The sequence below is a fragment of the Labrus mixtus genome, chromosome 22, assembly GCF_963584025.1.
Source record: "Labrus mixtus chromosome 22, fLabMix1.1, whole genome shotgun sequence".
In the NCBI taxonomy this organism is placed as follows: domain Eukaryota; kingdom Metazoa; phylum Chordata; class Actinopteri; order Labriformes; family Labridae; genus Labrus; species Labrus mixtus.
Genome location: NC_083633.1, coordinates 3650082 through 3766516, shown reverse-complemented (window position 1 = coordinate 3766516; position 116435 = coordinate 3650082). Strand labels below are relative to the sequence as shown.

General features: G+C 40.2%; 1 protein-coding gene across 8 annotated transcripts; it reads left to right on the top strand.

Annotated features, from left to right (window-relative positions):
* Positions 1-3889: 3889 nt before the first annotated feature.
* Positions 3890-112668, top strand: osbpl8 (oxysterol binding protein-like 8). 8 transcript variants are annotated; one of them, XM_061029658.1, is made up of 25 exons: positions 3890-4205; positions 16161-16221; positions 28986-29086; positions 56657-56693; positions 58140-58328; positions 85381-85454; positions 87786-87866; positions 89085-89186; positions 89441-89644; positions 92145-92229; positions 94525-94690; positions 94783-95008; positions 95542-95726; positions 96860-96941; positions 97044-97142; positions 97533-97629; positions 97787-97885; positions 98919-99016; positions 99887-99976; positions 101416-101552; positions 101747-101932; positions 102999-103152; positions 105837-105939; positions 107074-107179; positions 107268-112668. In XM_061029658.1, exons 3-25 carry the CDS (start codon positions 29042-29044, stop codon positions 107395-107397), a joined length of 2775 nt encoding a protein of 924 aa, XP_060885641.1. In that variant the 5' UTR covers positions 3890-4205; positions 16161-16221; positions 28986-29041; the 3' UTR covers positions 107398-112668. The 8 variants fall into 8 exon arrangements, with proteins under 8 accessions (XP_060885641.1, XP_060885642.1, XP_060885640.1 ...); XM_061029659.1 differs by lacking the exon at positions 16161-16221 and having other exon boundaries at positions 102999-103086; XM_061029657.1 differs by lacking the exon at positions 16161-16221.
* Positions 112669-116435: the final 3767 nt, after the last annotated feature.

The following is a 116435-nucleotide window of genomic DNA, read 5'->3' as shown; positions in this document are numbered from 1 at the left end:
TGTGTGTCCAATCAGACTCAAAGCTGATCGTTTGCTCTTACTGACATTGTTCCTTTTTTCTAGATCCTTGCTTGTGTTGTTCTTACTCTCTGATGTACGTCGCTTTGGATAAAAGCGTCTGCTAAGTGAATTGTAGAATGAACAGAGAATGTTTTCATACACAGCAGTACACACATCTTATGTGTTTAGTTATTTCATGTTTATGAGAACAGGTGAAAATATCGACCAAGTTAACCGTTGCCATACACTAAAGCATTTATAGTCAAAGTGAATTTTTAATGGCCGTCCCTAGATGTGCCTTTAAAATATATGTCATGAAATATGCATAACAAACATAGTGTACTATGCACATGTACAGTGTTTGCAATAAAGTGTGCAACCAGGGCATTACCTAGCCTGTCATCAGCATACATTTAAGAAACAATCTCCTTGTCTTTATGTATATTTGCATCACAAAACACAACAGAAAAATACTTTGATATGATCATGATCATGACACAATAAAATCAAATAAAATAGATCTTTATTTAATGCTATAAAGTCAAGCAGCTCTTTGGCAGCTGCAGCAAAGATACAACACAGAAACATTTGTAACAAAAACAAGGAGGCCCCCTCTATTCATACCTGGAAGGAATTGATTAAATATTATTTGACTGTAGAAAAGGCTTTATCTGAAGATAATAACAAGGTCAAACAACTAAGGGACGTATGGGAGTTTATTAATGAAGCATTATGAAATCTATGAAACAATCTGTGGGGAAGGGGGGAGTCGGTGGAGAACACAAGACAAGGACTTATGTGAGTTGTGTGTGTGTCTGTGTATGTATGTGTGTGTGTGTGTGTGTGTATTAATGTCAAGCGTGGGCATGGGATGCGAGGGATGTAGTTTGTGTAAGATGAATAAATGGGATAGGAATTTACATTTTATATTTATATATATTACATGTGTATTTTTCTCTTTGTGTGTTGTGTCTTGGGATATAAATGTAAAAATGTCTCATGTGATCCTAATTTATGTAAATGTTATGATATTATGTTGGTTGATAAAAGATTGTAAGCAAGATCATGTGATGGAAAGCATTAAAGTAAAGACAATTATAGTGGCGGCTTAGATTGGAGAATGCCGCACAGAGACTAAGTGGGCCTGTAACTGTGACTCGTTCGTATCAAAATAAAATTCAAAGTCCAGATATGTTTGTTGATTTATTAAATTCAAGAGTGAAAAAATCATTCTAAACAAAAAGTCCAAATGATGACAATGATGATTAATATGATGGTCAACAGAAATGTGCAAACCGAATCATACGTTTTGTCGATAGCCTTTCGCCACACCAATGCACAGGTAAAAATAATGTAAAACCACGGCCACTGCAAATTACAGGAAATTATATCAAACCAATACAAGGAGCAAAAAATAACAAATTATCAACATAGGTAAAAAAAAACAACAACACATTATGGCTCGTACAATAATTCTAAAAGCAGGAAAAGAAGAAAAACATTTGTAACAGTGAAAGGCATTGGTGTAACAAAAAAAAAATCTTTAAAGGAACCTGGAATGATTAAGTAAATTAAAGTTGAAAGAAGCGAGGACAGGGTTGAGTCATGGTTGTTGGAGTTCTTTACATTAGAATCATTTTATTAGAATGGTTAGAATCATTTTCTGCCTTAATTAAGATAAAGGACTACTATGAGTCGAAGCTAAAAACTAACAATCTTGCAGTATCTCGGTCTGTCTCTTATCCATGCCTCATCCGTCCAGCATTAATTTCCAGCCTGGCAGTACACATCATACACTAAGAAAAAATAATCCTCCGTTTGTTCACAAATCTCATCCCACCCTTTCTGCCCCCGCCACATACTTGAAATAGCCTGAATGTGGTCTAAAGTGAATGTTTACTTGTAACACAATAGAAAAAATCTGTATGTGTCCTGGATGTCAACGTGGTTGGGAGCCACTGCTAGATGGTCCCCAAGTGCAATCACACATATAGCTACTATACCTTCTTACCTTCTTCAGCCACTAGATGTCACTCCTTACCCAAACAAACATCCAGCTCCCTGACAGATACAACTCTTAAAATTGTGTACAACTATAACCCTCGGATATAACTGCTTAAGGGTTCAATAAAAATGTATCTTATATTTATGCTTATGATAAATTTGTTCCACATTCCCCTAAAACCCTTTTTCAAAGAGTTTGTTACAATGTCTCCCTGAACATGCTTGACATTGTTTGTCGGCTATGTGATTAATATAATCGTACAAAGCCAGTCTTCTTAATTAAACATACAAAAATGTGTTTTTATGAATATTACATTTATCAAGCTTTATATTTAGATTATTTAATTAAACGCAAACAGTGCTGTCGATCACAATCCACATCCATTTATCATTTATAAAATAGTTATGGACTGCATCCAAGTTTAATGTAGACCGAACTGATCAAATGATTAAGATACCCTGTCCAGCCAGACTAATCAAATGATTACCGAGCACAAAAAGGGAGAACTGTGTTATTATGTCAAGTTAGCTAGTATTTAACCGGAAGCGGGATCTTCAGTGCTTTCCCTTCAAAATAAAGTCATGACCAGACAAAACTTTCAGGACTATAGTGAACGTTAGAAACATGAATTTAAACTTTTTTTTGTAAGATTAAAATAAACCAATATTAGAGAAATAAGACAAATAAAGAAAGACATTGAAAACTTACTCCGCAAACCAATTTTTGTTGCCAACCAAGCGACGACCTCCGTTTTTGAAAAATGACGCCAATACAAAAGTGCAAAACCCTGCAGTTCAACGCGTGTCCACTTGAGGCTGGCTCAAGGAGCAGTGAAAGTCACACACACATGACTGCCAGATTAAATTAACATGTTAACAGCCTGGAACAAAAAGGAAATAGGTCTGATTAGTTATTGTCATCACTGGTACACACTGTACTGGGGTGTAAAAAACGTCTCTGTTTTGATTTCAAAAACGATATGTCTTATTCATAGTTAGGCGCATAGCTGACATGATTTACAGCTGGGCGCGATGTAATGGTTCATCAAGAGGCTTAAAATCTGTCTCAGCTCCAGCTCTCAGCTTGTCGTTAGGTTGACTGAAAGTTAGGCTGAGACAGGATTTCCAACATGGCGGCTGCTGCTGATGAGCCTCCGAAAACCCCTGCCGTAATAGATTGCTGACGTCACTCAGGCTTCAAACATTAATATTTACAGTATGGTGCGAACCACCGCCATAAAGACTCCATGTACAGAGGCTGTAGTCCATCAAGTAGGTGGCGTGGATTCGAATCAGACCTGTGGCTTCTTTCCCGCATGTCATTACTCAATCTCTCTCTCTTTCCCCCCCACCCCTGATTTCTGACTCTATCCACTCTATCTCCAAAATAAAGGCATTAATAGCACAAAAATAAATCTATAAAAAATGTATAAAATTCACTGGAGTATTGTTTGTGGCAGTAGATCAGTCCGTAGGGACTTAGTTTGGGAACTGGAGAGTTGTCGGTTCAAGTCCCGGTGAGGACCATAATATGGTTGTTGGTCTGGTACCTGGAGAGGTGCCAGGGCACTTCCCGAGCACTGCCGAGGTGCCCTTGAGCAAGGCATCAAACCCCCAACTGCTCCGAGGTTCTCCCTGTGTATCAGTGTGACGCAGCCCCACTCTGACATCTCTCCACCAATGCATGTCCACAGGTCCTGTTTGTTAACGTGTGTGATTCGAGCCTATGTGTGTGAGATGCATGTCCCTAAAAATAAAATAGTATAAACCCGAATTTCCCATCAGGGATTAATAAAGTATATCAAAATAAAAATAAATAAAATCTAGTTTAGCTTTTACTTTGAAATGTATAACCGGAAGTAGTTGTAACTCCGGGTGACTTGACGTCCGCTAACTGAAACCCATGACAGAGCCGAACAGGCGGGCTGCTGGCTAACAAGTTGACTGAATATCGGTGGTTTATAGTCTGCAGTAAGAGTAACATTAATGTGAAGTTAATTTTTAACCCTCAAAACTTTAATATCGGACCAACATGACGCCGCGGGGCTGAGGAGGAGCCGTAAACACTCAACATATAAACATTACAACGTCGCCAGCTAACAGTTAGCAGACAGACAAACGTCCCCACAGGAGGACAGCCAGCTCTTCACAGCCAGTGAGACAGACACACAACCCACCGGGAGACCCCCAGCGAAGCAAAGGTGAGTACCCTGCAAACACAACAAGATAAACACAACAACTCCCGCCCACTCTTAATGATAAAAACGCAGCTAGCTTAATTGCTAATTCTCTGTGTGTGTTAGTTCCGAGTTGACAGCCGTGACTCTGCAGTCAGGCAGTGCGTACTCTTATGTAATAAACCAGTGCTAGCCTTATAGCTTTAAGTCTAGCTGCTTCTCCATCACCGTATGCCCACCCTCGCGTCCTTGTAAGTGTCCTCTTAATCCTAGTGTTAACATTTCGAGGAATAGTCGTGTTTATTTAAGACGTGTTGTAATCGTGTTCACTCAGGAGGCTGTGTGTGTGCTTTGCAGGAAATTGGTAAAAAATGTTGATGTGCTTCATGTTGATGTCCTGCGAGTATTTATTGAAAAGGCTCGTTTAAGATGTTTTGGGCTCTATTATTTTCATCCAGCATTGTCACCCCTAATGCTGTGTCTACTATACTGTAGTGATTAATCAATTTTTTACTTGTATAGCACCAATTCACAACAAATAGTATCTCAAGACACTTAACAAAGGAGCAGGTAAAATGTCTTTGGTATATTAATAGTGATAATAATAATAATATCTTTATTTGTATAGCACCTTTAAAAACAAATGTTTCCAAAGTGCTGTGACAGACAAATACAGCAACACGACAACAGAACAGAGATCAACAGAGGGGCCAAACAGAGAGGGCAAAATTGTAAAAATGCAAATAACCGGAATAAGACAGATTCAACAGGCAGGTATGGAGAGGCAGTTCAGTTCAGTGAAGGAAAATGAGTTTAATATCAACCAGGAGAGAACAAAATGAAAATTGAGGGAGAGTGGGACGACATCACATCACAGGCTGTAAACACAGAGTGAAGATAAAAAGAAGTGATAAACAGGACATTGGTTAAATGAATAAAGCAACAGAGAGCTGAAGAGTTAAACGATAAAAGGAGGAGGAATTTAAAAGACTAAAAGCAGTGAAATGAATACGGGAAGGGTTACATTTAAAGGCTAAAACATTTAAAGAAGAGGAAGATAAAAAGGTTAAGAGCAATAGAATTAATAAAAGGAAGAGATAGATCTTTAAAGGAGAAATCACATAAAAGCAAGTCTATAAAAGTGAGTTTTTTCTTTCTCTCAACAAGGGGAGGTCATTGGAGCCTCTCATTGTGATGTTGGTTAAATGCTGCATCATGTTGTTTGTGTTGGTTGTGTAGTTCTCTGTCTTCTTACAATATTTGCACACAGTTTTTTTTCTGTTATCTTCTCACCTCTTTCATTTTCTCTCTCGGGGAAGCCAAAATGCTTCCACACCTCCGATTTAAAAGACGGTGGTGAGTCCTCCATTTCAAAATCTTGTTCAGCAGCTGCTGACGCTCACCATATTATTGCGATTCATTTTTCAGAATACTGATGTGAATCTTGACACCTTTGAATTGATTTATCACGATTTTACGACTAATCTTTACATCCCTACTACGATGTGTTTATTGCGAGTGCTCATATCCCGGAAGTCTCAGAAATTGCGATTAATTAGACAGCCCTAGCATGTTTCTTAATCACAGCTTTATCTAACATTTACCTCCTTCTGTAATATCCTCAAACACATCATCCTGCTGCAGCCTCTTCAGTCCTGGTGCTCTGTTACCACTTTCACCGGTCAGGAGCCCCGAGCAGAAACAGGAGACTGACCGGCGCTAAGAACTTTTCCTAATTGTGTCAGACAACTGATGCGTCCGGCACATTCAGCCTGTAATCAGATATCTGATATCGACCTGTCGCGTTATCCACATGAGCTTTTATGGAGCTTTCTCCTTTCCTGTTGTTTAAATTAGATTTTTGTAGTTATTTACATCACTAACAAGGTTTTTATAAGCCTTTGCTTTCCCCCTTATCTTTCAGTAGGAGGAGAAGCAGGCATGAAATTCAGAAAAAGCAGATCTAGTAATTATGTTTTGGCATTTAATTAGTTTGATTAAATAATAAATAATATGATATGTTAATCACATTCACGTCAATATCAGAGTTAATACCGATATAAGATCGGATCTGTCCCATCTCCTGTTTTCTTTTAAAAGTTTTTCTCACAGTTTTCCTAAATAATGTAGCCCCTCTGAAATACTTTTCCTGCCAAGTAAACCCAGCACAGGGCAAAACAGTAAGGTGATGTCAAATACAGCTCTGACTGGACTTTGTAGCCAATGATTTAACTAACTATGTCACTACTTTATCAGCTGTAGAGTGGCTATGTTTCAACCACAATTACATTTTCTGGATTTTTGTCTGTCATTCAATATCAAACTGGCTTTGCAAAAAACATAAACAGAAAACAAACCAACCATAACTTCATTGTTGCTCGTTTGTTGTGACAGTTGAGGGCAGATGATGATTGTATTGATAATAAGAATATCTGGTTAGAGATGGTTGAACCTGTGATAACATTTGACAGTCATCATGCATGACTGATCATTTTGAATTAACACCAAATACCTCAAGCACCCCATTGATAACACTATCACCAGGATTACAGGAATTCATCTAACTTGTAATTGACCACCGCTAATTGAAGTCAATGATGCAATCAGTGGCCAATTTATTCTTTGTACGTGTGCCAACCTGTGTTCTACCACTTGCAGACTGTATTTCCATGTTTTCCATCTTCTCCTCATTTGCATATCAATCCCAGACTTTCCATGCCGAACTTTTGTTGAGGGGAGGCGCGCAATCCAGGGTCACAGGATGCTCCAGCTAATTTGCCAACCAAATGTAGTTTCCACTCTGCCCTTCCCGAGCCCTAGCTTGTCATCTGTGCACTGCTCTGTTGGACACACACAGCTCTAAATTTGAATGAAGAATCTACTTTGGGCGCACCAGCATTGTGTAAATACCTAAAAAGGTAAACCACACAGAAGCTAATATTGTTTGGGTTGTTTGCTCAGTAAAGGAATATCGATAAGGAAACTGAAATGTTGTCCAACAGAGGAACACGGTTAGAAATTCTGTCTTCACAGCGCAAACAAAATACGTGTTTTTATTCTGTCAAATATATACATATAACCTACTACAGATTTTTTTGGTGCCATCGAGCAAAATAATTTACTGTTAAACGTCAGAACATTTTGGAATCTTACCATTACAATCTGAAAGCAAATAGCAAATATATGAATGTGACGGTTATATTAGACAGATATGCCAAAGGTCCACCTCTGAGAAGCTGCAAACAAAGACTGTCTTCTGTTTGTTTTGTCTTGATGCTTTATAATAGATGCACACTAGTTTGTTGTTGGCCAGCTAATGAGTTAAGCCATTTTCACATATGCACTACTGAGAATATCTAGATCATTTCAGGAGGACTGCTTAGGTTATTCTCCTGACATGGCTGTTCACATATGCTACTCACAGCAGGAGACTGTCCCTGTCAGATGGGGGGGGGGTTATATCAATGCTACGAGTTGTTCGGCAGAATCACAATGTCAACAAAAGAGCAAAGAACAACATTCTGACGAACAGATGATGTAATTACTTGCGCAGAGATCGTAGCGGTTGTGGGAAGACAGTCAATGCACTGATTCCAGTCATAGTATATAAATGTCGCTCCCCCCTTCCATTGGCTCGAAGTGAATTCTCCGGAGATTATCCAGCTGCGTTCTCACATCAGCCCACTCAGACATGCTGCGGAATAAATACTAGGGGTCTCGCAGGAGAAACTCTGGGTGAAGTCTTGAGTGAAAAATTTGGCTGTGCGCGTTCACACATACACAGCTCCTCCAGGATATATGAGGAGTTTTTCAGGAGTTTTCTGCAAGTGTGAAATCCCTATTAGTCATGGTAGCTCTAGTCCTGTCTGTGGAAAGTTCCAATAACGATGCTGAAGTCTTTAAGTGACTCTCATGTGATGTGGTCTCTTCTCTTCATCGTGAATCTAAAGATAAGACTCTGGGCTTAAATGAGACACTAAAAAACACACTGACAAAAACTATATGGAGAAACAGCTTGCCTAACTTCTTGAAGGCAGAGAAATCAGTTTAGTTTGCCATTTCTATGTCTCATAACCTACTGGACAGCCTTACTGGAGGACTAAGGCCAAATTTGGGGTCTGGAGGAACATGTACCTTGAGATTTACAGTTATGTTAATCAGGCTGATTAATTATGCCAAGTGCAAGGCTGCATAATGCAACGGGAGAGACTCTTTGGATACCAGCCATTTTAAAATGGCCTTGTCTGCAACAGAGTGCTTTGATAATATATTCCTGCATTATAAATAAGTCTGTCCTACAATATATTCAGCGGTTACATGATTCTTGAAACTCTTAATATGGATACATTAACGGTGTCGACTTGTGTCCAGGTGTGTCATTTGCAGTTTATAGTTTGATGTTTGTTTGCACATGTATGAGGAAACAAATACTGTGTAGGACATAATGTGCCGAGCAGGTTTGATACCATTATGTCAGACATCCTATCTTTATGCACTCTTTCCTGTGTGTAGTTCCCCTTGTACATGTTTTAGTCTATCTTCACAGGCATTTGGTAGCAAAGGCAGAGACACAAGGAATGTTTGTACCAGTTTTATTAAGCCAAATGAAATCAATAGACGAAACAAGTTGCAAAGGAAAAAGGAAAAAAAGTTACACAAAATAGAAAATATGGGCCCAAACAACAAACCGAGGTCAACCAAAGAAAGCTGCAACTGAGTTCTGACCTGAATAAAAATAAATATCCTCATGCTGTCAGTCTTTAAGGAAGTCTTTCCATGATTAAGAGTCCCCCACCGCCATGACAGTGGAAAGATCATTCCCATGATTCCCCACCAGCCTTGACGTCATCTTTTGTTGTGATTGATAGCCCCCTGGTCGCGGAATTTACAAACTATGCCTTTAAAGCATCAGTACTTTTCAGAAATGTTGATTATTAAAAAAAGATTAATTGTTTTCATCAAGTGGTATCAAAAAAGGTTGACGACCACAGCACAGAAACACCTTTTTCTGTTTTTACACAAAGGTTCAAACATAGTCAGAAAATGCTCTACAGCTGAAGTTAATTGCTAAAAATGTGAAATGTTAACTAAGCTCAGCTTGCTTATAAATAAGAACAGACAGAAGAGAGCTTGTGACCCTTTCTGAACTGTTACCAATAGAGCTAAAAGCTTTTTGCAGTAAAGAAAGCACTTACAGCCCTGAAACACAGTTAGAGTCCTTTAAAGGGCTTCACAACAGCCCCATTATGATGTAATAAAACAGCCCCCTCACTTCCAGTGCCACGCTGAGCAAATATTCACCTGTCAGTCCAAAACAGCCTCTTCTCTCTCTGCCTTCAGACTGTAACACTATTAGAAGCTATAACAAATTTGGAGGCCAGTGCATCAGCGCTGTGTAATCTTTCCTTCTAGGACACTCAGGCCACTGGCTGTGGTTTGGCTGATTGGATGCATTTGCTCCGACAAATCCCAGATGTGCTCCAAGTGAGAGAGTTGCTTCTCAACTCTTATCAGAGTGGATTAATCCAACAGCAGCAGCACACAAATCAGGTTACGCTTTGGCCCAGGATTCTTTATTACCATACATGAAAGGTTAGCTGAGGCTCAACCAATGAATACTGTTGTTGTTATTACAATGAAATCATATTATCGTGTACCTTTCATTTTATTGCCTCAGCCCTCATTATTTCGAGGAGCCCAGATACCCTCGGCTCTCATACATCAAACAAACCAAGCAAACATTTAATTTGCACCTGTCTGTGGCGATGAAAGGGTTTAGTTTAGCATGGTTTCTTGTGTCAGCCTTGTACCACGTCCACTGCTGAGCAGGATTTGTTGTTTGATAAAGGAGCGTGGGTGTTTCAAGCTCTTTATGAGCGTCTCAGTCCATTACCTTCAGTGTCAGCCCTCGTCAGGCCCCTGGAGGAAACGTAGAAGTCCTTATTACTGCTACAAAGAACTCTAACTTCCTCGTACACGACAAAGATATCTGCTGTTTTCAAAGCTTCCTATAATGCATTCAATCGCAAAAGAAGTCTTGTGTGTCCAGCTGACTCAATCTGACAACAAAGTGAGACTTGAATCATGTCACACGTGTCTCCATAAATCTGAAGATCCAAGGACACATCTCACATCCCACATTTCATTAGGGATGAACCGATTATGAAAATCAGAGCTGATACCAATACCACATTTTAAAATAACAATCAAACCAAAAGCTGATACTGATGCTTTGTGTCTGTTTTTGAAATGATTTATGTGATTCATTGTATCAAAAATGTTGGTCCCTCCTCACTGGAACATGTCTTATAAACTGCAAAAACAGTGAAAGACTCCCACTCAGCCGACATTTTCGTTCACGACTGACCATGTATACTTATCATAGTTCGTCCATCAGGTGAATTCTTCTACCCAATAATCACATCCTATCTGAACCAGCAGTTAGGTGTTTTATAGGCCTGAGTAAAATAATCAATTCATCAATCGACGATCGATTAATTAGCCGTTAAGAATTTGCTCGAGGTAGAAAAATTTACTTGATTTACTGATTTGAAATATCAAGAACGTGTGTCATTTCATCCTCCTTTTATCAGTGCAATGGTGTATTTACAAAGTAGGCTATGTGGCAACGCTGCTGGACCCTCGACACAAACATCTGAGTGTTTTAACAAACGCACAGAGAAAGCATGGATACGGAGGTGGATAACGTTTTGCGGGACATTCCCCCACCTTTGGTTACAAAACCGACAGACTGGTGGAAAGTAAATGCGGACAGATTTCCCCGCGTAGCAAAGCTGGCACGCTAGTACCTACAACATCAGTGCCATCCAGCGGGAGCGTGCGCGCGATTCAATTAACGTTATATAGTTGACCTTAATAACATTTTAAATATATAGAGGGCAGACATATCAATGTTTCATATGCAGTTCTATTAGAAAATATGTTGCTGAGCAAATAAAGCTTTGATTGAGGAAGAAAAAAAAGCAAAAAAAGGTCATGTCTTTAAACCACGATTAATCGAGTGATTGATCGTTAATTTTACCATTGGTCGAGTAAGTCAAGTGCTTAAAATTAGCAACCCTATTTGGGATATATATTTTTTGAACATTGACGGTGAATTCACTCATTCTCCGAGCTGAGGAGATCGTTGTATTAGCCTGACAGGGTAGCAGCTTGACTTGCAGCTCCCTTACAGTGTGTACTCTGTGTGGAGTAAAGACAGTAGAGCTTGAGAGACGGGGAAGTTATGACTTTTTTTTTTTATTCTTTATTCTGTGTTTTTAGAGGTCTTAATAATCTATTATTTCATTTTGACAACAACAAAGGAAACATCTGGTTTCTTCAGTCCAGTAATTATCAGGATACTTCTCAAATGGTCAGTATTATCAAAGGGTATTGTGATAAATGAAGTTATTGGTCGAGAAAAATTATCCTGAATATATATTTTATTATCATTTTATCCAGTAAAACTTTGGAGTCAAATTGAAGCACCACTCTTTCGTAAATTATAAACCTGCTCTGCTAAATTACATAATTGTGCTTTGGATGTGCAAGCAGGGTTTGGTTTGTACTTGCCTTTGAATTATGAGAAACATTCTCATCGTTCTTTAAACTGTGGAGATGAATCAACTATCTGTTAAGTGTTAAGTATGTTTCATTGTCTTTGTTGAATTTATTCATGTGAAAAACCTTGAGAAATTGAAAATATCTTCTACTCTGCCCTGCTTGAGACTTGCTGCTCTTCTACCTACTAATGTTTCTGTGAATCAGACCTGGGCCTTGCCCTCACACAGGAAACTTGCTTTGCTGCATATCAGTCATTACAGCCACCTGACCTGCAGATGAAACCAATTCCTGTCCATACCCAAAAAAAACAATTGTGTCTGAGCTCAAAAGCTGACTCCGGAGAGCTGAGCCAAGCCTGTAGGTGTTGATCAAACATCGGCAGGTGGTGAAGATAATATGAGTGACCCATGTTTCTGTGAGACCTTGTTCTTTAAACAACAATGAAAAGAAAGGGAACTTTAGTATGCCCTTTCTTTTGATCTATTACTCTACTAATGCACCTTAGGCGAAACATTTCAAGTTTTTTTTAGATGTAGTTATGGTCGACACGAAGGCTCATGTAGTAAACAAAGACCAAAAAATGATCTCAGAGGAAGGGAAATGTCATATTAACATTTTTCACTTTTGTCTCTCTGGGATCATACAGAATTTATGTCACCATTGAGGCTCATAAAGACTGAAAATTTAACTGTTCACAATCCAGCTTTACAGACAACTCTGAACGTGATCTGTTCATGGATTCAGGTTACATCCTCTACTCATCCCAGGCATTATTGTTAAGCTGAAGGTGTTAACAAGGGTTGAACTCCTTTGTCTTCTTTCCAGGGTCCCAATTCAGACCCTGAGACTGCAGAGTCCTGTTCTCAACTGCAGCTCTTTTGAAGAGTTTATGCAAACAGAAAATTTTGTTCATAGAGAATAGAATTGAATGACTTAACATTACACGATATAGAACAAGTGAACATGTAGCAGCCATGTTATACCCTCTTGACCTGTAGACTGCTGTTTTTCCTTGAGTCTGGCATTTAGGTGGCAATCTCACTTTTTTTATTGTCTGAAGTGAACATATTTGGAAGAAGGGGTGGTGTGCTTGACAGTGAAGTAGTTGGCTGGAGGGATTAAAGTGTTTTCCAATGTTAAGTTTTTCCCAGATTTACAGTATATTTCCAAGAATAATGAATCAGCTGGCTGATTAGATGGTTGACCACAGTACCTACCATATTGTTCTTTATTCTCTTTATACCCATGTGATCTTGTAGTTCTCCTGGGATCTTGTGAACCCATGAGAAAAGCCGCTCATGGCTGTGATTTGCTGCGCTTTAGTATCAGAAACAGACCCTTTGGGATAGGGCGCACGTCGTAGCATGGATCCTGTGGAAACATGGAGGAGTAATGGGGATTCATTGGTCAGCCAGCCTCAAGTAGCCACTTGAGGAACCATGGTTTTTCTTATTGGCTTCATCTTATAAAGACAGAGGTTGCTGTTTAGGCTTAAAGTGGATTCACTTGCCTTTGGAGCCAGCCTCAAGTGGCCTTTTGAGGAACTCTAGTTTTGGTCGTGAAATTTGCTGCTGGATCATACCAAACATCTAGCATCCACTTTTATGATCAACAAAACAGCACTGGCTCTTACTTTGTTTGAAATGTAAAGGTACTGTTGGCAGCAGAAGTCTCAAAAAAATCACCACTACTGTAATAATCCCTCCAGGCTCAGCTGTGGCCTGAGGGGTCAGTGGCTATGAAGCAACTTACTTTTACCATCTGTGTCACATATCTCTCCATACAGTCTCTCCAAGTCATGTCCTCAGAAAACGGATCATTTGGGGCAATCATAATGGAGGAAGCTGTAAATAGATGACATTTAGCTCGTGTTAAGTAAATGTCTCTTCTATTCCCGTGTTCCAGGCACTTATATTGGAAGGGTCAGTGCTGTGGTCTCATAATATTGCTTTTTTCCAGGAAAAGCTAGGAAAGCTAATCAAAAGAAATGTCAACACAGAGGTTAATTAAACCAATTGTCTCTAAGACCTTATTCATGAAAGTCTCCATCTTTTGGACTTGATTAAAAAACAACACATCTCTTTGCAGATGTGTTGTTGGAGATATGTTTTACTTTTATCTCTGTTATTTCCCATTTGTGGCGTCCTTATCAACATTTTATTGTCTTGTCAAAATACCTTTAGCCTTATCATTGTTAGATAAGCTATCTTTGCCGGCCCATCTCTCCACCTTCTGTTCAGGTTGGGCAGGCTTTATTGAGTCTCTGGGCGAGGGATTTGGGGTGATAATTGCTCTTACTTGTTGAGAAGAATGCCTTCACAAAAATGTTGTTCACTGAGGTATTGTTGGTGAATTAAGCCTTTTGTTGTGCTCTGCCCTCCATCTGGCTTTAAACTCTGAGTGTATCCCACTTAACTGCAAACTGACTCCATATCACAAGTTTTTGTTCTTTGTCTCCCGTCTTCTTTCTCGCTAATCCCCTTGAAAATGACTTTTCATTGCAATTGTATAATCCCCTCACATGGCCAGACTTCTTTCCCGTCCAGCAAGGTCAGATGAACTCCTAAAGTCTCCCTCTCTAAAGCTCATTAGCAAGCAATATTTTGTTAGATCTAAGAAACCACGGAGCTCTTTGGTTAGCCACAAGCGGAATAAAAACCTGAACTCCAAGTGAAGCCTTCAATATAAAACACTGTTCAAGCTTTGGTGATAAGAATCTGCTTCATGGTAATACATGCTAGTCTGAGAACTTTCTCAGTCTTCCACTTTTAAAGGGTTTTCGTTAGATCCTATTGTTTTCATAGGAGCACCATCATGATTTAAGGAGATTGTTCTTTGAGGAATTTTATCAAACCCTCAGTTATCTGGGGTGTGACTGTAGAGATTTAGTTATCTGAATTTGCGCATCAGACAACCCAAACAACTGATCTGATAACAGTGAGATAGAAAAAAAATGTTAGCAGCAAACATCACAACACATAGTCCTGTGTGAGCTACTCGAGATTCATTTCCCTCGCAGGTAATAAATATAATTTGACTGATGCATAAACTGGCATACATATCAATTCATTTCAAACAACTTTATTAATCCCTCTTGGGGCAATTGGTGTGGAACAGCCTGTACACATGAGAAAAAAACAACACAAACAAGGACAAGTTGACATACAAACAACAGATTACACAAGGAGTTGAAACAGGGATAGGACCTAAAGGAGACACATTAATATTGGACAGACTGATTAGAGGTCTGCCAGACTGAATACAAAATAAAAACACTTGAACGATCAGTCAAATAAAAGAATAAAAGATCTGTGGTGCTAAAAAGATAAAATCATTAACCCTAGGAGCATTCAGTAATCTGATTGTAGTTTTTGTACAAGTCTATTTAATGCTCAAGTTGGTTGTGTCCAGTGTTGGGCAGTAACGCGTTACAGTAATAATAATACTTTTACTAGTAACGAGTAGTGTAACAAATGACTAATTAAATGTAATTAAATATTACAGTTACTCAAAAGTAACTTGTTACTACCTTACTGTTGTTGTTATTACCCCACTTCTGATTTAAAATGCAACAATCCCCAGATTCATTTCATCGCGCATGTCAGCCAAGCAGGAAGGTAGCGAGCATCATGGTTGCCAGGTTTGCAGTTTTCCTGCTGAATTGGGCTTCTTTTTAGGAGCTGCTGCGGGTAGTTTTTTTTTTTGGCCATTGGGCTTATTTTGTCAGTTGTTGTCACACATACCTGGCAACCCTGGCTAGCTTGGAAGATGGAAGCGCTCATGTTTACATTCAGCAGCTTGAGATATTTCCATTACTTTTAATTAGTTTTCTCGAGAGAACATTATTGTCAGGTGTAGATTGTGTCTCGGTACTATAGGTCTCTTTCTACTGCAAAGAACACGACCTCAAACCTCCTTAAGCACTTACAACAACAACAGCACAACAACGTGAAGCTCCTGTAAATAAACCCCACCAACGGACGATAGCTGTAGCTCTACAATACCTACAAAACAACCAGACTGGATTTTGGCTACAAGCCAAAAAGAACTAATGAAACGAAAAGTAATATAACAAGTAGTGTAACATATTACTGTTGGCAGGGAGTAATTAGTAAAGTCATTATATTACTTTTAAAATGAGTAACGAGTAATGAGTAATGTAGTCCTTTTTTTCCAGTAACGAGCCCAACATATACACTGAGGTCACCTCCAGCAGTGAATCTTTCCTCTCAGTTGATGCAAACACACACACAGAGGGAGCTCTCACTGCTGCTCCGACACCGGCAGCCCTGCAGCTCTAGCCTACATTTCAGAGGAGGAGGAAGAAAAATTGTAGTGATGTCATCTCTATGTCTCTCTCTCTCTCTCTCTCTCTCTCTCTCTCTCCCTCCCTCTCCCTCTATTCCTCTGTAGCCCTCTCTCAGAGACTGTGCTGTGAATGTAATGGTGCTTTCTGCTACCCGAGCTACGTGAGGTAGGTCGTTCATTCACCTCTCCATATGCTCTCTCTCGCACATGTGCATGCTGCATCGCTCCAGCTGTATCCAAGAGTTTGTGTGCTTAGATTTACCTGCGCTCGATTTTGAATCGATGTCGTCCATTTACGTTACTGTGTTTTGAATCTTTCGAGTGTTTTCACGCTATGTATGTGTGTAGGAAGGCTACGGTAGGGTAACAGCTGCTAATACATTTAGGTCACATCACACTACAGCTTGATGATGTGTCCCGATATCCGACTAGCAACTCAGAACGTATCAGCCGGTGTCAGACAGACTGCAGATAGCTGTTGAAATCCCAGGCAGGGACGTGGAGGTGAATCATACTTGTCCAGAGTCTGGCTGAACTGATCATGTAGATTTGATGGCTACAATCCTGTCAGCCAGCTCAGCCCGTTTCCCCAACTCAGAAGGCCATTCTCAGGTCACAGGAATATCGTCTGCCGCTGTGACCTTTCCACCTCCTTGTGATGTCCGTAGTAGATCCTTCAGAGAATGATGGAAATTTAGGCTACATGTGCTGGCATTTCAGCCTTACATCTTTTCTCTCTGTGTTGTTATGCAAGAGGTATCACACACACACAAACTGACACATATTATTCAACTTGGGCTGTGTGCGTCATACACTTTCACTGTGCCGCTCTAAAGAGGAGCCATGGCTGTATTCTCTCTGTGATTTTCCTCACAGTGTCTGATGCAGTGATGTTTCAGAGCTAGTTAAAAACCAAGCAGTTGCGTTTTTTCCCTCCTATTAGGGGGATGAGCGGTCCGAGGTCACCACAGTCTCCTTGACACTGCTGGGGGTTAACACCTTCTCACAGTCCTCATCAGCATTCCCATCCACATGTCGCTCTGTTAGGTACGATAAATGGATGTTAGTGAGCTGAGTCACCTTGCTGCATTTGAAAGTCTTACACAGTTTAAATATTGCACAAGGTGACACTTGCCATTCTCCCATGGCTAATGGGGAAGAAATAAAAGAGACGCTCTGCTGTCAGAGATTATAGCACCACAACATCCTTTTTTTAGCACGAAGAACCAATAATAACATTCATTATATGATTCTGAATCAGGTTTATTTGCACAATAATGGTCTTTTCTTCGGTTGGGAGCTGTGCTTTTTTTTTTGGCTGTGCTGGTTTTCCGCATGCAATTAAGCGTCAAGGGCGTGGAAATCTACATTAATTGATTGGTTGTGGCATAAAAGACATTGACTCATTGATTTTCTGTCAGCTGATGCTCAAACCAAAGTGTGGGAGTGTAGTTTTAGCTGTATTTATGTAGGGTAAGAAGAAACAGGAACATTTAAGTTAGAGAAACAACAAGTGGAAGATAGGTCTTGTGATGCTACATTTCTCTTGCTGTTAACAAAATTCAAAGACCGAAACATGAATGTGTCCTATAGGTGTGAAAAAAAATCAATCTTATCTTCTGAGATTTTAAATAGATTCATAACTTCCAAAAGAAATAAAATGTATTTATTTTTATTTTTTTGGCTAATGAGTCACTCCCTGCTAAGTGCTAAGGCTAGCTCTTTAACTCAGTAGAATGCCAAATGGAGCAGCATGAAATTCAGCCAGTGTCACAGATGACTGGAGTAGATCCTGAAGTACTAATTCTAAAATAGACTTTGAATCATGAATCCAGAATGAAATTGAAAGATTCCCTGCCCTAATGTACAGTATCCTACCAACAGGTTGTCCTGTATTTCAGAGGACACTGTAGGACAATGTAATTGTATTATAATCTCTTGATAATGACACATCATTTATTTGATGCATCAACTTTGAAAAAGTGACAGATCACCAAGAAGTCAATGGGAAAAATCATTTTTCATGAAGCATTTATTTGTGACAAAAAGACAAACAGAGAAACTGACCATAAGACGATTATTATGTCAACCTCACACAAAAGGTGAATGATTTAAAGGCGATGGTTGATCATCAAATAGCCTTTACATCCACACACATGTATGATTATTTCGTGAAATTCAGTGGGTTAGTTGCATGTGTAAATGCAAGCTGACACTTTTTTCACCCTGACTTCTATCCAGACTTTTTACCTTCCCCTGGTTACATTTCTGCAAGAAATCAGAATCAGCTGATGTGTGATTTAGTTATTTGGGTCACAATTTGATTTGAAATTGATCAATATGCTTTGATATTGATTCAGTAATACACAAGGTTGACAGAAATACCCAGATGATTCATCACAGTACCTTCTGGTATTTGTTACATCATAATGTGTGCATTATTTTTGCCTTGATTTAGAACAAACTTGACTCCAAAATGAATTTTTACAGATGTTGTTTAGTCAAGTGGGGTCTCAGTACAACACAAATCACAGTATGGCAGCACCCACAGTGCCCCCACAGGAGGTGGGCTTCATAACATTGGCAATTATCGATATCAGGATGTTCTGTAAGGATATTAAGTAGGGAAAAAATAGATTGCAATGTATTGATGAATCCATTTTTTTACTCAGCCCTAGTTAAATCTTCATGCAACTGATGAAGCGGCTTTATTATTTTTTGTGCTCAGCAGTTTGTTTTTATCTCTTTGATTTATACTGTGAATATGTTCAGTTACACGCAGGGTTGATTTAAAGGCAAAAATAAACTGTCATCACAGTGTCAGACTATGTTGCTTTGTTCTCCATCTTGGATATGTTGTAGACATTACACTGTGACTTGTGCGGCGTCCTATTAATAATATTTACTGCCTCCTGAGAACCCCCCGCTCCCATCCGACAGGGAAATTCTCCCGCTGTCAAGGACAGGACCTCTCAGGGAGATTTCAGGGGCGGGCATTCCTTTTTTTTTTTTTTTTTTTTTTCAAAGATTTATTTGTGGGCGTTTTGTGCCTTTATTTTAGAGATAGTTCAGTGGATAGAGTTGGAAATCAGGGATAGAGAGTGGGGAACGACATGCAGGAAAAGAGCCACAGGTTGGATCCGAACCCAGGCCGCCCGCCTCGAGGACGACAGCCTCCATACATGTGGCGTGCGCACCAACCACTGCGCCACCAGCGGGCATTCCTGAGATTTTCCAGATATTGTCAAGAGTGCATCTGTGAAAATGCACAGAAAATCGTTCTGCACCCTATTGCACATTAAGAAAAAATCTTTTATCCTTTCTAGCTTTCAGTGTTTTCCTGAACATTTTTTCCATCCTCCTGTCAGCCAGTTGAACTCTCACTGACCCTGTAATCCCTGTTGTTGACCTCCATGTTGCCTCTTGCTTGCTCCATGTCATTGTCTGCCGCTGGGTGATAAACTTGGCGGAATCAATTCCTCCTTTTGCGTGTCCTTTAACAAACACTTAACAGATATTGTGCTTTTAAAATAATCGTTGGACTTGGCTTTTGTTAGATTGGTCATTGTTAAGCTGGACAATGAGGTCATGCATGTGAGAAAAAGATCGACATCAGACAGTATATTAAGGTAGTACACATATGCAGACACCTTGTCAACAGCTGGACTGGGGGGGGGGGGTTCTACTCTCTTGACTCTGTGTTTGTGTGACTTCTTCCACTCAAAGTGTTAAAATGATGAGAGTCCATCTGAATTGTCAGTTTTCCATCACAAAGAGCTTAAAGGTGACTGAACTATGTTATATTGTGTATTTGTACTTACATTACCTTAAATATTTCAACAGTAATCGAAGCAAGAGAAATCCATTATTGTGTAGTTGTATCAGGACATGTCGTCTTATTGTGGCAGCCTCCATGACAGAGCCTCCATGACAGACACGACATGTTTATCGTTTCCATGGAAACACCGGCTGTTACGTTAAAGAACGGCGAATAAGGAATCGGGAACCGCTACTGAAAGGGGGGGTTTGGCCAAGAGTAAATTTATAGAAAGTCAGGGAAGAACCTAGACTATCTTTTGCACATTTCTAGAAGTTATTTATTGTCAGATTTGGCATATCCCCTGCCAACACAGGAACTCATCCTTTGTTCACTTGCCTTTTAAAAACCTTGTTTATACTTTCTTCTTTATTAGATGGATAGATGCAGTCTCTTTAGGCAAATCTCCATGATGCTCAAGGATGCTTTAACTTAGAAGAAATAATTTTCAAGCATCGTGTGATTCAGACGAAAAGGATCTAATGAAGGATGAGTTAATCTTTGCTATGGAATTGGATGCACGATATTATTTAAATTTAAAAAGATCTGCAAGTCTCTATTATTTCTATAAACAACCAAGATTTAAAATGTATGACCTGCATTGTTAGAATCTACATGTTTTGCGACATAAAACGATATTTTTTATAATTTTTTCACTTTCATTTCTACGTTACTCTTGTTAGGGGTAAGAAAAGTGAGTCTGATTTTGGTGCAGCAGAGCTGGATTCTCTCTGGTCCACCAGGGCAAGCCTCTAACTCTACTTATATAGTTGATTAATATTCTTCACTCCCTGACCTACATGGATTAATTCTGTTTAAAGAAGTCTCCCCCTGAGCACCAAACTGGGACAGGCAGTAGATTACACTGGACCAAGTTTCTTCAATCTTCCCTCTCTCCCCTGTCTTTGTTCTACTGCTTTCATTTCCATAGAAAGTATTCCTGAAAGTACAGTTTGTCCACTGGCACCTTCTTGTATAGTGTCATGGTCATGTGTCCCTGTACAGGAAATTACATCCAGCCTGTTTTATCTCTGATATTGAGCAGATTACGTAGCTTCATATATACTGTATATTATTATTATTGTGTAAGAAAATAGTTACCATCCAGCAGAATCATCAGGTGAAAAGTGTTGTCTAGTACTTGTTATTATTTCACCAGTGTTTACAAGACTGATGATGACAATCCCATCAGCCACAGCAGTCATTTCTTTTCAGTAGGGTAGGGACAAAATATCGATTTTGCAACGTAAGGCTTTAAATATGGTCATTTTAAACATATAACTCACCACGTCACCTCTCCATGACTCTTCACACTTATGCTTATGACACGAATGAGGGTGATGTCAATGTAGGTTTATTAGCGGAAAAAAGTTGACAGCGGGATGAAAGAAAGAAAAATGATAGCGGGATAAAGCCGACTTTACAGCAGGCAAACTAAGTTAAAGGATGAAGCTTGATCAAAGGTGAAAATGACACCAAAGTGCAGTTAAAACATGAATCCTGCACTACACCTTTTTTTCAAGCAATTTATATTCTTCAGTTAATCAGATAGTGTGATATCATAAAATGATTTTCTTGCAGAATGTATCATAAAATTGTTATTGCACAATGTATTGCGAATCATATTGCATCACATCGCATCGTGTTGTATCTTATCTTGAGTTCCCCTGAGATTCTCACACATAATATTAAGTGTTGAATCACAAATGTTAGCCTGCTAACTAATAACTCTAAGATGTTGAACATTGATTGTGCATGTTATAGTCTAGAATGCATGCATTGTTGTCATTGTGCGCATGTGCAGCATTCTCACTTTGTATTAAGCTCAAAACATCTTTGTACCAAGAATGGTTATATTTGTGACTTGATGGCATAGGACATATACAGATAAGTACAGGTTTTAGGCATGTGCACTTGATGGCATGATGATGATATTATTGAGAGAAATACTTTTACATTTTGGATGGAAATCAATTCTCGCTTGCTGTCAAGAGCAAGGAAGCTCATCTTCTACTTTTCCAAAGTGTTGAAAACAAGCCTGTGCAGGAGAGTCTTGTTGGAGATTATCCTAAAAGCTTCAGCATCACTTTGCAGCAGTAGGGTCAACAAAGGCCTTGTTCAGAATTATCAGAGTGTGTGACAGTCGCTTCAAGGACTGCAGATAAAGACGCAATTGACTCTTCAGACAAAACCATGGGAGAGACTGTTGTCTGTGCTGTGTGTTATCAGGGACACACATGTGACAATGTCACTGTCTCACTCTCTGCTGTTATCGCTCATCCAGCATGCTGCTAACGCACGGTATGTTTAACTTAACCACATGTAATCAATTCCCAAACACTCAGCGTTGACAGCAGTGATGGGTCTGTATAGATCTGCCTCTCTGGCTGTCTGAGAGATGCCTCTCCTATGGGGAGTGGACGGCTACATCACTACAATCAGCTTAGGATCCTGAAATGATTTCTGTCCTTGTCTGCCCTTGAGCTGAGCTCTACTGTTAATCTAAAAACAATCAGAATCTGAAAGTATTTTCCCCACTGCTGACTCAAAACAAGAATCACAAGCAATCCAAACAGATATCTTCCAGTTTGCTCTTATCATTTTAAACCAAACATTTACTGTAAAGCATGTTTTTGTGTGGAGGTTTAAAAAAAATACAAAGTCTATAAGCGTCATGTTTTGTGACATTTTAAATACTTGACACACTGTGGTATAATTGTGCCGCCTTGATGAAAACCCAGTCTAAATAAAGCATACTTTTATTACAATTGGACCGCAATTGTTCTGATAGAAAATTTTACTTATTCTCAAAACCACTGATAGTAATTAAGAAAAGGTTCGTTTTTTAACATTTTGAGAATAATATTCGAAATAGCACGCTAGAACGTTGTAAGCTGTTAAAATAAAGCAGGCTGTGAGATCATTTGCATTAATTGGCAAGATTTTTGGTCCTCAGTTTTAACATAGAGCTGAGAAAAAACAAATCTACAGGGAGTTTGACTTCACTCACTTTTTAAGAAGTCATTACTCCACAAGATATTTAAATCGTAAGATTTTTGCAACACTTTTATTCATAATTTTGCATAGTAATCCTTTAAAACACTAAAATCCTGCAGCTGTGACTTCTTTTTTGTCAGTAGACTAGTCTGCCCAATCTTACCACGGCTTTATAAAGTGGTATAAACACAGACAACCATTGTCTGGAGGAACCTTTAGTTCCTTGAAAAGTACTTTCTAGAAACTAAAGTTCTGGAAACTTTCGCTGTTTGCTACTTTTATCTTTTCTTCATCTTTAATAGATATGACCTTCAGCTTTCCAAAGGGTAAATGTATGTCTTAAGACGTAACTGATTGACTTAATGTGTCACGATCCAATACTTGTTGCCATACTTGTTGATAATAATAATAATTTAAATGAGAAAATCTGCAATCTATAACAAACTCTATACCCAGGGGTTCCCTGCTATCTCTTGGCTCGGTGGAGAAACCCCTCAGACGGTGTTTTGTGTTTCCAGCCGTGTTTTGGGGACACTGCCAAGCCACAAGTTTAGGATTCCCCTAGCGTTTGCCCTCTGTCTTTGGCAATGATTCATAGCTCTTAGCTCCCAGTGTGCTGTGCTACGACTGAGTCCTTTTGTAATGTGCCAGCTTGTTTGTAAGGGCACAGCAGAGTGTCAGCAAAGTGTGGGAGAAACTGAAGACAATTGAACCACAGCAGAGTGGATTGCCCGTCAATTTCTTGTCCATTGTTTATCAAGTGAAGACTCCAACATGATACACAAAATCATAGATAGATGAAAAAATAGAAAGGCATCAATATACATCAACTACTGTAGAGTTAACAGCCATATGAGCTTATCTCCTTACGTTGCTGAAGCAGAACTGTGACTAAAATGCTAACATGCCAACAGAGATATGCTACATAGATACAATGTTAGCATTAACTGTCTTAGCTAAGAGTTTTATCAGGCAATGAAATAATGCTAAATGGTTTGTCAAAAAATCTGAATGTGTTTCGAAATGATACAATCTCCATTTTATGATGATCGATAGTATAGAAAAGTAAAGTAGATAAAAAGACGACAGATTATCAGTCATATTTACATTCAAAGATGTCGCCATCAGGAGAGGTTCAAGTAACTGACACTACAACTGCACAAATATACAGTGCAGGAGTTTGCTAGCACTTTTTGGTAATTAAAAACAAGAATTTACCCAATATTGAGTTTGTAGGACCTTTATGTTTGTTGCTGTCATACCAAATCAGTTATCAATGTGATTAGGAATGCTTTATACTGGTATCGTGTCGTACATTAAAATTCTGGTACCGTGACAACCCTACAACAGGTACAACACACCCTGATTTATACTTTGAATCTATGTCTAAGGTACGATGTGTTAGCAAACACTTCTCCATTTCCTGAAGGCCAAGGAATATAGACTAAGTGCTTGGCCTATTTGGTAGCTTTGCACCAACCCTGGAGGACAATGTTCCTGATGCTAGTTTGTAGCTAGCTACTACCTGTTAGCATTCAAATGAAGCTCAGATGGTGATTATCAATCTCGATGTCTGTAGGCAACATGTGCTTCATTTTTTCCTTGTTGCAGCAGAAGGCAAAGCTTATGCTACTGAAGGTTAGAACTAAATATTGAATTATACAAGAATGACTAAGTGCTCAGTGTAGACCCTGGGATAAGATAATAAACTTCTGTTGTCACTGCAGGTACACACTTCAGAGGCATTATAAAAGTCGTAAATGTTTGCAAAGAATAATACAGAAAAAATTGTACCCCCCTCGCACTACTATTAAACATTCCCTGTAGTTTTGGGGCGATTATTTTTTGGTATTTTCGCACGTCAGCTGTGTGGCTGCTGCTCCCGGCTGAGTCATGGACTGATTGCAGAAGCCTGTTTTGAGAAAGAGTGGAGAGCATCTGTCTTGGCGTGACGGGTCCTTGAGAGTCGAGGCCAGATGAAGTGTGTGTGTTGGCTCGAGCCAAGAGGCTGTTGGAGCAGTGGAGCATTACATTAGGAGAATTAGGTGGTGAGGGGATTTGGTGACCTTCTCTTTGTTAGGGTGTCTTCCTGTCCTCTGTGTAATATAACAGGCAATTTGTCTCTCAAGAGTCTCCTAGCGGCTTGCTTCCTACTTTTATAATGAAATTGCTAATGTAAACAAAACTTCACAGACTGACAAATGTACAACATAATCTTTAAAATGTATCTGTCATGTCAGTATAGTTGTCCTATGGGAAGTTGCCTATGTAAATAATAACAGTTTTTGCTTTATATTGAAGGGGTTCATCAAAGTTTCATAGAAGCAATCATTGATTTAAACTTAATTAAATAAATTGAAACAGAAAAATGTAGTATTACCATTTTTCGCCCTTCTTCTCAGTGCTGATTCTCACTACAAAACAGCCTAAGCCTGCTCTTATTTCCAAGAAGCATCTCAAACCCTCACCAATTATCTTTTATCTATAGTGTTTGGCTCTCATGATTTGAGCTGAATAGAGCCATTCCATGTCCTCATAAGGCAATTATGGCTCTATTTCAGAGCCCTTGGTGGTCTTGGTTAGATGGTCCTTCTTGTGATCAAATTACTGGTCTCAGTGATAAAAGCAAGCGGAGGCAAACCGAGTTATATATTTCTAAACATTCATTTTCAGTAAACGGGGACTGAAAGTTATCTTTTCTTGCACAGGGCTAAAGGTCATGCACTTGATTTACTAAGCATTGCAAATCAAGCATTTCACTGCTACGTCGTATCGATTTAATAAAGCTATGTCGACCTTCACAGAGAGAGCTTTATCACTTTCAATAAGAGTCTTTATTATCAAATAAATTAGCAATGTTTCTACATTGCTATTCCTTTTCTCTTTAGTTTCTACAGCTCAAATTACAACAGAAAAAGACAGCCTTTCTTAAAGTCGATGATTGCAATCAATGGGGAACGCCTCAATCGTGCGTTTTAGATGCAGACGAGGAATCATGTGCACAAATATCCTGCCATGAACTGACAATGTATAAGGGGGTGGTCTCAAAATAACCCCTTTAAGGTTAATTATTTTAGTTAAATTAACAAAGAAAGCCGCCGTCCTATCCAAACAAGCAGATCTTTTGATCAAAACTAGTTAAAAAAAATGGAATGAAGTGTTTTCTTAAAATGGTTGGTTCTTCCCTGAAGCTTTCAGTGATCTCACAACTCCAGGATGGGCTGATAGCTGAGCTGTCACATGCTTATGTGAAGGTGCTTAGCATGTTTTTAATTCTTCAGTATTCATCATTTACAGTGTTTTATTAGGAGCCAAACTATCCACTGTTTTCCTCCTTTCTAAAACAGATCTAGTGATTTAAACCAGTAAAGACTGCTAATTAAAGAGTTCCATGTTAAATCTGTGACTCTTAAATGCTCTTCAGAGGGGCATTTGGGGCTGCAGGCCAAGCTGCAACTCATTTTAGCTCTGCTTTTTTCTCTGATAACTTTAGATCCAGACTACCAATTACTTTAATTCTTCTCTTTGTTAAAAGATTATACTGGATAAACAGGGATGTGACTTACACACTAAGATAGAAGTAAGCTAGAAATATTTAAACCTCTAACTAGAACAGGCACTGAATTGTGCGTCTTTAATTATGAGACTCGGGTAGGCATGTACAGTATGGTAGTTAAGTTTTGCACTGAACCAAAAGAAAAAGGATCATTTAGTAAAATCTTCATAGTGGACAGCCAAATGCTTTATGTCACATAAGATACTCTTGACACAACATTAAATAATAGCTGTTCCAACACAATGTGTTTGAGCTCCTGCTGTCTCAAGTGTCCATTTGTTGCCACATGGTCTGAAAGGGTTTAATCTTGTTTAGGACCACAGGGTTTGTAACATATCCACACAAAACAGCAATTAACACATGTGGCCGACTCATTTAATCTTGAAAGCATTTTTAGGACCACCACGTGTCGGCAGGCAGCTGCTCCACCCAACTATAATCTCCCGGAAGCGTTGAGTGTAATTAACAGATGGTCCCACTTGTTCATGAGCTCATGACGAGGATTCAGCTGACAGTGGTATTGCAATTTCAAACAGTGGGGTTACGCCAGAATTTTAATTGTGTGCAAGTACAGTAATCACATGGGAAAACCAGAATGTAATGAGTTTGACCAGAGAAGGACAGGGATACACGGTGCATGTTAATGGAGGGATGGAGATTGTTATCACATGGCTCACCCTAGGGCCTTTTGGTTTCCTCTACTAAATGAAAATTTTTGTGTCTCTCTAAGCTCAAGTGGAATAGTTTCATGGTGTTTTTACTTTTTACACATGCACAAAACTCCAGAAATCTTCAGGAGTGAGCTACATTTGTGAATGCAAACAGACGATTTTCTTCCCCAACTTCCCCAACTTTTCTGTGTCAAGTCCGAGTGAGCCGATGTGGGAACCCAGCAGGAAATATACCTCTAATAACACATGTTAGGCACTGTTGCTTTGTCTGAAAATGACGCAGGCATGCTTTGTCAGCCATTTCCACATCATCCTTTTCACATCATGTCAAGGCTCCTGATACCCCTTCCCCCCTGTCTCCCTGTCTGTCGATTTCTAGTGTGAAAAGGCTTTACATGGTATGTGTGTATCAACAACTGGCTCAGTTGATTTGTAAATTATTTGCAGAATACCAAGTTTTCATTCTCGTCTTTGGCAGGAAATACTGTACACCAAACGGCAGAGCACTCAGCTTCTGAACACTAATTGAGCTAAACCAACTTCTGTGTTGTCAAAAGTTCTGTCAAAACTGTTGTAAATTTCCTCACCATTGCATGGAAGTAAAAGTTATTGGTTGGGCTTCATTGATATAGGATTTGAACATTTAGAATTCTGCTTTGAATTGAGAATTGGAATTTAATGTACAATGAAGGCCATTACTCCAATGAAAGGTGTGCTTAACATTTACTGTTTCCATCGGTATCTTTACTTGTGTTTCATTGCACATGTAATGCTGGTGCTTTAATTAGTCATGCTGATTTGTTAGAAACAATGTCTTCTTTTGAACTGCAGAGTCTTGCCACTGGACTCTACTGTTTTCTACTGTGTGCATAGAGCACATGAGCTTGTCAAATTTGTGGTAGAGGATAAAAATCTATTTAAACAGCTGAGCCAAGGACATAACTCTTCTGAAGCTTTGAGGTAAAATCCCAGCCCAATGCTTCCATGAAATACCCATCAACAGGTACCCGCACTGTTGTACCCCTGAGTACGTCCTCAGCAGGCCAGTGAAGCAGCCAACAAGCAGCCTGCAGAAAGTTTCCCTGGATAGATAAAGGTTAAACACAGTGTCTTGCTCCAAAACCTCTACAGGGAACACAAGCGGAGGGCCGACACAAATAGATAGATTGGAATGAATCTTTCAGGCCTCACTGGGGAAGGAGCTGACAGGCCTGTTGGTTCCCTGTCCTCCTATGCATGCAGTAGAAAACAGGCTGTTTATTAAAGGCCTGGAGCTGCAGCACCAGTGGGGAACAGTTATTTTGCTGCATTAGTATACGAGGCGAGGAATGAAACTCCTACTTAGTTCTTCTGTATGGTAATCTGATAGATGAGTAGGCATGATGTTGCAAATACATCCAATCTTGCTAGCCGTCCTACACAAGGTCAAAGGGCACTTTCAAAACATTCAGTGCTATTTCAAAACAACAACAAAAAATGCTTTAAAACAACTCCAAAGCTTATTGTGCTAAATGTGCTTTTTAAATAAAGTTGCTATTGCTATACAGCTTGTCCCATTGGGGGTCCGACAAACAGAGCCAAACAACTCAGTCACACTCACATTCACAGCTAGGGGCAATTCAGAGTAACCAATTAACCTAACAAGCCTGTCTTTGGGCTGTGGTACCACAGAATCGCAAAATCCCTACGGTAAAGCACCTGTTCGACCCAGGATTCAAACAAGTGCTAACCACTGCACCACCTGAAACAATAAGACAATTATCTAAATAGTTTGCAAGAATTTGCTCTCCATTGCCTTATAGATATTTTAGCTTTTGTTGTAGTTATAGTTGTACAAGTAATTCTATCCTGTCATGGTAACTCTTTGTCTACTTACTTTCTCCCAACAGAAATGCAGTCATCGTCATAGCATCACTGGTAGGCTTGACTCTGGATTAACACGACCATGGAGTCCTCCTCTGAGGCCCAGCAGGAGCCTGAGAAAACTTTGGTGAGTTGACACGCTCTTGCCTTTGGTGCGACAGTCCCACATAAATAAGAAGTTTTTAATTACAAAACAACACTCTCAAAAACTATTTTGCAAAATGAAACTGAGAGAATATCTAGGTATGTAAGATTTACATTTATTGATCCCCGCAAGGGGAAATTTCAGTTTTTACACTCTGTAAGTCATGAACACACACATGCAGAAACAGGATCCTATGGACATGCACTAATGGAGAGAAGCCAGAGTGACGGAGCGGCCCACAGCGGGCGCTCCTGAGCTGATGGTGGGGAGCTGATTTGGCACCTCTCCAGCTACCAGACCAACTTCCATATTTGGTCCGCACCGGGACTTGAACCGGTGACCCTCCGGTTCCCAACCCAAGTCCCTACAGACTGAGCTACTGCCGCCCGTGTCAAATGAAATCAATGGAGCTTTAAAAGAAACCTGCAACCTTGTATCAGCTTTACTTTTAAACATTTAGAATAATGAACACAATGTTATAAATGTTTTGGTTAAGAAATTTGGAATGAAACCTTTACATAGACTGCACCCTAACTATAAATGTTATTCTTTAAGCTCCCCTACGATCTCCAAAATTATCTCCGATCCACCCACCCTGCCTCTTTAACACTGATAATTGTCCCTAGTAATTGGTGCTCTTCACTCAGCCTCCATGTATAGTCTGATGCTGGAAAGGGCTCCTGTTTCCTGCTGCCATCAGTGACAGTATGTCTGCTCCAGGAGTACGCTCTCTGAACCCTAATGATTAGCTAAAGGTGCTAATGTTGCTAACCTTACACAGGCTTGTCAGGCTGGCCGTGGCAGACTCTGCACTTTGCTGCCTGTAATTAAACTTGTGTTAGGGTGTGTGCATGTGTGAGAATGTCAGTAGATAGAGAAGACAGCTAAAGTCACTCCGGCTGCAGATGATTAAAGGTCACACAGAGTTGGGTTTTTGCAACATCCTTTTTCTGAGGAAAAACAGACAACTAAGATTAAAATAAAAAGTATTTCACAGTATTTGTTTTTGATTCTTCCTGTTAAGTGTAACACATTGACAGTGCCCTAATAGAGTCAAGTTCTGCTTTGTTAATAAAAACACTACCGCACCAAGCTGACTTTTCCCTTTCATCATAGAGTAAAAACAATGATGTTCTCGTTCAAATAAAGGTACTTAAAAGAAGAACAAAATCAAGTCTTTGCAGAGACTTCGAAGAACCACGGATGTGTGTGTTTAGTTGATGAAAGGGTTAAATTTGATCACGCCCGCTAGTCTGCACCAGAATAAGCAGTTGGCTAATCAAATTATGAATATTTCTGTTTATGCTCAATTTGTTGTATTTCTTTATATTTTCTAAAGCAGGATGGTAAATAATCTCAACAAGAGTTAATTTGTAATTGTGTTATAAAGCATAGTTTTGACGTTCATGTTATTTAGCTGTTATTTTGTCAAACATTGAAATAATGAAGTTCATCGTTTTGAAACGTGGTATTGAAGTAATTGAACATTTTGACATCCTTACACAGTTGGCCAATCTCAAACCGTCAGCACAGTTCAGCGACTGTTCAATAATTAATATGTTTCAAACCATTTGAACAAGAGCATTGAAATCAGATCCTTGCTTAAACATGAATTGCTTCGATATTAACCAGTTGCACTTGCAGTCAGCACACACACATTCACACACCAACACATTAAACCACTTCCTCACTCTCAGCTTCCTGGATTGTCATTCTGTACTTTCATTTCACCTTCATCATAATCCCCTCTAGCCATTTTTGCACCAAGCAGGAGGGCAATTATAATTGCAGATAACTGGGGTGATAACAATACTGGCCGTCTCTCCCGCATGCCTCCACACAGTCACATACAATGGGACTGTAGGTGTGCAGTGCTGAACGTCTTTTTTACTTCCTTGAGTCTTGCATGGGCTGGGAGTGAGTTGTAATGACACTTGATAACTGTTAGTAGTGCAAGCTAATTCTTTAGCCTGACCTCTCCTGGGTCTCTTTTAAAGGCTGAATAATTAATCCACAGATTGTGGTTGGTATAGTGTGACGGTGTGTTTACTGTTTCTTTTAAGTGCTTTCTTATTCGATTACATTTGACCAATGTGTAACTGTTGAGGATGAAGCTTTAAAACTTCATCGAGTGTGTTATGCCTTGATCCGGCATTATGAGCGACCACAGTGCACAGTGTGAGACCCGGACTGCCGGACGTATTGTGGTGCTGGCATATTCTGCGGTTTGCTGAAAGGATCTGTCGGTAAAGACGATGGCTTCCGAACAACAGATGAAAGGCGCTGGGAAGCCCGCCAGGTGTCTGCCGCTTCTCCCCTCGCACCGACATCCTCACGCAGGAGACACTTTAGCAGGGTTTTGTGGCATGCCCCCCCCCCTCCTGTTTCAAACACCCACCACCATTCTGTCGGCTGTCATTTGCATTGTACATACTGTAATGAAAGGACTGGTGACCTGCTGTTCAGAAAGGCACATAGGCAGTCATTATGAACTAGAACAATAGATTTGAGGTAGCTCAGAGGTAAGAGAAGAGGATCTGTTGGTAGGAGAACACTGACCGAGAGGATTTGATCAGCTGAAATAAATGAAAAAACTTTCATCCTCTATGAAATGCCCTTTGGACTGGCACTGCTCCCACATCTGTTCCAAATGGAGCTTTGCCATCTGTATGGAACTTGTTGTGCTGAGAAGCTTGCTGATTGGAGGGAAAGATATTGTCTGGTTCACAAAGCAGGGGTTTTTGTCTTGATATATATATACCTGTCTAATCCTAACTTGCAATCTTTAAGGAGCAATATATAACTCTGACACGTAGCATTTAAAAGTGCCACTGTTGTCCAAATTCAAAACACTGGAGAGAGCTGTCTCCTGCACTGGACTTGAAACCTATCTGTGCTCTAACCTCTCTCCATTTTTCAAAAGCATTTCCAATATTTATCCTAGTTTTACCACGTTTCTGGAGCTTATAAGGAAAATGCCAAAGCTTTTTTTTAGGTCGGGTAGATCCAGTTATATCTGAACCAGTTCTCTTCCATCGCTGCAACACCTGTTGGTTTGACGTCATAACTGGTCTGATATTTGGCAAACCGACGGACATCCAAAACGGCCAGCTGCTGCATTGTTGTCAGAGAAGCCAGCACTTCAACTCTTCAGCATGTTTCCTTCATGTCTGATCATATAGTAAGGTCACTTTATCATTTAATTCAGTAGATATCTCACATATTGCTCCTCTAAAATAATTCTGGCCAGTGTTTCTTCCAGACTGTTTTGTAAAATGAGGCTGTTGTTTTTTTTGCTTCCGATAAGCCTCAAGTCAGAATTCTTAAAGCTGTTGTCATTTAATGTATTGATCTGAAAATGTATACGATTGGATGTGGTCCTGATATTTTGTCTTATCACAACCACTTCTTTAGCCATTGTTTCTCTACAGCAGCAGTTTGCTCTACTGAAATGACTCCTTAAATAATCAGTTGGATTAGTGCATCTTTTTGAGGGAGTTTACAAAGAGACAGTGATGCTGAAATTGCAAAGACTGTAGCTGATTGGCTGAACATTAGCATACTCCTGTTGACTGATATTAAAACTGACATTTAAAATCTCACCTCAAGTTCTCACTGAAGAATAGACAACACATTGCAGAGGCCAATTTCTAAACTAGAATTATTAAGGCTTCTGATTTGTTTGTTTAAGCTGCAAAGCATAAATTACAAGGGTTGGAGTCGAACTCCATGTAGTTTTTACATGCTTCCCTGTGAAAAATGTTTGATATCAAATCAGATCACACAAGATACACTTGAGGGTTGCAACATTATTTTCAAATATTTTAGATGGTCAACCGTATCATGATTAGAGAGAAGAATATATGTAAAGTTTTTCCTTATGTTTCTCCTAAATCCTGCCTGATGTCTTGTCTTGCCTATAGATTATTGTTTTCATCATAAAAGTTTTATTTTATGTTAGAAAAAGAAAGTAGTGTACGCAGTCTTGCAGGATATTCCACTCTCTTCTGAAGCTATAATCCAGTTTGCATCAATATTTTGAGGCCCATAACATCACAATGCTTATGACTCATACAGTGTATCACATTTTCTTTCAACTTGTTTTTCACACTAATAGTTCTATAAAATGCATGAAGGCAGATTCTGTCGTCACTCAGGACTCAACATGAGTTTTAAAAGTCTTCAAAATAGAATGTTCCTGCAGTTGTGTGCATTTCTTCTTGTTTACTGGAAATAAAACACCTACATTGATATCTGGAGGTTAGGAGATTACTTTCATAATTGAAATCGACAAATAGTGTAACTCCTTAATGGGCTCTACTCATTCATGTCGGGACGACTTCCACTGCTCAGTGAATCATCAGTCAAAGTCTAAACTGATATAGGAGGTATCAAAAAGCGCCTTGCCTTACAGATTACATTTGAGCCAATTAAGAACCCTGTAGACACACCGTGAGCAGAAGAGAAGCAACTCTTATGACCATAAATTACACCAAAACCCAATTTTCCAATCTGCCAAATGTACTTAGTGGTTTCTGGGAGTACAAATGAAGATTCAATCTTCAAACCAAACAAGTGCAACAACAGTTCCACTTCTAAAACCCAGTGTCCTTATAGGGCTGGGAATCTTTGGGAGTCTAAAGATTTGATTAGATTTCGATTCTTGGGGTCACAATTCTATTCAGAATCCATTTTCGATTCAAAACGATTCTGGATTCAATGATCCATGAATTCAAAGTCTATTTTTTTTTTAACAAGTACATACTTCAGGATGTACTCCAATCATCTGTGAGACTGGCTGAATTTCTTGTTGCTCCATTTGGCGTTCTACTGAGTTAAAGAGCTAGCATTAGCTTAGACAAGTTATGAATCGATTTTAAATCTTTGAAGAGAAGGATCTTGGGGCGCTGGTGGCGCAGTGGTTAGTGCGCACGCCCCATGTATGCATGTATATGACATCAAAGAACAAAGGAGACAGCGGCCTGGATTATATTATAAATGACTTTGTAGTTGCACATTTGTTGCAATTTACCTCATCTACTTCTAGAAGACGTCTTTCCCCTTTGAAAGTTTATATGGTTATTTTTTTGTTGCATCAGTCAGTGTATCACAATTGATGAAATGTGATCTTTTTGCACTAATCAACAGAAGTCCTTGTGACGTTAATCTGAAAATGGATCTGTGTGTCTAATTTGCTCCAATTAGTCTTGTTTTATACAACATAAGTAGAATAGGAATGAACTCAGAGTTTCCCATGGAGTTGCTGAATGCCCGAACCGATCATTGAGCTGTTGCTACTGGCTAGCTTTGAAGTGGTGCTGACCACACCCGTTACTTAAAATTCAGCATGTCATGTGCGTTACATAATGCTCAAGTCAGACTAACTTTTGTGTAGAAGCTGTCGTCTGTTCCTGTGATATAATTGATTTGTCCCAGTGGATAAAAGTGTGTTTTTTATTGCGACATCACAACTTTGATATCAAATAAAGCAAATGGTGATGGTAAGAGATAATGCATGAGGTATCTTAGGGGGAAAAAATGAGAATAATTAGTGATTCACATGCAACTTTTATCACCAGTGTTGATTTCTTTTTTTGATTCTGCTGTTATAAAAATAATTTCTGACGGACAGAGAGAGGTACCTTGTTTCATGGACCTAAAAGTGCCAGATAGTGTGACAGGAGCAAGCTGCAGGAGGCTGCAAAGAAGGTGAAAATTGGCTTCAGGCTGCTCTTTGGGAGTGAGAAAAAGGAAGCAGCATCAGCCTCCTTATGTCAGTGCTCGGACTCAGGGTGCTGTTGACAGAGCCGAGCCGACAGTCTGGGCTGATGAGACACGGGCTCACCGCTAACATTAAAGTAAACAGGAAAAGAAGGCTTATCCTTCACAGTTTAAGCCTGGCCTCAGATGCAGAAAAACAGCATATCTGTAAATATAACAAAATTTAGATGATACGGGGGGAGGTTGCGGATTTGAATTTTCAAGATTTAAATACGTGGAGTGGAGTAAAGAGGTTTGTTTAGTTTTTTTTCTGACAAAGTTAATCTGTCGTTTTGCTAGGGACGAGGAGGTGGGTGGGCTGTAATCAAGAGAGTATGGATTTATTAAGTCACGGATTGAGTGAAGCAGGTGCTGGTAGCATCCCATAGATTGAATTTTTGTGTCTGTGTGTTTCCCTTAAAGATGCAGCAATTAATCTAATGCTTTTTACCAGAGGACCCTATAGGAAACACATTTAGCTCTTTGTTCTTTGCCTGAGTGAATCGATCAGCACACATATACTGCCCAGCTCACACACACATCCCTCTTGGAGTATCCAGTTCCTTTTGCTCAAGGAGGGGCGATATATTGTGTGTCAGCTCCCCCGGCTTCAATATGGAGAAAGAAAGGAATTGCACACATACTCGCTTTCATGTGTGGCTTCATTTTATTATATATATGTCATCTTCTACGGGTTATTCCTGTAGCTATTTTGAGGTTGTGAATGAATTGTGAATCAGACAGCATGGCATCCTAAGTTAGCATTCATCGCCAGCGCAGAGAGCGTCACAGCAGCCAACACAAGTTTGGCTTAACTACTTCTGGCTGACATCACGCTGCCCTCTGTTACCAAGGATTCCCAATATGTGCATAATTAAAACAATGCTCATATCATTGTCTGTGTAACTTATGTGGCTGTGAGACTTAAACGTTTCCAATTTCAGAGTGATCTGCCTCACTCATAGTGACTTAATAGAACCATTTTTAAAGTTATGTAATGTGAAACAGAATTACTATTTTGTCAGTACCATTAGATGGGTGCTCTGTTAGTCCTTCCTCTTTGAGAAAACAAAATAATGTCACACTGAATCACTCTCAGCAGGAGTTTCAGGGCTGAGCTCTGTGGTCTAATTAAAAGGGTCCTCAGTGTTCCTTTGTAAACGAGCTTTACATTTCTCTGTTCAAGGTGCACTTTGTCAAGTTGACTCTTAGTTTTTTTTAAACCTCTTGTGAGAGAGTTTGGGGTTGTTTTCCTTCCTTTGCCTCCACGGTTTCAAGATGCATACAAATAATTGAATCTAACCCCGTGATGTGGATCGTGTCCGTGTCCCTCAGCAGACTAGAAGCAGTTTGCCTGCTCACAAAGGCTCAATTGTAGCCCTGTTGAAGAAATACCCAATCAGGACAGCAAATATAGTTCTATTATCAAGTTCATCACTTCACAATGGGGAAAAAAAAGCTCTTTACAAATCCAAGAACTTGAAAACGCAATTTTCTTTCTTCTTCAAAATACTTAAAAAACGTATTCTTCCAATCAATGTTGACAAAAGGAACACAGTGTGCTCCAGCCTGGGATCCTTCAGTTTCATAAAGCCTGATTCATCCACACCCTCAAAGTCGCTCTGTCTTTGGTGAAAGTGCTGTCAGTGTGTTTGCTACATCATCATGGTCTGAACTGCAGAGTCACCTTAAACTAGAGCATTGAGTCAGCTCGGATGATTTTAAAAGTAGGATAAATTATCATTTGACTACTATCTGCACATCTTTCTTTGCTGAACGCCTCTGATTTGTTGACTGATGTAGTGTTTGTAGTGTCTGTCTTTTGTTCTCTGTCTGAAACGTTTATACCACTGTCTTGGCCAGGGCTCTCTTAAAAAATAGATCTTATCGCAATTAAAATATATTTTCCTGGTACAATAAAGGTTAAATAAAAAGTATCTGCCAAATCCAACCAGTATTTGATGGATCCTGTACATTTTGTTGTAATTGGTTTATTTTAAACACAGTGTCTTGATGAGCAGCGCGGCTCAATTAGTCTTTTCCAAGCAAAGGTTAAGGCTAAGCTAAGTTTGCTAGCTAGTATGGTCTCGGTTTTTTACACCGCCAAAATATAGCTAACTACTTCTAGCATTCAGGTGACTTTTCTTGCTTTTTGTGCCACCATGGTAGGCCAGTTTGGCACACTGCCTTTGTCTTGTCTTCTCTTAATTTAAAGTGTTCCCACACAGCTGAAGTCTTCTGTGTTTTGTCTTCTCTTTAACGGCCAAAGTGAACTGAAGTGTGACGTTCACTGACCGCTGTGAGGATAGGAATATCAGGTAGCAAAAAAACAGAATATTCGAATCCCAAAATTAATAATCGATTGCCCGAATATTCGATTAGCCGAATATTCGGGTCCAGCCCTAGTGTTTAATCCCTACAAAATCAAAAGTTTTATGGTTTGCTTTATGTGTGCATCAATGTTTCTTGGCCAGGGCTGACTCCCTTTATTTTAGTCTCGGCTGGTTTTGAGGGATCCACACGTTTGACTAGAACCAGGAAGTAGTCTGGCTGGCACATGACAATGTCTTCTAGCAAACAAAAATGTGTCAGAGCAGATGGTGGCTTTAAAGTGACCTGCCAGAGAAAAAGACAAAAGTTGTGACTCGTCAAGTTCTCACACTATCAACACATTGTACTGACACAAACCATGTTATCAAGTCTTTACAAATATTTCTTACAAGCTGGTGACAATTTTGTTAAGAACAGTCAACAAATTATTCGAGCAGCTACTACTAACTGCTGATTGATCTGCTGGTACATTACGCTGTACCATCCCACATCATCCTCTTTATCAGACTAACAGCAATGTGGCTGTGGAAGGTAAACACAGCAGACCTCGGTTTCACCTTGCCTGAGGAGATTAAATCTGTTTGTTGGTGATAAAAAAAAATCTGCTGAGTTGTCTTTTGCAGATCTAGTTTATTTATGAAAGATGAAACGGACGTCATACTGAATCCAGTGTGTTGCTATATCTACCGAATGACCTTTGGTTTTCATAGGTTACTTCATTCCTTCCTTTGCTTCACATTTTATGTCTGTTGCTGACGTCTATACATTTTGTGAGATGAGTAAAACTAGATGGCAGACTTTCATTACTTCAAATTTGTCAAGTGAGATTTTAATTTGCATTATCCTGTTAACATTGTTTGAAACACAATAGCAGTGATAGACTTCTTGCAATGGAGAGCTTATAGGTTTCCCTCTGTTTGCCAGCATGTTTTATGTTATTTGATGATGTCATCGTGTTGTGAAAAATGTTACAAATTGGCTCGCATGTCATCTCTCTCTCTCTCTCTCTTGCCGATTTCTGACTATCCACTGCCCTGTCTCAAAATAAAAAGCATAAAAAGCCCAAAATTGCACCTTTAGGACTGGCTGCTGCCATCTGTCAGATATCTTGCTGCAGGGAGATGTTTGCATTATCCTCAAGATGTCTGCAGAAAATTGTTCTAAAATAAAAACAAGCTTGCAAAAATAACTTTCTGGATTCAACTATTCACAGGCCTTTGCATTTAGAAGAACATAAAAAAACGTAAAAATAAGCAGAGTTTCAAAAAAACCTCTTTGTAGCAACTACATGTAAAAGATTGTAAAATGCTGCTTAGATAGTAAGTGGGCTCCTTACTGCGACTCAATTGTTCCAGATGTGTTTAGACAGTTTATAAAACAAAGGAATGACTACATGACTCGATGCAAAAACAAAAAAATTACTTGGAAAAACAATGACTTATGACAACGATGATGGTCAACAGAAAATACTGTATCCAAACCCACTCAACAACTTTCACCTTCTTCCTCCACACAGCTGAACAGAACAATGCATAAAATAAACATAACGGCTCCTACACTTCAAATGTGTGAACAAAAAATAGTTTGCTTCTAAATTAAGAGCAAAATTTACAGAAAACCATGTCGGATATTGCGATACTTAAATAGATAATTATGGTTTATTAACCTTTTAACTAAACTCGTATTGATACTGGGGACATGATGCATTTGACATTTCCTTTAGAAATAAGTTCCCAATAACCAAACACACAGGTGTAGTCCTTATATCATTTGTAATCCAGAGTTCAAAAGGGTCATGAACTCTTCAGCATGTGCGTTTGCTCTTATGTTACACACTGCATTAACCTTGGTGTAAATTGTTTTAAATGGCTGCTGTTCTGTGGAAACCGTTAAGCAGGTTAATGGACACCGTAGCACAGGACGGTGCTTTAAAGCTTGCATTATTGGACGCGTAATGAGGCTTCAGGGCGGCTGCGTCATGCATGCGTTGTCCTGTGGGGTGATTTTCCATGATGGCTGGGGAGTTCGGCTCTTTGGTTTATTGGTGCACACAGGGGCCTCAGTCAACAAGAGCATGAGTAAGACTAGTGTGCTTACAGTAGCTGCGCTCGAGGGCGTTCTCGGAGCTCTGACTTGCACTGGTAACCGCTGCGCTACACTAGATGCAGCTCTTAATGAAGAGAGTCAGCCCACTTCCTTATTCAGTGGGTGTGCTATGTGGTGTGTTGCTGGTTTGTGTGACACATGGTGTTTATCTGAAAAACATCCTTTAAAAGAGTTGTTTTGTGGTGAAAAAAAAGGCTGATAGGGGGCTTAAAAATAAAGAAACTGGAAAAGGAATGGAGGAAAGGAGATGTGGAGATAGAAAGAGAAAATCATGAGTGCTTTGAAGGCAGATAATCGCTGAGGAAGGGTAAACAAATGCCAAGGATGTAACAAATTCACAGAGAACGACAACAAGGAAATGACTGAAGCTCTGAGTAATGTGAAGAAGAAGAGCAGGAAAGAGTATTCATTCATCAGAGAGAGAGAGAGAGAGAGAGAGGCTGACATTCTCTTGCATGCTTGTTCTCCCTGCCTTGTCTCCTCCCTTCAGTGTTCAGTGTGTGTCTGTGTGTCTGTGTGTGCGGGAGAGAGGGGCTGAGCTCAGTGGCTGGTCGTACTAGGTTTTATTCTGACCAAGAAGCAGCAGCAGCAGCAGCGACGAGCTCACCTCCCTTCGACTGACAGGCACAGGGTACGCATTTCCTCTCTTCTGTAAGTGAACCTTAACACTGTCAAGTGTGAAAACGGGAAGCAGGAGTGGGCGGATTAGGCTGCACGTTAGACCGAGTCAATCATGAGATGTACCGTCACTTTTGAAGGATTTTGTTGTGCAGTCAAATGTAAAGGTGTTAAAAATAGTTTGTTGTCATGTGCTGTAGCTGTAAGAGTTAGTCTTTTTTAAGCTCCAGGCTTGTATTTGTGATGCAGTTTTATATTTGGAGTCTTCTGTGCTGTTTCCACTCCTGCCTGTTGTTTGCTCAGCATGTTGTCACTGAATGAAGGCCAACACTCACTGCCACTCTTTGCTCAAGGGCTGCACGTACAGCTAACACAGATCATGCTGTGGCTATTAGCACGCTGAAGACATTTGTAAGAGCCCAACTAATACATATTGGTAGGCTAATATGGACCTTAACACACGTTTAAGATGTTGTTGTTTTTTACCTTTTGCTGATTTTAAACGTTGTTTTACTAAACATTTAATCAAGAAAATAATGTTTCACTTAGTTGTGAAATTCTGTTGTCACATAGTTTCTGCTGCAGAGTGCACTCTGACTCAAGACAATAAAATCCAGAGTAAAAGCAGTCTGGGTGATGCAGTCTGTTTTGGGGGGTCTCCCAGAGAAAAACAAAAGGTTTACACCGATTTCCTGCGTGATTCCATATAGTGCAGTTGTGTAGCTCTTTCTAGTTCCATCCCATTTCACCAGATGTGGCAAGCCTGTAGCTAAACAAGTACGATTGTTGAGCTTTCAGCTTAAAGTAACGTTATGGTAAGTGCTTTTCTAGTCTTCTGACTGCTTTTTACACTGCATGTCACACCTACACATTCACACACTGATGGCAGAGGCTGCTGTGTAGTGAGACCATCAGAGGTAACTAATCCCATACATACGCTGCTGACGAAGCAGCGGGACATTGGACATGTTGCTGCAGGAGCTTGGGATTGAACCCTCGACCTTTCGGTTTAGAGACGACAACTCTACCAACTGAGCCACAGCCGCCCAGACGTTGATAGTTGTGAAGTGCGGACCTACAGACCGTATCCAATTTGTCTAGATTCAATCGTTATGCACTATAATGACCTAACGAAGGATAAATCTGGATAAAAGTGGCGACGCCAGCATTGTCAGCATCGCTATGTATCCCAGCACACACACTGTGCAGTGAAGTGGACGCTTGTAATACACAATGAACGGGGTCCAATTTTCAATCGCGTTAGATTGTGTGCAGTGCGTGCTGGTGGCAGCCTCATGTGCCGTCATAACAGCGCATGTCTTGGCATTTTATACTGGTTTATTGGTCGCACCAGTATGAAGCTCGCAGCCCACTGTTTAGATGAAGAAAAGGTATTTAAAGTGTGTTTTATGCACCAAACGTTACACTGTTTGTAACTCTCTCACGTTGTCTGCAGCTCATGTAGCAAAGTATTACATTTTATCAGCGGTAGAATTGGTTGACTCTATAATGATTTTACTTATTCTTGAATTAAGTCAATTGCTGAAGAAAGCAGCCTTCTGCCACATTGGTGCATTTAGAAATGGACCATTTTCTGTCTTGCTTTCATATTATATCCTTTTTTATTAAGTAAAGTGTACATTACTTTGGTTAGCTGAGGTTGTTATAAATGTGCTAAATTAATAATCTTTGACTTTACTGGCTGAAAGTATCACTATGTATGCCTCCATTTGTAATCAATGAAACTTAAAAAAAAGGGCATCATTATAGCTTGTAACAGTTCCATATTGGTCAGGATTTCATTTCGTAGGAGTCTGTCCAGATGCATGCATCTGAACTGGGCAGACTTCTGCACACTCCCAGCCCAACCATAGATGTAACTGAGGCCTAATGACAAAGGGGGAGGTCAGTATCTGGTTGCTTTCAACAGAGGATGGAGCAACATCGTGTACATTATAGACACATGATAGCTCCTTATGCAACCCTCTCCAGTCCCATTAAAAACCTAATGAATGTTTCGAGTACCGTTTTAAACGAGACTGAATTATAAGACTCAATAAATTAGAGGCAAAGCAACAGTAAACAGTGACCTATATGTCCGATAATGTGCGTGGCTCACTGAATGAGGGGAAGTTAACTAATTATCTGTGGCTGGGGTGCAGTTATGTAACAACACTTTCACGGGACTGGTTCGTGTTTTTGTTTTTCGGTTCGTCCTCACAGCAGGGGCAGGATTGTTGGCTGCAGCACAGCAGTGCAGAAGGCAGCTGGGCTGGACTCGCTCTAATCAGATTGATAGTACTAGCTGCAGCCTGTGTGTTCATTCGCTCTGAACAGCTGGTGGAGTCCGTGTTTTTAACCCGATGCTGCTTCCCACAACAACATATCATTTTACACGGCAAACTATTAAGCAGTTATGACTCATCATTCACATGAATCAGATCCTTAAATCACATTAATTTGACATTTTATTGTATTCCTTTATTTTGTCCCATTTCTAAGAATTCTTTGTTTATGTCTGTTTTCAGTGGTGGAACAAGAATTCCTATCCTCAGGTTAAAGTTGTACAACAATAATGCTAAATTGAACTCTTACATGTAAAGTAATTCATTTAAACCATATTTGTTTAAAGAACTTAGATATTAACAGTAATGGTGTTGAAGATCAGGTCTCTTTGCTGCTATTGGTTGAAGTAAAACTAGGGTTGGGAGATGTATCCAAAATCTTCTACAATAAAGAAAGAAATATCCAACTACTTTTTCCCATTCTGTTTTCAGCATTTATTTAGGACTTGTACTACTTAAACCTTTACTATATTAATAAAACAGCTGCGTCTCATGACACAACACCTGAATAGAAAGCTAAAGTCTCCAAACAGAAAAAAACTCATTCTTTTCACACAGAAAGTTAAAAATCCGGAAAACAATCATTTTGAGTCTTACTGGTTTTAAGGTTAAAAGGTGAAATACATCCACCTTTTCCTTGTTTACAATTTTTTTTATTTTAACTTGATTCAAACATTTTAAGTACTAACGTCTACACCAGCGAACACATTTACATGAACAGCATTTTCTTCTGTTCTGGTGAATAATTACGACATAAGTTTTGAAGTAAATGTGGTGAAGTTTAAGGAACCTCAGTGTCATCCATTTCACCTATATGTTTGCTTTTTTGTGGTAATGGTCATTTTTAAGGCCTTGGCACAGGAAGAGGATATCTTATATCTCACTTCTAAATAAAAAAACTCCCTCTGGTTTTTCCAACAAAGGAAACAGCGCATCACCTTTTAAAGTGTTGAACTATTAGTGCTAGTATTAGTGAACCATACTACTTACGTGTCATTCCTGTGAATTCAAGATCTCTTTTACGCTTGTGTTATAGCCCCAACATTAGGACACCAGCCATGCTTCAGGTTATATGATGCAGTCAAAATTTCTCCTTTAAGGGATGAATAAAGGACTCTGTTTCCCGCATCTCGACTTGTAGGATTATGAAATGAAGCACTTCTAGTTTAAACCTCCCAAAAGACAAGACAGCCATCTAAAATCCCCATACAAGAAAGAGATCCAGCTGTGATCAGCCAGCGGATCTTTATCTTTGTTGATGTGCAAATTCTCTAAAGCAGTACGAGGTTTAAAGTTTATGACTGATGTCTTCGCTCTCCGCCTCACCATGCTGAGACAGGGACAAATTACATTCTGCACTGCCTTTGATCAGTGAGCTGTGCATTGTTCTAATATGATGAACTCTAGTCTATTCCCACTTTATCCGCTCATAGAAACCTTATGTCACTATTTTAATTAGACTTTAATACGATGCTATGAATTCAATGACAATAAATTGAGCTACTACCTGAGATTGGATGAATTTGATTATCAGTTGAGGCCAGATGTAACTTGGGTTTCGTCAGTTCAACGTCTGCACACTTGATATCAAGATGTATCATTGCAAGCAAGGCACGAAAGGTGTGTCAGCATGGCAGGTTGAAGCCTGAAAATGAATCAAAAGCATGCTGGGAAGGTTTTGAAACAGGGCTTACTACACACAGTAGTTGAAACTGGTTAACAGATTTATAGTTAAAAAAAGCTTGTAAAAGAGGCTGCGAGCTGAGCTGACTCTAGTTTCTTTCTAAGGAGCTGAGCTTGTTTTTGTGTGGGTTAAATTCCTTGAGTATTCATTGTTAATAAGATCTACATTCCCATAACTAACAGATATGGTTATTAATACCAGTAAAACCACTGTCTTCATATCAAAATGTAATTCCATTCGGACACATTTCTCTTGGGGGGGCGGGCCGCCCCCCTAATATAAGGGTAGGGGAAACACTGCCCTGCATGCTGTTCCTGACCCATAAGGCCCCCCAAGCGTAATGAAACTGAGTCTCCACTCTCCGTGAGGCTCACGGACCCACTCAGAAACCCCCCACGTTCACTGTTTTGGAGGCTGACACGTTGAAGTGTTGCAGTCTAATGAAATGCAGATTGTGTGAGGTCGAGTGTTGAGTATAACAAGACCCTTCTCTTTCCTTCCTTGTTAAAGATAAAACATGGACAAAACATGACTGTACAAACTACTGTAGAGTGTCAAACCAACAGGCATCCCTTTTTTTATCTGCGTTTATCTACATAGTTAGAGTCTATGTTAGCAATGTGAAGAATCAGAAATCCATTGATAGACCCTGGTTTGCTTTAAGTGTCAGAATGTGCCCCTCCTCTGATAATTATCTCTTTATGGATTTCCTGTCAGACTGTACAAGGACATCCATTTCCTTTTGACATCTTCAACCCTCATATGGAGCAGAGGTTAAGCACTCAAATGTAATAGTAGTTCAGAACCTACTGAAACATTTTATACAACAAAACATGGTAAGAGCCATACGCGTTAAACTATCCTGATTATTAAAGGATATACTATACTGTTAACTAAATTTTTCTTGAACCTGTCATGAACGCAAGTAAACAAATAAAGAGATGAAGTCTAGAAAAAATACAAAAATGTAGGTAACCATCATAAAGTCAGATACTGTTGACACAACAATGATTTGCACCGAGTCATTCTGTCACACATCAAACGTCTATCAGGAGTTGCAGCGTCTTTGTAAGATGATTCTGAAAAATTTGGGACCAAAAATAACTCTTCTTCTTCTTCTGAGTCACGTCCTAACACATTGGCCTGATGTGTGTCCTTAGTTTAGATTTAGTGTGACTTACACTTCCCCAGGATATCATTAACTCTGACCTGTCCGTCTAAAAAAAAAAAATAATCAAGTCCATGACTCTATTTTGACATGGAAACAGCCAAAACAAGCGTCTTCAGTATGTCTGACAACCATCATGTTGTTTAGCATCAAAGTAAGTCAGTAAACTGCAGACAATAACTTCTAATAGCTAATTCAACAAACTGTTCATGGCCCCAATTTGTCATTTTGTGACCAATAAAGAAAAAGAGGGCGAGAGTATTAAACCACAGGTAACTAACTAACATCAGACCTCCTGTATTCATTTTTAATAGTTAAAATGTTAACACTTTTGTTCTAATCACTGAAAATAAATTAAGAAAAAACGTGTGATAAAAAGATCATTATCATCATAATGCTGCAGAGTTGGATTCTTTGATTCAAGTAGGTTTCAGAATATTCTTTTAACATCTTTAACATCTTCATGTTCAGATTTGTTGTCAGGGTGTCTGGGAGAGTTTGTTATCTTCACTTTTGTATTTTCTATTTCGTTGTATGTTGTTTACTGGCCCATGTCCACTGTTTGCAAGTTTTGCATTGTACAAATTTACTAATAAGACACGATCAGCAAGAGAATGTTTGTGTCTTTTTCATTACAAAAGTGTGTTTCCATTGGTACACTTGAAAAACCAAACCCAGAAGTTTCCAAACTGAAATGGGGTCAGCAGCATTTCCAAATGTCTCCGTTTAAGTGGTGGCAAAACTTTACAGAGTGTGAAGTGTGAATTAGTTGAACAAACCCCTAGTTCTGGGAGTGTCACCCACCTGGGGGAGGGGTTACTACCCTTTAAGATGTCATGAAGGGAAAATCTGCAAACGGCCTGTTTGAGCACACATTTCTGAAAAGTGGAGCAGGCAGAAGACGGAGAGGATGGACTTTTCTCACAATTGTGGGGTTTGTAGACTGACTAGAGACACATACTAGTCTTACGGCCAACTTCCACCAGATGCGTGTCCTGTCCGTCTCCGCTCCGGTCCGGCAGCGGAGGTGATAGGTTTTCACTTTATTCAATGTGTGTGCTTCCACTGGAGCAGACAAACAATGCACACGTATCTGGTGGAAGTTCGGTGTTTATTATGCAAAAGTGTATTTTGCATAATATGTGACCTTTTAAGTTGTGTTTTTTTTGTATAAAAATATATTACTAGGGACCTAAATGCACATGACAACCACAAAAAATACAACCTGAAAACCTCTGTGATAGACTGCACATCACACTGTTATTGGAATGCACCAATTATACTTGACTTGTCTCAAACCCAATTTGGACTACAGAGAAGAATGGAGCCCAACTGAATCAGTTTGTGTGGATTGGTCACATCTGGCTGATATCTGAGTACCCTAACAGGCTCCGAGTCTGCAAGGCTTCGATCACTTCAGTCGATGCACCACTGGTTGAAGATGCAATTTCCTGTGAGGTTCAACACATTCGATGCAGCAGCCTCATTAAAGGGAGCAGTCTTAAGGTTCACAATCTGACAGCACAGTGGACAGGCTCCTTAGTGTTCACACCTGATCCCCAGCACGGTCCTGAAAAAGCTCCACTACATTTACCAATATCTGGATTATAGTAGAGGGACAGACGTCAACAGGGCTCAACCATTGGAGCAAAGATTGCTCAAACTTTTGTGTACTTGTTTATTTGGGCATGTTTAGGTGCAGAGGGGATTCAGGCTGGTCGGCTTAGTGCCACTTTGGTTTCAACCTCAAAAGGAAATGTGAACTCTCACCTGGCCTGTTTGACTTTCTGCGGTGGGGGAAGTGTGAACAAGGCTGAAGTGTCTTTGTTACCTTCATAGAAACACAGAGAACGCTGACGTGAGAATACAGCAGTACAAGGAGAATTCACCTAGCACGAGTGAGAGGGGGTGCTGTGAGGTTAATGTGTGAACAACCAGATAGGGAGGATTTAAGGGCCAGTCCTCCTGAAATTCTTCAGAAATTTTCTGTCGTGCACATGTGGAAACTGCTTTAGATACTTAAACCACTTTGGGTATTATTGGCTGCCAATTTGATAGATTACAAGATTGTAACTCCTACCTTTGTAGCTACTTTTCAAATGAGCAGATCTCTCAGTGTTTACTTCCTTGGCTCAGGTCTCACTTTGGACAGTATCTTGGCAAACAGATTCAGCTCTGGCCACGCTCTTTAGGGCCTATATGATTAAACATTTTATTTATGGTGTGCATTGCAGTTCCACTCCAACTATAAATTAGACACCATGTGGGCGGCTCCCAAGTTCTGCACCTCTTACAGTACCCCCTGCCTGCCTTGACTCCAGCTCTGGCCATAGACCCACCTTGCACTGATGGATGTGTCAGAGCTTTGATGGATAAAGTCCCTGTGACACTACCACATGCTGGCTTTGACTAAGTCTTTTCACACTCTGTAAGTACTGCAGAGGTGGATGAGAAATGCTGCCATGGTATTGCAAAGATCAGAATAAGAATCAGAAATACTTCATCATCACCTTGGGGGAAATTACAACAATATGTTTGCTCTGATAACGAACATAAGTTTAAGTTTTCTGAAATTGGTGCCAATGACATGTATCACTATATTTATTTACAATAACTTCCAGGGTTAAAACACAGCTGCTACAACATGAACACAGGGACAACCACTAAGAGCAGCAGTGTGAAGAAAATGCTCTTTTAAAGAGAAAGGTTGCATTTCATATTGCATTATTTCCAGAGCAAAACATGTAAGGTTATCTCAACAGTAATCCACCAGGAACCCTATTTTGGTATTTTTTTTTTTTTTACCATTTACTTTTCCTTATTTGTGTGAAACGTTCTTCAGATGGTAGTGACTGAAAGAAAACGATCGCGGATACAAGCGGCCGAAATTAGTTTCCTCTGGAGGGTGGCTGGGCTAAACCTTAGAGATAGGGTGAGGAGCTCAGATATTCGGGGGGAGCGATGAGTAGAGCCGCTACTCCTTTGCTTGCATTGCCAGTAAAGGTGGTTTGGATATCTGACTAGCATGCCTCCTGGACGCCTCCCGTTTTTTCCGGGCACGCCCAACTGGGACGAGACTCCTGGTTAGACCCAGACTTTGATGGATGGATTATATATCCCATCTAGCCTGGGAACGCCTCGGATTCCCCAAGGAGGAGCTGGAAAACGTTGCTTGGGAGGGGGAAGTCTGGCTTGACTTACTGCACTAGTTACCATTGAGACCCGACCTCAGATAAGCGGATAAAATAGATGGATGGATTGGTGCTTCAGATATGATCAAAACAAGGTTTTGTCAGGGCAAACAGCTGTACAATAACTTTATTCTGTTTCTTTTTAGATATTCTACCAGTCAGTTTTTGTGGAATGGTCACCAATTTATTTGATGTCAGTTGTTGGAACAATCATGTTTTATTCATGGGGCCAGAGGAGCTGGAGCGAGATCTCACAAATTGGAAACATGACATGAGTTTTCAGTACACTGGTTTGGGTTGTACCATGAATACTACTTTAATTCTTTCCCAGAAATCTAAACATGAGTATACTTGCCTCCCAGTTCCTGTTTTAAAACCAGCTGCAAGTTTATTTGCAGCAGGTTTTGATAGGGATAAAATGTCCAGGTGTTTTATTTGACTTATTAGGACTTCCAGGGATTGTGTATTTGAGACATTATTCCGAATATAAACTAACTTGTTTGTTACTGCTGCTAATAGGTGTTTTCGGACCGCAGGAACCTTTTCATAGTTCCAGGAACTGTTGGAACCCTCCCCCCTTCTTTAGTGATTCTGCACCACAGGATCTATTTTAGTTCCTAGAGCCCTGTTTAGAGGAACCCTTTGTAGCTCCTGCTTCAGAGTAGTTACTCTCCCAGCACCATGGCGGTGCGAATGCAGACATAGAAAGAGTCCCCATGGTGAGTAGGGAACTCCCAAGTGGCGGGGTGGCTGTGGCTCAGTTGATAGAGTTGCTCGACCCCCAGCAGCCACATGTCGGATGTGTCCTTGGTCTAGTCACTTAACCCCAAGTTGTTCCGCTGAGTAGTCAGAAGACTTGAAAAGAGCTCAAGTCAAAGTGGATAGTTCCTCTTAAAAACTGTCCCCAGAACTGTATGGTCCAAAAACACCTAATGTTTATCATACATGTTATGAAGGTGGCTTTATACCAAATATCACATCAGATAAGTTGCTGTAAGTTCAGATATAACAAAGCTCTTAGCTCAGCTCGATGAACAAAAGCTGATTAATCCAGTGTCTCAAAAGCTGTTGTGATAAACGTCTTTATAGTGTGTGGTAGGAGGGAGACTTTCCTATTAACCTTAATGGCTGTCCATTTAGTCTGCGAGCACAACTTCAATAACAGAGCAGCAGCACGACACCACCTTCCAATAAAACATTTTATCCAACAACTAGAACTGATACACACTCCCTCCTTCCTTTTAGAAAACTGGTCTAATCAATGTTTTTGTCTCACCTCACCATCGATTCAGTGCAGCTATATCAGTTCTGTCCCATTTTTTCACCAGATAATAGAAAAGTATGCGTAATGGTATCGATATCAATAAAAAGTTAACGATCCCCTTCCCTTGTCAGGATCCTATAGCTTAAAATTCTTATAGCTTGTTTCTGCATTTTTCTTCTCAAAGCAGTATTTCTTTTTTGCTCATATGCGTATAAAACTTAGTTCTGAATATTCAACCCTGTTGGTAATGTGTCCCACAGCAGCTTTTAGGCTTTTTCCTATAACAAAGACGCTGGAGCGATGCATTGTTTTCCATTTCTGTGTAGGCGGCCGTGATTTAATTGGGCTCTGTCTCTAAGAAGGATTTATTTTGGAGTGTCTTGATAGACAGCTCCCCCCTAAAACAAGATCAAAACAACAAATAAAGTAGTATCTGTATATGAAAAGCAGTGTTCTGACTGCTAACCCATCTATATTTGCAGGAAGTTTTCATACAAATTATCTCCGACAAGTGCAAAACAAATTGAACTCGTGACATGCTCATGTTTGGAACTACATCATCCTGAGATTTCCAAGAGTCTTAAGCTAAACAAAAAGCAACCAGTGATGACTCAGCTGGTCAGTAGCTCTCGCAACAGTAGGTCAGCATCAACCCTTGTCTTTTCTTTTTCTCCTTAGTATTTTCTAATTCAATATAGACAGATACATCAATGACTTTTTGCACACACTTGGGAGGGTCTTTCAGAAGCTACATTTTACAGATATTTGTATCTTGAACTGAAAATCGATTCAGTGTTAGACAAAGCATTTTGAGTTTAGCCTTTATATGTACATGTTTCCATTGTAAGCTGAATAAATGGCAAACAGAGCCTTTCAGATATGGAAAATGGGAGGAAAAAAATGCTGTTGCTATCTCCTCTTTCCCAGCTACTAAAAAGAAACTGGGTCAGAAATGTGCTGCGAGTAATGTTTAAACATTATGTAATATGTCACGGCATTTTATCCTGCGTAAGCGCTCTTCATCTTTTCAGGGGCAGAGGGAACATGCTGTGGTTGAAGCAGTGTTTCTTGTAGAGGTGTAGTGAAGCTTTTGGTGTGGGTTAATTCTATTACAGCACGTGTTTCAGTAAGGGATTGGATCCTTTTAAATCATGGTCTGGGTAAATACTAAATTATGACTTGCAAGATGTTATCTTTTTTCTGATAAGTAGTTCAGTAGAAACTGTCTGCACCATTGACTATATCTCAATTATCATCTCTTTCTTTTGTACAAAAGTGAAGCAAATATAACCCATGACATGTTGCGCTGGTGACGTAATTTGGAGCCAAGACATGTTCAGATTAGTGCTGGCTGGTGGATCCACTGAAATGACGCCATGTCCCTTCTCCTTCCCTTCACTCACTGTTAAAATGTCACATCCCTCAGCGTAGACTCGCGCTTATTCAAAAGTTCAAGGACTGTGTAATTAGTTTTCATTACATTTGCCTTTCCTCGTCTACGTTGCTAACCCGGTTGATGATGTCATACCCTTTTCCATAGCATCAAAGACTAATTCCAACTAATCTTCTTTGAAAATAATAATAATGAATGATTTGACGTGCATTTGAACTTTATAATTTGGCATCTCTGCTTAAACAGAGAAGGCAGGGTTTATGATCTAAACTTTAGCCAGTCAGCAGGCGGAGCTCTGAATCTTTTGGCTTCACTCCCGTCTATCCGTCCATCTTTTTACACAGTCTATATCCTGCGCTTAATGAATGTGTTGTCTTGGTCAACAAGTACAGAAGGAGTAAACAATATGCACATTGCATTTGAACTCTGTGGGTTGGTTATGGCATTCTTGGAAAATAGATAAAGTTTGGGCTTGTAAAAACATTGTTTTTGATGCAAAACACATGAAAACATAAATTAAAGGTCTTCTTTTTATTCAGCTAATTATGGACTCCAAACGGAACATATGGTCCTGATCGCGACCATAAATACATGATAATGTACACCAAACCGGGCATGTACACTTCAAATTATACATGAATTAGTGCATTTACTTCTGGAAAATCAGTACTAATCTGCCTTATTTTTCCCGCCACTAAATAAAGCCTGGTTTGCCATCGATGCGTAGTGATTGGCTAATAATTGTTGCCACAAATTTTGGTTGTTGAGTGTTTTAACAAAGAGTAGAGTAGACAGCTATTTTTTTTATCCCATGACACAATATATATATATAATATAATATAACCAAGGTCTAGTGTTTGTGTCCATCATTACCGCACTAAAAAATAATTTAATACATTAACTTGGCACCAACATCACTCTGTTATGTTTGGTAACAAAGACTACCAGGTTAAGTTAAGAGAAAGATCATGGTTTGGGTTTTAACACTAGGCCGACTTGGACAGGAATTCTCTGAAAGGATTGTTTGTCCTGTGTCCTGTGTTTGCCCTATTGACTTTCAAAATAAGTCACAACACAGTAGTACGAGCTAATCAAGACACAGCAGGCCACCTGGCATGGATCTATTCGGAAGAAAATAACTCTTGCTGATCTGCAAGGTGTTTGAGCTCTTTTTCTAGATCCAATTTTAGCTTACCTTCTCCATAAGAGTGCTCCAGATTCAGAATAATGGGTTTTAGATAGTAGAGGGAACAGTTACTTTGGTATAAACAGATATTTAAAAACCTTTAGTTTTCCAGCATGTTCTTCAGCGTTTGAGCTATGATTGTTCCTCTGTAACCCTACCAGATGTCCTTATTTTACCAATGATGTATGAGGTGCAAAATATAGTAAAATGCTCTAAAATATGACTATCAAAGCCCAGATAGAGTAAAGAAAAACTCCCAAAAGGCCCTAAGATTAGTGATATAAAAGCAGAAGTTTGATTTCTTTCCTTTCCCTGCTTCAGACAGAAATATTTCACTTCAAGTTCAGAGTGTCTCCTCCTCTGCCCTTGTTTGTCATCTCTTCGACACAGCAGGCTGCTGGCTTTGGTCTGAGAGCCAGATGAAAAGGCAGACCGCCAAACCCAGACAGCAAAATGTCACCTTGTCTTCACAAACAGCAGTTTTCACACTGAAGGTGAAATGGGCAATCCATACTTCTCCCCTTAGATAACGATGAGAGTGGTCTATTTTTATTTTACCTTTTTAAAGTGAAGTGGTTGATTGACATGCTCACTGTAATGTCGCAAAAAGGAAAATACAGCAGCATACCTTCCTGTTCTGAGGTGCAATGATAAATGTGAATACATCAGCAGCCAAGGTCAAAATATGGGCGTCAAATGACAAATCTATCATGCCTTGTTCGTCATGCTAGGATGGAATACCTCAGGATCTAGATGTGTGAGCTGTCCCTGTGAGTCTGTTTGCTTTGATTCATATCATCTGACTTCTCTCTAATAAAACACAGCAGGCCGCAGGTTGCTCAATATCCTGTATTGCATCAATCCCTTCCATTTTCCACTGTTTATTCAGTATTTTCTCTTGGTGACATCACTGTTTCAGTCTGACTGTGATAACGTTCACTTACACCTTGGTGTCATTGCTTGCTCGACTCCTCTGGTTTTTCTACACGTACATGGAAATTGGCTCACACTAACAAGAGCTGTCGTGGGAAGCTGAGCTGTTTATTTATGAGACAGAGAATGGAAAATCATCCAGGTGCTGTTTAAAGCATGATAGTCAGCTGTCACCTTTCCCACTGTCTGTAATCAGACCTGCTTTATGAACGTACTGCTGTAACTATTACGCAGGCAGAGATGTGAAAGAGACTTTAAAAATCACAATGTACGTTTTTTTTAAAGGTATATTTTTTGGGCTTTTTGGGCCTTTGTTTTAGAGATAGGACAGTGGATAGGGTCAGAAAACAGGAAGATAGAGAGTAGGGAGTGACATGCAGGAAAGGTGCCATGGGTCAGATTTGAACCTGGCCTGGGGGTACCACAGCCTGCGTACATGGGGCATGTGCACTAACCATTACTCTACAGGTGCCCCATCACTTTTAAAGTTTGAGGGTTAGTGTTGATTTATCTTCACGAATAGAATAGCCACTACAAAATACTGCGCTTTAAACAGTTTTTACTGTAAATACTGCTGATTGCATCACCAATTCATGACTCCTCATGGTGGCATGAATGAATGAGAGTCACATGAACACAAGTTAATTAAAGTTAAAAGAAAAAGTTTGGTGTTGAGTTACTCTGATTCATTTTTATCCAATCACTATTTAGGCGTTATCTTTTATTTCAAAAGCAAAATGTTATGTTAAGTTTTGCTCTCTTTTATCGAATGTCCTTGTGGTCTTATGAAAGGATAAGAACTTAGTGAAGGCTACCCCTAATCGTATAAATATGCATTGTTTTATTTGTTCAGTTTGTTGCTGTGCCCTAAAAACTTTGTTTTTCATGACCAGCCGGTCAACATGACTTTTTAAGAACATTTACATCGTGCAATGCTAACTTCTTCTTTCTTAAACTTTTCTGCAAGTATTGAATGAGTCAAACTGGAGCCAGGAAGGTGGCATTTTTAAATTGCTCTCTCATGTGTGTAGATAAACTCCTCCATCCCTTCAGCCAAGTCATCCACCAGCCTCCACAGCTTGATTGTCAATTTATAGACGAGAAAGCTTTTGAAATGCTAATACATGCCTGCCACATGTTGTGATCCTGCTGTGTGTCTCTTTCATTTCGGTGCACCGATGAAACTTGTATCCCACAGCATGTCACAGTTTGTGTTTTGTACTGGTGACACTTTGAGATTTTTTCATAGCTCTTCATATTGTCTCTCTGGCAGTTTTCTCCTCTCCCACACACTCATCTGCATAATTAATCAGCTTTAATCATCAGGTGAGGCTTTTATGGAGGGGGTTCACACTTCACAGTCACACATCAGTCAGTGGAGGAAAATCTGGTATTTTCTGAGCAGGAGAGAAAATACGTTTCAGATTGGGCTTAGAGTCAGGCTGTGATCAAACAGGTTATAAAAGCAGTAGATTGAAGATTGGAAACCACAGACTAGTTTTAGGATTTACTATCTGGGAATCCTCCGAGTTTTCCAGACACAAACTCCTCTGACCTCCCTGTCTCCCTCCATGACTGCAGGTCAGTGTTTTGCAACCGAGAGGGAGTGGCTTGAGTGTAACTGTGTTTCCCCACTGCGAGAAAATGAGCTGAGCCAAGATTAAGTTAAAAAACCCCTGTGTTGATGCTTCACCATAAAGCCTTGTTAATCGACCTCTGACGTTCAGTGACAGTCTCCTAATCCGTTCTGCCCTATTATTGTAAGCAGCTATTAGTGATGTCTATCCTCTCAGACTGTGGCTCTAAGGTTTCGAACCAATCAGAACTGAGCGATTTTGATTCCCACTTCCTGATTAAGGGAGCAATATCCAATCAGTGGCATTGTTTTCTCTGTTCTTCTCGTTACTGAGCTGCCTGTGGGTCTGTTTCGTCTGACAGGAGATTAGCGTAATCAGGCATCATGCCAGGTATGGGTTGCAGTCAGTTGTGCTGTGTGCTGCAGCCATATGGATGGCCTTACCTGCTAGTAGAGATCTTGTTAAACACCCAGTTCCACAAAAATCTTAAGCAGAGCCAAAAGTCCTCCTCGGGGATAGGATTGGTGACATGATGTGTGTTTTATAATGATGTGTTTCTAAGATATAATTGTGTGTGACTAAACCAAATCAATGTGGTTACTTCAGGAGGACGGAGGATAGCAATAGTGAGGAAATGTGATTAGATCTGGGTTATTTTTCTCCTGCTGTTAAGTGGCTCTGTTATCTGCGGTGCTCAGGAGCAGGTGGAGGTAATGTTGTATGGAGCCGGAACTCAACATCTGGCCTAAAGCAGCTTCAGTACTGTAGTTACTCTGTGAGTCCGGCTTGCACACATGTAAGGTGGCCTCTTTAAATTATTTATATGATCAGACATTAAGGAAACATGCTATGTTGAAGTGCTGGCTTCTCTGACAACAATGCAGCAGCCAGTATGTCCTCCTTCTAACTTTAGATTCTGGTCTTGAATGCTCTGGATTTGTTTGAACCAGAGAAGGTAGGCGGTTTTAAGGCACCCCCACACGGCTATTTTGGATGGCCCTCGGTTTGCCAGGCAAACAGCAAACCAACAGGTGATGCAGCAATGGAAGCGGGCAAGAGAACTGGTTCAGATATAACCGATTCTACCCGACCTAAAAAGCCCACCAGCAGAATCTTTTTTACTGGCTGAGAAGCGGGGTTACACCCTGAACAGGTCGCCAGTCAATCACAGGGCTGACATACAGAGACACACAAACATCCACACTCACATTCACACCAACAGGTGACTTCAGAGTCACCAATTAAGCTAACAATCATGTCTTTGGACTGTGGGAGGAAACCCCGTACATGGAGCTCCTCACAGACCAGGAACCTTCTTACTGTCAGGGCACTGCATCGCTGTAGACCCTCTTTTCTTTACTGTGTCCGATTGTAGTGAATGGAATTAGATCTTCTGAATGGTCATCAGATCAGCATTATATTACCATAATCAAAGCGTCCAGTAACAGAGTAAAAATAAATCAGTGTTGTTTGAGTTTTTATGAATGGATGCAGCAGGAATATCAGTCAACATGTGTTTCTAATTTTGTAGTGAATGTCTGTCTGTATGCTGTTGTAATGTTCATGATCATCTTTTATCATTCCCATTGCTTCGATCTGTTGCGAGTTTTGTGTCAAGTTTTGTCTTCTGTTAATATTTTGGTTAAACTAATGTCTGTTTTCCTTTTTTTTTTCTGTCTCTTGTCTCCTCTTTTTTCGTTTGTTTGTTGTCGTCCTGTTTGGCTGCGGCTTCACCCACTGCTGCTGCTGCTGCTGCTGATGTCGATGCTGCACAACTGCTGTCACGCACAACCCACCACTGCCGACATCTGGTCAACAACACGTGGTGGACGCACCCTCTTCCCTCTCCCCTCCTTTAATCTGAATCCAAAATCTCTGACACACTTTTGAAAATCCCTCCCACTCTCTGTTCTCTCCATGCTCCCCTTACTTCCACTTTTTCCCCCCTCGCTCTTGCACTTTTCTTTTTCTGTCTCCACCTCTTTTCCCCTGATAGCCCCATGCAGAGTTGAAAGAGCACCATGCCACCTCCGGTAAGCCAGTGCCTTTTCAGAGTTAAGACTAAGGGCAGTTCACACATTCAGGGGAAGGGGCTAGGGGAGAGAATGATGGGTATTAACAACATTTTGTGTTTCAGTGTTTCAATATGATACTTGTAAAAATCAAACCTACCTGTTTGGCTCTCACAGCAACACAAATATAAGTCCTAAACTCCCACCCAATATTCAACTTATTTCTTGTTTTCAATGATCAAAAGTATTTATGCAATTGAGACAGAATTCAGGTGATGTCTTGCAATTATTGTTGGATTCATTCCCCCTCATGTGCACATGTCTTATGATTTAAATATATATCATTTTAGCTTTGGTAATTTTTGATTCTATTCATCATTGAAAAATGTATGTTATCAAAAAGTATCAAATTAATCAATTTGTGATGCACCACTTTCCCACTAGTTTTCCCATACTGTGGTATTTTCCATGGTATTGTATACTTTAAACTGTTGTAAGCCCTTTATTGTTATATTAATTGTTCAGACATCACTGTCATTTGCATCGTCCCAAGTTTCTTAAGACATTTGGAACAGGACATGTTGTGTAGATGAAGAGATCATGGAGTTCATCTAGCAGAGCCGTGGGCGACCTTAACTTGCTTTGTGCACATTTTAGTCTCAGCTCACTGATATTTTTTGGATACTTTTTTTATTTTACTAGTTCCCTTTTGCAAGGTTTGAGGAGGAGGCTGTCAAAAAGCCAGTGAACAAGGTGTACAAGAACTGATTTTGTTCAGAATAACCTTTGAAAATCTGAGAAACATGGAATGAAAACATTTCTTCTTAAAAACTTAAAATGCCTCGGGCTACCTCACTTACTGCATCGTGAAACAAAATCTAAATGTCTGAAAAACAAAAGCGAAATCAATAGATTCTGGAAGGTGACTTTTTGCTAGAGCAGTAACTGTAGTAGCCTCAAACATCTAATCTCTCTTTTATGTTGGAACAAAAAATCTTAACTTGATAAACTCGAAAAGTTCAATGAACAAATATTCTCAACACTTAAATATGCTCAAATATGAGCTGTTTTGAGTTTCATGTGGAGTCCTATTCGGAGATGCAAAGTCACATAATCCCTGAGTTTTCTTGTAGTAGAAAGATAAAAATCCTGTTTTAATTTCAAACGTTTATTTTTACCTTTGTCAACTAAAAACGAGCTGAGGAACAATCAGCCAGCTATTAGAGCTGGATAAACAAGGTGTAGTAATAAGGGGCACTCATTAAAATCTCTTTTTCCATTCATAAGTGGTGCATTAAAGTCGTGTTATATGAGTGGTCATAATGTGGTTGGACACAGATAACTGTTTGTAGATATTCTCTGCTCTGAAGTAAGATGGAAACATGTCTGATCTCTCCTCTTATGTCTTTCCTCTTCATCTCCCTCTCCGTCCTTCCCTCCTCTTTTCTTCTTCTTCTCTGTCTGTAGCTGCTGTAGTGAGCGGGGATGACACCCTCCTTCTGACCCCAGGCAGGATGAGCCAGCGCCAGGTGAAGGAGCGGGACAAGGAGAGGGAGAAGGACAAGGACAAGGAGAAGGAGGCGGGCCTCCAAACACCCAACAGGGAACATGTCGCCACCCCCTCCACCCTGAGCCCGGGGGTCAGCTACAGCCACGGTAAGATACTCGCTCCTCGTTCAACCCACACTACACCAGTTCTGCTTTACTGATATGAGGTTTTTACAGTATCTGACTGTAAAACTTAAAAAACGAGTATGGATTTATTGCAATTTCAACCATGAATCAAAAGCAACACCTTATAAAAACACTGATTGTCCTTTTATAAACAAGCACACATTTTAAATGATAAAAGGACACAGGAGCTGGGGATTGAATCCCCGACCTTCCGGTTAGGAGACGACCGACTCTACCAACTGAGCCTCAGCCGCCAACATTTTACAAATCGTACAAAACTGTTTTGTTTATAAAAAGGAAAGTTTATATAAAAAAGGGAAGTAGACCAGCCGCCATTTCTGTGTGGCATCTCCCTTCAACAGCTAGCAGTCCTAAAAAGTTAACATTATCCTGTTTTATACGATAACAAAAATGTAAAGGACTTCAGGAAAAACCTGTGGAGTTTTACAGTTCACTAACAGTCGGGGAGGGGGAATGCACCTTACACACAGTATGAGAGTGGACCCTTTCTTTACTAGAATCTACCACACAGTATCAACTCTTCCCTACCAACATGCTTCATCTTTCCACTCAGTTATGAAGTTCTCATTTTCCATATTGGAAATGTATAAACACACACTTTCATCTTATCTTATACACACAACAAACTCTGTAGCTAATAAGAGTAATAATAATCATATTAACTCATCATATATGTGTTTTATGACCTGTGCTCACTCTAACTTCACAAACATTCATTAACAGACAGACCTGTATTTACAATTTCCCTTTCTTTTTATGTATGTTTAAATTGGCAGTCTGTCTGTTTTCTCATTCGATCCAATGTGCCGTGGTAATTTCCCCTTTGTCATTGTTACTGTAGCACAATGTACAGGACATGTCCACTGCATTTGTAACACACGTACAATAAGTAAAGTGCATGTACGCATGCATTTCTCATGAGACTAGAAACCTTTGGAGGATCTCTCGTCTTCATGGACCAGGGTTCAAGTTTTAAAAACACCGTTCCAAAAATACTGTGCCTCGTCTTACTTGTTCAGGTATGACTGGTAGCTTATGGAGGCTAATGTTAGCCTGCTAGTTAACTGACTTTAGACACTTTTACAATTGAACAAACTCGTACATCATATAGCCACTAGCATTGCTTAGCATCTTACAATTGCTTTTAAGACTTCTCTGCAGCTTTGGCTCCGTGGAAGAGTCGGTCGACTCCTAACCAGAAGGTCGGGGTTTCGATCTCCAGCTCCTGCAGCCACATGTCCAAGCAAGACACTCAAACCCAAGCTGCTCCGGCTTCAGCGGCGTATGAATGGATTAGCTTATACTGATGGACACTTTACATAGCAGACTCTACCATCAATGTGTGAATGTGTAGGTGTTACCTGCGGTGTAAAAGTGCTTTGAATAGTCAGAAGACTAGAAAAGCACTACAAGTTCAGTTACCATTTCCTTCTTATGTGCACATAACATGACAGATTTGCATGGGAATAAATTAACCAGTTCTATTAGTAAAAGCAGGTATCCAGTGATCTCTACATGTTCTGCTAACGCTTCTGACTTGTATAGCATAACGCTTTGGGGAAAGACTTTGCAGCAGTTGTACCGATAATACTCACGAGTATTAACTGGTTGCTGAATTTGATGATGTCATGACACAAGGGTCACAGACTGGATTAGTGTAACAGCCTTGTGTCTCCCTGAACATGGGCGTCTCACTGGCTGTACAAACAGAATGTAAACATACTGTAATGCAGACAGACACACATATCCACTTTACCTATTAGCCCCACATCGACTGCTACCTTTGTTTTCTTTCCTGTGGTTAATGTTTTCCTGGATTATTATTAAGACAGCCCTGTGAGATAATTAAAATCAAACTGTTGACACTGGACGTTTTGTAGCCATGGGGCAGCTGTCAGAGTTATGTTTAGCCATAAGCTCTCCCAGACAGTCCTGCTGGAGAAACAATGACTCATACTCACTTGATGAGTGTTTCTCAGCCTGCCTGTCCTCTGATGCACGGACTCAAATCCTGCAGAACGACGACGGTCATGATCTTTTCCTGTGCTGCGTCTGTGTAACACAGAAACATTTGTCATCACAATCTGCCTCTATAGTTGGAAATCATGGTCTAATAATAGTAACACCACTGGATCTCCCCACACTGTGGATTAGGGATAAATCAAATAGAGGATGTATTGCTGTCAAGAGAAAATAAAGCTCAAGGGTACAGTACATTCAGTAAGGGTCTTACATCACCCCACATGCCGCTTCTGCTATGTCGTTGTGTTACAGCGCCCTCTTGTGGATGGTTCTTCTCATTGTTTGCACCATGTAAATTAGATTCATGGCTTGCTGTTTGTTGGTCATTCAGACCCGGATGGGGGACAGTTTCCTCCAGTTTGACTAGTCATCCACCCTGATAGTTCACATATTATAACATTAATGACATTGAATCATAAACATGGCTACGTTATATTTATTATATCAACCTGTGCACACCTTATTACAGCAAATAGAATGAAGACAACAAAAAGATGCACCAGAATAAGCACAACCGCTCATTTGGGTCTAGGTCAATACAATATGTAATCAATGACTTTTGAGGATGTCGCTTTATAGTGTGTTTTTTAACCGAGGGCTTTCACACTTGAACTCCTGGATACTCCTGATATTAGACAGCTATAAGACAGCTCAATTTTTCACTCTGAGTTTCTCCTGCTAGTTCCCCCCCAGGATGTTCAGACAGAAATCAAGTACATCAAAGTGGGGCCTGGGACCCTCCCAGGGGTGGCACGGCAACGGTTAACAAAAACAATGCACATCGTTTTTCACTGCTAGCAAGGCATGGCACATTTTGTGATGGAACTTCCAGGTGAATGTAAGGCTGATAATGAATCTACGTGGTATGTCAACATCACAAATGTGGAAGTTTCACCTTACAGCATCACTTTTAATTGCTTCCTCTTTAGAAGCCGCTTGCTAGTTTTCCAGTTTGTTTTTCACACGCTGAACTGATATTCTCTATAACATAGGAATTTGTGTGCAAAGAGAGTGACTGACAGCGTGTTTAGTCTAAGCCGATATATGACGGGGGAGGGGATTGAAAATATTTTCATCTGCCAAAAATTTGGGAACCAAAATGACTGACTTATTGGGATGTGTTTTTGTTTTGTCCATTATGTGGATTTTGGGGCTGGGAAATTAATTGAGTTTCAATTTCAGTTATGATTTCTGACTTCCCAAAATCATGAAAACAAGATTATGGAGATAACCCTTAACCTGGGCTGGAGACAACAGAAGGGGAGAAGGGACAAGTAGCACGGTGTTGAGAATGTTTAAGTGTGATATATGCATGTGATTTTAGATGTTGTAAAGTCAAAGAGAAATCCTGTTTAATGATCGTGATCTCAATATTAATAATAAGAAGAATTGGAATTTTGATCTTTGCCATAATCAAGCAGCCTTAGTGGCTTGTTGATGTTGTTTGTTTTATTGTTTTTATTTATTTATTAGTGCAGCTGTAAAGGCAGATAAAGGTGTAGATCACTGATCGCATTGTACCTTATCTAAGCCAGAAGGACTTGCTTTAAAAAATACATTTTCTGATTTAAATCGATTTTCTCGTGAAAGATCTGATATTGATTCATAAAATCCACAGATCAATCTTTTAATAGGTTATATTCCCTTTCCCCTCATCCATTCAAATCAGTTAGTCTTTCGTATTTCTGTGCTGTGAGCAGGCTGTGACCGAGAGGACTTAATAAGTACATTCATGTTACTGCTATGGGGTCAATTTTTTAATCTTTTCAATATTTTGTTTTCTGAGAACCCTAATCATATTGAAACAGAATTGGTATTGTAACTTAAACATCCCTAAATTAATGGATATTGGGACCTTATGCATTGGAATTGAATCGATTCAGACAATCAGTGGTGATGATACCAAGCCCTATAAGCCAGTTACATTTTCCATTCAGGAAAGATAATTAGATAAAACAAATGCAAAATGTTAAACATTAAGCTTAAAGATTCCTAACACTTTGCAATAAGAATAGATCATTTTATAGATTTTGTTTGTTTTTTGTTTGAATGCAAAACAAATCAAAGTCATGTTAAACGTGCCAGTTTGGAAATATAATTTAATAGATTGAGTTGATTGATTATTAAAGTGTTAATTAAAAAGCTGAAAATGTAAAAACAATAACAAACACAAGTGGGGTTTTAAAGGATTACATTTCTATTTTAGAAAAGGTAAACCCGTATTGAGTTTAAGGAGGAGCAGTATTTTGTTTCAAATGCATGAAAACAAGATACCCATAATACTTGATGTTTCCAAATTTCAAACATGCTTAAATGTTAATTTTAACAGTAAGTGTTGAAGCTTTTTGGTCATATTTTGATAACTTTAGCATTCAATTATTATTGTGACAGCTAGTTGAACGTGTATGCATTCATTGTGTTGAGTTTTTTTCCCACCCTGTTAAATGAAGGCTGTGAGTCTAATCCCTACCACAAGAGGGAGTAAGCACTACATAGAAGTTATTACACAACACAGTTATTTGATTTCCCCACGACATATTCATACTTTATGTCTCACTACATCACACATGTATGTCTTGATGTGTCTGTGTGTGTATGTGCATCATCGATCTCCTTTTAAAGCTTCAATACGAGCTTCTTTTTCTCACCTGCTGTCTCATATCTGGAATAAAACACTCCTGCCTGTCTTTGTGTTCATGAAGAATTGGACATGCCTCAGTGCACTCAGACTTGGTAGTATAAGAATGTATGTTGTGCTGTTGCCTGGTATGTGTCCTGCACAATGTGTGTCTGAATCATTTAAACATAAAAATAAAGAAAAAATCTTTGTTTCAAATATTTTCCGAGCTCGTCTTTGATGAACGTGATGAACTACAAAGCAACAGTCTGCAAAGCTGCAAGCACACGTGCTGTCTGTACAAGAGACTGCATCTGTAAAGCATGAGAGCTTTTTTTCTCTGATCCACGACTCCATGCAGCAAAGAAATGGGTATCCATGGCAACTGATATTTTGCTTGAGCTTGCCCTTTGTAAATGCGTCAGTGTGATGACAGTGTGTGGATCCCTTCATTCATGTTTTAAGATGCTGTAGTTATTGTCTTGGTATTTACTGCTGGATGAAATGTATGAGATATTTCACTGGGCTTCAGTTGTGAGTTTAATTCAGACTCCAGAGTTACGAGGTGATGATTGTTGCAGTGACACATTTATATCTGATCAGATCATGATTGGAGTTGTGTGAAAATTTGCACTTGAGGTGCAAAGATTGACGAGGAATATTCTGATTGTATTGAGAGAACATCTGTCGACGTTTATGAACAAGTAATCACTCTAATACTCTTCATTACATGGGTATATAATGTTCCAAATGTTTTGTATGTGAAGATGAATACATTGCAAAACAAACCTAACTGTAGGTCTTGTATTTTGTCTAAAGTGTTGCATAACTAATAAATCAACATGTGTTGAGGCTGGCTCCAGGAACCCAGGAAGTCACATACACACCACAGGCAAAAAGCTGTTTTTACAGCATAAATTAACATGTTTACAGCCTGGTACTAAAAACTAAATAGGTCTGATTAGTTATTGTCATCATTGGCACACACTGTACGAGGGTGAATTTTTTTAAACAGCTCTGTTTTGATTTTGAAAACAATAGGTGTTAGGCATGTAGCTGACATGATTGACAGGTGGGCGCGATGTAACGGTTCATCAAGAGGCTTAAAACCCGCCTCAGCTCCAGCTCTCAGTCTGTTGTTAAGTTGACTGAAAGTTAGACTGAGACAGCATTTCCAACATGGCGGCTGCTGCTGATGAGCCTCTGGAGTCCCCTGAAGGAACAGATGGGTGACGTCACTCAGGCTTCGTCCATTAATATTTACAGTTTATGATTGCTCCTTTGAAATAAATGTAAAAAATAAGTTATTCTTCATGAGAGACGACGGTAGCAGAGAAACAATTTTAGGAATGCAGAAAAGCAGTGAATGCACTTCTGTCAGTCTGGATTATGATGAAGCAACAGACATAAAAATGTAGAGGCCAGAGTATCCAGACAGTGACACATATTTGGAAGTCTAACCAACTCCTAATGTGTTTTGGATTCATTCTGTTTGTTGTTCCAAATCAACCTGGGTATGACAAAAATAAGTCAGGGCTTTTAGTGCCCAAATGGTTATTTATAGCATACATTTGTGTGTAACTAGTTTTGCAGAGTGCTTTCATAATCAAGCTGGCAGTTTGAATTATTTAGTTGAGTCTGAGTTTTGTTGCATCATCACATACGCACAGACAAACTCTGGTGTCAGGCTGCCAAGTGAGCTTTTTATCGTTCTTTATGACTCATGGAGAACAGAAATAAAACCGGGAGGCTGTTTGATAAGGCGTCTTCAATCGGCTTTGTAGGCTATCTCGCTTTAACTGCCTTTCCCTGATTTACTGTCCTGTCTCCAGGTAAACAGAAAGTCTGCCAACAGGACGGTAGTGTGGGAGACGTATGTGATGAAAAGCAGTGAGAGAATCGAGAAAAGAAAGGGGAGTATAAAAGTTGAATTGGTGAGAGTTGAACGGTGGAGTGCAAGGTAGTGCAGGAGGATGACAGAGCAGGTGGGGTCACCATGGATTTAAGCTCAGCCTCAGGGATTATGCTCCACCAGACGGCGTTAACAACACGGAGGGGGCTGGTCTTATCTGCAACCTCAGCCACTGGCAGTCATGCGTTCCTTTTTTCCGTTTACACTCCCATCCAATGAGTCGCTGAGCCCTGTGAGGTCTGACCGCACTTGTATCAAAGATATCTTCTGTTGATTGTGTTGAAGTCAAAGAAGGACTGGGTGAAGATGATAGAGGATGTGTTGGTCGTCGGGCCTGAGCTGCTCGGACGGCCAAACGCTTGCCTGGCCTGACATAATGGGGATTTAAACCTGGAGGGATAGTAGCATGATTTTTTTGAGATTACAGTCCTGTCAACACATGACCTTGGGACATTTTTCCTTTCAAGTTTTAGTCTGAAAAGAAAGCAAGGTACAGTATCTAGTAGCGACGCTGGAAAACTAGCACTTCCTCCCATTCCCTTCCTCCTCTTCCAAGAAGATTTCTGATCTGTGCTGGCCTTCTGTGTTGAGCTTTTTAACTTGTGCTTTTAATGTAGAGGCTCCTCATGAGGATAGAACGAAGATCACACCAGTGTTCAGAGGCTGTTACAAACTAAAGTTGTCATTTGGGCTGTCTGTTCTTTAACGTGCCTGCTCGTACTTACAGTGCGACTTCAAGAAGAGCAATACATCAGAAGACGCCTTCAGGCCAATGTCAAAAAGCCTCTTTGTTGCAGAGCTAATCCCAGGCTTACAGGGTCTCTTTGTAGCCTTTATGTAAGACTATATATGTCTGTCCGCTCGTCTGCAGTGGGTGTATCACTTGCACTGCATGGTATCGGATGAATTGCAGCTCCTGGGTTACTGTGTCATAGTTTGTCTGCAGTATGGTCACGTTTTTGGGCCTGATGTGTGACTCTTAAGACTCTTATGTGAGCTTGTTGTTGTCTTTAAACTCTTTAATTCAAGTTGTGCATGACAGCAAAGCAAGATCATTGTCCTTTTGTGGTTTTGAAATATACATTTTTCCAAAAGTGTTCTTGAGTTGCTGATTTAATTTTCAAGTTTTAAGCTCAAGTTTTTTATTGTTTTCCAACATCATTATATCTAATGTCGTTTCTTGTTTAAGCAGTATATTTCAGTGTAAACTTGGTCTTTGATTTAAGCTAATTGGAAAATGAAGTGAATATATGAGTGAGAATCTGTAGTTGTACTAGCAGCTGTTAAAGGCTGTACTGTACTGTGAGGCTTTAAGCTGGATCCCCACATCAAGATGCTATTCTGCACATGGTGAGCATGCTAACATGCTGATGTTAAGCAGGTGTACTGTGCATACAGTTGCAGTTTACTAATTGCTTTAGTTGTAGCCTGAACACATTCTCAGGTGCACACGTTTGCAGCAACAAACCACGATAATAAATCAAAAGTTACTTTAGTTATAGCTCATCTAAAAAGACAGCTGAGACAAAAGGGAAAGTAAAGTATAGGATCTCTTTTTTATTGACCTAATGAAGGTGCTATGGTTTACCTGATTCAATCCGTTCCCCACTCAGAATGTTTTGCTGCAGACAAACTAGGGTTGTCACAATGCCAGATTTTTAAAAACTTTGATACAATTTTAAGTTAAATATCTAACGTTATTGACAGTTCGGTTTTGATACCATGGCATGAAAAATAGAAGTTCCAATCACCCAATTAACAGTAATTTCTTGTTTTTCATCATAGGAGCGTAGGAAATCAAACTATCGCATTCAAAAGAAAGAATCCCGCGCACTACTCTTCCTCGGCATCAGCAATTTGGTCCCTCTGAACCTTTATCAAGTGTGTCAAGAGGGGCCGAAGCGTTGTAATTGTTTCTAATGAATTGGTGATGCCGAACAACAGTAGTCTGTGGGATTTTTTCTTTTGAATGTGATTCTTTTTAATAACCAACATAAAACAACAACTCACATTGTGTAAATTACAAAATGACTGTTGTTGCAACGTATTTTCCAAATTTAGACAGTGCTCTGTCTCTCTTCCACTCTGCAAATTTTTGGTAAAAAGTATTGATCTGGAGTTTTTTCATGCTATTAATCATTAAAACAGTCATTTTCAAAAAGAAAAGTATTGACTATTGATCGGTCAGTGCTTTTCCAGCTACAAACCGACCAAAGCTGCTGTCCCTTGACTACGTATTCTCCATTTATATACCCTATCAAATGTCCTGGCAGTCCATACACTATAGATTCCATACAGACAACAAAGCATTGAAAAGATCAGCTTATGTTACTAGATTTAAAGACACCAGTGCGGCTTATGAGTGTGAGCAACTGTCTGGGATCAGGAAGATCTCAAGGATCTAAATCTACAAATAATTTTGGCCCCATTCGTAGCAATCAATGCCTGTCTTGGGTTACTTTTCCACAGGGCTGCGATAGACCTCCCTAACCCCTCAGCTAGCTTATCTGGAGTGCCAGTTCTACCTTTACCCGACACCAGCTCACCTGATACACATGACACATAAGGCATTGGAGCAGGTAGACGTTGGGCACAAGTAACTCCATCTAGCCAGTTAAGCCAAACAGCTGATATTCAAAACATGCTTACATTTGTGTTTTGTGAGCTTTAATGGTCCTCCAACGGTGAATTCAACTATTTGTTGACAGTGAAAGGGTATTTTCTTTTTGCCTGCATTCGTTTATTTTGAGTGCAAAAGTCAAACTGTTAGTCCGTGGGAAGGCAGCAGGCAGAGTGGATGACAGCCTGAAAGCCAACAGAATGTTTACAGTGGGTTAAAGCCATGCTAAGCTATGGATTAACGCTGTTTGTTCAGTAATTGAATAAGATGAGGTTGGGATTTTAGCCAAGAGTCAATTCAAGAGTCAGACATAACTCAACTAGAAATAACTTTAGACATGGCCCAGATGATGGCTATACTTAGCACGTTTCTCTCAAACGCTATTGGAGCAGCAGACTTTTCTTCTGTTGGCAGGTTAATTAGGTCTGGGATCTGAATCCTACATCCAGAACTAATTACCTGTGATAATTAAAGTGCAGTTGAGTCATATAGAAACAGATGAAGATTTATCAGCTTTAACTCGGAGCCCCACCTATCTCAGAGAGTTATGATGTGTCTCTCTCAGGGCTATCTTAGATTTAAAAAAAAGTTTCCATGGAGAGTATTTATAATGCAAGGCCAGCAGCATTTTTTTTATTTCATTGAGATCATAAATGAAGGACATGTCAGGCGAGAGGAAGATAAATGTGCCACTGGATTGTTAATGCTCATCAGCAGTACGACCGCAGGGCACAGATGGCCTAGCAGTTCGGAAGTTAGTCCTCCAAGCAGGCAGCCTAGGTTCAAGTCCCACCTGTGGCTTCTTTCCCTCATGTCATTCCACACTCTTCCGATTTCCTACTCTATCCATTGTCCTATCAAATTAAGGCAAAAAGCCCAAAAATAAACCTTTAAAAAAACAACATTACGATTGCAGACATGTGCAGATCATTTTTCAAGAAAAAGGCCCATGCCCAGTTTATCCGTTTGTGTAGCGATACAGCAAACAGCTTCTGCCTTTGCAGAGTTAATTTGATTGCACTAAGTCTGGTAAAATGTGACAAATTAGCTTCATGATATATTAGTAACTCTCAAAGCCTTCAGCACAGCAAACTTAAAAAGTTTTGCTTTTTAACAGAGAAAAAAATTTACAACATGAGCCGCATTTAATTCCTCCAAAATACAGCTGCATTTTGAGATAACATTTCTTGGAAACCTTGTCCTCAGTGCGTCACAGATGTCTGCAAACAAGGCAGTTTACAGTCAGCTCCACCTGCCCTGCTGCAGACAAAGCATCTGTTTCCAGCAATATTTATTGTGCTCAGGGGAAGCGCGTCTATATCGCTGCATTCAACACCACCACACTGGAGACTTTTTTTTTGTTTTTGACCCTCCAGCTGAAGACTTGAATACAGTAAATAAAGTCTGGCAAGATGAACTTGAATTTGGAACTTTCCTGCAGCTATTTGCTGGGAAGTAAATTAAGTTTATTTGACTTCTGGTGTGATTAAGTGCTTCGTTCTGTCCTCAACTGAGCTGTCTCTTTGTGATGTGTTTGTGTGTGGGTGTGCAGTCTAATGCTTAGCAGTCCCTGTTTACCAGCACTGTTACCTGAGAGATGAAGACAGGAGAATAATGTCTGGATAAGAACAAAGAAGAGCATGAACATACTGCCTCATAAAGGGACATTTCACAGCTTTTAATATGGATATTTATTGATAACGTTTGCTCTGTGTATGCCAACAACCTGTAAAATGCTGATGGAGGAGTCTGCGTTCTTTTATGCAGCGCTTAAACCACAGCATCTAACGTGCCAGTATGTTTTCATGGGCCTTTTCCAGATTGGTAAACCCACACCAGACTGGGAAATGACCATGTGTTCTTCAGACTGTAAGACTGTCCACCCACAGAAAGCAAGGCCTGCTGCCTGCCTGATAAAGCTATGAACAAAGTAGGCATCACTTGGTCCTGGATCGTACACAACAGCAGAAAAACATCTGCAAGAAAAAATAAGAAGATAGGAATTTTGTACTCAATTTTGGCTGAAAAATACAGATTTTAAGAGGAAAATTTGCAACGTTAGGAATGGAAAAAGCATTTATTTTTTCTCCTTACATAGCATCCCCAACAGTTATCACCTGAAAACTACTATTTGTCCTTGCGTTCATACAAAAGGAAACAAGACAAACATACAAGATTAAACAAGATTAAACAAGCCACAGCAAAGAAACGAGAATGAAAACCCAATTCAAACAAACTTGTTCGTCAACTTTGCACCTATTTTACTTTGCAAAGTTACTCAGCAGACTGCTACCTATTAGCAAATATATTTTAAAGGTCATTAAACATACTCAGATCTTTTTGGTGGCCCATTTTCTGCTCAGCTAGGATTCTCTGATGCTCTTACTGCTTGTACAGTTCTGAAAATATTATCAACAATTGAGTCAGAGCTTGCTCAGCTGGACAAACTACATCAGGATGCAACCTATCTGTCACTCTACTCCATGCATTTATTTCTGCATTAAGTCATATTAGAGGATAACTGGAAAACCTAAATGTCCATCTGAATATGTCTGTGATAGGCCAATGTGTGCAAGTAATAACAAACAACCAGCATAACTTCAGGTACTAATGTCAATATAAGCCTATCACGTTAACGTGGCGGTATGAGGAGCAGCTGAAATTTTACTGTTCCTCCAGCCAAAAGGAGAATATTGACTTTGAGTGTAACGGCCTGTGAGTTCTTGAAAGACGATAAAGACTTTATGTAAGTGCAGGCCATTAACTATTTACCATATCGGCATCTGCTTACATGTTATCCTGTATACAATGATTTAGACTTCTATTGTCCGAACAGCATAGAGCAGAAAAAGATGCTTGAAGATGAAATGGAGCTGTCTTGCTGAGCATGCTCTGACTTCTTTGTTTACAATGCTTTTGGCAAGAAGAAGCATGGAGTAAGTCTTCAAAAGTTTCTTACAGTTGGCCATCATCAGCAATGAAAGCTGCCATCGCACTTGGCGGGCTCTTAGCAGCAGCTTGAGTGCATGCCTCTGCGTGTTACAAATTCCCACATGTGATGTGTGGCAGTTTAAAATTCCTCCTGTGTATAATTTTTCTGGTCACATTAATATGAAGAAGAATTGTAGACGTCATAGACGTGCCAACACAATGACTCATCCAATGAAGTAAGATGGAAGAGCTGTGAAGTGTCCCTTTTGTATCTTAAAATCATGAATTAAAAATGTAGCCAGAGAGAGATGAGATGAGATGTTGAACATGAGGGCTTTTTTCAAGCTAAGATGCAGCTCTCCCACCCATCCAGAGGAGAGGGAGTAGGAGGGGCTCAGCTTGTTATTAAGTACTTAGAGGCTGCTGCTTTCACACACACTCAGCGAGCAGAGAGCCAGACCGTATGTGAGTGAGTGAGGGAGGGAGGGAGCAGTCGACTGAAGGAAGCGTAGAGGAAAGCAGCATACTGCGCTGCTCCAATGCCTGCTGTCTGAGCTTCAGTGTGAGTGTCTGTCTGTCTGTGTGTGTTTGTTTTTGTGTGTGTGCTGATGGGATTTTTTCGCCTGGCTCCCTATAGCTGAGTGGGACGGATCGAACACTTTCCCCGACCCCCCTCGACCTTCTACCCTTTAGTTTCCTTACTACTCCCCACTCCCTCCTCCCCCCCGTCGTCCCACACTCCAAGGGAGATCCCGTCGGCCCCATGATGAAAGAGGAGGGCATGCTGAGTCGCCGCCGTTTCTCCACGTGCGGCGGGACGGCGTCACTTCGACCGCCACACCCGGACGGACGCAAACTCATCCGCAATGCCTCCTTCGGGGGCTATAACGAGCTGTCACCCATCTCGCTGCCAGGTTGGTGTATGACCACTTGAAGACGGTGCTTTGCAGAGCGCTGTGGCACAAAAGTGTTTGGCTGTGTAAACGTGTCTGATAGTTTCTCTTCTGTGGCTGCTAACTTGTTGTTCTCGTTCATTGTTGAATGGCAGTAGCTTGCATTGGACGACTCTTTCATACTTGCAGTGAAAAAGTGTTCTCGTACAACACTGTGAGCTTGTACTTGCTCAGCTGATTTGTGTCCGCCTGGTCTTAGGTTTTAGAGAATTTGTCGTGAATTCAACGAGTTCAGAGAGTTCTTGTGTTTCTGTAACAAAAGCACATTGTTCTTTTTTAGCAGGCACAAAGAAAACCTAACCACATGAACAAAAGTGAAGGCACAACTTTAGCTCACTGTATGTATGCTTTATGCAGGATAAAATGTAATCATTTCTCAGTAACGTAATTGATCTTCAAACACTTTATTAATCCTATTAGAGGCAATTGGAGTGCAGCGGCTTTTACATAAAAAACATCCAAAAGGCAGTGACTTCAAAGCAACAGATGAATAATATATAGTGGGGAAGTAGTTTGTTTTTACAATCTGATTTAAAAAAAAAAAAAAGAATAACCAACTGCTAATACTGAATTCAAGTCAATCTGAAAATGTACGTCTGCACTTTTCTGCCAGAAATTCGATGCTTTAATGGTATCATAACTGTATATAATTTTTATGTCGCTTTTCCAAAAGAAGGTCACATTTTTTAGCACCTAATTGTGGAAACAGCTCATATGCATCGAGTTTCTTATGGCCACGTCAGAGTGACATTTGAAGGTTAATGTTGATAGGAAGTGTATGTGGGGGCTTCATGCAGCGTTTTATAAAAGTACATTGTACTTGAATACACAGGATGTTTTTTTCCCTTCTCAAAAAGCCCTCAACCAGTTGCCAGTAATCGAGGATGGAGACATCTGTTTCTAAGCAACATCCAACATTTGGATTCTGTGTAGTTTGTGTTCCCCTCAGAAAGTGGAAGCTGACAAGTTGTGCTAATTTCCACATTAAAAGTGGAGCCTAATTAACACAGCTTGCTAAAGTTAGCAGTGATTTCCACTTCTCATGTTATTTTCACACCAGCTCAATCATCGGCAGCTGTACTTACACGTCACAGAGAGAGGCTGCGTCTAGTGTTGATTTGTTTTTTCTCATGGTTCAAGAGAAAGTGAAAGTTAATGAGTCAAACTTGCAAAGGAGGATTCTCCTGTTAACTTAGAAATTCTGTTTCTAACCTCGCTATTCAAATGGCAACAAAGTGAAAGTTGTAGTCAAAGATAAGACAAAAGGACAAAAACAGCTAACAATGCTGCCCTAAAGCTGGTTAAATGCCTGTGCTTATTTTACAAATGCTATTTTATTGTGTTGAGTATTGGTGCAGATAATAAGAAACTTCATTTTGTTCTGATTTAAGATGCCCCTGTGGACTAAAGACGTGCATGTGCACTCCCAGGCCACATGTTCATTTTTGGGGATTTAGAGACGCAACTTTTTAAATACAATTTTTTTAATTTGAGATCAGCTTCTGCAAGATGCATACAGTAACTGTGTGTACCCCTAAATGTTTGTGTGTGGTATTCCTCAAGAAACATCTCCTCCAACTCCGCTTTCACTAACGTATAATTGTGTTGGAAATTTTGCAAAGGAAGATGGACCCGTTGACAGTGACTTGCTCAGAATAGATATTTAGATATCGTCAGTCCTCTTCAGTGATGGTCTGGTCTGTAAAGTTGTTGGTCAAAAAGACTCAACACTGTTATATGTCCAAGATATTATCATAAACTTAGTAAGGTTGTCACGATGCCATATTTTTAAACTTTGAAACGATTCCTTTAAATAATCAAACAATATTGATCCTAGCCCACCCAATATCGGATAATTTCCTTTTAATTACCAAAATATGCAGGCAATCACCTGCTAACTTTGTGATTTACACAACCAAAAGGTTGCCAATGTTAAGCCAACATGAACTAAGCAACATAAATGTCACTGCGTTATAATTTAAATACTTTTTTCTGTGTGAGGAACCTTGCTTTGAGACTCAAGGTCTCTCTCTCCTCTTTGTTAACAAATAGGGACCATTGGGGGGGCTTTTGCAGTTTCAACAGTGTTGTGCAAACTAATGCATATGAAGCCTAAGGCCTCAGAGCAGGTGCTTTGTTTTTACTCAGGTTACATTGATACCTCTATGGGAGAGGAAGGTCTGATCCTCATTTTAAAAAAGTACATTAAAGCATACAGGACAGTAGGGATTAAATTTCTTCAGAGTACTTTTCTAAAAATGCCTTCCTCTGTGATCTTTACTTTGTTTGTCCTGCTGAAAAGGACACAGACAGCTTCTGACAGCTGGCAGCCCCCTGCAGCTCTGAAAGACTGGATGTTCCCTGTTCCACCTTTGCAGAGAACTGTTTTAAACCTTATTAATCCAGGAAAGGCTGACTGTGCACAACCACTGCCACACTTTCATACAATAACTCAGACAGACATGTCCTAGCACAACCTCGGTCAGATAAGTGCCTTGCTCGAGGGCATCTTAACCGCACTCGTTTACTGTGTAGTGATTGGTCATCATTGCCTTTTCTTTCTCAGACCTTTCCATGTCTGGGGATTCAGGCGGCTGACCTTTTGACCACAAGCCCGCTTCTTTCCCCTACAAACAACTTCTCCTCGAGCGTTACAGAAACTTTATCTGCAAGACATCGTCTGAGTCATGTTTTTTTCCACACAGTCACTTCCCAGCCTTCTGCTCTATTTGTGCTTATTTTAGACTCGGGAGAAAACTGGTGCAGGCAGGTTGCACTGACTCACTTTTTGTTTTGTTTGTACCTTCTCTGCAGAGTAGTCTGCGAACATGACTCTGTACTCTTTCTCAGCTTTTAGATATTCAGGTCCGTACTCTTTCAGTCAGTGTGTCATGGAAAAATAGTCCCTTCAGTGACTCTGTGTATTTTTTGTCAAAAGCTCTACTTGGTAATGCTTGCTTGTGAACTTACCTGCGGACACCATAGCATGCTTGTGCACTGCGTTCTGCCTGCACTGTGCACATCATTGCTAACCCTGCCCCTTTTAGTCAACTCTAGACAGTAACCTTTAGGTTCCACTGCACATGCCACAGTACAACTCAGGCGGGTCCCAGAAGTGCCACTATGCTCTGCTCGACTTGAAATATTTGCAGAGCATTTTATATGAAGCTTCTTCCAGCATGCAGAGGAGATAGACCCGGACAGGAAGTCAGACCCATCGAACGCAAAGAGCAGCCGGTCAATTTTGTAATAAAAAAACCATGTACAGACTGTGGGTCGTATACCCCATCATATCAATTACGTCAAAACAGGCACCAATAGAACAGAAAATTAACCTCAGAAAGGCAAAGTTAAATGTTGGTTGTATGTTATTCCTGTGTGATCTTCTGGACTAGCAAAACCAGCTGGGCTTCGCTCAGCTTCAGAAATGTTTCCAGTATGGTATGACGCACGCCGTTGGAAAGAACGAAACCATGCTGGCACCGATAGAAAGCAGTGCACTGCAAAGATGCTGCAGGGTTTCACTCTCTCAGCTAAAAATGTACAAATGATTTGCGATAGCTCCAATTCCTACTAAGTTTTTTTTGTAGCAATATCCCAATTCTTTTGATTTCCTACCATGGAAAAAATAGACTTGCTAAAGCTATTGTTATTCAGTCACTAAAAAAGTTATTAGCAATTACTTTAAAAGTTTTGTAGTAAGATCTTGATTGTAGTTACAAGTTAAAATGCAAAACTCACAGAAATGTTTTTATGATTCTAGCTTCAAGAAATGACCAAGGTGACGAAAAAATCCCCTTTGTGTCAAAGCCAGTATGGCAGAAATGAGAACATTAGAAGATTTAAGTTGCAATTATGTTGAAAACAAGCATGTAAAATGGAATAGGATCTCTTACAGAACCTTGTGGAACACCAACAAAATAATTCAGTTAGGAGAGAGAAAATGGCTCTAAATATGACAAACCTTATTTTTCTGGTGTCATTAAGGGGTCAAACATTTATTTTTAACTCTCCCTAACCTTCTTGTCTACTGTATGTCAGAATATAGGACAAAAATTGGCATCATTGACTTTGACAAAGGCAAAGGATCAAGCCAGTGTCTGACAGTAAACCTGGTCTTGTTGAACTAGAAATAGAACACCCACACAAAACAACTCCATGGTAATACAACCTGCCTAATGCCCCCTCTCTCATCAACACAGCTGTTGGAAATGTCACCTCTACCAAGAGATGATCTGATTTTGTCCCTTTAAGCTTCCTGTGTTGACAGAATGAAGGTAAACAATCCTTAAATGCAACTTTATCTCAGTTGTTGTCATGTTTATGCAATATTGTCTGCATAGAAAAAAAAGGACAGAGATGATGCCAGGAGAAAAAAAAACATGAAGGACTTGGGCTCAGCTGCATGAGTGTGAACTACCGTGATGACCCACAAACTAATCACTAATAAATATTACATTTTGTTGTCTGGCAGAGCGGATGCACCCTTTCATGATTACCTTGCACTTTCCATTGGGTTGTTTACTGTTGAGCCTCTGTAGCCAGGGAATAGCTGCAAAGGAAGTTGATGTAAAGGTTAAAGAGGGGGCCTTTATACAGCTGATAAGGGAGTTGAAAAAGCTTTACACTGTAGTGGCTAATAATAAGATGGAATCATGGCTCTTCTGGGGTCGGCATCACTTGACATACATCCATCTCTGACCATTAAGATCCTATAAGACAAGAGATTGAGACCAGAGGTGGCCTTTAGGTTGGATAAGAAGGACCTGCAGGGCTTTTAAAGTCGATGAGATGACCTTTAAATTTATCGACAATGGACTTCAGCCATTTATACTCACAACGACTTTAGAGATTTCAGAAAGTGTTGTTTCGTGTCATCTACAACTCTGAAAGAGCTTTACTAAGAATCTGAAAAAGAATTCTGATAATGTCATAATTTTCAGTTAACCTTGTACCTAATGCATTAGTGATTCTTATTCTTTTAGTAGTCTTTTTGCATGTTTAGCACAGTGAAAAATGTTTACTGGTGATCTTGCAATCTTTTAACATTTACTTTTATTGACTTTTCACGAAGTAGTTTGTAGTATGTTTTAAAATTTAAAATTTCTGCTGCTATGGCGGCATCCCAACCATCATAGCAGCCCTGCAGAAGTTACAGTCAACTATTTGCATTTGAAACCTATTGTTTCCCTTGTAACTTGAAACATTACAAATAGAGCAAAACCATGTTGCTTAATATATGCTCCTTTGCTGCAGTTTCATCTTACCCAGTTTTCCTTTGGTGATGGTCGATATGTCTTCATCCTTCATTACTTTAAATAAAGATTAATAGTCTGATCTAGGCCACCTGTAATTAGCAAATCACAATCAGTTAGATTTTCCGATTAGTATCAAATGTCCTTTGACAAATGAGTCATTTTTTCATATTTATGATTTTGAGCCCAAAAAACTAATGACACTGTTGCCATGGCAGGTTTTCAGCACTCTCAAACTGCCAATTTTCTCCCTTAAATTGAGTAACTTGGCCGGCAGCTTCTCCCCTCCATTTATTGTTCTGAGGTCACCAGTTGCCATGGAAACCTTCACTCTTCCTACACATTAAAGCAGCATCATTAAGCAATTAATTATTTTGAATCATTGTATAAAGTAAAGTGTAAACATTGTGTTATTTAAATGTTTCACAAAAATGAGTTTAAAATAAATGTGACTAAAATAATCTTGGTTCAATCTGTGGTGTGGGAGTTGAAAACACCAGCAGCAGCTCCACATAGACTGCCTTGGAGCTTTCCCAACTAGAAATAATAAACCAGTTTTGGAGCGTTCAGTGTTCAGGCTTTCCATTTTAGAGCCATGGCCAATTATTTTGCTGTGAGAAGTTTGGAATAATAAGAGACCCAACAGGGTCTAATCTTGTTTTACCACACTTGGCTTGAAAATAAGCTGTCTTTGGTGGGAGGTGTGCTTTACTTAAGCATTTACTGTATTATGATGTAGATGGGTTTAGATGATTTCAGGTCTGAGTAGCTGAATCTACTAGTAGGAAATCTTCAAAGTCAATTCAAGTGATGTTTTTAAGGGATATTTCTATCAAGGTATTATTATTGAAAGGTCACATATTATGCAAAATACACAATGTATTTCTAAAACTAATATGTGCCTCTATTCAGTCTACAAACCCCCCAATCATGAGATTGTGCTCAAACAGGCCGTTTGGAGATTTTCCCTTCATGACATCACAAAGGGCAGTGGGTGACACTCGCACAGCTAGGTGTTTGTTCTGCCCTCTGAGTCTGACTTTTCAACGTAAACAATAGGACATGGAGCGAGAAAGACAGAGACACCAAAGCCCTTCCAGAGAGGGGGCGTGGTCAGACACCGCTCATTTACATATTTAAAGGTACAGACACAGAAACAGCCTGTTCTGAGCAGGGCTGAAATAGAGGGGTTTATAGACATGATCAAATACAGGATCAGAGTGGACTTATTTAAACTGGTTGGAGAGGAGGAGATTATGTGACCTTTAATTGGTGTCTCGCCTTAATATATCAGTGTTTATCTGATCCGACACAATGGCTGAATTTATCCTTAACCTACAGGACGTAAATAATATAGTTGAACCAAACTGATATGTTTTTTTAAGGATGATTAATACAGATACAATATATCATAATACATGTTTTATCCCATTGAAGGAAATGTGTAATTTGAAAAAAAAAGGAGAAAAATGCATTTATTACATACTTTGTATTCTATTTCGTGAATTTTTGAGAAAGAAAAACTTCCTCTATGAGAATTGTTCCCAGATTCGGTAACAATTAAACAATTTAAAGGAAGAGGAGGCTATGGTTTTACACATTTATCATGTTTTTGCATTGTCAGCATTGATACTTGCTGCTAAACATATACGCTAAAATCAGTATTTCTTTGATAGGCCCATATTGGTAGAAGACATTGGTGGGACAACATATTATATATGGGGTTCAGTAAAGAATATGACAGTTTTTATATCCTTGGATTGGACAGTATTTTCTGTTTTTTAATGTATGAATAACATAGTTTAATGCCATTTTTTAGGCTTGAAAGTAGAGACATGTAGAGAGAGATAGGGAAGTTCATGTCCCGTGGTTTTAGTGTATTTGGACATTTGTGTGGATGTGGATTAAATGGAGTATTTTTATCATAATTTTTCTCCGTTCATTCAGCTCTGTTATTGTGTCCGTAGTACAAAGCATTTGGTGCAATGCTTTGTGTGGGCTAGACTGTATTTACTTTGTGAGGCAGAGCATTAATGTTGAAAGACTTTTCATCCTCGCAGTATACATCTAGTCCTCTTTCAGTCTCTTTACTCTCTCTCTCTCTCTCTCTCTCTCTCTCTCTCTCTCTCTCTCTCTCTCTCTCTCTCTCTCTCTCTCTCTCTCTCTCTCGTCTATGAGGTTTGATGCAGCAGAGTGAGATCACTGCAGCTCTTTTTCTGAGACAAATACCTTAGTCAGCCTGCAGTGGGACGTGAGTCTTGTACAACTTAAGCCATACGCACAAACACACACAAGCTTTCATCCTGACATGCATTCACAACAACCAAGATTTTTGACAATTTATTCTGACAAATCTCTGGAAAAGATTTAATGGAAATGTGTACAGTGAGGAAAAAAAGCAAGACAACTTGGAAAAAAAACAGATCAAACTAAGGCGAACTGGAACTTACTGTTTTGCTTAGATAGAGTCTGATATCCCAAAGGATCTTCACAAAGCAATCTTTCACCGACTTGTTTATGTTAAATTCTCATAGATCTTCAATCCTTAGCTGTGTTCTATCTTTTAATTTTCACGTTTTAGAAGTTCCATCCAGAGCCAAGAAGATGTGAAATAGCTGTGTAGGGTTTTGTCTTTCTACCACAGTTTGTATAAAGGCTAGGAGATAGATGTGATACATAATAAAGGTTATTCTCAATGATGTATTTTGCACTTTTATTTAACAGTGCAAAAGTTGGTCTGCAGAACTTTGACTACATTTGGCCTGTTCAAAAAGACAGCCCATTAAAGACTGGTTACTGCGTTGGGTACATGCCACAAACTTTAAACGCTATATGAATTATTAAATCTTTGGCTTATTTAAGTTACAAGCAGTTTGGTATCCATTAACAGCTGTGGGCAAAGGGAGACGTCGTCCGAAGAATACAGCAGATGGTGAACAGCAGCGTCTCAGAAGTTTGTGAGACTGGACTTTGACCCCATCCAGACTTTGTGGCATCTGTCAGCAGTGTCACAATAATCTCTGTGACAGGTAAAAAAAAAAAAAAACATCTTTGCCAGCTGATCTTTGCTCATGAAACTCTTTCCTCAAAGCCTTTCCTTTTAAAGCACTTTGAATCTTCATGGCAGTTTGATAGTTTTCTTAATCCCTGTTTTGATCATTGATGGCAAATAATCAACCAATTCAACGAGAAAAGTTTGTTTTTATACACGTACTTAGTGAATTACGCATTTCATAAACAGTATACCAAAAACACCTGGATGTCCTCCTACATCTGGTCACATTTTGCACCATGAAAGCTTGCATGCTTTTTGGCTTTTCTGACCCACAGTCATGTGTCTCAAGGAAGATGCATCCCAGCCACCCAGGCTACCAACGTCTGTGCACTGTCTCAATCGCGCAACTATGTAAAACATTGCCAACAAATTTGTGCAACACAGACAGTACTCTCTCTGTTTCTCTCTGTTTTTTTGTGGTAGCTTTTGGTTAGAAAACTGACTGACGATCTGTTTTATTTCTCACTATTTAGTACTTTTCAATACTGTCAATCATCATTGAAATAATGCAGATTGTATTGTTTTTAATCACTTGGTTTGTGAATAGTATGGAAGTATTGAAAATGTTGACATCAATGCTTATGACATACAAAGCACCTCCTTAGTAAAGGCAGCTGCAGTATACAGTGTCAAAGAAAATCACATTGTCAATATTGGTTTAAAATATAACTTCACCGTTCTATATGAAATTCAAATCGACCCTCTTTACCTTAAGTCTTCCAGTGATTGGTTATAAGTGATTGCTTTCCTTCTCCACCATTGGCCTCGGCAGGAGAAACTCTAATCAAAGATGTTTTTAAGCGTTTAGTAAGAACCATTTCTTAAGTCCAGGGACTGTCCTTATCACTCTACATGATTCAGAAGTGCACCCAAAAAGGCTCATGTGGGCTTAAAAAGATGTAAATTCCACATGAGAGATACCTCATAGTGGATTATTTTGAAGCTAATGAAGGAAAGGTTTAGTCAGATTCCATCCAATAAGATAAAAGAGGCACCTGAAATGACTAACGGCACAGGATTTGAAAAATAGAATCCTATGCCATCTCTGGACTTGCTGTGCTACAGAAGACACTCTGATGAATAAATGTGTATTGGCACCCAAATCTTACATTCATTGGAAGCAAGACGTCATTAATAGTTCATCCATCCATCCATTTTCTTGCACTTATCAAAGGTTTGGTAGCAGTGGAAACAAGCGCATTAAGTCAACCCAGACTTTCCTCTCTCCGGCTCCTCTTGGGGGATTCTGTTCCTAGGCTGTAGGGGATATTTAATCACAAAATTTAAGCCAATTTTGGGTCTACCACGGGGTCTCCTCCCAGTTGGGCATGCCAAGAAAACCTCCAAATCGTCCAGGCGTCCAGGAGGCCTCTTAATCAGATGCCCAAACCACCTCAACTGGCTCCTCACCCTCTCTCTAAGGCTGAGCTGGTGGAAACTCTGGTGGAAACTCATTTGGGCCGCTTGTATCCTTGATCTCATTCTTTTGGTCATTACCCATCGCTCATGACCTAAGGTGAGGGTTGGAAAGAAGATAGCCTGGTAAATCGAAAGCGTTGCCTTCAAGCTCAGCTCCCTCTTTTAAAAGTTCATTTTTCGTTATATTGCAAAACCATGTTTATCAAGCCGTCCCGGGCCTGACGTCCATCTCCTCTAACTATAAAGAAATCAGTCTGTTGTGCAATTGTAACACAAGTTCATCTCTGAGCAAAAAGTTTTAAAGGAGTGGCGAAGTGGTCTCAAATTGAGATTGGAGATTTAATCACAGTGGATTAAGTTAATTAAGCCCCTGCTTGATTGCAAATTAAAAGGCTCTAACATTTGTGAGTTAATTAACTCGATTATAATGATTTTACTTTAAAGATTTATTTTTATAGAGAGAACAGTAAGAGGATTTACTTATTTTTACTGTGTCTACATTACATTTTAATGAGCTGAATCAACTGAATGATTAATTGTATCTTGTTGTGATCATTCAGTTCTGTCCCTATATGTTGATATCGAGGGAAGGGGACAAATGGTTACATAAACACTTGATGCTTGCTGTGGGTGAATTGCCCTTGAGTTGTTTTTCCAGCTGAAGTTGGCATGGTGATCAAGTGGGCACAGATGGTCTGGCGGGACGTGTAATGTACCACTGAAACTAGAGCCGCATTAAACAAGGGGATCACTATGAAGGCAAGACAGACAACTGCATGGCCTCGTTCACTGATCTTTACCTTTGTTTTTGCTTACATGGAGCTTTAGTTAATTCAAACTAATATGTATCATTCATGTGAAGTGTATATTGTACAGGACAGTTTGATATCTTAAGAAATCACTGACTGAAAAGTTGTGCAAAGACTGGTGGTTCTTGAAAGGTCTCTACTGTACTTCAGGGACTTTCTCTGTTTATTTCACACCATGCTTCTGTTACAGATTTGTAAGACAAAACAGGCAATGGAGAAAACAGAAGCAGACTTTGGACTCATTTTGCCCTGGTGTGCATCGTGGTTTGGGGTAAATGCTTTGATTGAGGTTGTAGCATAAACTGGGTTAGTAATAAAAGCTAGCAGAACAATAACAGAACTTAAAATTATCCAGAAACACTTTTTGAAGGTCTCGGTCTCATCTCGGAATTGAAAGCATTTTCATCGATCTCGTCTCGGTCTCAGACTGGGAGGACTCCAGGTTTTAAATCAAGACGACCACTGAAAGGCTATTTTTCCACGTCATCACTGCAATAAGGAGGAAATGTCTCTTTCTTAAACAATGAAAAACTTGTAGTTTGATTCTTTTCCCTCTGGTACGGTCACAACCTTTCCGGTGATACAGTCTAAGTGAGTGACACGCCCGCTGCACACCAGATGATTTTTCAGTCATATTTATGGTCTTGGTCTTGACACAGTCTCAATCTCTAAATGTCTTGGTCTTGTCTTGGAGCTCTCTGGTCACCGTTATGTTGTGGTTTCGGTTAGTGTGGTCTGACACTGACTGATAAATGGTTGATAAAGTTCAGGTGTGCAAAAGCCAAGCCTCATCTGTGATATGAAGTTAAACATATTTTACTTAAATTGAATATACTGTGTTTGATGACAAACTCGTATCAAACAATCAAGATGACTGTTGTGTTCTTTACTCTCAAAACTAGTCAACTATTTTGGCATCCAAAAACTGTCTGCAACGGTAAACACTGTTGAACACCTCTTGTTGATGTTGGTTGTAATCGACCCTAATGAAACTCTCTCTCTCTAGGTAGCCTTTAATGCTGTGGTTCTCTACCGGCGGGTCGGGATCCAATTGTGGGTCGTAGAGTCGATTTCAGTGGGTCATGTGTGATGAAGCACTGTTTAAACATGTTTGTTTTGCTCAGTCAAAGAAATTAAGGTAATTTCACATGAAGGAGTTGGTTGGCATGACAAGAAAAAGGATCTTTCAGCTGCACTGCTTGGTTTAATACTTTCTTGGCACCCAATCATTCAATCATAGCTGAAGTGTTCTCAAACAAGAAAGCAAATATGCAAATTATTCTTGCTCAAGTAGCCACTTCTCCATCTGGATTGTTGACCTCTTGCACCTTTTGTTCATTTCAAAGAGGCATTGTTTGGAAGGTAAGAGGTCTCTTTCGTGGTTTTTCCAATCATGAGTCTTTTCTGTTTATGTGCTGTTAAAAGATAATGTCCCCCTGAAATACACAGATACTATTACACCTCTCGATTCTGGGAACATTTTAGTTTGGTGTTCGTGTGATATCACAATCATTATTGCTATGTATGTGTACACTCAATACTCAGTCTGGAGGGGTGTTTTGTTAAAAGGCATTACAGTGAATTGAAAAGGGGCAGGGTAGAAAATGCAGGATAATAAACAGCGGATATAACAAAAACATTTCTGCACCGAATCACTCCAATAATGCCCTGAACATCACGTCGTGATGAAAAGTATCCAAGCGTGGAGCTTGGAACCGACACTATTGTTGAAGAATTCAATTCTGCAAGCACGCAGTAAGAATGCATAAAATGAACTGCAGACACAGACGTGTTTTATTAAGGAAAATGTCTCATGAAGTTAGAAGGCAATCTTATCAAATGATGAATATCTCATCTGTAATGAAACTCTGCAGTGCTTCTTTCATTCCCTTGGCTGATGCCCTTTGCATCGGAGACGGAAACTATAAAATATTTACAAGCCCTCTGTCACCTTTAGACCACCACTGTCACCAGCTGTCGGGGTCTCAGTGGGGAGTCTGTTGCTAAGCTTTGACTTGATTGGTTAGAAACTGGATTCTTAATCAAAATCAGAATTGCTAAAGTGGAGAACAGCAAGTCAGCACACACATATCCAATAATATTTAATTTCTTCCCTTCAGCAGCTATTATGCGACAGTTTCCATTGAGTGTCTTAATGAGGTTTCTTTGTTCCTGTTCACTTTCCACACTCATGTTGTTCCAGCCAAACGATGGATGTAAAAAGGGAACCTCTGATCACGAACCAACTTATCCAACTCTAGAGCTCAGTTCAGATTAGGAACTTGTTTGTACCAACTTGTTGCCATCCAGATTGTGTGGCACTTGATTCCTTTTCTTGGAAAACCAGCTTGCTCCCGTGACTGAGATTATGTAACGAGATTCCATTCTGCCTCTCAGACATTCAGATTTGTAAACCCCAATAGTGTTTTCCAACATGTTTGATATCCAGTGGTCTGTTTATCCCAGCAATGAAAGCTGGAGGGATCACGAAAACAGGAATGTGGACGGTTGGAATAAAACAGGATGATGTTGTTTGGAAAGAAAAAGGACTGCAGCAAATAATTTTCAGTGGGAGTTATCATGTTGATTATTCATAAGATTAAAGAGTTATGACAATACTGATTTAAAGCTCCGGAGGTCCCATTTGGATTGAACACATTGAACCATATTTAAACTAAATCCCTGCGGTTGGCTGAGTTAGATTGCTGTTTTATAACTCATTTTAAAATAATCTAAAATAAGTTCAAGCTGGAATGTTTATACTTTTTGCAACAGAAAGCTAAAGCGCTCATCTTTTTGTTGTCACATTGTACGCTCATTAATGACTACATTTCTGTTGTCATGACACCAGAATTCAAAACTTTGATGCAACACTAGTCAAATTACAAATGTTGAAGTTTAATACCACGGCAACAAAAAATAGAAGTCCAAGCCCCCAAAGGTTGGTAATTTCTTGTTTTTAATTACCAAAAATCAAAGTGAAGTTGTGCTTAATTACATCTGAAACGTTTTGTACAGAAACGTCTTTTGGTAAGAGACAGGAACAGCTTGCAGCTTTATAGCAGTTTACACACCATAATGGAAGTGAGAAATGTCAGTATTTGAGTTTTTGTTGACCTGGGAATTTGAACCCACCACCACTGCTCTTTCTTTCTTTTGCTGCAACTTTGTGTTGAAATCTGACTAAAGATCTTTTAAGCTTCATTACCTTTCAATACTATCATCATTAAATTAATTCCTTTAGTCTTTGAGTCTATGGTGAAAGATGATCAAAGCATCCGACAGAGCGAAGCTGTGATGGTGCTGCCCATTGCACTGGGTCCGTCTGAGTTCACAGAAACTTTGTCCTGGATTTAGTAACATGGACAACTACAATGGACAGAGCTTTTTTTAAATTCTCTTGTGATTTGTATGTTTCAGGTTTCGAGAGAGGAAAGGAGGACCTGCTGTCTCTGCCTTTGAAAGAAGACACACATTCCATATCTAAGAGCAAGGTAAGAAAAAATCCCTCTGCTGAGTCGTTGTTCTGTGTTTGTTGGATGAGGAAACGACTGGCGTCTTTTTAATGTTGGTGTCGTAATGAGACCAGAGAATTTGGGAATTACTGCTCGTCTTCTATCTTTTCCCCGGTCTCGCCTCGGGCTCACGATAGCCTACATGGAGATGACTCACACACCAACACACTCTACACATCAAACATTTATCGACTGAAAAATTCAAAAAGTCAGCCGTTTCTCTCAAATGAGCTCTGTGTGGAGGAAGCCCGTCTAGTTCATCAGTCGAGGTCCTCGTCGAATGCATTTGTCAGAGCAGACGTGGGTGTCTGAGGCTCCCTCAGAGTCGCAGCAGACTCACTCTCAGCCGGTTAATTTTCTGTAAGGACTCTCTGAAGTCTGAAGATACATGACAGGATAATCATTTCAGATCTTCAAAAGCTGTCTGTCAGCCAGGCTTCTTGACACCAAACAGGATTTTAATGAATCCTAATCTGCAGACTTCAGATTTTTTTGAGATTCTGCTCTCAAGAATTAACATTTACAGACAGAATTGAGACATGTATCTATTTTCAGAGGAATAAATGCCTCATTGGGCAAAGGAAACAATTTTCCTATAATGTTTTTTTTTTTTTACTTGGACCCTTTAAGATGTTACAAAGCAACCTCTACTCTTTCTGGTTTCTTTTGGCAAAGAATTTTAGATGTTTTTTGTTCACATCCCAACATGAATCTTTTTTTCTTTTTGAAATATATATATGTACGCATCCTGTGAGGAAGGCACTGAGGACCTGATCCGACACGCCTCAGATCAGAATGCCCAGCTGCCCTTCAACAGGACATGTTCACATCCCAACATGAATCTGATTAAACTCCCTGACTAACGAACGACTCCTCTATCTGTGGCTGTCACAGGAATCTTTTAATTCTATCCAATCATTTGATTTGACCAAATTATGGTTGGACATTTTCCTTAAGCTCCGGCTTCGCACTCAATTGGTTTGAGTTAGAGCATCGTTAGCACAAAAAAACACAATGACAAGATCTGAATTAATAAAAGACAATAAATAACAAGTCACTTTCTCACTCAGCATGTTTACATTTAACTTTGAGATTGAGGCCTTGGAATAATGGTGATGCTTTCACACCATCCTGAGCCAGGCTCACACCACCTATCAGATACACTCATTAATTGGCTCAGATTTAGTTGTTTTTTACACATACAGGTTTTATGTAAAACATGAAGAACAGCAGATCAATTTGAACTCCTCTGTTATTAATTAGAAAGTGCTTTAGAAATTGATGCCAACGTAAATGTCTTTACTTAGTCAACCAAAATAAATCAATTATAAAAATTCTGCTGCCGCCGTAAGATCTACAAGCGTCGTCAGAACACAATAATCGATCAAGTTCTGTCACTGCATCGATGCAGAATCGTTAACATCTGCATTGCAGTGCATCACTGAAATGATTACAACACCCCTAATGCCCAAACCAATTTCCCATATAAACACAATCAACACATTAATACATACACACTGATACATATTCACACCTAAATTTAAATCTATGACCATTCCTCCTCCTAAATGTTTCAATTACATATTTCACAAACACTGAAAAAAACAACAGTCAGAAATTAAGCGATCCAGAGGACTCGACCATAGAGCTTTACACTTTAAAGTACTTCATAAAACTTTATTTTTTTGTGCTTGTGTTGTGAAATCACATGAGTTTTACTACTAGAAATCAGCCCTTAGTTTGACAGTTAATTTCTGGGAAATTGAGCCTCAGCCCTTGTGTACTTTCTGATGTTTGTCTGACCCCGCCTGCAGGAGTTTAAGGCCTTAAGTGCTCCCGCTTTAGGATCCCCACACATCACCGTCTGTCTCTCCACTATAAATCGCTCCAATTGGCTTGTGAGCCAAGCTGGCAGAGACACACACCTGAGCTGACATTTATAGGCTTCATATCGGCTAACTGAGCTAAATTTGGTCTACTAGGGAACCACAGAGCCTCGCATGTGGATGTTTTTCCAATGACGTCGTTTCTGAGATTGTTATCAAACATTATAATGTTTAAGCCCTTATTTCATTAGACTCTGTTGTTTTGGCATTCGTGGAAATACATTTATTATTAAGAGGGGTATTAAGATCATGAATTTAAGAAGACCGGGCACTAATCTTCAACTGATAACTTTGTTTACAAGCTATAGATTTCTTTCCCGCAGCTTCACATGGCACATACATCATGACTGATGTGTACTTGGTATTCTTCAGCATAACTTTCTTGTCTTTTAATCCATTGTTTTTCCCTCCTGTTTGTCCACAGTCTGAAACAAAGTTGTATAATGGCTCTGACAAGGATGTGTCCGCATCCGGAGGAAAGCTCACCAAAAAGGAGTCCCTCAAGGTAAAAGAGCTTAAATCAGCTTAAGACTTGCTTATCCGGAGACTTATTCTCAAGATAGGCATGAATCTTGCCCTAATATGGAGAGTCTTAAATATAACATCCGTACGGACGCTTGTTGTTGTACAATTTGTTGACCTTTATGACCCTCTTTTTTGCATTTTTAAAGGTTTATTTTTGGGCTTTTTGTGCCTTTAATGGAGAGATAGGACAGTGGATAGAGCTGGAAATCAGGGAGAGAGAGAGTGGGTAATGACATGCGGGGAAGTAGCCACAGGCTGGATTCGAACCCAGCTTGGAAGACGACAGCCCCCATACTAACCACTACGCCACCAGCGCCCCAACCTATATGACTTTTGATGTGTCAGTATAGCCCTGTTCCCACCAAGCGGTCTGGTTCAGTCCGATACGTTACCCATTTATTGGCGTTTCAACCGTCAAAAGTTGGAAATGATACCAAAATAAGGGATCCGTACTGTCCTACATTTTTGGTACCCTTCTGTTGAGGTGCCAAGGGTACTGATCCGTCCCTAAAGGGTCCCTTTTGTTCACTGTGTCCCAGTTCTTCTTGAAGGTTTAACTTAATTAATAGCGGGCTACACTGTGTTGGGCTGCTATGATGTCACACTATTACATAACTGACGCCGCTATCTCCATCTGGCTTACACTCCGCTTACCAAATAAGGGTACGATTGGCTGTGAAAACGCAACCAAGTTCAGGGTTTACCGTATCAAACTGTATCAAACTGTACTGAACCAAACCTGACTGCTTGATGGAAAAGGGGCTAAAGGGAGCCTTTTGGGTTGGATCGGTACCCTTGGCACCAAAACAGAAGGGTACCAAAAAAGTAGGACGGTACAGATCCCATATTTTGGTATCATTCCCAACTTTTGACAATCAAAACGCCAATAAATGGATACCGTACTGGACTGCTTGGTGGAAACAGGGCTCATGACGGTATATAGTCCCATCATGTTGTGCAGTAGTGTCACAACAAAGCAGGGAAGTCAGAACATGTTACATTCAAACAGCTAACATGCTAACACCTTCAGCAGGAAGCATGCTCCACAGTGACAAGCTATCAGGTTTTATTTTAACAGCTGCCCAGAGAAGTGTGATTCCTGTATTATGATATACGACTAAATGTGAGGCAGTGAGGAACCGAGTGTGGATTATCATTAATCACAGCTGTGTGAATTTTGCGTCCGTGCTTCCTTCAGGTGCAGAAGAAAAACTACAGAGAAGAGAAAAAGAGGGCGACCAAGGAGCTGCTCAGCACCATCACTGATCCCTCCGTCATCGTCATGGCCGACTGGCTAAAGGTGGGAAAGTTTAACAACCCACAGTCAAGATTTCCTTCTGGTGTTGTGTATTTCCAGTGATTATAAAATAAAATGACGGTGTTGTGATTATGTGTGGAAACATGGCTTTGTTGTTCATAACATCCATCCATTAAACCATGCTTTTTGTTTCAAAAAGAAAAAAACAAACCTAATACCCAGGGAACAAAAGCACTATAAAGGTAGTTGGGTAAGTAATGCCCAGCCTCTCTGACACGTATCTGTATTTGATTCAGATCCGTGGCACTCTGAAGAGCTGGACCAAGCTGTGGTGTGTGCTGAAGCCGGGCGTCCTTCTCATCTATAAAACCCACAAAAACGGACAGTGGGTGGGAACAGTGCTGCTGAACGCCTGCGAGCTCATTGAGAGGCCCTCCAAGAAGGACGGCTTCTGCTTCAAGCTGTTTCACCCGCTGGAGCAGTCCATCTGGGCCGTCAAGGTCAGAAAATAACTCAGTATACAGACGGTGCAGCAAAATGTGAGGACGAGAAAGCTGGGAAAAAACGAGGATAGGAGAAATGATCAAAAATACAAATATCACAAGTGCTTCATCCAGAAAAGTAGTGACAACACTTCAGAAAAAAACTGCCATCTCTTAAAGTCTTCAGAAAATATTCATGATATAATATAAACAGGTAATGTAGTCAGTCTGACTCCGACTTGTTGGAGACAGAGACGTCGTTAAAACCTTCCACTTCCCTGTGAAGAGAAGTTGCAGAGGTAGTCATTAAAGCAGGAAAATATGTCCACATGACTAATTGAAGGGCTTGTCAAATAGAATAGCTAATGAAAAAATGAAAGGTTCAGGGAAATTTGTTCTGCTGATTTAAAAAGTCCTGCATCATGTTATCTTTTCAGATTTAATGGTTACTTTAAAGAGAATTTTCACTGATAGGAAAAGTGACTCTAAAACTAGTTCAGACTGTGCAGCCTCTTCCTGCTACAAATGTTCTTGTGCCTTATTTCCAAAGTTGCCCCTATTATCAGCGATTCTAGAGTCTGTTGGGGCCCTATACAAAAATAAACCAACGACCATTCATCATGGTTATGTAATAAATAATCTGACACCCACAAAAGAAAATGTAAAGCAGAAGTTAGCAGAGCTTTACAACTCTTTTTGAAAACTTTGAACATTTTGAGCCACTGCTGTGGATGGAAGTTTGTCAGCCCTCAGGGGCCCCCCTACTGGCCAGGGGCCCTTAGCTGTCGCCTGCCTCGCCTGTTGACAAGAAGCGCCTCTCTCTATTATCCAATCCTAACTTTACATTTTGTCGTTATTTGTAGTTTTCCTCCAAATATTGTTAGACAGGAAGATTTCTTGTGTTCAGCGTGACCTTCCTTTCTATATTTGGAAAAAATATATTAATATATATATTATAATATATAAATATTATCTTTCCCCTTTTTGAGACAGGAAAATAATATTGTATCGCTGTTTTGCTTCCACAAGTCTGGTCATCCTCCTCTGAGCTCGCTCGGAAGAAGGTCAGAGAGAAAAACAGCCCTTAGTCACACAAGGATCTAATTCAATACGAGGACCACGGGGGACTTTAATGTCATTAAAACACCCCCCTTAATTATAACGAAACTGGCCTTTAAATGAATAGTTTGACTTTTTGAGAAATATGCTCTGGCGCCCTCCCTGTGTCGCAGCACCACTTTAATATCTCTCTTTAAATTAATGCATGTCTACAGATCCTGTTTGTGCATGTGTGTATTTCGGGCCTATGTGTGTGAGAAGCTCATCTCTCTAGAGTGTAGACCAGAATTTACCTCAGGGATTAATAAATTATGTGAAATGAATACAAAAATGATCCTACCTTGGCAGTTATCTTAGCATGTTTCATCTTATCACTGGTAACGGCATTAAAGAGATTGTATGTGTCCACCCCAAAGGACTAAAATCCACCTGAAGACACCTCTGACCCTCACTAACTGACCTGTAAAACCTTGTTTTTAAAGAACATCGAGTAAACAAAAGAGAAGACAGTTGACAGTTTTACTGGGGTTATGTAAATAAATCAATCAAACAACAGTATTAATCCCATTTAGGGTAATTGGATTGGAGCAGTTAATACATAAGTGCCAGATTGTCTCTTGGCATAGTCCCATCCTTAAAGAAAAAGTGTGTTATCTTTGGATTTGTTATGTTTAGACAGCCAGCCAGGTCAGCTGTTGTGTCCTTTTTCCACTTACACAACATGTTAACTAACTTAACATGTGTTGTTAAAAAATGTTTTAGTCGTTCGAACCATCTTTTCAGGAAATATTGACAAAGGCTTGTTACAGACATGGATGAATTCACATTCAAACTCTTTTGTCTCCAGTGATTAACAAAACAAAACAAACACAAACAGATAATCAGGGGAAGTGGGTCTTTTTGTTCTCCCCTGCAGCCAAAACAAACAGGCAAACATATTTGGATGTTAACTGCATAATTAAGAGCTCATCTTTGTTTAATTTAGGCCATTTTCATATTTGGCAGCACACGTTTTCCGTTTGTTATTTTATGTTTTCTGTCCTGTTCAGTCGTCCACTTCATCTGCGATTTAGTGTTCATCCCTGACCTCGCTTTGCCAATGTTTTTTTGTTTTTGTTTGGGCTTGAATAAAAATGAGCAGTCTGTTTTTTTAGATGACAGTGTCTCTGCTCTCCCCATTGTACTCTTCATTGTTGGAATAAACACTTCATCCAGTCCACCTCTGTCCCCTCTCATCGCTCATTTGCATAACTCCATGCCCGCAATGCTCCAGATTTCCTCGATTTGCTCACATAAATGATTAAAAATCTTCAAAAGCAAAATGAACTCTTCAGCTGAAACTAAACAGGGAAATCATTATTTCTGATGGAAATATCGAGGGTTAATAACAACACCTCTCTGGAACAATACATTTGATTTGTAACATTTATTTTTCCACATTATTTACTGTCGTCATCAGGGTCCCAAAGGAGAGGCAGTCGGCTCCATCACTCAGCCGTTACCCAGCAGCCACCTCATCTTCAGGGCTGCCTCCGAGTCTGATGGTAAGAGACAGCCTGTCAATCAAACGTCAGCTATTTATCTGAGGCTTGACATTAGTAATTTAAATTGACTGATTACGATAAATCCATGAAGAAGAATGTCATGTGTGTCATCTTTTCAAGCCAAGTCTATCGGTTTAAAAATACAAAGCTATTTTAGTACTTTGAGTTTGACAACCCGTTAGTTTAAACTGTTCATTATCTGAATAAAGTTAAGTCTGAACATCACGACCTGTATTAAATCTGGGCTATTAGATGCTGATTTTGGTGGGAAGTATAATATGTATGTTCTCAGAGGTATCATTGGCATGACACTAGTACACCTGAGAACAGTCCATCAATTTTAAACCTAATTCTGTTTTATCCCATGACAACCAGTGTACCCCTACTGTGGAAGGAAACTTGGAGTTAAACGAAAATAAACAAGACATTATTCATGCCTAACTCGCTAACGATGTATTACATTTTTTGTAGCATTTACATTATGTCCGAAATGTCTCGTTCTATTCAAGACTTATAAAAGTGACCCATAGTTAAAAATCCTGTGAATGAATGAATTGTGACCTTTTGAATGGTGTAAGCCACATCTAGTTTTGCTGTGTCTCTGTCCGTGGTGCTGAAACACCCCCCCCCCCCCACCCCCCAGTCTGTGACACTAGTGGTCTCTGTCCATAGTGCTGAAACACCCCCTCCAGTCTGTACCACTAGTGGTCTCTGTCCATAGTGCTGAAACACCACCTCCAGTCTGTACCACTAGTGGTCTCTGTCCATAGTGCTGAAACACCCCCTCCAGTCTGTACCACTAGTGGTCTCTGTCCGTGGTGCTGAAACACCCCCTTCAGGCTGTACCACTAGTGGTCTCTGTCTGTAGTGCTGAAACACCCCCTCCAGTCTGTACCACTAGTGGTCTCTGTCCATAGTGCTGAAACACCCCCTCCAGTCTGTACCACTAGTGGTCTCTGTCCATAGTGCTGAAACACCCCCTCCAGTCTGTACCACTAGTGGTCTCTGTCCGTGGTGCTGAAACACCCCCTTCAGGCTGTACCACTAGTGGTCTCTGTCTGTAGTGCTGAAACACCCCGCCCAGTCTGTACCACTAGTGGTCTCTGTCCATAGTGCTGAAACACCCCCTCCAGTCTGTACCACTAGTGGTCTCTGTCCATAGTGCTGAAACACCCCCTCCAGTCTGTACCACTAGTGGTCTCTGTCCATAGTGCTGAAACACCCCCTCCAGTCTACCACTAGTGGTCTCTGTCCATAGTGCTGAAACACCCCCTCCAGTCTGTACCACTAGTGGTCTCTGTCCGTGGTGCTGAAACACCCCCTTCAGGCTGTACCACTAGTGGTCTCTGTCTGTAGTGCTGAAACACCCCCTTCAGGCTGTACCACTAGTGGTCTCTGTCCATAGTGCTGAAACACCCCGCCCAGTCTGTACCCCTAGTGGTCTCTGTCCATAGTGCTGAAACACCCCCTTCAGGCTGTACCACTAGTGGTCTCTGTCTGTAGTGCTGAAACACCCCGCCCAGTCTGTACCACTAGTGGTCTCTGTCTGTAGTGCTGAAACACCCCGCCCAGTCTGTACCAGTGGATGTCTCTGTCCGTGGGGCTGAAACATGGTCTTACATTGTCCAGAATCCCTTTCTGCTTTGCACCCTAGCTCAATGTATTAATTTTACATATATTATTACTCAGTATATGATTAAATTGCCTTGATTTATTTGTAGTTTCCACATTACTGGTAAAGGTTAAAAGAAAAGTAATAATTTTATGAAGGGATGTTAGACATACAAGTAACCTATTGTCCAAAATCGTGTCCATAATGAGTACATTTTTAACATTTGAAAGACTTAGGTCTTAGCCCAGCTCTCTTTATAGCTCTCTCTCTCTCGCTCTCAGTGTCTCTGTCCTTGGTGCTGAAAATTATTATAATTTTACCTTCATTTTTACTTCAGATTAAAGTTTCTGAGTGTTGATTTTCCGAAACAGCAAGCCTGTTTTCATTTTCTGTAGAAAATCAAAACACGTGTCCTTCTGTTGTGCTATGAATATCAATGTGATAAGCATCCATCAAATATTGCAACTCTGGAACTGTCTCTGGGTCAATTTAGATGGGATTGCTGATAAAAAAAGAAAAAAAGAAAATTACTTTGATAAAAAATGTAAACGTCCTTGATTCACTTTTCTCTGAATAGTAAATGAAGGTATATTAACTAACAGTGAAGGCTGAAAATATAAGTAGTTTAAACTAAATGAAGCACATCAGTTTATTCAGCTGATTCGGCTAAATCTCTGTTCTAGGTCGATGCTGGATGGACGCCTTAGAGCTAGCCCTGAAGTGCTCTAGTCTTCTCAAAAGGACCATGATCCGGGAGGGGAAAGAGGACATGAGCACAGTAGCCACTGGTGGAGAACACTCCATAAATTTCTACAGCCTTCTCCGAGCCCACAACATCCACGGCTTCCAGTGAGCAGGATATGAAAATCAAAGATACAACTTTTTTAATATTAAACTTTAAAACCACCGGCCCTTTTCAAACATGTTTATCTTCCCCCCAGGTTCAATGACAGTGACCATTTGAAAGACCCAGACCTGTACTCAGACAAGTCGGACAGGGAGGGGGAGCAGGACCACGAGGAGTCGGATCCAGAGGGCCTGGAGAAGAGTGAAGAGAGCGACAGCGACACGTCAGAGCGCCAAGACGACTCGTACATCGACCTCGATCCTAATGAGCATCTGCGGGAAACCCCATACCTGGAGCAGTCCCATGAGGAGCTCGGAGAGGTAGAGGACATAAAGTTTGATTCAGGCCTGCTATGTTCCTGCAGAGATAAAATATTGTAGCATCACACATTACTCTCTAAGGACCTCCAGCAACTATTTTCATCTTTATCTTGGATTTAAACTTTAGCAAAGAGCTTATTTTTGGTTCTGAAGTTTTCTCCCTAATGAGGAAAAAATTAACATGTTCTTCTGCTGGGGCTATTGGGAAAGCATGTACCATGGACTGGCTTTGATCACGATTGTTGGGGCTTGGTTTGTGTGGGTGTCTGAATCATGACAAGTGTGAAAGTACTTGTATCAATTTCCATACTGATGAAATCTCAGTTTAACAGCTCTATGATTAAACAGCTACTGAAGCGGAGGAACAATGTTTATAGAGATAGGAGCTAATTTAAACTTCCTTTTGATGAGCGGTCAAGGAAAACATGTAAGCATGTGTGGCTCTGTGTATTTAAAGATGTCTGCAGTGTTGTTTTAGGCTATCTCTGGGGAAAATACTTCACTTCAACCATTTTGTGCATGTCCTCCTGCAGGCTGGCGAAGCTGCTCAGACAGAGACGGTGTCAGAAGAGAATAAATCTCTGATCTGGACTCTACTGAAGCAGGTGCGACCTGGCATGGATCTGTCTAAGGTGGTGCTGCCCACCTTCATCCTGGAGCCGAGGTCCTTTCTGGACAAACTCTCCGACTACTACTACCACGCAGACTTCCTGTCAGAGTAAGCACTTCCCATTTCATATTGTTAAAAGGAATATGTCTGTTTTATCAGGGAACAGACTTACACAGTATTTTGCTACGAGCTCCTTGAGAGGTCAACACCAATCATATCTTCATGTTTAATGTGGAACATGAGCGAGCAAGCTTTTTTTCTTAGATGAGCAAATAAATATTAAATACAACAAATAGCTACCCTGGCTCTATCCAGATTTCACAACAACAACAACAACAACACAACAGACTTAATTTATTCCAAAAATCAGGTGAACTTTAGCAATGTTTGTGTGATAAGTCCACTGGTATGGATTTCTTATTATAGAAATGAATGTCCACATACTAAAGCCTGGCTCCCTTTCCCGACAATCGCGGGGGTGTTCCCGACTCTCGGCTGCCCGGAAAAAAGATTATCTTCCCAGATTTTCTTGGAAAATGGGTGGTATAAAGAGCCAATCTTAACGTCCCAGATCTGCTCAGAGATCGTCAGGGAAGGATTTATATCAAACATCTTTGATATTTAGGATTTAAAATCTTGAAAAGTAAGTAAGTAAGGTTCTGATGCACAGGAGGACAGTAATAAGGGGACAGCAGTAATGGTGACCGGCTGCAAGATGCAAACTGAACTGGTGCGCTGGTCAACTATAATGTATATGACAGTTACAAGCTCACCTGTAGCTTTTGCTGAAAAACAGACAATCCATTTTGTCCATCACGCCTCCTCAGACATTTCTTCACCCAAATGCGTTGTTTTTTTTAAATTATTTATGTGAGGTGGCTTATCTATGTAGTATTTTGAAATTAACTTTTAAGAGATGATTGTTTATACTGTGGTCCTTTTTTCCCCTTAGCTATGAAATATTAACTTATAACTTATAAGAACTTATCGTTTTTGCATTTAGCTTCTCAAGTTGAAGTTGAGTGACTGATTGTTAAACTAAAATGAACAGCAGGACCCTTTGTTAAAATGTGTTGTTTCCTCAGAGAACAGCAAAACATCTCAGATCACAGTGAAGTGTTTCCGAGAAAATTCAAGTTGACAAGAAAGGGGAAATGTCTGGGAAGATAATCAAATCCAGTTTGAAAGGTTTTTCCGATTTGCGAGACAGCTGGTGTCAATCTTTCTTTGTTCATTCTCAGGGCTGCAATCGAAGAGAACGCCTACAACCGCATGAAGAAGGTGGTGAAGTGGTACATCTCTGGGTTTTACAAAAAGCCAAAGGTCAGGAGCATAAACATGTCAAATCCAACATATGATAATGATGTGAGTGGTGCGGACATGCTTTCTCTTTACACTGTAATAAATCCTGTGTTTAATCCTCAGGGCTTGAAGAAGCCTTACAACCCCATTATTGGAGAGACGTACCGCTGCATGTGGCTCCATCAGAAGACCAACAGCAAAACCTTCTACATTGCAGAGCAGGTAACAACCGCTCCGCTACCATGACAACTAGCTACAAGCAATCTGATTGGACATAAGGTCATTCCTTTGTATCAGATGCCTGTTATAAAACAATAAAATACAGCAGCTGTCTCTGCTTGAAATAAATCTTGCGCAGACTGCAATCGTTTGAAGGATATTGTTAATATGATTGCTGTAATTGTGGCGCCAGCATGGCAGCTACTTATGGCTAGTTCTGCAGTTTTTTTGTTGCAGTTATAAATCACAATGGACGTTTATTTTTTTTAATGTAATTTTTAATTCTCTTTCTGTCCGGGGTTAGGGTCTTTGTTTTCCCTCTGTCTGCACTGTTCAGCACTTTGTGTGAAGTGCTTTACATCGCTGACTACATCCCTGTGTGTCTTTCCCCAGGTTTCCCATCATCCTCCAGTGTCAGCTTTCTACGTCAGCAACAGGAAGGATGGATTTTGCCTCAGTGGAAGCATCCTCGCAAAGTCCAAATTTTATGGTAAACTCACGACTAAGATCCAAATGATATCAGCTTACACCTTACATTATAGTCACACAAAACATATGTGATCATTTGTATTCTGCTGTTAGTTATTCACTCCTCAACCAATTTACCACCTCTGTCTAATACCTGCTGCTTCTTTTTCCATTTTAAGGAAACTCCCTGTCAGCCATATTGGACGGGGAGGCCCGGCTAACGTTCCTAAACCGAGGAGAGGACTACGTGATGAACATGCCGTACGCTCACTGTAAAGGTCTGAGAGCAACTTTGTCCTAGTCACAGCATTATCCAGCTTTAATGCAGCTTTTATATGAAATGTGAATCTCAAATTTACACAGAGCTCATACAGAAAGTCGAGTAGACCGATGCAGAAAGTTTAACAAACACAGTGAAAGTTACATGTCCACATGTAACTTCACATGATGGTGCTGGTAAAACACAGGAGAACATTCAGGGCAGGGCTTATTCCCACGAGAAGCACCTCCGACTAAGTGTCTGACCTGAGGACTTACGTAGGCCCCGTGGCCACCTAGTGTTTTTTTATCTGAGCGCCAGCCTCTTCTTTCAATTGTTTTCAATGAGGAGGCAGCGTTTGCAGCAGCAGGCGGCGCCCAGAACAAATAGGCACAGCGCCCAGCGTCTTTTTTCAGAGGGCTCCGCCTTTTATGTGCGCTGTCAACTTTTCAGAAAGGCGCTGTTTCCGTATTTTTTGCCTCATACAGGTCATGTCTTGTAGCCACATCCTCTTTGCTCCGTGTCTGATCGGGAAAATAAAGATCTCAAATATAAAAAATGAAGCATTAAGCAACGGAGCAGTGATGGTCATATAGTAGTCATTGTCATAGAGACAGAAGGGACGTACATATAACAAATAAAATCATCATTTATTTTTTGTTGAATGCACATATCTTTAGATATTTCATACTTTGTACATATTGTAATATTCCTTATCTATTTTGATCTTTTCTGTATTTCAGTTGTATTTAGTATTAAACATGTAATATCTGATATCTTAATCTTATATTCTGTAAACAAGCAACTGCGAGGCCCAGATTTTCCTCTCTGGAGAATAAACAAATTATTTATATAACAAAAGCAGATAAATGATGCCAGTCAATTGATGCCTGTGACTCCGCAACATCTTTGCTAATCAAAAATCTAACAAATAGAATCTTATGAATGGTGATGATTCAACAAGACCAAGACTTTTCCTCTCAGTTTTGTCTATTATCTGAGCCAGTTATTCATGCTGATGGGTAATTGTTTTGGTGTTCTGAATCTGCTAGGCATCCTGTACGGCACCATGACCCTGGAGCTGGGCGGTGGGATCTCCATTTTGTGCGAGAAAACGGGCTACAGCGCTCAGCTCGAGTTCAAACTGAAGGTATTGCTGTGTTTTCTACTTTAAAATGAACAATTACAGTCCTTTGTTTATATCGTAGAACCATTTAGAGTTCCTGCGTCTTAAGAGGCAACCTTTGTAATCCTACAGTAACCCTTAGAATCATCTTTTAAAAAAAACAGTTTCTCACGTGTTTTCTTTGAATGTCTCACTCCCAACGCCATCACCACCTCCACCATCCGCTCTGTCCCCTCCTTAAACACCACCCCCACAAATCACACCATCACCTGCCCCCTCCTGTCGTAAACATAGCGACAGGTACATATCAGAGAAACAAAACCCTAACCCCGACCCTTTCCTGAATCCAAGTCATGCTAGGTGCCTCTTATTATTAGACTATATCTTCACAGCACATATCTTTGCATGTAGATTTAGTGGGATTAATTAGAACTGATGGATGCAGGGTGCCTTTTTGGATCATTAACTTGAAGTACTTTAATTAACCCAATTAATTGGATTTTAAGGGTGATTGCGACCTATTTTTTCTTTAAAAATAAGTCTTGAACTGAAACTTTCTTCATCAAAAGAACTTGTAAGGTTTACCTTCTTGTTTTCTTCTTTTCCGCAAGCAACACTTTGAACAGTTTTAAACGTATTAAACGACGTATTAAAGGCACAGTATCTTTTCACACCAAGTGCAGTGAGTAAACTGAATGTATGCGTGTATCTGTCCATCCTTGTAACCCCAATTTCCTTTTTCCTCTCTACCTTTTTTCTTATTTTATTGTTCCCCCTCTCCTCTCCTGCCCTGTCCTTCTCTACTACTCCTTTTTATTTCCTTTCCTGCTCTTTCCTCACTGCTTCCTCCTTCTCTCCACTTGTATCTGCTTCTCTTCCCTTTCTCTCCTCCAGCCGTTCCTGGGCAGCAGTGACAGCGTGAATCAGGTCTCTGGAAAGATCAAGCTCGGGAAGGAGGTGTTGGCTACGCTGGAAGGACACTGGGTAAGACTCAAACTTCACTCCTTCATCGCAGTAATCTCTCATTTACATACAGTATGGGACATGAGGAGCTCAACCTGTGCTGTGGACGTGTTTTGTATGTGTTATAATCAGTGAAGTTGACTGCTGGTAATAGGATGATACACACATCATAAAAAAGCACCTGTATTTGTGCTATGTGCTGTGTAGTAGATGTCTTAGGGTTGTGTTCACCACATTTTATTTTTATTTTAAGGAAAACAAACCACATTCAAATATGAAACATGAATAGACATTTCCCCAAATGTGTCCCTCAACATTCTCACCCAGAGGAGTCTGTAATTAAATGCTATAATGATTTGTTTCTTTTAGTCTTTACCTCGCAAAACACAAGATCATACGTAACCCCTAAAGTCCACCAGATGCATGTTTGGTCCTTATTCAATGTGTGTGCTTCCATTGGCTCCGCTGCGCTCCGTCCCAGCTCTCTGCCCTCTGCAGCGGATACACAGGGCTCCTTTTTTCCTAGATGCCGGAGCACGGCACATCAATTTACCACAGAGCAGATTGAGCAAGACGGGAAGTCAAACACCGAAACAACATTAAAACATCCGGTTTATTTTTAGGATTAAACACTCCGTTTTGACGGTTCAGAACAACGACCTCGTGTGTTTGTTGAAGGGTTTTTAAGGGTTTTTATACGGTTTTATACCACATACGTGGTATTATCGCTGTGCTGTGTACGGACACACAATGCACACATATCTGGTGGAAGTTCTGGGTCAGACTGTGAGGAATTAAAGGGGCAAAAGTCTTGTGTTGGCTAACTATACTTGTAGCTGTTTCATCACAATAAAACGACTAAAAGTGAAGTTTGAAAACATTTACATCTTAGGCTAAATTTTCATAGTCATAAGTAAACACAGATTTTCATCTGCATGAAGACCAAAACTCCCATGATTCAACCCAACAAAGTCATGGTGCCCTCTGTTAATGCACTGATTTGGAAACCTTGAGCTGTACCTTATGACTAGGTCCTTAAATGGTAATTGACAAAGTGTTCTTGGACTGGCCAGTGCTTTATTCTTTTAACTTCACCACATGTTTAAGCCAGCCAGCAAAGGTTGCTTTCTCATACTATCCTCTGTGGCAATGTTTTTTCTTCATTCCCTCTTTGTCCAGTTCTCTGCACTTTAACAGCCACACATGGTGCTGCCATGTAAGAAGTTGTTTCATTGCTCTTTCAGGATACTATGCAGTGGTTCCACGGTGTAATGGTTAGCACTCTGGACTCAAACAGTGCAATTTAATGTCCCACTGTTAATCTCCAAAATATATATAACCAATGATCTTCAGTACATTTTTCCAAAATGGAGCTTTCCTGGTTCCCACAGTTTTAAAACCAATAATCACGTCATGTAACAGCTGTAATTGTTCTTTAATTTACCTTTTCCCCCTAACAGGACAGCGAGATCTTCATCAACGACAAGAAGACAGGGACGTCCGACACGTTTTGGAACCCGACTCCAGACCTGAGGCAGAGTCGACTGACGCGCTGCACCGTCCCACCAGAGGAGCAGGGAGAGCTGGAATCAGAGAGGTGAAGCTCTGATGAACTATTCACAGTATAGCAGTTCATTGTTTTATAATAGTGTCCTTATTATGGGCTGTGTGTGTGTCGTTTCTTTGCCCACATTTACCTCTGTCACTCTTTAGCATCTCGTCTTCAGTTACCATGTGTCCTTTTAAAGTGCAGACAACCTTCATGCCTTTTGCTCCCTCTCAATCCATCAGGCTGTGGCAGCATGTGACCCGAGCCATCAACAACAAGGACCAAACGGAGGCCACCAACGAGAAGTTCATCCTGGAGGAGGTTCAGAGGAAATCTGCGCGTGAACGGAAAGCCAAATGTGAGGAGTGGATCCCTGCGCTGTTTGAGCAGGACCCAGTCACCGGAGAGTGGCATTACAGATATGCCGAGTGAGTGAAACTTCTACTTCCTGTGAGCTTATGAGGTTTGACATCAGGTCAGAGTGCAGCAACTGAAAAAAGTCAAAATATGGTTACTTACTTCTATCTTCTACCTGAGTTGAACAAAATTCAGATCAAGTCATGGGAAATATCAACAGAACAAAACTAAACAGTACTACAGGAGACAGAGAGCGGGGAATGGCATGCAGGAAAGGAGCCGCCTTTGTTAATGGTGCGCGTGCACCAAACAATACGCTATTGGCACCCCATAATTTCAAAATTCTAAAAAAATAAAATCTAACCCTTACCCGTGAAAGCTGACAACAATATATTCATAAGAGGATATTTAATATATATATCATATGTCATATGTCAAATTTACTGTGACAAAAAATAACTACAGCTTCTTTTGGAGTGACAGTATGACGACATCTTGTTTCTGATTGGTTTGTGCCAAAACCAAATGAGCTGAATGGGAAAAAATGAAGACAGAAGTGACGTTTTTAAATCAAATATATTAAAAGAGAAAGATAACCAATCATATTCAATTTACCTTCATGAGATGAAAACGTGGCAGTCGTTTGTGGGTCGAGTTATTTCTGAAGCTTTAAGACAAAATTGTGCCTCTTTAGGGAAGCACTGCAGCACATATTTTATTGATAACGATAATTCTTTAGAATTAGAGAATCAGAAGACCCGAATCTGATTTCCCTACAGTAGTTTTGTTTACACGTTGTATACTTCCATCACATCTTACAGTTGCTCTATATCTGAGGCACTTCACTTTAAAGCCTCCCCTTCTACTTTAACAGTGAATTTTCTGGTGTGTCAGGGTGCCATCTAGTGGTGATTTACCATATCTGCAGCATTGATGTTCCTCTACTAGCAGACTACTGCTGTTGATTTTAATCGACAGCTTTTATTTAATAGATAATGTCCGTCTCCATGTCTTCTTTTTCAATCTTTCTTTGTTTCTTTCTCGTCCGGATCTCTGACTTTTCTTTTGCTCGATTCCTCTTTGTCATTTTCTATTCCTGACTCCTAATGTCACCCTCTCTGTCTCTCTTCTGATCAGCACGAGGCCATGGGATCCGCTCAACGACCTGATCCAGTTTGAGAAAGACGGCTGTATCCAGACCAAGGTCCGACACCGCACCCCTATGGTACGTTCTGGCAGTCTTATTAGTCTGAGTAACCAGGCGCCGCGGAGGGACAATTGCAAGTGCCAGGTAGGTCGTCCCGATCAAAAATCGCCCTTAAAAAAAAACAAAAAAAAACAAGCTCGCCGTCTCAGCCACCCTCCACGCAGCACCCGCTGCTTCGTCTTCATTGTCGCTTCTTCTCTTTGTGTCGTCATCGCCTGCCGCCATCACCGTCTTCACCTGTTCATCTTCATTTTCGCTCTCTCTTCTTTTGCTTTCACTACCTCGGCATCGTCTGCTCTGTCTGTGTTTAACACTGCATGCTGTAAGGAAGTGGATAACCAGGTATTCATGTTCCCTTCATCAAGTTGAATCAGCTAAAACATGTCTGGTTTTATGTGAAAGAGCCGCTCCAAGTTTAATCACTTCTGCACAATGTTTCAAGAACTTCAAAGTAACCTTGAAGGATATAAGTTGAAACAGTCTTTATTTGCAAGTGTACGTTCAATTCTGTGTCTGCATTCTATATGTTACAATAAAGATAGACAGTGTTTAAGATGTCATAGGCTCTGAGTCTGCAAGCTTAGGCCAGTGAGGAAAAGCAGTTTGTAAACACAACATTCACACTAGGCCTCCTCCGCCTGAGCTCATTGCCCCCAGAAGCACATACACCCTGCAGGATGAAGCGTGTGTGTTTACTGCTTGTACCCACACTGCAGGCTAGCACAAGCTAACATTGGTGTTTTGCGTCTGCCTGTCCAACAGAAAGCAGACCAACTGCACGTAAAAGCCAACCAAAGGTTCACCTTAGTCTTGGAACAAGCTTTATCTACTGTGTGTTTCTCCTTGCTCTGATTCTATTTTCTCATTTTTTGCCGCGATATCCATGTCACCTGCATGCTGTCATCACCTAGGAAAAATACATTAGCTCCCCGTCCCCGCCCAGAAACATCCAGTCAACCAAAACAAACCAAAACATGAAAATCCAGTTAGAGGACAGATTCTCTGCCGACAAAGTCACCAACACACATGTACAGAGGCCCAGAAGTGATGATTGAGCCTCTAAGGACTTGGCTACCAGCACCCCAAGCCCTTACCCTTTACAGAACGGCTAACATCAGTGTGAGGCACATGTCTGTCCAACAGAAAGTATGCCAACTCTCTGTGTCCATCGGTAAAAGCTAACCCAAGATTCACCCTCGCCTCACTATGATTATATTTTCTTTTCTTTGCTGCGACGTCAATGTCTGCCATATTCGACGGTTTGAATCGCGTCAAATCGCTGAATTGTATCCATTTCTAAACTCACCTGTGCGCCGTCATTGGCTGTGGGAAACACACCAACTCCCCGGCCAGAAACTTCTGAGTCAACCACATCTAACCAAAACATCTAAAATAGGTTATGTTCTATTGGCTACACCTGCTTTAAAGTCTTTTTTTGGGGGTAACGGCTGTAAAATCCCGTCCAGAAATACAATGAAATCACAATAAACGACTGTAAAAGTACATTTTATCAATCAATCAATCAATCACATTTATTTATAAAGCACATTTAAAAACAGCAACAGCTGACCAAAGTGCTGTACATGAAACAAGAGAGCAATACAGATTAAAAAGAAAAAGAACAAGGCAAAACTCACACATACCGTACATGTTTGCCTACACACATGCACACAGAATACTAACAATATAATTAGACCATAATATTATAAGACATTTGATACAAGTACATTGGAAAGATGTACAAGCAACCTCACTAGGACTAAAAAGCCAACGTGTAAAAGTGTGTTTTGAGGCGGGACTTTATTTAAAAAATGTATGGTACTAAAGAGGACCTTAGGGTAGTTCTTTGATATAATGTCAGAGAAATGTTTTGCTGCTTGCTGGTACCTTAACAGCTGATCCTTTAAGATATCATAAGAAAGACTGTTATTTGTAAGTTATTACCCCTGTCAAGTCTAAGGGAAATAGCAGCAAAGCATGTTCACTTCAGGACATCCACCACATCGTCTCCACCTTTCATCCAGTCATCTCACCTTCACTTTTTGTTTCTAGGTTTGCTCCGACTTCTCAAAACTTCCCGAGACGTTCCTTGTCCCTGTTGTTATATCGAAAAACAAAAGAATGCCGTTGTGCTGTCACTTTCATTTCGGCCTGTTCCTTATTCTTTTTTTTGTTTGTGTGTGCTTGAACCTACCAAGTTCCCTTTATAGTGAAGTCTCTCTTTGGTCAACACTTTTTTAATTTAGCTTACTATGGACGGTAAAGCATGATCCTGATCCAAGGATCCTTGCATTCTCTATAAATGGACCTGATGTCTTTTTTAAAGCTGTTACTGCCTCCAGGCCTGAAGCATTTCATCTCATCTAATAAAGCTTTAGGAATACGAGCAGTAATCCAGTCAGAGTTTAATCCCTTCAAACTGAATCACTTTAATTTCCCAGCAGCTTTTTAGCAGTTTGGGTTAATTGTGTGCCCTTTAAATGGATGTGTCTGAGTGATGTACCAGCATGCCTTGCACAGCCGTGCCGACTCGCATGTTTATATTTTGAAGACCGTGTGTGTAAAGGGAGGGGAACTCTTGCTCTCTCTCTCTTTCAAAATGTTGCTGTAGCCATGTGTGAGTTAACAATTCTGTTAGTTTTTTCTGTTGTCTGTTTATTTGTGGTTATAAAGATATTTATTTATTTAGGTTTTTGGTGGTTGCTGTTTATCTGACCTGTCTCTCTTTGTGTGCGTCTCTGTGCTCATGTGTGTGTCCATGCATTTAGGTAACGGTGCCAAAGAGGAAACATAAAAGCGACAAGCCCAAGAGCCCAGAGAGCGGCTGCTCGTCACCAGAACCCGACCGACAGGACTCGTCTGGCAGCGAACGTGAGTCAGAATGAGTTTGAACAGATGTAAACTGCAACAACCAGAAGACAAATCATTTCGATTTAAAACTTGTTATAACAACATTTTCAAATATCTACAAGTCTACGACAGTTCTTCAGTTACTTTAGCAGACGCTTTTAACCAAAGGGGGGAAGTTTAGAGAGTAAAAACAACACAAGCAAGGATCTAGAGAGGAGGAAACAACGTCAGTCAAACAAACAGCTTTTAAGTCCGATCAGACACACAGGTGCTGACAGGAAGTGCACAGAGGCAGAGCACTTTTTTGTTATAATAAAGTTAACATACTGTCATCAACAATACATCTACAGCTGCTCTTGAGGGTTCTAATCATCATCAAAATCTTTAAGTACAGAGGCGTTCATGAAACAACACGGGAATGCTTTCTGAAAACTTTTTTTTTAGCTCGATATTTCTTAAAAATAGCAATATAACTTGGAGCAAACGTACCCGTCTGCTTCAATGTATAGCCTAGCTTCTGTGCCCGTTTTCTCAAACTGAGCTGAGAGACATCTCTGAGATGACCTTACTATATGATCAGACATTAAGGAAACATGCTATGTTGAAGTGCTGGCTTCTCTGACAACAATGCAGCAGCCAGTATGTCCTCCTTCTAACTTTAAATTCTGGTCCTGAATGCTCTAGATTTGTTTGGACCAGAGAAGGTAGGCACTTTTAAGACACCCCCACACGGCCGTTTTGGACACCCCCCGGTGTGCCAGATATGAGAGCAGTTATCAGGTCAACAGGTGTTGCAGCGATGGAAGCGGGCAAGAGAACTGGTTCAGATAGAAGTGATTGAACCCGACCTAAAAAGCCTCTGCATGTTTCTAATAAGCTCCACGAGCAGAAACGTGCTCAAACTAGGATCAATATTGGAGATGCTTTTGAAAAATGGAGAGAGGTTAGAACGCATAAAGGTTTACAGACCCATGCAGAGCTGGATAAACACTGAAGCTTCAGTGTCTCTGACATGGAAACCTGTGTGAGCAACAACTCTAGAGAGGAGGAGGGGGGGAGACAGCTCTCTCTGTTTTGAATTTGGACTGCAGTACCCGTTTTAAACACTAGGTGTCAGAGTTACATATTGCTCCTTTTGAACACTGTGTGTTGCAGGACACAAAAGTAAACATAACAGCCGGCTGAGGAAAAAAGGAACCGACCTCAGTGAACTTCAAAGTGCCATTGAATCTATAAAGAAGACGCAGGAGGACATTAACAGGTGAGGTTGATCGTCATGTGTTTTGTTGAGTCTGATATGATGTCTCAATTTTGATCAGATTCAAATAATCGCTGTGTGTACTTTTTAGGAGCATCAGCGTGCTGCGGAGCCGTGCAGCCGGCCGGGTAGAGGGAGCCTCTTTCCTCCAGCAGCGCGACTACGTCATCATCGTGTTCCTCGTCCTTCTTCAGGTCCTTATCAACTACGTCTTCAAGTAGCAGCCATACACTGCGGAGAGAGTGGTGCCCTCACACACGCACACACACACACTCACACCCTCCTGACACACTCTCTGAACATGAGGGAGGGGGGGTCTCGAAGAGGTGAACTTTTACGTCTCACAATTATCGAGGTCTCGAACTCTCTTCTTCTCTGTCGTTATTTAATCCATCTACACACGTCCAGAAAAGTGGAGACTGACTTCCATAAAGAGACTTTTTAAAACTAAACTTTTAACCAGTTCATTCCAAAAACTGTGGGGAGATCCGCAGATTTCAAAGAGGAGACGAGCAGCGATAAGGAGGAGAAAGTGGAGGTGTGATAAAGTCTCTTAACTGCCACTCCGGAGCTCACTGATTTGCCTTGATGTAGGGGCAAAGACAGCAGCTGTTTTTTGTTGTTGTTGTTTTTTTTTTAAAAGCTGTTGTTTGTTTTTCTTTTGATTCACATTTCACCTCAAACAACAGGGAACCTTTTAAACATGAGGAGACGAGCGCTACGACTCGGATGGTCACAGACTTTGAAAAAAATAAAAATAACACCACACCTTTAATTTAAATGTTTTTTTTATTGTTTTGTTTCTTTTGCTTTGTGTGTCCTTTGTGACTAGAAGTCTGCTTGGAACAAAAAAACAAGCGGCGATAAGGGAGACGGAAACAAAGTGGTCCAATCGATGTGACTTTTATTTTTTTATTATCAGATGACTTTTCTTATCGGCTCGGGGTTTCTACATGTGAAAACGGAAGAGGAAGACGAATAACACAAGTGATATATCAAAAGGAACAGAAGCTATAATTTCTGCTGTAAATTCAAATACTTCAACTTTTTGCAGTCGAGTGTTTCAAGAAGACGAGAGAGGTCTGACACGTCCTCGTGCGCCGTAGGTAGCATGTACAGAAAGAGGAGTGTTAGGACCTTTAGCCCCATGTACAGTATTTTGTCTCAAGGCACAAACGCACTGGAAATGTCCGATATTTGTGTTAACAACACAAATTCAGTCATGAATAATATATCAACAGAGCGCCATAAATAACGATATTGTGTGGGATTCTTTTCCCCAAGCTTCAGTGACCACTGCCTCAGTTTCAGGTAAAAGAAGTTCAGGTTTTTAATCGACTAAGCAAAGGGACGAACGGCCCTCTTAGACCTAAGAGTACGTTTTAGAAAGAAGTATGTGCGATCACATAAACCCTACCACTCCAAAGTTTGTCCTTAAAGCGACTACACTGCAAAGACTCAAATCTTAGTAAGTGTATTTGTCTGATTGGTAGTCAAAAATATCTCATTGAACTTTTAACAAGCTACATTCACTTGACAAGTCTAGATACACGTCTTGTTCCAGGATAGAGCAAGTGGAAAAATAAGGTCTGGATTGCTTGTGATGAGTAAAAATAAATATCAACCAGTGAAGAAGACTAAATGTATTTCAGTGTCTTGACTACTTTAGATAGAATTTATCTCATTTGATTTCTGAATTTGTTAATATTTTTTACTCTTCACAAGCATTGTACTGTAGGCTTTACATTTAGCTTTTTATATCTTAAAATGAAGTGTTTATCTGGACCTGTCGGGTGAATCTGGCTTTTAAGATGAGTAATGAGATATTTTTGACAATAAATTAGACATTTGCTAAGATTTGGAGTTTTTGCAGCTAGTTAGCTTAGCTGAGCATAATGTCTGAAAAAGACAAAAGAAAAAACGTAGCACATTTGGAGATGACCTCTCAACACTTTAAAGCTCGTTTGGATATACAAAGCTCAGCCTCCATCTTTGTTGACGAGTCGCTGGCAGAATCTCAATCAGGTCGCTGTTTGTTGTCCTGAAATACTGTTGTTACAATCAGAGGCTGCGGCAGCGTAATTCTTTCTAACATCGTTCTGTGAAGAAAAAGACTTGACATAGATGATTGAGATGGAAAAAGTGAATAAATCAAGTGGAGTCATTTTCTCATTGACTTCTATACTATTGGACTTATTTCGCAACCAGTGCAGTTGCCCCCTGCTGGCCGTTATAAGAAATGCAGGTTAAAGTCACTTGCACAAAAAGTTTGAACTTTCAAAACCAAAAAGCTTCATCCTCTTCTTATGAAAAGTATACTTTGGACAGAGCAACGCCAGCTGTTTAGAGTTGTTATGCTAAGCTAAGCTAACCAGCTGCTTCCTTTACAATAGTACAATTTCACTTAGATCTTTGGCACACATTTTCTCTACAAACGATGTGGAATCAATCTCCTGATCTAACTTAAGGAGGGAAAAAGTGAACCGATGTCTGTCCGAAAAAAGTCTTTATCCTTAAAAAAAAAAAAAAGTTGTGCAATCATTAATATGAAGCATAAAAGACGTGTGACTCCAAGCCATAGCAGAGGAAAGCCTGAACGCTCCTGACAGCTGCTGACTGCGCCTCAGTCAGGGCTACTACTTTAAATTCAATCATCACTTCCAGTGCTTTTGCGCCTCAGGTGTTCACCAGGAAAACTAGAATAGAAGCTTTAGTAAGCCACTAGTGGGAGGAGCATATAGACTTTTGCTAATTACTACTATCACCATAGTAAACCATTCCAAATGTACGCCAAGTACCAGCCAAACTCAGTGTGTAGAGTAGGAGTCGGCCCTGTTCACTGTGTAAATAAGGATGGGGCTGACCTGTTCTTCATGAGAAGCTCTCTGCGTTTCAACACCAACAAGGTTTCCACAATGCAGACACTCCACACTCTGTGCACAAGCCGGTCTTTTTACAGCCTCGTGTGTCTTTCTGTCCACCACTCTGTAGATACACATGGACATCGGCAGAAAAGTTTAAAATCAAACAACCGGGGTTACACCGTTAGATTCCCTTCCAGTCGGTATCAAGAAGTTGCTTTCATTCAGCAGATTTAATGTTCCAATCTGTCGCCTTCTCCTTTGGGGAATTAGGATTTTAGAGAGTTATAAGTCACAGAAACAATGGGCGATATAACAATGTTCAGCAGACTTTACACAGGCTTATGAGCATCATGTGACTTATGACAACATACTAGGTTAAAGGAAGTAATGCTCATTATAACAATGAAATAAAAACCTGTCCCTTTACACTGTTTATAAGAAGTGGACGTAGCCACAGTGACTTTACCTGGAGCCTCAGGTAAGGCCACCATAGAGCCATGAAGGGAACATATTTGGACTTGTTTTGTTCTACTGCAAGACAAAAGAGAAAACAGTAAATCAGAACCGGATGTATTGTGTTTTTACTCTGAATGGGACTTCATTTGAAAAAGAAAAAGGAACTTTTTACTGTTTTAAAAATGAAAGTGATTGAGCCCATTTTTTTTAAGGATTTAAATTAACTTGAGGGAATAAATTAAGTGACAAGTGTGCTAATTATTGGGTGGATTAAATGCTAAGTCGCCCCCTGCTGGCCATTATCAAGCCTCCGGCAGTGGCTTAAGTTTGTGTTCTGAAAAGTTGGTTTATAAAATGAATTGTTCTCCATCATATACCGAGGTTGAAGGCGACATACTGGAACATTTTAAAACATTGATTTGTCTGCTAACAGTCGTTAAGTGACTCCTAACTGAGGCAACGTTAAACTTACTATCAGACCATCATCATGTCGCGTCATGATGTCAGCCTTGTCGACGTTTACATATCCGACTGCCTCCGCCGTCAGCAGACTGTTGAGCTATAAAAACATAACCACAGGTGTGAAGAGAGACTTGTAGCGTGGTCAGGAGCCAGCTGTACCCCCCCCCCCCCTCCTCCCCCCACCCCCTCCCCACAAGTAAGTCACCCGGCTGGCCCGTGTGTATCTGTGCGTGTATTTTTGTGTATCCTCATTGCCTCGACCGCTCATCTTAAATCCAGATGTTAGAATGTGGAGAATATATAACAGTGCCTTCTAGAGTCGGACCGGGAAGGGGGTAGATCGAGGTTTTGGTTATGAGGAGGTCGGAAGGGATGTCAGGGGTGTGATGTGGAGCTGAGAAACGTAGAGTACAAGTCTTGAAGTAAAGAAGGGAATGATCTGGAATAAAGGTATTAGACTCGGTCAGGACCTCGGCCCAGTTGTTCAAAAGTTATCAAGTTGGATCAAACCTTGAAAACTAGTTAGGAGAAAAAAGGATAACAAAATTTTTTATTTGGACAAAACCACCTGTTTGTGTTGTCCAAAACTTTTTGGTTGGATTTAGATAACTTTGATCTAAAGAAATCAGGATTATTCTGATCCTGGCAGAGGTCTGGATTCAGATTTACAGGAACAAAAAGTGTCAAAGTAGAAACAAAGACATTATGCTTTTAGGAGAAAAATTAAGGATTCTGTCCCCTTAAAATGTTTCACAAAATAGCTTTTAATATCAAACAAAATATTTGATTAAAAGCAGCTGTCTTTATCTGTAAGTGTGTGGATTTTTGGCGCCCCCCTGTGGACAAACTAAGTAGTATGAAGTCACATTTAGACCACTGGATATTCAGATCTTGAAATCTTTAAAAGTCGGATTTTAGCACGTTGATCCTCTCCAGTTTTTCTCCTTAAAGATGGTACAAACTTGAGCTGGATGACCTGATAGAAAAAAAGAGAGACCTTCAAAATCGCGGTCATTTTTATCCAGATGAAACCTCTTTGAACAACCCAGCCTTGGACTGAGACCCTTGTAGTGTTTTAGAGCGGACGTGCCATACAAAGCCTTAGAAACAAAGCTCCACAGCTCACCTCTACATCCAGCTCCTCACCCCTCCTTAAGTGTTGCTATGGCAACTCACCTGTAGGTTTTTTTTTTTTCTGGATGCTGAATCCTGCCACGGGGAGTGAGGGACAGAGAGGAGAGAGAGACCCCCACTCCTCTTCATATTCGTCTTCCTCCCCCTCTCTCTCTCTCTCTCGCTCTCTCACACACCAAAATTCAGAGGGAAATAAAACATCTCTACTGTCTGTTGTTGTTGCTGTGTCTGTAAAATACTTTTAACATTTTATTTATTCCTCTTTTATATGTGGGTTCATGTTGTTTTCTTTCTGCTTTTAGCATTCGGTCACTGTTTCTTTTTTTTGTTTTTCAATGCTCACAGTCTGGTTTTTATTACGATCGATGTCACACACAAAGCGACTGTCCTCAACTTGTGCACACTGTCAATGTCAACTCCCCCTCGTCCCCTTTCCCACTCCCCAATTTATCCCCCCTTAACACACACACTCCTACATCTTTCCTACCCAAGTACCTGAATATATTTACTGTATCTCCATGGACGCTATAACTTCCACATGTAACATAACACAGAATAAAAACAAATGACATCCTGCGCTCTTCTCTCTGTCTTTAGTGAGGAAAAGACTTTACTCATTGTTCAGGAAAATGGGATAATGCAGGAAGGATTTCTCCTTTGTTTTCCTCATGTTCCTGTTGTCCACACTTCCAGAGGTGGAGGTTGGAGCAGGCCGTGCAGGAATGAGGACAGCGATGATATAAACATACTACTGTACAAAATGGTGTAACAGCCCGGCTCTTAGGCTGCAACAACTAATGGGAGTCGAAGACGAGATATACCAAAATCGCGATGTTCACACAAGGTAGAGAGCGTCTGTCTGGAGACGAGGAATTCTATGGATGAGGACTACACCGGGCCCAGGTGTAGCTCATCCCCTGATTGCGACCTTGCCTTGAGCGGAAACTACAACAGAAAGAAGAACGAGTCCTACGGGAACACCTGGAGGTGTGTAGGGCTCGTCACAATGGCAAAATCGTACTCGTTCTACATTAAACTGTTTAAGTCATAAAGCATCCAGATTTAGGTGTTGTGATTAAAGTGCAAGGAGGTTAAAGTAAGTACGTCCAAACCAAGACCAAGATCTAAAAGCTAATCACTGAATCTTTAGAGAAAACAAACAGTGAAAAAGATGAAAAAAGCAAAAAGATCCATCAAATAAAAATAGACGGAGACGGCTCTGAAACAGAGTGAATCGGCAATGTGCATGAAAATAGATTTATTAAATCAGATATATCTGAGTTTGTTTGGAGATTCCCATCTTATCATCCAATATATAATTCCATCTGCTGTGCCAGAGGAAACAAATTTGAACATTTCTAATCTTTGATTGAACTTCCAAACAAACTTTCTGCTCATTTCTGATAAACTGCTTTGCTCACTAGAGGGCATAAAAAAAAACTTGTTACATTTATTTCTTAACTTGTGAAAAGAGTGCAGCGACTTTTTGATCCAGTAGATGTCGACCTTGAGCACCAGCATGACACCAAAACAAACTGCTGTTTAGTGACACCTCTGCCATAGTGAAGCCTCCGCTCTCCTCCAGAGACACACCTCCAACCCGCCTACCCTCACGTTCACATGAAGAAGTTAAGCACAAGCGGGGAGGAAACTTGTCCTTAGCTCAAGCTGGAATTGCCTGTGTCCTGCATTGTTGTGTTAGCATGCTAATGGTAGTGCTCTTTAGTTAGCTTGTAGCTTCACAATGCACATAAATTGACACAGAATGACCGAGATCTAAAAACGCTGACATGACATCCAAATAATCAGTGAGTATGTTCTTCTTCTTCTTCTCTCTAGTTCTTGACTAAAACAGCTTTTAAACACAAGGGAAGGAGTCGGTCGTCCCCTCCATGTAAACACGGCTCTGACAACAACACAGCCAGCGAGACTCTAGCTTCTCACTCATTGTACACAGTCATGACTCAGAGACACATTTACACAGGAGAGACTGGATTCATGAAATATTTATGTGTAAAATGTGACACATTCTTCCTATAAGTAAGATTATTTTTTTTTAAGCTTTACAGACAATTTATGCGTTTAGGGTGATCAGAATAACATTTGAAATGGGAGTCATGAAAAAGAAATATAAAGCATGAATTTCTTATTGTAATTTTGTAAAATAAGACCGCGTAAAGGATGCACATTAGTTACATTAATGATGTACATTCATAATTTACAACATTTCATCTCCTATTCTTATTTTTATCAATAAATAAATAACTAATGGAGACTGAACTTCAGTAACATTTTAAAACGGTGAGCAGTTTGATTGAGTTCACCAACAATCGTCATTATCTGCAAGATATCCTTGTTTTTAAACCTGTTTGTTCACTGTAAAACCGCTCAGCCACCTGTAGAGGGCGATAGTGTCTTTTCCAAGCTCAGCACTCGTTTGTTTGAGCTGCTTACACCTGTCACTGGGATTTGCAGAAACCCTCATTCTGTCTTCTGCAAACTGTGTACCTCATGTCTGGTTTACTGTTTCTCCCTCAATGATCTCTTTGGGTCTCCTGAAGGTTTAAGCACTACGATGTTGGACTTTTGCACTTTCATACCCATGAATCAACCATGTGGCGGCTGTTGTGAAGCAGCTCAAGTAAAAAGAAACAGAAGACTTAGTGTTTTCAGCAACATGAGGTAAGAAAGACATCAACACAATCTGTTTAAAATCAAACAGGGCTCTGAAAGATGAATACACAAGAGAGGCAGGACTCTTGGTCTGTGACATATTTGTGAAAACAAACCATTACATAATTCCACTTCACTAATTATAATTCACAGTTTGAAGTGCTGTGTGATCGTTACAGAATGAATCAGGCTTAGAATATCAAGTTTGCACCAAACACCACCGTGTGGACTAAGCTGTTGTAAGTCTGCATCATTGGCTTTCTCTGCATCCTATTCTTTGTTTTTTTTTTATAATCCTGAAGTGACCACTTAGAAGAAAAGGTGGATATAGTAATTGACAGGTAGCCTTCAAAGTGTCTGAATATGGAGCCACACCCGCCATTGGACCAGAACTTACAAAATGAACTATTTTTGTCTCCCCCTTCTGGCCACTGTTAAGAATGCAGGTTAAGGGCACTTCCTCTGTGGCGATTCTAGGGTCTGTTGGGGCCCTAGGCGACAACGTACTCCTCTTCATTTTCCTCCATGGCCGCCATGTTTATGGTCTATTACATAATATTTTCTGAAAATATAGACCGACAAATGTTAACGTCAGGTTTTTTTCCTGAGAGGAAACCGGATCCCTGAAATACTCACATCCTTAATTTATGAAAATCATAACTAACAGCCGACTACGGTCCTTGAACTTTATTAGTTTCTTTGACAGTGATGTCCAAGCTCGTTCCAGCAGCTCTCATTTATCTCGGCGCTCTTCTGAATCCGTTGGCACGTCTTCCCCCCAAGTGTCGTCTCCGCAGCCAAGGACGCTGACGAAGGTTGATGAGGCAAAGCAGTTCTTCCTGTCCATCTCAGATAACAACCAAACATCTGATATCAATCCTCTCTCACTCTCTCTGCCTCTTCCACACTTTACTCTGCGGCTTTGCATCGACACTCTGGAGCTGCTGCTGCGGAGGGAGGAGGGAGAGAGTACTTAAAGTGAAGGGAGGACTGGAGGAATGGAAAGTGAAGGAATTAAAGGAATCGAGCAAGGAAGGAGGGGTACGAGAGAAAAGATGGTTAGTCTGACAGGACAGACAAAAGTTAAGACCAAGTTAGCGACATCTTTATAGTGAGCAGTAAACACCAGGAGTGTTCACATCTCTGACTTTTTGCATGGCCTGATGTTACAATTTTGTGCTGTTGCACATTTTTTATATAAGGGCTTATGTATAGTGAGTGTGATATCCTGACAGGGTGAGACAAGACCCCCGATACAAAGCAGAGGGGTCATGTTACCTGCCCACTAGACATTATCCACTGTTCTGTGTTAAAATAATGAACCCTCTGCAGCCTGCAGTTTTTATATCAGTAACCCTCTTTCATTTTACTCCCTCTTTCCTCCAAGTTTCTGCGAACCCCCTAGCACTCTCTGGGGACCCCCACTTTGAAAATCACTGGCCTAGTGGTTAGTGCATGTGCCCCATGTACAGGGGCTATAGTCCTCCAAGTGGGCATGTCATTCCCCACGCTCTCCTTCCCCAATTTCTGACTCTATCCATCCACTGTCCTATCTCTAAATAAAGGCCTAAAATATACCTTTAAAAAAGAAAGACACAGGTGCTAACACATCACTGCGTTTATATACTAACATCATTTTTGGTACCTTTTCCATCCAGTGGAGAAATATC

Bases quoted from the DNA above. Each gene is read 5' to 3' on its own strand.
- osbpl8 (XM_061029657.1), top strand. From the start codon at position 29,042: ATGGAGTCCTCCTCTGAGGCCCAGCAGGAGCCTGAGAAAACTTTG. The intron at 58,329-85,380 runs GTAAGATACTCG...TGTATGTTTCAG, and splicing joins GGGGGTCAGCTACAGCCACG to GTTTCGAGAGAGGAAAGGAG. The intron at 92,230-94,524 runs GTAAGAGACAGC...TCTCTGTTCTAG, and splicing joins GGCTGCCTCCGAGTCTGATG to GTCGATGCTGGATGGACGCC.